At 37.3% G+C, this 144,179-nt stretch overlaps 1 protein-coding gene across 1 annotated transcript; it reads left to right on the top strand.

Moving 5' to 3' along the window:
- Positions 1 to 24,039: 24,039 nt before the first annotated feature.
- Msh6 (DNA mismatch repair protein Msh6) lies at positions 24,040 to 136,928 on the top strand. The gene is made up of 25 exons (XM_083119018.1): positions 24,040 to 24,360; positions 32,021 to 32,180; positions 36,347 to 36,534; positions 55,410 to 55,550; positions 58,602 to 58,705; positions 61,333 to 61,476; positions 62,183 to 62,350; positions 65,928 to 66,062; positions 69,395 to 69,530; positions 70,814 to 70,953; positions 81,143 to 81,286; positions 83,484 to 83,703; positions 84,421 to 84,629; positions 91,668 to 91,783; positions 92,870 to 93,025; positions 94,631 to 94,788; positions 96,603 to 96,712; positions 100,277 to 100,432; positions 113,693 to 113,827; positions 114,993 to 115,084; positions 119,744 to 119,876; positions 124,481 to 124,696; positions 126,111 to 126,288; positions 127,096 to 127,247; positions 135,929 to 136,928. Exons 1-25 carry the CDS (start codon positions 24,180 to 24,182, stop codon positions 136,205 to 136,207), a joined length of 3,951 nt encoding a protein of 1,316 aa, XP_082975144.1. The 5' UTR covers positions 24,040 to 24,179; the 3' UTR covers positions 136,208 to 136,928.
- Positions 136,929 to 144,179: the final 7,251 nt, after the last annotated feature.

The raw sequence follows: 144,179 nt of genomic DNA, 5'->3' as shown, positions 1-144,179 counted from the left end.
GCACTAAACAAGTCACCAAAAACACAATTACGTGTATAATCATTTTCAATTCATTGATTGATTTGGTGTTTAAGTCATGCACAGTAAGGCTAATGGGGACTGGACCTACAGTTTAAGGTGAGATCCGAACCACTATGTACCTTCAACGGGTATCGAACCCGGGACCCTTTGATTACAAGGCATTTTCAATTGATAATGACGTTCCCACGCATGAAGACGTCCATGAAATACTGATTGATTCGTTTGGTTTATTTTACTTCGCATTTCTGTCACTTTTGGCTAATCGCGAAGATAAGGATGGGTGATGATGATATGATGAAATTGATGAAGGGGACACTCACTCACACTCCAGGCAGGGATTTGAACCCGGGACTCCTGGTGTCGTTGCGCGCTGTGCTAACTTCACCACCACGGGGAGGTCGGCGCCGAAATGCTGAACACAGCACTAAAAGCCCTGAACGTAATCACTCTCCAAGTTGCTTACACATATGACCAGTGCCAGATCGTCAACCCGCAAAACCCCGCAGTAAACGTAGTTACTCAGGGGTACAGATATGAATACAATATATACAGGTAAAGGTAAATTTAAAGTTCCCTGTGCATGTAGCACCGTGCCATGAAGGCACATTTAGGGTATATGGGGGCAGAGTCCCACATATTTTCGATCTTGGAGGTCATGTGATCAGCACCACGCTCCGACCGCATTTACACCCCCCCCCCTAAAGGGTACCATTTGATTTCATGCTGGGTGGACCATGGTTCAGCTTTTTGCGGGGATAAAGCCGGAAAAATTCCGACCTTAGATCAAATGAGACTGCAATTTCACGAGAAATGCTGTGGTGAAGGTTTCTTCAACCTATCTTTAATCAGGAAAGAGTTTTGACTGCATGATTGTAACAAATGTATCATTCTACATGTGTGAGAAAATAGTGTCATCCTATATATCACATCACCAACGGTGCCGAAAACAGGACGGAGGGGAAGAGGGGCCCGGGCCCATCCAATTCTCGTTCGACCCTCCTTATAAGGGACCCAATGCATATCTTCCAACATATTGCATAACTTTTGCACACAGAAACGTCGCACACAACAGGTGAGAAATTACGCATGATTCTGCTCTGAAATGGGCAGAATCAATAATGAGGGACTATCACTCAGTTTGAGTGTCTTTCTTGTGCTTGTGTGGTTACTATTTCAGTTTTTCCTTTCTCAAACTGACAATGAATTAAGGAAAACGCATGTTATATTATGAATGAATATGTGCAAGAATAGAGGGAAAAGCATGGGAATACTGTTGTCTTCATGCTCTTTTTTAATTTAATTTGAATTTAAAATTTTAGGTGCGTCAGCACTTAGGCTAGTTTGCACCCATCACGTTATACGGGGTCCAGCCCCTTACCATAATTAAAATACCATAATTGCAGTGTCATGTTACTAAAATATTAAAATATTCTGACTTTTGTTAAAATCTGAGGCTGTAAAGGGGCACTCAGCACACACAAGGACAAAAAAAGGACAACACTCACAAAATTATGCTGGCCATACTGTCAGTCGGCAGAGCCTCGCTCGTCTGCAAAATGCAGTTCAGGGTGTACTATGTGGAAGTGAGGTTGACTTTTTGGCGCCTACGTGGAAGGTACTTCTTACACCCCTCTTCATGCTCTTGAATGAGCCAGTCCATTGCAAAATAGACTCCTTTGTTTCCCTTCGGAAATGTCAAAAATTGTTCGCTGTAAGCCCATAGTGTAATATTACTCATGAATGACGTATTGAGACTCAATAGACAGGTGACTCAGGAAGGTTATGCCATTGGCTGGGCTTCTGCGCTGGGCGAGCGAGAAGTTTAGCGTGGCAGATCCTTGCCGACTGAGAGAGACTTTGGACGAACTGGACACAGGCTGGACAGGCTGAGTATACTGCATTACCGTCTATCAACCTTTTGGGGCCTGCATGGCCGGGTGTAATTTACCTAAAGATAATAGAGTTATTTTGAGTTCTTAAAAGTGCAAGAAAAGGAATTTGTCTTTGTTTTAATTTTTTGAGGTGGATTGCTCCGGGTCATGTTGGCTGTGGGGGTTTTGGGCGGGGCTGCGGTTGGCTCAGACTCGTGTATCCGTTACTGACTGACTGGTGACAATCAAATGGGACGAACTGTACTATTTTAACTGGGTGTTAATCCTTAGAAATTACTGTTGAGTTAACTAAATTTGGAAAGTATAAGTAATAATATTATTTGTAATAAAGAATATGTGTTAAAGAATATTAAGTTTAAATTGTATAATTTAAGTACCTGTATAATCATTACGTTCCACTGCGCCGATAAGACAATCCTCGTCTCACTTCTTTGGTATTAAAGGGGAAACAAGAGACGTAGAGGATTATAAGAGCAGAGCATGGTTCCATGCTGGTTCTGTCTCTGGTACTTGTGTACAATTGGCTATCAATATATGAATATTTCTAGTTTGGTTAGACTGTAAAATGGTGCGGTAATATGGCTACCTCTCGGAATTATTATACTGTAGATATTACGGGAACAGTGGATGGAAGGAATTTTGTTCCGCCTTTTCCCCCACTTTCATCAACTCGTAGAGAACATTCTGCTTCGCAGTTGTTAAATGAATTTGTTGGACCCTTTCAACACACTCCTGAAAATGCCCAAGGACGACAAAGGGAGGGGGAAGATGTAGAAACGTACGTAAAGGTACCTTGTAAACCCCGGTGGGTGAATAAACGCCCAAGTAAGCCTTTGGAAAGTTCGTCGTCGTCTGATGAAGACGAACGAGTATTATATAATAGGTCCGATTTGAGAAAGTTAAATATGGAAATGGCCAAAGAAAATTTTACTCAATTAATAGCTACCGTTCCTATAGTTAAGGAAATTAATGCTGAAAGCCTGTATAGATTTCTGTATGTATTGCAGGGCATTAAAGACAGAAAAATGTTTCCTTCTCACGAGATTATGCTCGCAGTTTTACCAAAATTAAATACTGAAATGGGTAAATTATGGATGAAATGTATAATTGAAAATATCCCTTGGAATGACGTAGTTCAAATGATCTTAAATAAGTATGCAACTTCTATTGGGAGGCAGTATTTACGTAATAAGTATGTAATGGGTAATCAAAGAGACAATGAAACTCCATTAGAGTATTTAGAAAGTAGAGTTTGAGCTGCTAAGATTTTGCAGTATGATATTGATGAAAGTACATTTGTAAGTTATCTTGTGGATAGACTTAAACCTCAGTATTCCCAAAAATTGTATCTAAAGGGGATACCTAATACTTTAAATGAATTGCAGAACGAGTTGAAAGTTTTAGAAAAACTTTCTTATTTATCCAAGGATTTTTGGGGATTGCGTAATATGGAACGACAATTCAAGGCTAAAGGTCATGCATTCAAAGACTATACTCCCAAATATTGTCGTAAATGTTCAGCAAGTGATCATTTTGAGCGATGGTGTCCGATGCAGGTGAGAGGTGCTCAATTTGCTATGCAAGGATCGCGTAGTGACAAAGGACCCAGACAAGGTGGTGAAACTAATGTGACTGCTGTGTTTGTTGACTGTAAAATCAATAATCTGAATTTATTGGCATGTTTAGATTCTGCGTCAACATATAGTTTAATTAGTGAAAGTCTCTTAGAACGAATAAAGACTAGGGGAACTTTTCGAGAATGGGATCTTGATATGCAAGTGATAGTTGGTAACAAGAACCTTATGAATATTAATAAAGGAGTTATGTTAAATGTTGGTCTTGGAAATTTATCGTGGACCACAACTTTTCATGTTTGCAAAAACATACCTCTAGACTTAGTGCTTGGTGTGAGATTTCAGAAACAGTGCCACATGGTGATTAACAATTTAGAACAAATTGTTGGTTTTTCCGGAAGTGATGAGAAAATCCCTATTAAATGGACATCTGAAAGCTTATGCAAAAATTTTCGTGTTTTACAGAATATAGGTCAAAGACAAAGACAAGATCGTCCTTCATTTCCTGTACGTTCTCCTGCCCAGGGTTCAGCCAGCACAGGCCGAGGAGTCAGAGCTCGGTCTTATCAGCGCACGAGAACTGACCAAGGTCAACATGTAGCTTTCCAGCAGACAGCAGGTGCGAACCAGGAAAACTTCGTCAGAAATGTAAACATTGGTGAGAACTCCTTTCGGAGCCAGTCTAGGACTTCGTGGAGGCCACAAGAGAGAAGGCGTGGACTCGAATCCAGATCTTCTGATGTTTCTGGCGCATCTTTTGGACAGTTTGCATTAGAGGATACTGAACAACAGTTACGTAAGTTGAAAAGTGAATTTTCTGATGTTATTACTTCTAAGCTAGGACGTTTAAAGAACTTTTCGTATAAAATTAAATTATATGATAATGTTCCTATACATCGGAGTCCATATTTTGTTCCACCATCTAAACAACAGGAACTAGATGGAGTGATTACTGAATTATTAGAACAAAACATTATTGAAGCATCTTCGTCACCGTACGCAGCACCTTGCTTTGTAATTCCTTCTTCAGGGGGGACTAAAAGACTTATTTGTGATTATTCTGCAGTGAATAAGAAAATAATCTATGATGCGCACCCAGTGGCTAATATGGAAGAAACTATGGCTCAATTGAGTCAGGGGAAGGTATTTTCTGTTATTGATTTGAAAAGAGCGTTCAACCAAGTAAACTTGGATGAATCTAGTAGAGATGTAACAGCCTTTGTAACTCCTAATAATCAGTATAGATATAAGGTCATTCCATTTGGCATTAGTATTGGGCCAAGTGCATGTCACGAGTTATGAACCAAGTTTTTCATGATTATAAGGGAAGGTTTTTACATTTATTTTGTGATGACATAATTGTTCATAGTGCTAATGAGAAAGAACATCTGGAACATTTACGTCTAGTACTGCAGAGATTACGAGAATATGGGTTAACTATTTCCCCCAATAAAAGTTGTTTTTTGAAAAGAATAAAATTCTTGGGATTTATTGTGGGGCAAGGAAATTGTGAAATGGATCCAGACAGAATTGAAGCTATTCAAAATCTCCCTTCGCCGAGAAATTTAAAAGGATTAAGATTATTGGGTACCTTAAATTTTTATTCTAAATTTATTCCAGAGTATTCTACTGTAGTAGCTCCCTTAAATGAAATCCGAACACCCAAAATAAAATTTCATTGGGGTTCTAGGCAACAAGAGGCACTAGAAAAAATTAAAACTCTATTTAGAGAACATGTAATTTTGAAATTGCCTGACTTAAATAAACCGTTTGTTATTCAATGTGATGGGTCCTTGAGAGGATTCGGCTCTTGTCTTTTGCAAGCTGATGAAAATAATAATCTGAGACCAGTGGCGTTCTTTTCTAAAAGATTAAAGGAAGTTGATAGAAAACGAACAATTTATGAGATTGAACTTATAAGTTTAATGCAAGCCATATCACGTTTTGAATACTGTTTGAAAATTCAGCCTTTTATTATTCAATTAGATAATATGAGCCTTAGTTATATGGTTAAACAATCTCGGAAATATTCCAAATATGCGAGATGGATGGAGAAACTCTCTTGTTATAAGTTTGAAGTGGTGCACATACCCTCTAAGCAAAATGTGACTTCTGATTTATTATCTCGTATGTATGATTGGAGAGATTATCAAACGGAAGAATTAGATTCTGATTATGTTAGTAATGTTAATTTGGCCATGTTGGTAAACCCATTTCATGCCGATACCTTGAAGAAAGAAATGTTGAACGATCAGGAATTGGCCAATATTATGAGACAAATGAAGCAAGGTATATATTTCCCAAATTATATATTGCATCGAGGTTTCTTATACAAAAGAACTAAAGCCAAGAATTTTCCTTATAGGATATGTGTACCAGATAATTTGAAACATCCTTTAATATTATATTATCACACTAATATGCGAACAGGATCTCATGGTAATTGGTTGAAAACACTTAAGCGTCTACAGAGACACGTAACTTGGGAACATATATCTCAGGATGTTAAGGATTTAGTTCAATCTTGTGATGTATGTCAACGAGCTAAGTGTAAAAACACAACCCCTGAAAATATATTAACGTCTACAATTGTAACAATTCCTATGAAAAGGTTGTACATAGATATTTGTGGACCATTACCTGTATCTAATGGTTATAAATATATTTTTGTCCTGGTAGATGTATCATCAAAATCTTGTGTATTTGAGCCTATTAGGAAATTGAGTTCAAAGGTATTGATTGATAAATTAGATCATATTTTATGACTTATGGCTATTGTTATGAGATTGTATCAGACAATGCGTCATATTTTGTATCAGATGCATTTACCAGTTATTTATTTAACCATGGAATTCAGCATATTAGATTATCTGTTGGCAATCCTCAGGCCAATTTAAGTGAAAGATACATACGTACTTTGAAAACTGCCTTGAGATGTTATTATTCAGCAGATCAAACTAAATGGCATGAAGGTTTGAAAAAGATACAGTATAGTTTAAATTGTTCATACGATCATACATTGAAGTATACTCCATCGGAATTGTTTTTGGGACGACAATTGTGGGATCCATTGGAAGTCCAATGGCAATTATCTGAAATGGATTTTAATGTAGCAGATGGTAATTTGCAAGATAAATGGAAAAACGCTATCAGAAATATGAAAAGGGAATGGGAAAAGAGAAAACAATTGTATAAGAAGCGATATGCACCCATAACGTTTCAAGTCAATGACAAAGTATTGGTTAGGACTAAGATTAAATCTTCCTTAGAGGACAAGATAACTAAAAGTCTTTCTAATAAGTACGAGGGTCCATATTTCATAAGTAAATTTCTAACGGAGAATTCAGTTCTGGTTAAGAAAGTTGTTGATGAAAATGTAAGTTCCAAAGTACATGTGAATAAATTGAAAAGATATTTGGAGCCCAGGAGAGGCAATAATAGGTAATTTTAATACATGGATCGGCAAGATCTCAGAATATATGTAAGATTAATTAAGAATTCTCCCATTATATAAAGGTAAATCATTGTAGATTTCGTGTATGTTGCCTGTATTATAGTAAGAATGAATTGTTTATGTTTGTATACTTGTACTGGTACCAGTTTGTTTTCTTTTTCTTTTTGAATATTTACAGGCGATGGAGTTGGAGGGATGACATGCGCAAACGCCTATAACTATTACGAAACCTCGCTCTAAAGCTTGAATCTTGGTTGTGTATAAAAAGTGTGTTTGAAATGTGAATTCTGAAAAGATATGTGTAACTAGGAGTACACTATGTGCTAGAAAATTGTATTTTTGGGGGAGAGGTTGTTTTGTAAGCCCATAGTGTAATATTACTCATGAATGACGTATTGAGACTCAATAGACAGGTGACTCAGGAAGGTTATGCCATTGGCTGGGCTTCTGCGCTGGGCGAGCGAGAAGTTTAGCGTGGCAGATCCTTGCCGACTGAGAGAGACTTTGGACGAACTGGACACAGGCTGGACAGGCTGAGTATACTGCATTACCGTCTATCAACCTTTTGGGGCCTGCATGGCCGGGTGTAATTTACCTAAAGATAATAGAGTTATTTTGAGTTCTTAAAAGTGCAAGAAAAGGAATTTGTCTTTGTTTTAATTTTTTGAGGTGGATTGCTCCGGGTCATGTTGGCTGTGGGGGTTTTGGGCGGGACTGCGGTTGGCTCAGACTCGTGTATCCGTTACTGACTGACTGGTGACAATCAAATGGGACGAACTGTACTATTTTAACTGGGTGTTAATCCTTAGAAATTACTGTTGAGTTAACTAAATTTGGAAAGTATAAGTAATAATATTATTTGTAATAAAGAATATGTGTTAAAGAATATTAAGTTTAAATTGTATAATTTAAGTATCTAATATATGATCATCCTCGTCTCACTTCTTTAGTATTAAAGGGGAAACAAGAGACGTAGAGGATTATATCGCCCAGATGAACATTTTATCTTGAGCCTTCCTTTTTTTATGTAAATATGTGTGAAAATATTAAACTCCTATAAAGCATGTAAGAATAAGTATTATGAACAGAATTTGATATAAGATGCTCTGATGTACCAAGCCTAACTTCTTTACTTTTTATAGGGTGTTAAAGGACTTTTGAATCACCTTGTAGGCCCTCGTATGTACGTTTGTCAAAATGAGATCATGAATTACACACAGACATTATATATGTGTAATATATATATATATATATATATATATATATATATATATATATATAATGTGTGTCTGTGTGTGTGAAGGTAGGTAAGCTAGCCAAGCTTATTAACATTTGAATAAGTTGAATTTCGCCTTGTTGGATTAAGCACTGGGTGATTTTTTTTCTTTTTTTTAAAAAAAAAACATGCATAAATACACACCACACCCCTGCTAAATAGAGATGGATCAAACCGACTTCGAAGTTGAGGACCTAACAAGAATCTATAAAAAGATTAATGAAGACACATGATGTGTGGAGACAGGCCCGTACCCACGATTTTTTGAGGGAGGGGCCAGATCCCAAAATTTGTGTGTGTGTAAATGTAAAGGGATTATAAAATAGTTTAAATATTTTTATTAAGTGTTAGATTTTATTTAATTCTTACTTTCTATTAATAATGATCAATAAGATTTAACACTTATATAAGTCTTGCATTCGCGTGTTATCCTTATTTTGTTGTAATAAGGCCAGTACACAGGATTAGTTATTATATCCGAAAATGTGGAACAAAGAGAAGATCATAAATGTTGAGTTTGAATTAGATTATTTTGCGTTGCTTTTCTGCCGAGTTTGTCTAATAGCGACGATGAGGATGAGAGATGATATGATGAAATTGATTAAGGAACACACTCACAAAGAACACCTATGCCCGGATCCGAAATCCCTGGCATCGCAGCGCACTGTGCTAACCACTTCGCCACTGTGCTTGGCGAAATGCTACTGGAGTATTAGATGTGACCACCAATGCTATGATAATATTACAGCTAGAGAGCTAAACGTATAATTGCAAAGTTCCAATATTATGGCCCAAAGTAACTGAAATAAAATTAAACTCGCCAATACACCCCGCCCCATAAATAAAAATATCTTCAGATGTTTATTTATATTTCAGCTCAGTCTATCCTCTTCTTTTTTCAATTGGGCTAGATTGTAATATTAAGAGCACAGGGACAGCACACCCTTATGGTTGGTGTCACTGTTTTAACAGGTAAAAAAAAACACGTTACTGTGCTTGTATTTATCTTTAGAAACAGTTTGTAACTGAAAATCAATGTAATTTGAGTCACAAGAAAAAAAAATGTGTTGCTGTTCCTTGTTTGCTTATTTTGAAGTTGACATGACGCACATTACTTGGCAAAAATGGCTGTCCGCAACAAGAAATTCAACTGTGCAGTGGTGGAAATTTTTCTTATCACGATGTTTTCATAGCAGTGACCAAATGTCTTGAACTTTCCGCTTCAAACTTCGGTTTCCTCTTTTGAAGCTCCGTAGTACGTATAATATATTGTAAATGGAGCTCTATCTGTAATGTAGGTTTGTTATATTGCTTCATTTTATTCAAATATCATCGAGCTTGCACAAGATGCAGTGACATTATGGTTATGTATAAACCATATGTATGTACCCCCCCCCCCACACACACACACACACACACAGACAGAGAGTTAGTTAGTTGAGCATTTTCGGCTACCTATTTTTTTAAAAAAAACATTCACCCTCTCATAGTGAATTTAACTTTTATTTTAGTGCTGTAATACATAATTTGTACATTAGAATTCACATTACCTGCACTATGTGTGGGAAATAATGTGTTGCAAATGCGCACCTACGTTAGCAATGCACTGCGCCAGAAGGCCTCGGACGCTTTTCATGACACGCACAAGCATTTCAGGAGCTATGTTCGCAATTTTTTTCTCTGATTCTTGCCTTCAGTTCTTCAACACTTCCCACTCTTGTTGCAAACACTTTGTCCTTAAAGTTGCCCCCGAGGAATAAAGCCTGGTTTACATTGGTCGAGTATACGGAAGAGTAGCTGGAGCGAGTAGGGTCAAGTTAGCTACTCTCCCCGTGTAAACAACTGGGGAGAGTACTGGAGCCAGTACTTGCTCCAGTACTCAGGACAGTCGAGTGGTACCATAATCTTTGTCTGTTATGCATCCCTACGCAAAAAGTCTAGTGACGCGAGGTCTGGTGAATGCGAAGGGCATTCTTCTGGACCTCTTCGTCCAATCTATTTGTTCGGCACTTTGGGGCCTCCTAGATGTAGCAGTGGTATCGTCGTCGCCTTGTAATCAAGGAGTCCCGGGTTCGATACCCGGCGCATTCACATAGTGGTTCGGATTCCACTTTAAACTGTAGGTCCAGTCTCGATTAGACTTTCTGTGCATAAAGTGGACTTAAAAACAACAACATAATAATAATGTTCGGCACCTTTTTGCCAAATCTTACTCAAAAAAACTGCACTCTCCGGTTTGGATCATCTGCTTTGAAAGCATGGCCTCTTTTTGGAATGTAACCCTCCCAATGCTTCAAAATGCAATAGACACTTGACTTTGATACTCCTGTTAACGTGTGTATACATTTTGGGGGGGGGCTTCTATTTCGGAAACGGGAGGTTCCTCAAAGACCCTGTGCTGTGGTACATGCCACACATCCCTAGCGACAGACCTGCTTTGCTTAATCTGCTAGGATATGGTCGCTATTCACCGGATGTTTACATTTCTGTGCTTCCTTGGCGCTGGCGGGGACTGCACTTCCGGTTTTGAAAATAATAACATTGAATTCAAAGGTGTAAAGGCAGTGTCTTCTGAAAAGACGACAATATTTGTGTGGCTTTTGGTTTCAACATGAGATAAGGAACAAACAATTGTTCTCAGGTATCTATTCTTCGTTTTCAGACAGACCCGATACAAAAAAATCAGTGGATTTAGGCAGTAAAGCGAAAATTGATTGATTGATTTGGTGTTTTAAGTCCACTTTATGCACAGTAAGGCTAATCGGGACTGGACCTACAGTTTAAAGTGGGATCCGAACCACTTGTACCTCCACCGGGTATCGAACCCGGGACCCCTTGATTACAAGACGACGACGCTACCACTGCGCCATCGGGGAGGCCCAGTAAAGCTAAAAATTGGACACAAACACGAGGGAGTAGGCTCTGCAGTTGACACTTCATCAAATCAAATCAAAATATTTTAAGTGTTTCGAAAATTATAATTGTCTAAAGCACATGTGTTGATTAAATTTAAAAGTTTGAACTATTTATAATCATATTATAACGCATTTGCCTTTTGGTTGTTGATAAGCGCTCTCTCCATGGGCGTCGGTAGGTCAGTCGACCCCTCCTCCCCCCTTCTGGAAATTGGCATCCTTCATTTCAAGTTGCAAAAACAGCAAGAAGTTTGTTATTTTTATTGTTAATAACAAATAACGTTCACTTGGTTAGTATTCGAACAGAGTAATCAATGTAAAATATGCATTAGTTCGAAAAAATGAGTGAAAAATACAGGAACCAGGATATGTTTTTTTACATATATTCTACCATTTAATTCAAAGAATAAATGGTTCCACAGTTTTCAGGTTTTCAGAATTCGAAAAATTATAATTTTTGATGAGGTCACACAATATAAACTTTTTGGTGAGTATTTCTTCCAACTCCTAAAGTCCTTTCTTGAACGACACTTGCAAAAGTTAATAATAGACCCAAACTGTGCATTTCAGTACAGTAACTATGAAATGCAAAAGTATTAATGGAAAATATTTGTGCTGGATATTCACTTGGCTTGTGGATCGAATAACATGCAACGTCCTGCTCGAGGAGGGTGCCTACTATAGTGGAACCACGAGCAAAACAACCTGCGCAGACCCTCGAGTCCTGTGCACCGTACCCCCGCGAGTAGGGGAGGGGGAGAGTGGACCATGCTTCCTTATGGCCCGAGGTGGAGGGAAGAAGAGAAAGCTGGGCGGGAACTTCTCATCCCAAGGTTTTTTTCCTTGTGGTCGATCTATACACCTGCACGAGTACGTCAGCGGAGGTGCAAGACTACTAGCTTGGCAACGACCAAGCAGTAGTACCAAATGCACTGCAAAGTTTTACCCATTATGCTAACCTTTTCTCCAGCGGTGGCATGAGAGACTATTTCACTCAGGGTTCGGGAAAAAGTACACTGTCTAAAGTTAGAGAAAGTTTCATGACTATAGCTGGATACACTGTAAACGTTGTAAGTTTAGAACAAGCCCGCGTAGGATATTATACTCACTGGCCTATGTACTGCCACACAATGGGGTGAGAATGGCTTCTGCAACTGCTGTAAACTGAGAAAAGGAACACTGCTGCTGCTGCCCTCTACCGTCGAAAACGTAGCTCCAACTCTCGTTAGGAATGTGCTGTCCTTGTGCCGGTTTCTGTAGCTGCAGGCTTTTTACTGGGAACTGTTGGCTTTTGGGGAACAAAGGGCATCTATGAAGGTCACCCTCACGATAACCGTAGTATTTTATCTGACCTGTAATTTTACCTTCTGGGTGGTTGCCTAGAAACCTAACGCCACACTACCCTGGCGGGGTGCTGCAGGTTGATAGGGGAGGAAAACTCTCGCAGCAAGCGGAGCGGGTCCTCTCACTCTAACGTGGAGTTTATCTCTCTCGCCAATAAGCGGAGTGGGATACCTCTCACTCGAAAGTGGAGTGGGTTCTCTTGCCAGTGGCAGAGTTCAACCTCTCTCGCTGGAAGGCGGAGTGCTCCTTCTTCCCGGTCAGTTTTCAAGAGAGAACTTATCGTGAGCCGACCTGAAAGCCAACTGAAGAAAATTGATAATAAACCTTTTCGTGCTCCCACAAAAATAGGCAATAATTAGGCTGGAGAGTTCAATGAACTAACCGATCTCTAATTACGCACAGGTAATGATCAGGCTGGAAAGTTCATACGAACTAACAGATCACTGATCCTCGCAAAGCTGTTCCAACCATAGACATACTACTACAAGATGTTACAGCTGCGGGTTAAAAATGGTTGACAGTGTGGCGGCGGCACTGGAAGGTCGTTTCCTCGCGACCACTGACGGCAGCACCGTCGGGGAAACAGAAGACGAACGCTATGCGCAAGAACTCGCAGATTGCTCGAAACGACAAAACACTATCGTGTGCCGTACCATTCGCTTTCCGAATGGTTTCTAACTGCGTTCAGGCGATTTGCTCGTATAATAAATTATACGTGCAAATTGACTAAACGTAGTTAGAAGTGGCGGAAATTAATTATATGCAATGCTTTCATTTAATTACAAACTTTTCGCATTAAAATTGATTTCTATCACAAAAATAAAAGTATACGAAAATTATATGGAAAACGTTCTATTACCAAAACTTCCTGAAACTGCACTCTTACTTTAAGCGGAAATATATATATAATTTCCTCTAAAGGCATTTTTAAAAACATTCTTCATCATACGAAAATGACAGTCTTAAAATAGGTTAATTTTTTTTTCTTGGGTGGAGAAATGGAATGAAATAAGAATTCAGAACGATTTATGTCATGCTAATCCATATTTGCAAAAATATTTTTTCGTGGTTGATCCTTCGGCTATACAGGATTCTATTGCAAGATTTTACACCGATCAATAAAAAATATTTTGTTTGCCACATATTAAAACGGAAAAAATGACTGCTTACAGCAACTATACTCCATTCGATAATAAAAATTTCAATACTGTCAGGGATCAGTTCACATACCTTATGCCACTGATTAGAAATAGGTTAGTCTGCACAGAAAAAATATAATAATTACCAAGAGAATGCTCGGAAGTTTTCTCAAAAATCAAATAAATAAAAAGTACTAGGTTGAATGCTACGAAAAAGTTCAGCCTTGAACACAAATTTACCTTTCATTTCAAATTTCATACCTTATTGTAGCAAGTGCAGCAGCACCTACTATACATATATGCTTTTTACATTGAAAGAAAAGTACGCAAACATATTTTTGAAAATTGATAGTTGTTCCTTGAAGACTTCTTTCAGCATTTAAAGCAATTGAAAGAATGAAAACCCGTAATATTGAAAATTAATATTCCTACTTTAAAAATACACAGAAAATATTAACAAAAATAATATCTACATATATATAAAATAATATTTCTTACATAAAACAGCTTATTTGAAAACCAAATACTCATCATTTACTAAATAGCTGAACATGAATGAAGAAATGTTGATTTATTTCCCTCCACGATGAACTTTGTGCCAGCTGATACGAGACATAAACAGAGAAGTGCCATATTTATTACACTTCCCACGTCCAAGTCCCATACCGGACTTTGCATTTGTATCTCTTCTATCTTGATGTGTGCATAAAACATGCGCACAGGTGGATAATTCCTAGAAATTAAATAAATGCTCTACAGTGCTGTACAGTGGGATTAATTTTCTTGTTTTCATGTTCAAATACTATTAAAAAAATATGTACTGGGAACTGCCCAATGGGTAACATAGTTTCCCTGGTGACACTAACATTTCAGTAGCCAACATGCTAGAGTGCTCACCACATAAATGAGAGTACACTTTGCAAAAATAAAGTCGACCGAAGCTATGGCAAACAAAAATAATGTACTTAATGTACTCACTTTAAGAAATGCATGACTTCATTATCAACTTTGGCTGCTTTATCCTACGGACATACGAGCACCATTACAAAAATGAAAAATTCATATTGGACCTTGCTACTCCATACCTCCTTTCTGTAGTTATTACGCATAGTTTTATAACATGAGCAACTAGTATTTAATGAAGTACAGCATAAACAGTGTGCAGGAGAGACTACTTACTTTCATACATCTCACTGGACGTGATTAATCTGTTATATCAGTAACTACTGTACTGTATGTATCATGATACATGCATGTTACTGAACACAAAAATGTTTATCTTAAAATAGATAAATTGTGGAAATGATCACACTCTGAAGTGTTGTTTTTTTTTCCACAGAAAGGTTTCTCCGAACTGAAACTGAAAAGTTATTCCCACAGTTGTTTGCAGTATTGAAAGCACCTTTTCATTCTCTTGCATAGCTTCTGAAAAAAACTTCACACAATAGGAACCATGATTTTCAGTAATTATTCTCAAAATAAAAAAAGGTAACAGTTTCATACATCGGAGACACATTTCTTCATTTTTACAGAAGAAACTACTTACGGAAATGAGTTTCTCTAAGGTTTCCAACGTTAGTCAAGGTATTTTCTTTCATCGTGGTATCTATTTGACCGGGAAATCATGTCAGTGTTTCCAACCCCACCCACCCTTATTTTTTAACTATGCTTGCCTAACCTTATCGGACCAAACCTAACCTTATCGGAATGGTTCGTGGAGCTATCCGTCAGCAATGTACAATTTGCACACGTGACGAACACGATAGTAGCTATTTTTCGGTGAAGAAGGTTGGAAAACACATATTGGAAAACAAAAGAAGCGATATAATTCACAAAGTAAGCGATATCGCACCGTTACGTGCATTCGATAGCACTTAGATAAATGCATTTTTTTTCCAGTAGAAAAAGTGTTTGTTTTTGTGTAAAGAGCATAATGGCACCTCGAACTATGTTCCGCAATACACAATGGTAGGTACGAACCATGCAAAACACAAAATATGTGATTTTAATGTGTCTCCGATCTATGAAACTGGTACCTTTATTATTGAGTACAGATGCTATTATATTTCACACATTGTCAATTTTTGCAAGTTAAATCACTCAACTAACCATAGAGCTTAACACAAATTAAAAATGCTGATTATTGATTATTATTACCACTTTTTAGAGAGAGGAGTGATATCGCATAGTATAGATGATTATTTTTTGAGACATAGAACCTAACAAGCAAAGCAAAACAAAATCTTACAAGAGAACGTGAATGTTTTATAAAGTAATTCCCACATTGTGAGGAATCATGAATTTAGGTGAAAATAGCACAAAAACGAGGTTGACCACTTGGTGAAAATAGTAGTAACTGAAAATATGCTGCTTTCAATACAAAGTTGCATTTACCTCAAATGATCCTTAAGGATTAGCTACATACAAATAAAAAAAGGCTGCGACTATTTTCATCAGGTGGTGAGAATAGCATGTAGGGTTATTTTCACTAGCAAAATAATTACCGGAATCATAACATAAGTAAATTAGGATCATTAGGTTTAATTATCTGATTATTTCCGCGCGTGTGTAAAACTATAAATGTAAGAGAACCAAACCTGGTCCACCTAAACCACTCAAGCAAGCAAATACGAGAGGAATTTAAAAAATAAGTTATTGCATAACATCACAGATTAAGTTATACACATGGAACTTGGCCCTTACAGAACAGTATATAATATTATTACCATTTCATTAAAATTTCTGAGTTTTTATTTTACACAACAAACGATACACAATTACAATCAGAAAGTTCGATTTCGATACTGAATGCAAGCCTGTACTGATGTATGAAATGAACGGAATTTGGTTCGCGTTTGGCGATACTTCTTTATCACTTTTGAAAAAAAGCTTTGATACGTATTACGCAGTGATTTCATACAATGTTAAATTACAATTTCATTAACTACATTAGGCAACACTTACCGCATCCCCAAAATAATATTCTAATGACAAGAATCAGACGACACAATTTCAAAATTGAAGCAGACTGGTTGGCCGGATGAAGCTACTTATCCAAATTAGAAACTAAATACTGTGTAAATGAAAGAGTTGTAGAATACGTACATTGCTGGTACTATTTGTAAATATTACCCGCATTCTACTCACATTCTCGCAATAAAATTTAGTACAAGAAAAGGTTCGTGAATATGGACACGAATTTGACTTCAGCCGGTTCGCGAGGAACAGTAGAAACACAGAATACTAACTACTGTCAACCAATCTCCCATAAGACTGAAGTTGCGTATGGGTAAATAAATACAATTTTACGTATTAAATATTTCGCTACCACACCAATGCTTATTATCCTTCATACCTTCAAATTTTCAGAGATGTTTGTTATTAACAATTTGTTCATTATAATTTATATATCTAGTATACATAGGATGTCGCTGTCGCTGTTGTTATATGACGTCGCTTTTCTACGTATTTAGGGTAACCGCAACAATAAAAATGAATGATTAAATGATAAATTTGATGGGCTAGATGAGTGTGGCAAGCACTGGTGTAAGCAGGGGTGGCTTAAGGGGCTGCAGCCCGCCGAAATTCTTAGAAAATAAAAAAATCAAATGAAGACAATAATGAAGTAAAAAAAACTTTAAAATGACCCCCAATAACTATTTTTGTGTTTGAATAACTTTTAAAACGAAGGATTAAAATGGTAATTGGAGCTCGTATCTAATGAAAATAGAACAGCGACAACGGGATATCAGCGAAATTGATTTTCGGCGATACATTCTATGAACCAATCTCATTCTGTTCAGTAAAGGTTAGATTCATGGCACTGAACCCGCGTACAATTTGAATTGAATTAACATAATCCTTGAGTGAGGTGGAAATGGGTTTTGGATATTTTTTTTTAGATGTGAAAATCTTTTACTAGTGATGCAAACATGCTTTCGCTTACATTAAAGTTTACACTATGGTAAAATTGCAGAAATTTTCTACCTAAACTGATTTGTGTTTAAAAAACCGTAACATCAAAATATGTTTTTTAGAAATTAATAAATAAGTAATAAATGGATAAAATGCAATGTCGTGGGAAAGCGTAATCCCTTAATAAATTCAAGGAAACTCGTGCCAGCTCGATGGCGAATCTGGTCAACCGCGTGTTCGACTTTGAATCCCATCACTGAAGTTCCCGACTTGGAGTCACGTCGTGGGCATTGATGTTCTTTGTGCCTGCCCTTTCATCAATTTTATGTGATCAACACTCATCGCCGCGATTAACCAAAAGTGGTAAAAAAGCGACGTCAAATAACAAATACATGAACAATAGGCCTGGCCTCTGTCTTGGTTTAGCAATGTGATTTGTTAATCACTATACGGTGGAGGCCGAGGCGGAAATAAATATCAGTAAGAATAAAAATTCATTACAACTTACCCTTCCTGGAGACTTATGATTTTGAAGACGATGCTACCCACTGTCGTATTTTTCTCGCTGCTCTTGCTTCCATGGACTTGAGTTTCATTAGTTTATTCAAATGTCGAATTCTAATAAAAGTTCTTGTTCTGACATACAGGGAAATAATCTTTTCGTTAACTTCAGGAAATGTTGACTGAAGTACTGTCTTTAGAGTGTCCATAACTTTATGTTGCTTGGAAGCAGTTGACCCATGGAAGGATGCAAACACAATCTCAAATTGAATAACTTTTTCCATATCCGAACCACTACGTGCCTCCACCGGGTACCGAACCGGAATCCCTCGATTATAAGGCGATGACGCCACCACTACGCCATCGGGGAGGCCCTCAAAATAGAAATAGATGTGGTGCCAGATTCCTTAAAGCCCCAATTGGTACACTCTGCAACAGCACAAGAATGTTTACCTTTGGCACGCTTATTCATGGTACAGACACCGAATAAACGTAATACGACCTAAAATTACTCGCTTTAATATTCAAGACAAACAGCACAAGCACTTCTGTAAACGAATACCTGATCGCTACTACTGGACCTGCAGATTTTTCTGACATCTGGGAGAAATCTGTGCCTCGAAGTTGGCTTATACCGAACAATGAAAGCCATGTCGCTTTCGGAAACTGGAAGCAATTACTTTCCATTTGAATGTTCCCAACTGCAGGTATGAACCCCCTCGGTGTACGTCAAATCGTCTATCGAATATCCTTTACCTGGAGGAATCGCTAGCGTAACGCTCTATGAACTCAGAAGCGAACCCTGGTTGAGGCATGGGTGTGTATCATTGTGTGTCTTATCTATTTCATCTTTCATTTTCATTTCATTGCCCTAGTTTGCTCTATATGTCAAAAAGCGAAGTGAAATAATAAAACAGATTGATTGAATTGGTGTTTTAAGTCCAGTTTATGTACATTGAGGCTAATTGTACCTACAGTTTAAAGTGGGATCCGAACCACTACGTACCTCCACCGGGTACCGAACCCGGGATCCCTCGATTATAAGGCGATGACGCCACCACTACACCATCCGGGAGGCCCTCAAAATAGAAATAGATGAGAACGTTAATTGGTTCAGTAAACGATCTCGCTACCCAGAAAAAGTTTAAGGCTCGAGTCCCGCCTTGACATTGTGTCCCTTTGCGGGTGTCCATCTATTTCATCTATTCATTACTCATCCTCGCCTTCCAATTAGGTAAAAGTTACAGGAAAGCAACCCAAAAATAAGAAAAAAATATTTGCCTCGTAATGACACAATTTGACAAGGACGACCGCAAGACTTTTTCACAGGAGAGGCAGAAGTGCTCAAAGAGGGAAAGGTTTTGGAATGTTATCTCTCTAGTTAAGAATATCCTCTTAAAGAAAATTCCCCCACTAGGATAAATTGCATAGACATCCTCCACCCACTGCATTTTGTCTATGATTTTGCAATATACTCGTACTTATTATGTTATGCTGCAGTAACTTCAATTAATTCTTGTCAACAATAAGTCGCCCCTGCAAAGAAGTTGCTGAAATTCTACTGCTGGAAATTTTTACAATACAACACTACCTGAATATATGTACAATATATTGACATAATTTGATGCATGTTTCTTCCGTATCAAAAAAAACACTACGTGTTAAATAAAAATTAAATAAGAAGGATACTGTTATAGACATTCGTATTATTGAAACTGATGGCAATATTTGCATTCATACGGCTTAGACGTTTATTATTGCGAAACTGTAACTTCATAATAATAATAGTTTTATTCACACGCACACAACACCGAAATTTTGGAGCTTCCCGTGGATGCAACTCGACAGGACTCATACCACTGCATTTTACATACCAGTGACTAGCGAGGCTCTGGCGTCTGGACTCGTGGCCAGTATAATCCTTGGTGGGGCTCGTATTGTGTTGTCCTTACATGTTTATGATTGTCCCTTCATCCGCCTCATCTTATCACGATTCATCCTCATCTTCGCGATTAGCCAGAAGTAGCAGAAAAACGAAATAATAATAAATCAATACGTATGTATGCGTCGTTCATTTAAAGACGAATTTCTACTGGGTTGATCGCTACTATGAGGATGAATGATGAACTAATGAGTGGAGAATGAGACAAGCATTGCTTTTTGCCTTACTATGGTTCAAACTGGGGCCTCTGGCTTCCTAAAGCGTTATGCTGTCATGGAGACCCGTTATATACATGTAGAGGGACTTCCTTAATCCTTTCCGTTCAATCTTACTCTCTCGATCCTGTTGCAGGTATGTCCACGCTATAATTAATTAAGTTAGTAAACTATTTGCATGAAAATATGCGCACGAGACTCTACTCCCACCCCCTCCAGCACACACAGGCATTTCAAATTGTTTCACTTTACGATTTTTCGGGTGTTCTCTATTGTGCTCGTCTCAAGATGAGACTCTCATCTAATAATAATTTAACTTCATTGCTGTGTCTCGTAATCAGGGGGTCCCGGGGTCGATACCCGGTGAAGGCACATGGTGGTTCGGATTCCACTTTAACCTGTAGGTCCAGTCCCGATTAGCCTTACTGTGCATAAAGTGGACTTAAAACACCAAATCAACCAATCAACCAACCAACCAACTTTATTGCTGCGTGTAGAAGTGTAGACAAATAGTGTTAAAGAACCAAAGACATTGATTCCCTTTTTGCTGAATTCTGCAGGAATTTGTTCGTTTGCCATCCTCAGTTAACTTGAGAAGGTACGGAAAAGCAGTGAAGAAGAACTACATGTTATAAACATTGCTTCCCAAGAGTTATAATCGCCTCTATGAGGCGATAAACTTGTATGATTTTACATGTTATTAAGCGGCCCGCAGCTGAGGGATCCCCTTTTTGACGTCAGAATAGCACCCCCTGCCAACTGAAGGAAATCTGCTCCGCGGCTGGTTATATAGCCTCGGTTCAAGTAGCGCCTGTAGCGCCGTTCTCGCGAACTACGTGGAACCGTGCCAGAGCAGGCAACGCCATCTCTACGGGAGTAGATTGAATTACGTGCTCAAGGCACCAACGATAAATACCAGGTGGTTATAATTAAAGTGACGGTGTTCAGAGTGGTACAGCACGGGCTGTAATGAGAGTAGCAGTCTGAAACTTCGTAGATATGCTAATGAAGCAATGCGCTCACGAATTATGCAAAAAAAAAATAGTTCCAATTCTCGCCACCAGGGTAAAAATGGCGCTGTAAGCAGTCAAAACGTGAATTTTCCGTAACTCTGACGTCAAAGTCGGTGACATTGCCTAACCTTTGTGTGAGCTCCCTGGTTGTTGTTGGTGACGCTTGTTGCTTTTTCATTTAGTAATATTCATGTAATTCGAATAGTGAAATTGTAGCGATATTTTTTTACAAAGGGTATTGTTTTCTGCGATTTATAGTGTTTTTCCTGCAACTATACCACGTTTTTACTGCTTACAGCGCCATTTTTTACCCTGGTGGCGAGAATTGGAACTTTTTTTTTTTTCATAATTCGCGAGCGCATTGCTTCATTAGCATATCTACGAAGTTTCAGACTGCTACTCTCATTACAGCCCGTGCTGTACCACTCTGAACACCGTCACTTTAATTATAACCACCTGTTACATATTATATTAAACGTGTGCTAAACGTTAATACACAAATATAAAAAATATTACATATTCCTTGCGACCACGCAAGGCCTTATTAACAGAATAATAATAAATTACTACTGATAAACACAATTATAAAAGCAGGTAAGGTGCGTTGCAAAATGATAATAACGATTCAAAAAGTAAGTGTGACACGTTTACTAAGTTACAGGTACAGGCACACAGCACATTACAATGCTCACCTAATGTACAGAAAGAGAAAACGTGTTGACCAGAAGTCATGTGTAGGCAAGGAGATGTACAAAGCAACGAACCTTAAAAGTGACCATGTTTACTGTTGCAAAATGATAAGAACGGCATCCCAGAACTACTTTAATAGCCAATACACGAACCAGTCCAGTACACCATTTTGAAGACCCGATTATATATGCTGTCCACCAGCGTTTTCAATAGATTAGCATCAAGGGCATCCCATGCAGCAACGATAGCATTTCTCAGGTTATGAACGTTGTTGTACTGGGTTCCATTGGCGTACACTGAACGTCACAGAAGAACCCACAGGTTTTCCATGGGGTTAATGTCAGGGTAAATCGCAGGTCAATCAATGACATGCACATTCCTGTCAAGAAACCAGAAGATAGTGGGCTCAGCAGTGTGTATAGTGGCGTTGTCTTTCTGAAAACGCCACTGATCGCCACCAATGTCATTGGCAAATGGCAATAGATTGTCCGTTAGGACGTTTTGGTATCCGAGCGCTATCATACGGCCTGTGGGAAAGGCGAAATTCGTTTTCCCATGATAACCAAATCCACCCCACACCATTACAGACTGTCCTCCTTGTTGTCTCTTGGAGGAGATCTTTTCCTCTTTGCGGAGACCATGCCAATAGTATCTCCAACCATCGGGACCATCCAAATTGAATTTATTTTCATCACTGAATATTACCCGCCGCCATTCCTCCTTCCACGCCATGTGGACACGCGACGCTCCTTGTGTTGTGCTGTGAGTCGTGGCTGTCGTTTGGGCTTGTGATATCGGAGACGATTGCTGCGTTTCACAGCCCGTGATAGCGTTGATTGATGCACATGAATATGAGGATCACGAGCCAACTGTCTGAGGGATGTTTCGCCAGCAGCCAGCTTCCTCAGGACGTCACGTTCCTGTCGGGGCGTCAATTTCCGCGGCCTTCCCGGTGCTTTCTTCATTCCATACCTGTCTCCAAGTTTTATGAAATTGTTCACCACACAGGCGCTGCGACAAATTCGGCGTGCAATCTCATTCGAAGACACTCTCTCTTCCTTATATGCCAATATCTGCCCCTTTTCACGTTCCGACAATCTTGCTCGACGGCCCATTCTGCAGCTTCATCAATGCTGTCGTACTCCTCAACAAAGCATGAATACATCGCGATCTGCACGCTAGCTGCAACAGCGCCTTCTGTAGCCACTGGCAACGACATCTGCTGGGGTAACCGCACTCCGTTGTTATCATTTTGCAACGCTCTTTTGACTTCGACCTTGCCTGCTCTTACACATACACGTCTCCCTGAACAGTGCAACGTTTCTCATAACATGCTTTCCTCTCTCCGTCAGTTTGCATCACTTTCGTTTCCTGTTTCCTTTCCGTTCCCACGATATGTTCAAATTCCATACCGTTCTTATAATTTAGCAACGCACCTTATTAACACATGTAACATTGAACAAGTAAATTAAATAACGTTGAACATAATAACAATGATTACATATACACCGAGTAAATAACATTAGGATTACTAATGAGTATGGTTTCTCAGGATCATTACAAACATGATAATAATAAACAACAACAATTATAAAATTCGAATAAAATTAATTTAATTAGGTATATTATTAGTGTATAACAATAATTTTAACCGTAGTAATTATTATTATTATGTCTTTTACTGTTGTGATCGAAGTATTTCAATGTTTATAATTAATGTAAACTTCATTTCAACTTGGAGAAGTCTTCTCAAAAACGAAACTGATGGTAGAAGATCAACACTGCCTTGGAAAATATTAGTTGTCCCTTATATCTGCATCCAAAGGATCCGGTTAATGGCCCATCTTTTCTAGTTACCTTTGTTCCCCTATATCACTCAAAAATTTCAAGTGATCCATTTTGTTTCTGATCTTTCATAAGAAAATAAGCTCGGTGACGATCTTATTACACTTGTTTACATTGCAAAATTCGCCTAACCGGAAGTTCTTTCCCCGCCATCAATAATCGAATTGTCTGATCGATCATTTTTCTCAGGAATAACCCTCATAAGTTGGCAACTGAAATAAGAATCTATCACTTTCTCTAATTTTATCTGGCTACTCTGTACCACAATTTAGTAGTTAGTTATTCCCCAGAGAAAGTTCTGGCAATAGTGTGCATCATAACAACTCCCGCCAAAGCACTGTGTGCAGCGATCTGAAGGTGTGATTGTGTGTGTGTGTTGTGATTTGTTTGTGTTAGATTGGCAAACTAAATGTGATACGTGTGACTGTGAAATATTCATTGAAATGCCTCAGAGAAACACACTTTTTAATTATTTTACCAAGTCACCGGGAAACAGTAAAGTGGAAAGTGGAGGAGCAAAATCGTCTGTAAGAGGTACACCTTCGAGAAGCAAAGACAAAAGAAAAAGTGCTGAATCCAAAACACCAAGTACCAAAAAAGCACGATTGGAAACAGACGAACCAGGTATTAATTTTTAATTCACCTTTTGCGTACATTGTTACATTTTTACTAATCTGAAATTGTATATACGAAATAGGTTAGCAGTCTCGTGGTACTTTAAATTGTTCTCCATGTTACATCTATTTGAAAACAGTTTGCGGACCCGTTACAGTTTTTCTTTCGTAAATTTCTACAGGTAAATAGCACCCGCAGATTGAATTTATATTTAATTCTATTATTGCAAAAGTAGTCTGCTGTTAGGTTGCTATATACTATTATTTATTGCAATTGTATGCAGGGATTTCGATTCCTGTAGATGTGATAGTCAACTGCACATAATTTGTAATAAAGTTCTCTACATAATACAAGCAATACATTTTTGTAATATTCGTCCGTAGTACATTTGGTAAAATTTTCGTATCCCCAAAACGTATTTCTTCAATTTTACAGGAGAGGAGTACTTACCGAAATGGGTTTATTTATACTTTAGGAAGGTCTTGGAAGTTTGTTTTCACCTCGTTGAAATTTTTTTGCCGATAAATCATGTAATTTTCGACATTAATGTCACTCCGATGCACGAAAGCTGTTCCCTTGATGTCCGTCTACTACCTGAACCAAATATTTGCGAGCGTTTCATGACGTAACAACCGGTCAGTGTTTCCAAATACGCGGTTTTGTAACTGTGTAACAGTTCTAGAACGTAAATAAACGTGAGTTACTGTTCATCATTTCTGATTACGAACTTGCGACAACATGACGTGCACAGGATCAGTGGCGTGCTCAATGTGAGGTTGATGGGGGTTATAACCCCCCCCTTTCGCCCAGTATCTCTAAGGCTATTTATGAATGGTTGGTGGGGCTATTTATGAATGGTTCGTGAGGCTATTTATGAATGGTTCGTGGGGCTATTTATGAATGGTTTGTGGGGCTATCCGTCAATGGTTCGTGGGGCTATTTATGAATGGTTCGTGGGGCTATCCGTCAATGGTTCATAGGGCTATTTATGAATGGTTTGGGGGGCTATCCGTGAATGGTTCGTGGGGTTTTCGAACCCGAAAAAAAATTCTAATTTTGAAAAACAAATTTAACTATCTTTCCTAACCTAACCTTGCCGTGCATGGTTCATGGGGCTATTTATGAATGGTTCGTGGGGCTATCCGTGAATGGTTCATGGGGCTATCCGTGAATGGTTCGTGGGGCTATCCGTGAATGGTTTGTGGGGCTATTTATGAATGGTTCGTGGGGTTTTCGAACCCGAAAAAAAATTTTAATTTTGAAAAACAAATTTAACTATGTTTCCTAACCTAACCTTGCCGTGCATGATTCGTGGGGCTATTATTTATGAATGGTTCGTGGGTCTATCCGTGCATGGTTCGTGGAGTTTTCGATCCTGGAAAAAAATACAAAATCAGTAACACGAAAGTAGGTATTTTTCAATGAAGAAAGTTGCAACACTGCATAACCACTGATCATGGACTACTCTAGTCAAGATTTCTGCGCCATATTGCGTGTAACGCAAGCAAAAGCGAACAAAATAAAAATGCTCGATATTTCGAAAATTGAGATTATTTGCGTGCCAAAAACGAAACTCGAACTTGAAGAACCTTTAGGAATGCAGAATACGTAAGTATCAATGTGAAAAGTACAAAAATAAGGGAATTAGAGACGTTTGGTGGTTACCGAAATTTTAATGTACATTTTACCATGAAGGAATTTGCATATGCCATAATGGTGGCACTGGTTAAAATCAAGTATTCCCTAATTGTTGTTCAATCGTGGGATTGAAAAATTAACTGGATGATGGTGTAGTCAGTAGGACGTCAGCCTGGTATGTAGATGACCTGGGTTAAGTCTCAAAAGTAGTTGATTTTTTTTTCTGCACAAAATGGATCTGCGACTCATCCAGATTAACATTGTATTTAGGAACATCCAGGAACGAATTGACAATATGGAGAAAGCCTCCAATTCTGTTAATTTTCGGTATACTAACTAATTTTGGCCTCCTAACCACGAATCTGTTGTAAAAAAAAAGGGGGTCACGTCTGGAAATTTGAAAAAAAGCAACAAATTCCTAGTTTTGTAGCACGTAACCGACATACAATGTTTCACGGAACACTCCATTTGGTACTTGTTTACTATCCGTCGGACAGATTTCTTCATTTCTACAGAAGAAACTACTTACCGTAATAAGTTCCTAACATTGGGAAGGTGTTTTGTGTGAAATTCAGGTAAGTTTTCCGTATCCTGGAAATGGATTTCATCAAGTTTAAAAGTTTGGGGGCAGGTGACTCCCGCCAGTTTCTAACATGCCTTCAACAGGGGGTCTATAGAAAAAGCAGGGGTGAGCGGAGGTGGGGCCACGTTAGCGGTTGGGGGTGGTAGGTCAATTACCCCAGGGGCAGAGCCCGGAATCAGTGGGAAATTTGAGTCAAGAATTTCAAACTAATATAATTTTTTTGTTTAAATTTCGCACCGATTCTGGGATGGATAGCCACTAAAACCATTCACGGAATGTTCCGCAAAGCAGATAGGTAACTACGAATGTCAAAAATTGACGAAAACTCGGAAGTTATAGGTGTCCGACGTATAGTAAACTTTTACCGGACCTTCCAAATGTTTAATGATTTGTTAGATGTTTTATAAAAGTATTAGAAAGTACTTTGGATTGATTGATTTAGTTTATTTTACTTTGCTTTTTGTTCCACTTTTGCCTAATTTGCGAAGATGGTGATAAGTGATGATATGATGAAATTGATGAATGGACACTCACAAACGCCCACGCCCATGCCCTGGCCGGGATTCAACTCGGGACCACTGGCTTCGCTGTGCGATGTGCTAACCACTCTGCCACAGGGGCCAGCGAAAGTACTTTGGAATACTGGAAACAATTGTGGAAGTAAGTTCGAAGCTTGGGGAAATGAATTAGCACTGTAAATTCTTCATTAAGTATTATTTACCAGATAAACTATGATTTGAAAAGGAGCTTAGCGAGCATTTGCGCTATGCAGCAAGCAGTCATTCTTGGTTTCCAGTTATATCCGAGATTGGAGTTTCAGCAAGGTTCGAAGGGGGCTTTGTGCTTGAGATTAGATGTTATGGTAATGCTAAGAGCCCTAAACCTGATTCACTCAACATAACAACATAATACCTCTCCGTACCCCACATACGTGAAGTAGATGACATCAGCAGTCTGTATCCAAAACCATCAAATGAATGGCTGACTGCAAACAAAGAATCATGTACGAATGTATGGAAGGGAAAAATCGTTCTTCAGACTAGATTCAGCAAGTAATCACTAAAACTGGAGGCATGTGTTAACAGACATAAATAGAGTTGTGTAGAATATGCCTTTGTACCATGATTAACTCTGAATCGGAACTTGAGCCAAAATGTCCCATGACTGTGCATGCTTACTCAATGAAACTTTTAGTGTGAATAACTCCACATCCAAATCTTGTATGATGATGATCTTTTCAATGCAAACACACATACATGCAATGTTGGAATTAAGATATTCGAAGAAAGGAGAGAGAAAAATAAATAAAAACACACCTTAGAATTTGTCTGCTTGGGGTGAGATTTGGTTCCCTTTCCTTTCATTGTTCAACACACATTCCAAACCAAGTTTTCCATGGCTGCAAGTTGTGAATGCAGTACTCCCATGGTTTAGTCTCAAGAATTAATGGTTTATTTATTTTTTATTTATTGAGAAAATTCCAGATACATCACAGGTGGCCATTTTACACTGAAATTGTCAACAAAGGGAAAGCAATAATAATAAGCAAAAAATAAATGAAAAAATAATTGAGAGTAACAAAACAACATAAAAGTGAATAGCAAATTAACAAAAAAATAAGTAAAAGATGACACTATGTGATATTAATTACAAGCATTTCTTCTGATGGAAGACCGAAAGGCAAACTCGGAGGAAAATATATCAGTATTTGAGGGGAGATCATTGTATTGTGCTGCAAGTCTGTAAAAGAGAGATCTTTTTTGAATTTCTAGTCTAGGTTTTTTGTATAAAATAATCTTGTGTTGCGTGTTGCGCACATAGGTACTCGAAAGTGGAATTCCTCAAGAAATGTGTTGCAGAGGATTTTGCCATTCACAATTTTGTGTAAATAACTGAAAACGTTGCTGATAAGCAGTTTGTAAGTTTAGAAAAGACAGGAGATGCAGAGATGAAAAATTGCGTAATGAGGGAACCCTGTGACGGACTGTAGCTAGGAAGAAGTGAAAGACTGAATCGATTCTGGAGAGGTAGCTCAGTTGGTAGTAGCATCATACCACATGAAAGACCCGGGTTCAAATCCCCAGGCAAGTGATCTGGACCAGGAATTTTTCCAGTCATTTCCCTGTTTCTGTGTACCTCTGAGGCCCACCAAGACTCGTATCGATGGGTACCTGGGGTTTAAAGGTGGCCAGGCATGATGCTGATCACATAATCCCAAGTATGGCTGAGATCAAGCAGTTCACTTCCATTTCTGGATTTGGCACTCCCAAAAACAGATTCAGTTTAGAAACTTGAACATGTTTCTTTCGTTCTTATGATTCTCAGTCTTGTGCAAAATTATGGTTCCTTCAAATTTCTGTAATAAATTTTCACTTTTATAATACTAGATAATAGAAAGAATGTCAAAGTAAAACTTGCAGTCCAGATATCTGATTGATAAGTAAAGTACATTGACAATATGATCATAATTATCGGAAAGGTTGGTGAAGATGAGGTTATCGTCTATTATTTTATAGATCTTAGTCATGTTGGCATTTCCTATAGAATTCCTATATGAAACAAAAATTTCTCCAGATGCTGTGTACTTATAAATGTAAGCAAAGATGCATCATTTTCTACGACATTATAAATCTGCCAGAAAATGAAGTATTGTGTATGGTTTATGAACTTCCGTTGTTTTTATATTGTGGACTGTTATGGTCAAATAATGTACCTCTGTTACGTTAGCCTGAAGGCTATATGCACGTGATTGTAACACCCAATACATTTGACGCCGATTGTAATTTTACATTTTACTCTTCGAATTTTCACATGTTCTTGTGTGTGTAGAATTAAATTTGCTATAAAAAAATTGTGAAAGTGAATATTCATAATAATTAACGGATTATATATTTAATTGATAAACACAAGGTTCAAAAGTGTAAATCATGGTGATAAACATGTCTGGAAAAAAATCATTTTTGGACTGGAAATGTCAGGGAATTTCATAATCAAAAGATTGTAGTAACACTGAACACTTCTGCACCTCCTCCTTGATAAAACCCTAGTTGGTGTTGTTAGATCAGTTGGTGTTGAACAACTAATCTGAGGTAGGCCGACACCCCTTTGTGCTGAAACCAAGCACTGTTCAAATTCCACGCCTTGCACTTGTGGAATGAGCCAGTCGTTGATCATTTGTGGGTAACTAACATTATCTACTGAATCAGTAAAACAATACAGACCAAACAGATGTGTTGCCGTTATTCCAGCCCTGATCATTACATGAGGTGGATGGGGCTCAATATCTTCAAAGAAATGTGGATTTTCTTTTCCCAAGATAAATACATTGGGATCTGTGATCACACATAATCTGTGAACATGACTTTTGCCTTCTGGGTATGTTGTTGTGTGGATTTAACTGTGGATCATTGGGAAGTTTCTGCCACATCTGCACTAAGTTCAAACCTTGTGGATGGTCTTTCACTTCTTGGCATGTTGTGAACAGTGCCAGACATTGCCAAAACTTTTTTTTCTATTGCAACACCGTCTTTTGTCAATTGTGCCTTCTCAAACCATGCAACGAAGTAGATCATGATATTTTTATCTATTTATATACAGTTAATGTAATGTTCATGGACCCATTCAGTGGCTACAAACACTCCTCAATTGTGTAATCACTTGTGTCAGCCATCGCTTTGACTTCCATCTGCCATTTGACTCTCAGTCAAACAATGAACTCAAAATTGCAGTGTGTCACCAGAGAACAGCATCTTGAAACAGTGGGAGAACATGTGCCAAGGTCGTGTGGACGTCCCCAGCACGAACGTGGCTTGATTACTCATGTAAATAGAGTAATATACATTTGTTGTGCATCTATGTAAATTCAGTTAGTTTTACATACAGTCCGTCACAAAAAATAGCACCACTCTTAAAAATTGCATGATTTTTATCCACTCTGTATGCGATCATGGCTCCACCCTTGCTCTTGTCCAGTTCACAGGCTCTGAACAATAGAAATTGTTTTCTATATCATCCAGTTGACGGAATGCCATATAATTCATAGCGGAGCACAAACGCAGTGGTGCTATTTTTGTGACTGACTGTATATTGGCACATATAAATTTAGTGAGAAGACTGCATGTAAAAAAATAGTTTTTGTGTACTGTTTCTGGTCTCGTAACCTTTACAGAGTCCTTGTTTTAAAGAGATTATACTTCCGTGAAGATTATAGGCAAAAAAAAGGAAGGAAACTTACAAGAGGAAAATATCTGCGTAATAAATAACATTTTAAAAAAAGTGACCCTTTCATGAAGTTTTGGGAACGGCAAAGTGTCTAGTCAACATCACACCTCCCTGTTGTAAGCCTTTTGGAACAGGATGTTTTTATTTCTCATGGTTTTCAAATGTGCAGTGTTCAACAAGAAATTCATAGAAAGAAAACTATAGATATATACCATGGTTAGTTGGGGTTGGTTTTGTTATTGTCTCAAAAGAATAGCACTCATGCGGGAAGGGAAATATTGGTATCCCCTTCCCGAACAACAGAATCAGAAGAAAAAGAAAATTAAACTTATCAAATATTCCTATTTGGAGAACCCTGTTGTTCATGCAGTAGATTAATTGCTGCCATATGGTGCTGGTTAAAATATGGACCAAACATCCACTAAAGGTTGATTTATTTATTGCACTATAAGGGTCGTGCCAAGTTTTTTGTGCTGGTGCAGTTTAAATACACATGCAAATTAGAAAAGAACAACACCTATATAATTTTGATTCAGAGTAAAATACAATTTTCCGCCATCAAGTTTTGGTGTTTACTGATTCGCTTCATTTAGGCCTGGAATTATTTGTAGCATATGTGAACAGTAATCCTGTTTCCCTTGCATGTTTATTTTGGCTCATGTGGAAGTATTGAAAAATATTGAGAGCCATATTCATTATTCTGAGTTTTGGAGTAATATTACAGTGGATCTCCATGGCAGAGTGGTTAGCACAGCATGCTACAATGCCAAGGGTTCTGGGTTTGAATTCCAGCCTGGGCTTGGGTGTTCTTTGTGAGTGTCCCTTCATGAGTTTCATCAAATCATTGCTAAAGGCTAAATAAAATAAATCAAACCAACTAATTACAAACATTAGGGAAACTCAGTTACACATTTTTCAAGGGTCAATGGCTAATGAACTCATGGTTTGTGCCTTGACATTGTACAAAAGTTTTACTTTGCTTTAAGTACAATGGAACTCAGGCCGTGTTCCTAGATTTTGCATGTACTCACATTATATTTAATTTTCATTATTCCAATGCAATGAAATATTGGAGCTATCTCCCGGATTCTACATTTTCCTATATTTTAAGTTCTTGAGCAAAAGACCCCTGAAGAATGCGTAATCTGAGTTGCAGTGTTTTATTGGTGCATAGTTATGTGTGGAACTAAAGTAAATGTGGTAGTAAATTATATTTTCCTTTTGCAGTGTTTGAATTATGTGATCTTGTGTGGGCCAAATTAGATGGTTATCCATGGTGGCCAAGTCTGGTATGCAATCATCCGAAACTGCAAGCACACAAACGTGGAAATGAAATACATGTTCAGTTTTTTGATGAACCTCCTTCAAGATCATGGGTGAAGAAAAAGTGAGTAGTAGTATGTTATTTTTAATAATTTTAAATTTATTGGTATCAAATAATAGCTAGATCCTTTTTTCCCCAATTCTTTCTGTTTAGATTCTGAAGAGCTTCGTGAAATCTTATTTTGGTTATATCTAACTCTAGGTGATGATGATTAATCGAACAAATGCCCCCCCCCCCCCATCCCACTCCATTATCCAGGATTCAAACAGAGCACATATCCTACTCTGCTTGATGGCAGAGTGGTTAGCACAGTTCAGTTTAATTAGAAATACATTTGTTAGTGGCTAGAAGTTGCGAGAATATATTCTCTCGTTTATTGCAAGGTAAAGGCAAATCCATAACCAATTGGAGCAGTTTACGTCATTATTACAACCCATCATGGAAGTACAGTGCCATATTTCAACCTGGTGGTGGAGAAGTGAACTATCGTATCGTATTGAACTATTTGAATCGTAGATTCAAAAGAACTTCAGAATTTTTTTTAGCCTAACTTAACATTTTTAGGACCTACTTTAGGATTTTTAGAGCCTATTTTAGGAACTGACAAGTAGATTCAAAATAACTTAAAATAGTTTAAAATTCCTGAAAAATACTGATTAGGTAGTCACCATCAATGAAAATGGGGCATCCATATCCTGAAATACGCACGCACTATCTTACATAACGTTATGTGTGTTGCCTAACCCTACGGCGATGGCAGAACTAAACCCTTGGAAATTTGCTATTAAAATCCACTCTTCGACGTATAGTTAGCCAATCGGTTTTCATGTTATCCACAGTCTCCACAATTTTATCTGTGATGATCATCTTATATGCTGAAATGTTAGTTTGCAAAGCGTGAATGCCACAAAGCACCGAAGTGGTGTGAAAGTGAGCAGGACATCAAAGTTCAGAAGTTTGCAAAGAAGCTTTGAAAAATCACCATGGACTTGGAGGAAGGGAAATCGACAAAGAGTACATTTCAAACACATTCGTCATTGAATTTTTCGTGGCCAAACAAACCAAATGCCTCTGCGTGACATAAAAATCCTTTAAAACCTTTAAAAATATATAAACCTAAAATAGGTACTAAGAAGCAAAATAGTTTGTTTTTTTTGGAGTATAAAACTTCATACGCTGCCATAACTTATTACTTCTTACATACCTGTAAAGGAAAAAAATAGATTAAAAACCTGGTGATCAGTTAATTGGTTAGATTGCTGATCTGATATATCTATAAATAGCCAATATTTTAGTGCAAATTTTTATCTTTTTGTTATTGTTTCGAATATAAATTTTAATTCATATGCCCTGATTTTGTAAATTAATGTCTAATAATGCAGTGTCTTTTCCAAAGCAAAACCCATTGCAGGCATGTGGGTACCTGAAATAATAAAGGAGGGTCATTCCACACCATTTCAACGAGGTCATGACATCCATCAACTCCGATTTCGATGAAATTTGGTATACACTCTTCCGTTATGGTTGAAAGAAATCCCCTAAATTTATTTCACTCTATCTCAAACGGTTTTCATTTTACAGCACTTTGAAATGTCATCAAATCAGTGTTGTCTGTCACTCTTGAGACGCTCGACACAAGATACCCTTGCTTACATTTTATTTATTTTCTTCTTAACCAATCATCAGATCTCCTTGAAATTTTACACAAAGTTCAATGAAATAATGAGGATTTCAGAAAAAATACATACATCAAAATTTTCGCAAAAACAGACAAATTTACGTTATTAGTTACAATTATAGTTATTTACTTTTAATTAATTATCATGCAATTACGATTATCGTACATATTAATTAATTGCAACATACGAATGTCATAGAAAGCCCGTTAGTAGCTATTATCAAAGTAAAGGTGTGTACGGCTGTGTGTCAAATATTTTCTGCTGAAACTTTGGATGCACATGGTTCCTCTAAAACAAATTATAGCTCTGATATTTCATTGCTTATCTACTAAAAAAAATATATTCTATACATTGATTTCCCTTCAAAATTGAATATCAGTCAGTTTTGACCCTAAATTTGAACCATTTGCATTAGATGTGGTGAAAAAAGATACGGAACATAAAATATAGCCTGGAATGTACTGAAAACAATGTTTTTTACCCCAGATTTCTATAATTTTTCTTAGCTGAGTTATCATAATTATCGCAACTGTCTGCATAGGCCAAAAATGTTGCAAGTCATCAAACAAAAATGGCTGCCATTTTCAAACGAAGTCTAGTTTTAGAAAAATAATGCCTGTTTTGAACTACCCTTGTACAGGGGTTACGGCGACAAACAAATGAAAAAATTTAAAAATGGTCGAGTGACCAGTGCTGGACCATTTGGTATGGATTGACGCTGAAATTTTAGGCAATTTCCAAAAATCGTAAAATTTTCGTTAGAAGGAATAACAAAACCAAAAATTTTATTTTTTGTTGAGAAAGAGCATGTCTTTGCAATGATTTTCAACATCAAAAGTTTTTGGTTCCATCATACCCACATGATGAAAATTCAGATTTTCGTAACCTAGTTTTCCCACTACAAAAAATTGGGCTACAAATCCATTATTAGTCTTTTTATAGGCATTTGTAAAAATTTTTGAGTGCTGATGTACTTTTTTCTGAAATCCTCATTATTTCATTGAACTTTGTGTAAAATTTCAAGGAGATCTGATGATTGGTTAAGAAGAAAAGAAAATGTAAGCAAGGGTATCTTGTGTTGAGATTCTCAAGAGTGACAGACAACACTGATTTGATGACATTTCAAAGTGCTGTAAAATTAAAACCGTTTGAGATAGAGTGAAAAAAATTTAGGGGATTTCTTTCTACCATAATGGAAAAGTGTGTACCAAATTTCATCGAAATAGGAATTTATGGGTGTCAAAATCTTAGATTTTTGCGTTGATTTGATGTGGAATGACCCAGGAGGTAAATGAGCACCATTAGGAAGAATTGTATTTTGTAGGGTAGAACTTTTGTTGTGGTTTCAACATTGATATGGTATGGCTGAAGCATTTGCTGTTTTTGCCTATGACAAAAATGGTCAAGTGCACTATTTAGTCCATGGGCCAGCCCAGATATCGGTACCACCCAAGGTGGCAAAACTTCAATGGCACTGAAATATCTGTCACACCAATATAAGTAAAATGTGTGATAACCTTTTGAAATGAGTAGCTTTTTCATTTTTCTTAGATGTAATTGGGTAGAATAGTTGTTCTGTTTGGAAGGGACCTAAAGGTGTAATAAGGAAACACAAAATTTAAACTTCTGGATTTTGTACAAAAAGTAGTAATACTAATTATACTGACAGTAAAGTAATTAGTAACAATGTTATGTTTTTTTATACTTGTACCTCTTATGTTGTTCCATAGTATGTTATGAGAGTCATTTCACAAATAATGCAGAGAGGATGATACGATTAGAGTAGAAGTTATGCCAGTTGGAAGTGACAAGTGCTAGAAGTGGCATCTGTTAATGCCTCGGGAAATGTGACAGTTGAAGATCAAATATGTGCATCAAAATTGAAAAGTTTACTTGGCAAAAACTCAACAAAAATTCACAGTGCTTTGCATGAAGTTTGTGCTGAGCAAACAGTGGACCGTAGACTTTGAAGCATAGTTGAAGTCGAGGTTAAACGAGTGGAGAAATCCCATCATCTCCCCGACCAAAACATTTTAATAGAGTTTCACATGAAACTAGTGTCACAGCAGCATTTTATCGTGCCTTGATCCAAAAATTACACAGAAAAATGTACAAAAACATACCTGGCTTGTTTCAGGATGGACCACTCCTTTTGCATACCCAGACCTGAGGAAGGTTATGACCAATTTGCTGAGCAAGTGGCTCACCGGCCATACAGTCCAGACACGAGTCCACCAGACTTCGACTTATTCTCCAAGTTGAAAGAGCCCATGCTTGGACAATGTTTTACCTCCCTGGAAAAGTTTTCTGCAGCGGTACTAGAGTCATCTGCGGACTGAACAACAGTGGTACCCTAACTGGCACAGTAAATCTTCCTTACATTTATTGAGAAGCAGGGTGACTACACTGATTGACTCTAAGGAGATACTGCCTAACATTCAATAAACATGTAAGGAAAAAAAAAATAGTGTGCGTTATTTATGAAATGACCCTTATATTTATTTTAGCAGTCCTATCAAGTTGCCACTATGTTTATTTCTTTTCTTTCAGGTATGTTCATAAATATAGCAACACTTCAGGTAAGCCAGTGCCAGACCAGTATAGAGAGCGATGGCAGAAAGCATGTTCAGACGCTGACACAGCTTTGGAGTTGTCGTTGGAAGACAGGAAACGCCTTATCGTCGACTTCCCCACTGATGACAGTGATGAGGAAGATGATGACTTGTGTGATATTGAAGGTTAATTTAAATTCCTTGTATATTTATTTAAGGACTATCAAATGATGCAGTAAAATTCTTATGCTGTAGTGTTTATGTTGTTTAAATCCTTTTTTTTTTTCAGTTTAATTATTTGACACTTTTTTTGGTAAGTACCATAGCATGAGAATTTTTTTTTAATAGAAGAGTATTATTTTGTTTCATTTTTTAGATAGTCATAGAGTTATGTATTTTTTATTGATTTTTATTTAATTTATTACTGTTATTGTTTTTCTGAGTGAATCATTTTGTTTATCCATCCCCGTGATATACTCTTTGGTCCTCAAGGTCTGAGATGCATGTGATCTTAATTTGATTTTGTGCCTTAAACACAACTGACTGATTATCGGGTCACCTTTTTGTGGAATGTATTTTACTGCATTCAAGTTTTTCATTCATGGAGTATTAAATTCAGTAGATATTTGAAAGTGTATTATATAAAGCATATGAGCAATGAAGATGGCTTGACATTTTGTTTTTTACTACAAGGAAATCCAAAAAGGTATTTCGGGAAATTAGTTTTTGACTCTCGTATTTTTTCACTGGCAAGATATTGTGACTTGCATACGTATCACGATTTCTTTTTTTCTACCAAGTGATGTATGTGTTTCGATGTGTTCCCGAGCAAGTGGTCGTGGAGTTTACCATGCTACGTTATTGTGAGGAGTTAGTGGAGTTTCTAAGTCTCCTTCAAATAGGCTGTTTTTGATTTTGGCATACTTTTTATCGTTAGCATTACCCTGTATTGTACTTGATCTGTGTTTCACAGCATTGACTTGAGAACTTTCTATGTGATGTTGGAGAAGATTAGGTCAACAGTGTATGAGATATGTACATGAAATTTCATCATGTGAATGTACTTTGACTTTGTCAGTAAATGATTTCAGAGAATGTTTGCACGTTTGCTTTCTAAAGATATATTTTTACATTATTAAAAACATAGTATCTCCTGTCATAATAATTTGAATGCTGCATAATCTTCATATCACTTAGTAGGTGCTGGTATTATTAAGAAAAATCTGACTGAATAAAATGATCATGTGATTCTTGTGTACTGCTTCCAATCAGACATTTTGATACAACGAGACATTGCATAAGAAATTGAATGCAAAAAAATACTCAGACCTTCGTGATCAGTATTTTGATTCAACTGATTATTTATTTTCTCGTGAAAATTTTGGAATTGTGAAGTGAATCCTAGTAGTCCAGCCAGTAGCATGTCTGACTGCCACACAAGAAACCCTTGTTCTAATCCAGGGCATTTTTCTGATAGCGTCACCATAGAAGTAGCTCTGTAACCTACTCAGCTTCTAATGAATGGGCATTTTGGATCAAAGCATGGTGCTGATCACACCATCTTCAATATGGTTAAGATTGAGAATGTGTGCACCCCCAAATATGTCTTCATGGTACAGTAAAATGTATTGGGGATAACTTAAACTTTTTGTGTACATATTTTGCTTTACAATTGTGAATGCAACTTAGCAAGACAGTAAGCAACGTAAAAGATACATCAGGTGGTTCTTACTAAATGATCTGAAGATATTCTGTATTCTGATTCCTCATGTAGAATATTAATATTGTGAAATCATGATTGTTATTGTTAAGTCGTTAGACATCACTTTATGTGCCACTCTTTATGTGCCACTTCTGAAAGCCATTCCCAGTCCTAGGAGCAAATTTCTTGATGGGGGAGAGAAATCAGTAGATTTTTTTATTACAAATGTTGGATTCTGAATAAATCCAGATATCAACAATGAAATATACTGCGTTTCTGAAAGAAGATACAGTACACACACATTTACAGCCCCATATTCATTAAATTTTCATGTAACCAATTTGAAGTAATGGCTGAAGTGAGTGAATTTTAAGGAAAGGAAATATCTCCTAAAGTGGTATGCGAAATACAAGAAGAAAAAAACATTTAGAGGGGAATTTTTAAAGGAGACTCACCAACATGATGCACCTTGACTCAAACTAGAGGTAATTTTGAAGTGGATGATATTGTTTGTACCATTACAGAACATCCACAAAAAAAGAGAAAGAAACTAACAAGTAGCACATGACAGAAATTGAATTTTGAAGCACATTACATGAATGAAACATGCCAAAAAGTAATTGCACAGTCCATGATGTTAGGTTATTTGACCTGAACCATGTCTGAAGTGTTTCAATAAGCAAGAGAACCAGTTGTGAAGGACATGGCACTCGGGTATCAAGACGACAATGTTCAATGCTTGAATTGTTCTGCCTAGAGCTCCGATCTCAATCCCATTGAACACCTTTAGGACAAGTAGGACTGGTGGAAGGTCTTGGGAGATGTGACCAACATTAGTTGCCAACCTCCTGGAGATTTTCCAAGACGAATGACAGAACATTCCAGAGAATGTCCTCTACAACCTAATTAAGGCCATGCCTCAAAGGGTGGCTGCTGTTATATCAGCAATAGGTGCCACGACCAGGTTTTGACAGAGCACGGACCTCAGGCAAACATTTCAGGTAGGTGCCCAATTACTTTTTGGTAGATAGTGTACATGAGGGAGTTCTGCAGTTGATGACTTGATTTATTCCCAGCAAGATATAGCTTGTTTCCATGATGTGATGATGTATCTGATGAAAATCAACTGAAATGATGTATTGGGTGAAGAGGTATCACTGAAAAGGCTTTGTGTTTGCTAGATGAAGCACCACTGAACTTAATTTTGTATGGTGACAATCCAAGATAATGTGTGAGGTGCAGTATCAGCAAAAAACAAGTATTGAAGAGGGTACACACACAAAAATATCTCCCAAGATTTTTGTGATGTTGAATGAACCTCATATCATGGTTGCATTGGTTGTACACCCCATTGCAACATACTTTGCAGGTTTTAAGTTTCAGATTTCAATCTTGAATTAAGTATGGCTCTTGATCTGAATTTATATTTCTAATTGTTTTGCTTGATTTGTTAACATGAACGTCTGAAGCCCAAAGAACTTCCTCGAGCCACAGCACAGATTATAGGGAATGAGTGAGGAGAATAACATTGATAAGAGCTATTTGGGAAGAGTTGTGTGAATATTAAAATGATTTGATATTTCATGGATGATGGATGAGAAGCAGATTTTAGCACTGACATATCTCAGGTTAGGGCAAGGGTTCCCAAACTTTTTCTTTTCATGGCACCCTTAGTGTTTCAAAACATTTCCACGGCGGCTAAGGCAGAATGTAGACGTATCTAACACTTGCTTGCCTGAAGTTATAAAATAAACACATATTTCATATTCAGAAACATTTTGTGTGTAAAACGTACTAAATAAGCACATATTTGAAACAATCGTATCATTTCATTGAAAAATATAGAAACATTTCGCAGCACTCCTGTACGTCAGCCATGCCGCACACTTTGGGAACCACTGGGTTAGGATATTAAGCTGCACATTGTTTTGTTAGACATCCATGCATCATTCTAAGCTCTAATACGGTATGATGATGTTAGAAGAAGAAAGCCAAGAATTTGAAAGAATCTCATATCATATTAATTACCCCCTATCCCAGACTTAACATTATGTTTGGAAAAGAGTTACACCTTCTTACAGATTCTGTGGAGGTTTGACTATGAACTCTGAAATAGACAGAATCATACTTGGAACAATAAGAAAGACGAGGGTAATTGCAATCTGAAAATCTGTAATGCTGATGCTGGTGCAATACATGCTGTATAATTACCGTACATTAAAATAGCAAATTGAGGAAGAAAGAAGACTGATAGAAGAACTCTTGTTTTGCAATTTGAATTCCCTCTGTCCCTTAATTTGCATTCGGAGAAGCATTCAACCCCCATAAGATTCTCAATTTTTTGTTATAAACACAGAAGATGACAGAATCATTCTTTGAAGAAAGAATAGATAGTAATTGCATAATTAATACTTATTTGGAGAGAAAAGAGCAAGGTTGACTACACTGCTTTCTACCAAAGGGCATTCGCATTGTTCTTGGGCATTTGTGCTTTATTTTAGCCTCTAATTATACCATCATTGTGTGTGTATTAGAAGAATTCCAGATTTGGAACAAAAACTAATTTTTAATTACGAAATGCATTGGGTTACAATTTGAAAGGAATCCTACCTCTGAAATATTTTCTCAATATGATTGCAAATCCATACATTAATGGACTTACACTTAGAAGCAAAATGTGATTAGTGGTAAGGAGCAGTATTTAGACAATATTTACCTTGATAAGGTAAAGATTAAACAATTTGGCAAGTTCAGCAAGTTATGATGCATGAGCAAGAACTATGTTCATTAGGAAAAGAGAATGTAATAACCTACTCAAAGATTATGGTTGGAGATTATCTTCTTGCATAAGTGTGCAATCACAGGAACGAAGACAGATGCTGTGAAGTAGTGTTACACTGTGTATACTCTGGCTTCATGCATGTATTTAGGGCACTGCTTATAAGCAAGGGAACCTCAATTTCTAGGATTAGAAACAACTTGGATTCTATGTGCATTTAGTTTGCAAGTGTGTAAAAATTGGCTATATTGAGACTTTGTTCTAATTTACTATATGATGTTCCTAAACCCTATAATGCATGTTTATCATATGAAGGGCTCAGGTGTAAAACATAGTAAGTGACATTTTGGTCAATTTTGACTTAAAATGTAAATTTTTGAGTGAAATTGCCATGTCATACAATTTGCATTTGACTCAATGAAACCTTCTGAAATTTGTAAACATAACATGTAAACAATTTATATACAGTATAGCTTCTAATAACCTTTTTTTTCTTAATGAACTCAGAAATAACCAAAATGTCACTTACCATGTTTTACACCCGAGCCCTTCGTATTATTTCACACTTGTCTACAAAATCAGTTGAAATTGCTGCACCCCTCTGTTTATGGACTGGCAAACACTGGTGTCGACAGAGATTGCTGCTGCACAGCACTCTGCCAAACCACTGGACAACAGCATCTTGCAGGTATCCACATAAATGCTAACAGTCATGGCTAGCTAGGCCAAAAAGAAATACTAAGCCCCTTTTTAACATGCACATGCAAAGTGGGTTGGAAGGAATGAAAATTGGGCCAAAAGGTAAAGGTAAAAAAGGTAAAGTGCTCCCCTGTGCTTGGCACCACGCCATGAAGGCGTATAGGGGGTGTGGGGGTAACGCCCCACACTTTCTTGATCCGGTCGTGAGTGGGGGTGATGTGATCAGCATCACGCCCCTGACTGCCTTTACCCCCCAGGGTTTCCCCCAGGTACCCATTCGACGCTGGGTCGGCGCCGGAGCCACTTCCAACTCTCACAAGAAATATGTCAGCCTCCCTGACGATAGAGTAGTAATGTCATCACCTTGTAAACAAGGAGTCCCGGGTTCGATACCCAGTGGAGACATTGCACAGTGTTTCGGATCGCACCTTAAACTGTAGGTCATGTCCCGATTAGCCTATGTGTGCATGAGTGGACTTAAATCAACAAATGGAAGAAAAAACAACAAATGGAAGAATATATATATATATTGCGAAAAAATGAACTGGAAATGAGAAATTATTGTTTTAATATCATTATAAGATAATTACTTTATTATTAATTACATGAATTAAAAGACAAATGAATTTATTGATATAATTTTGACCTTTTATCTCAAACACATTATAATGACATGTATGTCGGTGCATAGTAATTTTAGTAATGTGCCTAGCCTTGATTAGTGTGTTTGTATGTAAAGTTAACTTAAAACATTGCCAAGCTAGTCCCTTCCCTGCACTTCTAAACCTGTACTGTGGTGTGCCAGATAAAAGAAAATTAGATGTAAAATGACAAGAGTGACATGAAATGACATGGTGCACTGGCATGACTACATTAGAAACTGAAGTTCATATAATTTCCAAAGTAACACTAAGTAGCAGGAATTATTAATGTAGTATTGAGGAGTAAATCTAAAATGTTAAAACTCTGGGATGTTTTAAACATTTTCATTATAATAAATTTCATTGAAATCTGACAATTTGTGGGCCTCCCCCATGGCGCAGTGGTTGCGTCATTGCCTTGTAATCGAGGGGTCCCAGGTTTGATACCCGGTGGAGGCTCAAGTGGTTCGGATTCCACTTTAAACTGTAGGTCCAGTCCCGATTAGCCTTACTGTGCATAAAGTGGACTTACAACAGCAATTCTGACGATTTGTTTAGAAATGGTACAGCGGGAGCTTGTGCATGTTTTTCAGTTATAAAATGCAAAATGAAGTTGCATGCATGTGCTCATAAATGTAAAAAAAGACCAGTTTTTTCCAGATAAACTGAATAGTTTTATTCACAATAATTTGGAAAGAAAGCAGGGATGAATTTTTGACACGGAAATTTAAGGCATTGATAGCTTTTTGGATACTATTATTCAGTGGCGTGTGGTGACATTTTTTGTTGGGAACAGGAAAATTGATTGATTGATTGCTTTGCTTTTTGTGCCACTTTTGGCTAATTTACGAAGATGGTGATGAGTGATGACATGATGAATAGACACTCACAAACATCCATGCCCTTGCCAGGATTCAAACCTGGCACCCCTGGTGTCATAGTGTGATGTGCTGACCACTCTGCCACGAGGGCCTGCGAAAAGTTAAGAAAACCAAGAATTCATTCCTTCTACATAGTACGTTATACTGAAATATGAGCACTCTACCTGATACTGTTTCCTTAACGTCTCTGGTACTTCAAGACTGTCTTCAATCACCGAGTATTTGAAAGGGAAAGGTGATTGTCCTAGCACAGTTGTTCATTTATTCGAACCTCATTTGGCCTGTTGTCAAATGTATTTAATGCATTTCACATATTGCAATATTCACAAATCCATTTTGGCATCACGTAGTTCTTTCCGTAGAACCTCGCAAACCGCTTGCAAAAAAATTTGGCCGCGGCCAGCGAGTGTTACGAACTATTTGGCGGATGTGTCTGTGGATGGGATGTCCTAATAGACCAAATGCTCTGAACGTTTATATTCACATAGAATATGTCATACTCATGTCAGCAATCATATTTTTGTGTTTCTCGTGTGCTTTGAAACTTTGTTTTTTAAAAAATATTAAAAATTGTAACTTGCTTGGTTGATATGCTACAACGCTGGCATGGACACTTATCATGCAATTCGCGACACTGAGGACATCAGTTGACTTCACTGATGGCACCTTGACTTTCTTCCATTCGATTGTAATACAAAGTTTCCCTCTACAAAAAACAGTCTCCCATTGGCTGATTCAAGGTCGTCTGGTTCTCGTGGGGATTCTTGCTGACATTGACTACAAGCAGGGCAGAGTGATGTGTCGCCGGGCAGATGTTTTGTCAGCAAGCCACGAGAGGTTGTGGAAGGTCCCATGTTGGAAAAGGACGAACATTACAGGCCTACAGCAGGTTGATTCTGTTGAGGTAACAGGGAAGAAATAATGAACAACTAAAAGTTAAAGAAGTAATTTTGTAACCTTAATGCTGTGGGCCAGCACTGCTGGCCTTGCTGTACTGGAGTGCACGCACATGCTATTATTGAAGGGATTGATAAGGGTGCTAAGAAGTACAAATGTAAATCCAGGGGGGAAGATGTTAAAAATAGAAAGCTATATACATTCCAGGTACCTTGGTGACAGCTTCTTTTCATTTTTAAAAATTTTGTCCTACTGTTTATGAGCACTTTAAAAACATATTAAGTTTGGCATATGTGACCTTTTTTACCAGTAGTTCCTGACATGTGGACACTGTCCTCAAGCAAGATCTGTAGTGTGATGTACACTGCTGTAAATGTCTGGAATTTGTCCATCTGCACCAGGGGATAGGGCTATGATAGCCTGGGATCCACTCAGCTTTGACTGGGATTGAGCTTTGGATAGTTTGGAAAGCACTCAGCTTCTGCCAGGATTAGACTAGGAAAACCTGAGCCAATGGACGTGACATTCTAGTAGGGGTGGAGGGGAATCTTTGCTGCTTTCTTTTTATTTATTTATTCATTCCAAGTTTCAGATACAGCACTTTTAAGGCCATTTTACACTGAAAACTCTAACAAATAACAAAAACAAGTCAAGATGGTTTTAGGTATAAAAAAATAAATTCATTATGGGCTCACTTCTCCCTGTCTAGTGGATGTCTTACCACCAAGTAAAGCTCTGGTTGGTTAAGGAGATGTGGAATGGTTTCCATGAGGTTCTCCCCTTTGCACAGCTGCCGAGCATTGTTGCCAACTTAGCTCTTTTGGAGATCTGGTTCTTTCATGCACTCATGTGAACTGGGGTGCTCGCTCCCTGCCCCACTATGGTGCTATCACTGGCTCTGGTCCACATAGACCAACTTTTGCCATGAATATACATTTTGCACGTGACGTGATATTGTTATATTGGCTGTGTTGCCCTATCCCCTCTTACTTCCATAGCTACTTTCTTTATATCACCGTGGCTAACTTGACGATGACGTAATATTGTTATCTGGGAATCATTTATTTTCTCTTTCATATGACCATCGGTGGATTATTAAGATTTGTGATGCCAGCAGATCTAGATGGTGAAAACTAAGATTCAATGGTCATCACTTTAAAGTTAACAGTAATAGCAGCCTCACCTTGACATGCAAAATTGCCCTAGGAGACACTGGATAACAACCTTGAAAGTCAACTTTAGCTTCATTCGTGGTGAAATTTAGCTCTTTTCTGTGCATCAGCCTTATTTTATTGGTTTTTACTCTTGCTAGTTGTTGATATTGTTATTTGTAGCATTGGAAAGTAGTCTATAAAGAAAAGTGCAAACTTGGAATGAAAATGAAATTTCATTTCTCCCACAATACACCTAGGTGTGGATATCTTCAATCGGTAATGGGGTGATATGTGGTTCGCACATCAAACCCCCAGCCATTGTAGGAGATTTCCGAGACCGGGTTACCCCACTCACTCGTGGCTTCCCAATTTTCTCAGGATGCCACCAGCCCTATACACAGGCCGAAAATTCCTGGAGACAACCCAGGATTGAACCCATGCCAGAATATGTAATTATAATAATTGAGTATCCAAGCAATTTCAAGAATTCTGCTAGATATTTATTTTATTTGAACATATTCAACGTAATTAAAATTTGTATGAAATTTATGATCTCAAAAAAGCACAGCAACGTGCACATATTTAAGAAACCAATTTTGTCAACTATTAATTACTTTCACATCGCAAATTATTGTAGAATATGTAAATACTCTTTTGACCAGCAATCCGAGAGCTCCAGTTGGCGAAGTGCCAAGAAAAAGGGGAAGTTCGTGATAGGAAGGCAGGCGGGAGAATGCCATTCGCGGTTGCCCGTTGCGAGGATGCTTATCCACCAGAACATAAGTAACGAAAACTGAGGGACATGCACAACCATGCCGTTTGTCCTTCTTACAATTTAAATAGAAGGATAGTAGGGTAAAGAATTGCAGTTTCACTTATAGGGGCATCCTTAGAATGGGGATCGGGGGTCGCGCCCTCTCCAAGATTTTGGCAAGAAATAAAACAGAAAGAAGAAAATGTCATTGCAACAAAATAAACACATGACGCAAGTGAAATGTTCGTAAAGATGATGTGCAACACATAAGCATACAGAAAAACAGAAACATTTGAATGATGTTGTGCAGAAAATTATGTGAAAAAATGTGAAGTGGCATACCTTTTGTGAAAGTAGTTCAATCGTCCAAGTCATCCTAATCGGAAGCTGATGCATCACTGTCATTTAAATGATTACCAGAGGGTCACAGACTTCTTCGATTATTCCATCTCTGTCCCAATAGATATTTTCCAATGAAGACACATGAGATCAGTGTTTCTTCCACTTTTGGACTGTGACACTGTTAATCACCTGTTCAGAGTACATCAACAGATTTGACATACAGTAGAGCGTCGATTATCCGAAGTAATTGGGGGACATGGGTGTTCGGAAAACTGGTTTGTTCGGATAATCGAACTGTACATGTTTATTTGCCAAAAAGAAGTACTGTACAGTAAATTTATTCATAAAAACAGGCATCTCTTTAAGTATTACAAAGTAACGTACAAAGGCAACTTTAGTAGGAATATATAGTATGTGGTACAGTTTATTAAACAAAAATATGTACATATTACATACGCATTTTGCATGAACAATACACACAGTACACAAAATTAACGTTTAAAAAAGTCCTTTATTTTGGTCTGTCTAAGCAAGCCTACACGCTTACGAGCAGCTAAGTCACGTACTTTTTTCATTACAGATATCTGAAAGTGAGCGAGTACACAGTTCGGTTAAGCGGTCGTTCGGTTGACCGACGTTCGGATAATCGACGCTCTACTGTATTTGTGTCCTGTTACGTTGCGATCGCGAATAAATCTTTTCACATCTGCCCACACATATTCAATGGCATTAATATCGCAATGATAAGGAAGTAACATTAAAGCAACGTATCTATGTTCTTGGAGTATCGTGTCAAATTTGAATATTTTCCTTGCAGGCGCGTTTCTTCTCACCAGATCTAATAGCTCAACTTTGCGCTGAAACCTTTCCCCACCAATAGCGTTCATCCAAAAACGTCAAGTCCACGTGAAGTAAATGAGATGTTGCTAATTGGGTTTCCTTAGAGATTTTTGAATGTGAGGTTGCGATTCTTTGTCTTAGCTAGGTTGTGTTATTATGCTGTGCTATTTTTTTTTATATAATATAAAGACCATGAGAGTAAAACGTCGCAGTGAATGAATGGATGTCTAAACACTGCAGGCAAAAGTGACAACATCGCTTTATGGAAAAAACAGGTGGTGGCCATGGACGTCCACAGGATTTTTTACATGGAGGGGCAAGGAAAGTATTTTTTCCAGGGGAGGGGGCAAACAAGGCACATTTTCTCCCTAAAAAAACATTGCTTAAATTTGAATTTATGGTGATCATGCAACAATTAACACCTATTATTGTGGCTAAAATGAAATTATATGGGTCAAAGATGCCGAACTGGCGCTACGTTCAAGACTTCAGCTTTTGCAAAGATGCCTCTCCATGGCCAGAGCACTTCCAATATCTTGTGTCAATATTCTCCGGTTGGCACATGACACTCGCGCTGCTTGCATTTCAGAGAAGCGGCTCTGCAAACTGCCCCAGTTTACGACTGGACTCTGCTACTTCGGTCATGTGCAGAAAACTCGAGAGCTCTCGGATCGCTGGTCAAACAGTATGTGCAAGAGCTCTTCGTAACTTCCGAAACAAATTGTAAAAAAAGTGTCTACAGAAAGAAGAATCAAATAATAATACTACTTTTGTACTTTTTATGCGTGGGAACTTATTGTGTAACTTGCTACTTAACCGGAAAGTAGCTTTCTTGTCCACCGATGCAAAGTTTCTAGGTGCTTTGCCCAAACCTAAAAGCGAAACTGTAATATGTAACCAGAAAGGGTAGGGGAGAGAAACTCCAGCTTCTTTCGATAAATGACCGTTCCAGTAACTTTTATTTTTTTTATGTTGTCTTCAGCCTGTCTTTTGACTTGGCAGTCAATTTTAGGTGACCGTAAGCACTATGCATCTCATTGATTATAAAATATGACATCACATGAGATACAATCTTCTTGATCATGTTTCAGAGATCGAAAACATAGGAAATAGGATCAGGATAGGAAAAAATTGCTGAAATATGTTGTTTTATGTAAAGTAAATTAGCAAATATGTAATATCCTGGCAAATATGTAAGAATATGTAACACAAAACGTATGCAAAATGATGTGTTACATATTTGGTCTAGGAATTAATTCGTGCGGTTGTTACGCACACATTGAAGCTGTAGTTCAAACACAAAATACATAAATACCTTAAGAAAAATATTGTCCATCGCAAGCCACCACTTTCGCCCATCTGTCAGGCAAGTTACGGATTCCGTAGCGAAAGAAGTCCTCATCCTTTGAAGTGATCCAGTTAGAGACCCATTTTTCGATATCTTCTGAAGAAGTGAACCGCTGTCCAATCAAATCGTTATCCATGCAATCAAACAAGTAGTAGTCCGAAGGAGCAACGTCTGGTGAATACGGCAGGTGGGGTAAAACTTCCCATCCGACATTTTCTAAATAGGGTTTGACCGGTTTTGCGACATGTGGGCGAGCATTATCATGTTGAAAAATAAGTTTATCATGTCTGTTCTCCCATTCTGGTCGTTTCCTGGCCAGAGCTTGCTTCAAACGCATTAATTGTCGTCGATAACGTTCTCCATTAATAGTTTCACCTGGTTGCAGCAGTTCATAGTACACCACACCTTTCATATCCCACCATATGCACAGCATAACCTTTGCACAGTGAATATCTCGTTTCGGTTGTGATGGACCTGATTCACCTGGCTTCACCCAGGTGTTTCGGGTTCTCGTAATGGATCCACTTCTCATCGCCAGTAACAATACGATGCAAAAACCCCTTTCTTTTCTGTCTTTGAAGCAGCAATTCGCAAATGGTTTTTCGTCTTTCAATTCATGGGGAACCCAATGTGACATCTTTTGAATCATTCCCATGGCTTTGAGGCGTTTGGAAACTGTTGTTTGATCAACACCTAATGCTTCTGCAAGTTCTTCCTGCGTTTGACACGAATCCTGATCGAGCAATGCTCTCAATTCTTCGTCTTCAAATTTTTTTGGCTGTCCAAGGCCCCACACTTTCTTGATAACGGCCAAAGGTGGGGGGGTGATGTGATCAGCACCATGCCTCTGGCTGCCTCCCCCGCCACTGAGTTTCCTCCAGTTACCCACTTTATATGACGCTGGGTGAGCACCGGAGCTGGTTGAACAGGTGGAAAAAATGTATGGATCCAAACTTATGTTGTTTAGAATTGTATTAAATTTGGTTTCAACACTATGGTCTGGCAAATATCAGATTTTAAAAATATATTTGAAAGAAATGTTCTAAAAAATGGATGTAGCAAATGTGAGAAGTTGTTTTTCAAGGAATTATGCATTACTGAAAAAGATGAGAAACTTTTCACACTTTAACTACATGCAAGTGGAAACAATTTTTGAGATAGGACCAAAGATTTATTTTATCATTATTGTACACAGTCCAACAATTAAGTAATGAGACTGATTTTATATTGTGGAAAGGAAACTAAATAATTGAACATTGCCTGTTTATTACTCAAAGTACATCCCTCCTGTATCAATACAGCAATTGGCACGGTTGACCAACGATCGATACGGCATCTGCAAGTCTTCATGTGGTATGACTTGAAGATTGGATGTCACAGCCTGTTGTATGGTCCTGTGTTCATCAAAGTGCGTAATTTCAGCAGCAGCTTCACTTTCGGGAACAGAATATAATTGCAGGGGATAAATTGAAGAGCAGAGAGGAAGGTTCAACACATTTACTTGTTTTTGGACCAGGAATACCCAGACAAGCACTGCTCCCTGGTACCATCCATTATCATGGAGCAGGAATCAACTGCCTGCCTCAGGAAACTGAGCTTGGAGAGGGTCAGTTCACTTTCATAATCATTCAGAGCAGTGCGATAGCAACATCCAATTACATGTCATCCTCTGGAACAAATACATTATGAATAATGCATTTGCTGTCGTAAAAACCATAATATTGTTTTCCCCTTTGATTTTTCAAACTGCATTTTCTTTCCTCTTGGTAAGAGGACTACTATCCTGCGATTGGTCGGTTCGTACAAGAACCGTAGTGAAAATGCTCTGTTTTGTCCTCCACAACAATAGAATTCAAGAAATGTTTATTCCCGGGAGTAGTTTTCAGAATGTCTTTCATGAAACTTGATGTTCACTCGCTGCTCCATAGCTATTACGTGACAACACCCTTGCACCTCCTTCACGACATGGCAACATAATTCTCAGCATGCCCATCGCAAGTTCATAAGATGTTGCCAGGTTGTGGATTATGGACCACACTACATCATGAACATGTTACTTCACAGATAGAATGCACACGTGGGACAATATAAAATCCGTCTCAGTACTTAATTGTCGGACTGTGTATATTATCTTCATAGGGATACAATTACACCATACAAGATTTCCTTTTTTACATTATTGATACAGATAATGGCTCATCACCATCTTATACGTATGACACCATAGTGGATTTTATCCACTATTTTCTTTCAATTGATTGATTGATTTAGTTTTTTTACTTCGTGTTTTGTGCCTCTTGGCTAATTTGCGAGGTGCGGATGAGTGATGAAATTGATTAATGGACATTCACAAACAACCAAGCCCGAGCAGGATTCGAACCCGGGACCTTTGCGTTTTCTTTCAAGTCAGTTTTGTCAACAATCAAGCCAAATTACTAAGTTTTTTTAAAATAGCTGTACAATCTTGTATTTTTTGATAGATGTATGTATATAGTATAAAATACATTTTAAAACAATTTAAACAGAAAATATTTCCATCAAATGGATTTTGAATATTTTTCTTTCATTTTCCAACAACCCTAACATATTATGTATGAGAGCTCTTTTGATAGCGTATTAAGAAGTACTGAATATTATTTTTGCTAATATTATCCATGTTTGTGTTCAAAATCCATTTGAAGGAAATGTTTTTGTTTTAAAAGTGTCTTTGCAAACATTGACTATTATTTATGTGCATTTATTCAAGAATATTCCTAACAGCAAGCTTTGTAAATAGTTTTTTATAAAAGTGCAGTTTGGCTTAACGTTTTTTGAGAAAGCTGATTTGAAGGGAAAATAGTGGGAAAAATCAAAGGTGGCGTATATTATCTTTGGACACTGTATCAAATTGTTTCTGCCTGTTTGTGTGTATAAAGGTTGAAAAGTTTATTGATTTTTCCAGAAACATACAATTTTCTCACCATGATAGGCTTGGAGATATGCAAGTTAAATTTATTTTGAACATAGGAGAAAACTTCATGAGAGATTTAATTCGATCTGAGTGGAACAATAGGATTAACTTAAGGTAATGAGGAAAAACTAGTCCTCGTAAAGTTACTGTGAAAATGTTCATTGAAGAGTAAGACTGACGATTGTGAGTACTTGAACAGGTCATGATATACACATGAATAAATTAGTATCCAGGGCCGTTCTTTTTATTGCAGAGCTTTTAGTCACTGAAGCTGAAAAAAGTGAACTTATGCACATCTATCCATCTGTGTCAACTACTAGGCACGTTCAATATATAAGTTTCCCTGTGCTATAAAATATTGTATAAAGCAATGCCATTAAAAATAAGCACATGGTTGACAAGCGCCATCCTTCGTCTACAAGGTACAACAATCGATTCGTTATCAGACGTGAAGGCACATGCGCTCAAGGGCAAAATGTAAATGCTTGTTCGGAAAACACGGGCTCGCGTCATAAGGAGTTGAGAAGCATGGATGCTAAGGGTGTTCTGCTGATGGACTTTTTGGAGCAAGGAAGAACAATTAATGCTGACTGTTATTGTCAAACATTGGATAAACTGAAAACGCAATTCGACATAAGCGACCAGGTCTCCTGTCAGCTGGTGTCATTCTTCTTGACGATAACGCTCGCCCCCACTCAGCAGTGCAAACACAACACAAAATTGAAGAATTGAGGTGGGAACGGCTGCCCCACCCTTGATACAGCCCCGATTTAGCGCAGAGTGATTTCCATCTTTTTTCCGGTGTTAAAGTCTGAATTGCAAGGTTACCGTTTCGAAACATATGAAGAAGTGAAGCGTAATGTGACAATAGTGCTCAATAGCCAGAGCCCTGATTTTCTTGCAAAGGGAATGGACAAATTGCTGCAACGGTGGGATAAATGCCTGAATCTCTATGGGGGTTATGTGGAGAAGTGAGGAAGGATCCTCCTACACATGTATGTATAGTTTTCTAATGTATCTTAAAAATAAAACAAATTACAGCATACGGAAACTTATATATTGAACGACCCACGTATTAGTATCTGATTGACCTATCAAATAATAACTAAATGCATCATGTATGTAATACCAGTCACTCTTTGTCTGGTCCTGACAAGCAACAATTGATGTCATATCAAATTGTTAAAGGTAGAGCAATAAATCTAAATGCAATTTAGGAGCTGATAAATGCTAGTATGCATGCAGAACAATAAAAAAATCGGCAATTTATATTTTTTTGTTGTGATATAACTCCAAAATTTAAGCTATAAATGTGAATTTGAAGTGAAATATGTACAAAATGGTAATAAGTTTTTTTCTTGATTGGATCTTACATTGGTTGTTCCAGTGAATGATCAAAACCAATCAAAACTGCTTGATTCACTGAAAGGTATCCTTAATACTAACATAACGCAATATAAAGCATCTCGATCAGATGTCTTTGGGAGTCACACAGTATTGTCAACAATCTATATGTATGTTGAAACTTCAGTATCTGAGAGACCAGCAAAGCATCAAACATGGAATTCTGTGTGCTAAAGAACAGTAAAAAACACCTTTTTCATTTGAGAAAGTATTCATGATTGATCCATCAATTTACCTGTTTACATCAACAATTGAATGATTTGATACCTATCCATTGCTCTGAAACTACTTCAGATACAAAGACGATAGATAAGGCATAACTTACACCACATGCCATCATTTCACTAAGAAAAGAAAGAAGTCCAGTTTTGGCATGTCCTTACTTTTTCCTCTAGCTTTCACCACATCATGTGGCTTCATCAGGAAATATGAATAGTCAAAGTTTAAAACATGGGAAGGTAAGTTAGGTTAAAATGGTAACAGACAATGCAGTGCCCTGTCACTCCTTCCTACTCTATCTCTGGCTGGCAACTGACTGAGGCATACAGAATTTAACCCAGGAACCTTTGGTGCATGAAACTGATAGGCTACTATCTGGCTACTTGCCAATCAGACAATATCTTCACCTCACGAGATGCACTTGGAAAGCTTCAAAACTTTGAAGTGCCTGTTCTCGGAAATGGGTGGCTAGTGCACGCTAGTACCTTAGCCTATCAACATCTATTGAGTATGCTACCACTACACCAAGTACCGTCCCAAACTCAATTTCCCAAGCTGTGTCCTCTCCTTGTAAGTTATGTTCAATATCTCTTCAATCGACATGTGTATTGATATGGATATTGTTTCTCATTGTCATAAACCATAGTCTGCAAGAAAAGCTGATTATATTTATTGTGATAATGTTCTTCTGTTGCTGAAATTACCTTAAGAAAATGTTCCCTGTGTTCAGCACCCACTGCCCCACACTTTTTCAGGGAAGAAATCTAGATAATCATGGAGGGAGTGTAATTTTAGATCAGTACGTGCAACCCTTGTTTTTCGCATGCTCACAGGTGAGACTAGTAGTTGTATCTAATTCTTTGTTATTCTATTAGAAAATACTTCCCTGTTGTCTATGAAATTATCTGATGTGGCAGTTGGTAAGTTATAAACAATATTTTGACTCATCAAATCCGTCTTCATTGGAGTAATAGCTCCAATGTCTATATCTATTTCAATAATTATTTTGTACCTCCCTATTTACCAAAGCATTTCCTCTTACTTTCTTAGTTTTCTATGTGGGCTGTTCAGTGTTTTATCAAAATGAAGACTTGAGTTTTGTTAGTTTATAGCCTCCCTGATAGCATAGTGGTAATTACACCACTTTGTAAAAAGAGATCTCAAGTTTCAGTGACCAGAAGAGGCACATTGCACAGTGTTTCGGGTCAAACTTTAAACTGTAGGTCCAGTTCTGATTAATGTATCTTAGTATAAACAAACAAAACAAATTAGTTGAATCCTACTTACAAATATACCACATCAAGTTCATGCTTTTTATTTATTTTTTTTAACATGAGAGAGGATTGTTTTAGGGAAGAGGGGAGTGTTAGAAATCAGAGTTGGGTGATACTTTTCTCGGTACTAAGGTCTCAATTGATAATATACTATTGTATGTTATGATTGGAGGAAAATCTTTTTGACAGTAGCTTATCTGAAAAGAAAATACACGTGGTTCGTGGAAGGCTTTACCACTCCAGAGATATTAACAGGGTGACTACTCACCAGGAATTCCTGGAATTATTGACTCCGGGCATTATGCGTGAATTCTGCTTGAATTTTTCTCCATAGAAATGAAAAATTGCAATTTTTATTAATCCTAATTCCATTGAATTTATGCATGTATATATTAATGCCATGAGGCAAGTTTTCAGTTTGGTTTTTATTTTTATCGAGGAAGGGAAAGAAAATAAAGTTGCGTGGAATATAAAACTGAATTCTCTCAATCGTTTTGCTTTGTTAGCGTCCCTTGCAGGAACAATCTATCTGGCATATTAAAGATTATTGCAAGATGAGATATCTTGAAGTTGATTAGGCAAATTTAAAATTCTCATACAATTAACAATTTCGTTACTATATCCCGTAATATTTGTGCTTCATTTGTAGATGTATTTCTAGTCTGAGTATGTGAAATGACAAATGTAAACTCCGCACCTTAAATTAAATATATAAGTACCGTTCAACTGAATTGAATTACATTTTTGGATACATTGGAATCACACATACCCTTTATATTGTTAATATATTTGTGTGTGTGTGTGGGCTTGAGAGGTGCTAATGACTAAGGTTTAAATAGAGAAAACATGTGTTTCTATCCTTGAATTTTTGGAAAATTTGCCTTGAAAACTGGGATTATACTTGAATTTTATAATAGTCCTACAGTGGCCAAGCTGATTAATGATTTTGCAAAGGTCTACAAACAAAAAAATTCACTATGTAACTTGGTAGAAACATGGCTGCCATTTCTCAAGCAGACATGATGAAAAAAAAATATATATACACACACACACAGACAAATATTATTTCAAAGATGATGGAGTGGTCATTTTTTCAAAATTGGACTGCTTCATATGAATTGACTGCACTTTAATTTCTGGAGATGTAATTGTCCTCTTTTTTTCTTTTTTGTTACAGCTTTAGGCTTACTTGATGATGTGGATAAAGAAAACATTAAGAATGCAGAGACTGATGACAGAAAGAAAGAAAGCCCACCCAAAAAAAGACGTAGAATCATAGAGCTAGACAGTGAGGATTCAGAAGATGAATATAAACCAAGTATGTATTTTTTTCTTGTTAATTACCAATATGTGCTGTAATGTGTTTGTGTAACGCATAGTGATATATTGCTAGTATCACTTTTCTGCAGTCTGGATATCTTACTAACTACACAAAATTACAACCAACACTTTCAGTAGTATCCTGGAGGTTACGCAATATACAGATTTGTGTTAAATATTGCAGCTCTGTTGCAGTTAACTAACGCTGACTAATTAACATTCACTGTAAACATTCAGGCTGTGTTGTGAAAACGACCGATATTAGTGTGGAATCCATAGTTTTTGTGACTTCCAATGCGGTTCAACTTCAAGTTCATTACCTATTGGCATGGGGGGTGAGAGGGGTGAAAAATAAAAGGCCACAAATGACCTAGATTAGTGTCCAATCCATAGTTTTTGGAGTCACTAAGCTAATTGGGGACATTCACGATCACATTTAAATTTAGTTACATTTTACACTATAGTTAGAATTTGTTATTTCCATGTCTAATACAAGATTGGGGAAAAAAAATATGCGGGCAATGCCGAGCAATTAGCTAATATATAATAAATATGTACAGGGTGAGGCAGTCAAACGGAAAGATTTAAAAAATTCACAAAAAGTACAGCGAGCAAATATTAGTTACGTTTTTAACATGAATGTACTGTACGTGAGTGGAAATTACTTGTGTACCTGAAAAATGTTCATTATTTTAATATGGTGTCAGTAAGATGGCATCCTTGGTTTTGCACACATTGTTGGAGTCTCAGAGTAAATCTGTCCATGATGTTGTGAGAGGCTGTGAAACGGGAAGATTTCAGGAATGGCTGGTGGGCGTGGTTGGGGGTTATGAGGGTTGGTGACCTTGGGTGTCTAGACAGCCGGAAGCTACAGTAGGGATGGAGCGCTGGTTGAGTGTGCAGTATGCGTTTGCTGGGAAGGCATAGTACCAAAACTCTGATAGTTTTGTTGGATTTCAACGTGGTTTCCATTGAGAGTTTCAGTTACCCCCGTGCCTTCTGCTAACGCTATCGGCCTTTAGGTGAGAACTTTTGAAGCCACTGCTAGCACAACAAACAAAAGTGGTGGTAGTGAAAAGACACACCGGACGCCAGAGAATATTGATCGGGAGCGTGCAGCCTTAGGACGAAGTCTGCGAAAATCAGCTAGATGGCACAGCACAGAACTTGGTCTCAGCAATCGAACAGTGAGAAGGATTTTGAAAAATGACCTCCACTATCATCCATACAAGATGCAGGTAGTAGCGCAATCCCTCACACTTCAAGATTACGAGAAATGAATACGCTTTTGCCAAGAGATGTTAAATGTTATTGGAGAACATGAAGAAAGTTCACAATGTATGGATGAATGACGAAGCCCACTTTCACCTTAGTGGCTTCGTCAACAAGCAAAACTTTCGGTATTGGTCCAAAAATAATCCACACACTCTCCATGAAACGCCTCTCCATTCAGAAAAATTAACAGTGTGGTGTGCATTATCATCTCGTGGAATCATCAGCCCCTTCTTTTTTTGAAAATGAGCATGGTAACACGGTGACGGTAAATGCTGGACGTTATGCTGACATGTTGGTAACCTTTTTCCTGCCTGCCCTCGATGACTATGACCCAGATGAAGAAACACTCTTCCAGCAAGATGGTGCAACTAGCCATACTGCCAGTGTGTGTATGGATGTGCTTAGACTCGAATTTCCTGGTCGTCTCATCAGCAGATTCGGTGATATTCCGTTGCCTGCCCGTTCACCTGACTTGCCAGCTACTGACTTTTTTCTTTGGGGTTCCAAAGTATTCAATGACAAGCCTCCCAAGAACCAGGGATGATTTGAAGGAGCGAATTCGGCAGAGATCCACAACATTCCATTGGAGATGCTACGCAATATCATGGGCGGATTTACTCTGAGACTCTGACAATGTATGCAACACCAAGGATGCCATCTTACTGACACCATATTCAAAAATTCTGTACATTTTTTAGGTACACTAGTAATTTCCACTTATGTACAGTAGATCCATGTTCAAAAAATAACTAATATTTGCTCTCTCTATTTTTTGTGATTTTTTTAAATCTTCCCATTTGACTTCCTTACCCTGTACAATAAATATGGATTGTGGTAAATGAGGTTGAATTTTCAGAATACGCCACTGCATGGAAGGTTGCTTTGTGTAAATGTTTTTTGTGGTGTTAGTAATGGTAGTGCTTCCAGGAGGTTTTTGGTTTGGAAGAACTCTACGTTCAGGTGTGAGGAAGATGGTGGTAAGTTCAAAGGCAAATGTAAAAAGCACTGTGTGAAGAATTCTTTCAATTTGGAAAGCATGTTTCTGTGGATAGAGGAGTGTATCGGTAACAGCATCCACATGACCCGGCACGGAGTGGCAGGAAATCTGTATAGTTATACCTTTTACCTTGCAACTAACTTTTTGCTTTATGTATGTGTAATAACTTTAATTAACTTTTACTTATTTATTTCCAATAATGTTGAATATACTTGACTGATTCAAATGGCATTCAAAGTTGAAGACTATCATTTACAAAAATGGGCAATAGTTCTAATCCTAGAAAAGGCCATTTATTTGAGTATATGATAGAAGTTGGCCTAAATTAACAGCTTACAGCAACAAACTGAAGATAGTGAATGATATGTCACATTAGATTTGATTTCAGTAAGTAAATAATATAGAGACTTGTGTCTGAATAGTTAATAAAAAATGACAGTCAAAATGTCCTACCACAGTAATTCTAGATGGAATAGATAATACTTTCCATATATGCACTAAACTTCAGAAAACTTCGCTGAAGCAGAAGTATCTTGGTAACATTTTAGCAGAGATAATAGCTAAAATAAATTCTTGATGGTCAAATTGATCTTTTCCATAATTCTATTGTTAAAGCATTGTATAGTGAACTGGAAAGTTATTTAGAAAAATCCAGGAATTTGTTGTGGCAAAAATTAGTGTTTTGTATTCAGACATTTATAATGATTCTGAACAATTTCAAATTGCTACAGTAGTCATGCATTGGTGTTGATGGCATTGGTATATTCACATTTTCAGAGAAAGAAGAAATGGATGTGGAGTCTGATAGTGGAAGCTCGGGTGAAGATGAAAATGAAATCTCAGAACCAGAACCTGGGTCAGATCCAGAATCACCAGTGAAAGTAAGTATGTAGTTCATTTTATTGTCATTATGTAGTACCATCATGTTGGCAACACAAAGAAGAGAGAAAGGTTTAGTGGTTGGTAGTGAAGTCCTATGAGTAGAGGCATGCATATTTCGTTTTTGACGAAAACACGAAATGTGAAATAACACATTGTAATGTTAATTTTTCATGTTTGTGAAAGGTGTGAGGTGCATTTTTCTACCCTGTTTTGTCACGAAATAATACGAAATGAACTGCAAAATGCAAAATAGACCCTTTAAACGAAATTTACCGCCACGACACTTTCTGAAGTCAGAATTATCCTGTGAGTTATGCAATTCACGGAAATTTGATTAATTCTGCTGTAATTTTTTGAGAAGCAAGAATGGAACCCTTTATACAGGAATAAAGTTAATACTCCGGTAACAACATAAATGTGTTATTAGAAGGGATTTGTTTATTTTGTGTAGTAAGAGCAGTTTTTTAATCAAATTTAGGGTTATATTCACAATTTTAAAACCAAAATGTCATTTTATATACCGCTATAACAGCAAAATTTTATTTCATTTACCGCTTTTGAACCCGAAATTGACTAGGTTTTTGTACCGAAATTTTGCTTTTCTATTTACCAAAAATATGTGCCTCTACCTATGAGGATAATATTTGCCCATACAAGACATGTAAAATCCTAAGTCATAGTTTTGCACTGAAATTTGACTTTCAACTGAAAATTTTGTTGCATCTGGTAGCGCCATTCACATTATACCACTGAGCAAAATTTATGATGCAATTGCAGTACAACTGGCATGTGATGTTGTAAAGTCCAACCACAGGAGCCAAGTGCAACTATAAATCATTTCAGAAGTTCCATATCATGATTTTTCATGCAGTTGTATGTATAAAACTTGGGTGCATGTCGTGTGCATCTGCTGACAAAATTCTGAACTGTCAGTGTTGCTAACTGAGCTCACAGCCACTAAAATATCAACTTTTACACTTCTCCCAAAAAATGCTATCTCTGCCAGTCAGGAAACTGCAGTAGTTTCTCATCCTTTTTTCACCCTGAAATTATGTGGGGGAAATCACAGTAGACTTGAGCCATTCATTATGTTTTAGGATTTACTCTAAGTAGTGAACTAGCAATAAAGATATACTGTATTTTTAAAAAATCGGAATAGGCAAGGCTTCATTTTAAAAGTGATCAAACTTAGGATTGCCTGACTTGAAACACTGTCTCTTGTATTATTTTCATGTTGTAAGTGATCAGTATTAGGGTGGCAATACTTTAGAAATGCACTGTTCTGGATATTGAGCAGTTAGCTCATGATCTCACTACCAAATGCAGGGCATGGGTGTTCCTTTGTGAGTGCTCATTCATCATTTTAATTTAATTACCATTCCAACCTAGCTTTCTAACACTACATTTCAAGAGAGCACCTCTCTTTCTTGTGTACAGAACCAAGCAACATTCACAGTTGAAACCATCTTAGAGTTATTGTCCATCTGCATCAAGATGACATACTTCCAAATAGACACTGGCTTGTACCAACAAACAAGATGGCACAGCAATGGATTCACCACTATCACCAATACTTAGTAACATATACATAGAGCACTTCAAACAGAAAGCCCTCACTCAAAGCACCAGAAAGCCTAAGATTGATTTATTTATTTGGTGTTTTAAGTTCACTTTATGCACAATCAGGCTAATTGGGACTGGGCCTACAGTTTAAAGTGGTATCTGAACCATCATGTACCTCCACTGGGTATTGAACCCAGGATCCCTTGATTACAAGGTGACGATGCTACCACTACACCACCAGGGAGGCCCAGAAAGCCTCAGACATGGATTGAATATGTAGAGGATACGTTCATAATATGACCACTTGGAGACTACACTACCAGATTTCCTCCTGCCTCTAAATAGTACCCTCCCCGATGGTGGTAGCATTGTTGCCTTGAAATCTAGGGGTCCCAGGTTCGATACCCAGTGGAGGCACATGGTACAGTGGTTCGGATCCCACTTTAAATCGTAGGTCCAGTCCCGATTAGCCTTACTGTGCATAAAGTGGACTTAAAACACAAACTCAAACCAAGCCTCTAAATAGTATTCATCCATCAATTACATTCACTATGGAAGAGGCTCAAAATACATGTTTGATGCATATACAATGTGAGCCAATTCAAAATACTTTAATACTAATTTCCACATATAATTAGTTTAAGAACCAAGATTAAATGCCAAATGTGTCGGTGTTCTGGCAGAAATGTCTAGTGCACAGTGCATCTTAATGGAAACTGTGACCTTGGGAAGGGTTATGAAGGTAATGTACCAAATTTCAGGAATGTTTTGACTTCACTCAAAATTCTCTCTACAAAATAATATATTCACAAGTCTGGACAAGTCTGCTGATCATCGTATATGTATCAGAATGTATATATATATCTTAAACTCCATCTCAAGTAGACATGGTTAAGTGGAAGAAAAGGCTTGAGCCTTAACTTCGCCATCCAAAACAATAAATAAATAAAATAGAATAAATTCCGATTCATGGTGATATTGTAAGACTGACACATGTTGCTGCTTTCTTTGAATATACAAATAACTATGTAATGGAATGTTTTTTTCTCTCTTTTGTGTTTAGGGACAGAAACGAAAGAGGGAAAAATCAAAAGGAAATAAAGAAAAGATAGTGAATGGAAATGCAGATAATGCAGGAGGAAGCACACCATCAAGAAACATAAGTGACAAAACCAAGTCAAAATTATCAATTTTTGCTTCAAAGGAGGTAATTTTATTAATGCAACCTGGAATTAGATTTCCTCATAATTGAAAATAATGTTCTTATAGTTAGTGTTGTTTCTGTTAGTACATGTAGTGCAATTTGCTTTGGTGTATTCTGAAAATTGGACCTGGTTCACTGCAACAATTCTTATTTAATGTATGTATGTATTTATTGTACAGATTAATTAGATGTAATAGGAATACAACCAATGCAGGCATGCAAGTAAAACAAAAACAAGTCAAGCACCTTCAGATTTTCTGGCAATTTCTATATCTTCTTAAAATCCCCCTTTTATCTGAAATTCTACCTAGATTTCCCTTCATCAATGGAAATTTCCCTCCATGTAGCAATACTGCCTCTGCCAACCATGGCACAGAAAGGAGGAAGGAACAAGCAGTTTTCTCTTGCCAACACTGAAGGTGAGAGTGATATTAGCTCTCATAAGCTCGTAAGCCTATCTGGAAATCACCTGGTTGATATCCAGAGAAAACCTCTTCATCACATTGTAATTCATTATCATCCAACCGATTACAGATTGTGTTGATATCATTGTTGTAGACGTCTGTAGTAAACAAACACTTGGGACCTGACCTGCATTAGCAAGTATGAGTCAATACCAGTATTGTGTTGAGGTTCAGCACTAGTATTTATTTTGCTTTTGTTTTGTTGTTCTTTGATTGAGATCATTTCCCCTACTTGAACCTTGCAGTGCTCTGCCAAGAATGGGGAAGTAGGTGAGAAGCCCTGGTCCCATCTTCAACATGAATTTCTGAAACCGGAGAAGATTCGTGATGCCAAAAGAAGAAGACCTGATGATCCAGAATATGATCCTAGGACTTTGTATATTCCTGAGGATTTCAAGAAAAACTTGACTCCGGTAAGATAGATATTCTGTACATTGTGTGGATGGAGTGAAAATATTTAACAGAACAAAATGACTTGTCTCTATCTTTTGGCATTAAAATGTAGCAGATAGATAGCTATTATATACCGTATTTGCCGGCATTTAAGACGCACCCCATTTTTCATACACATTTTTGAGGAAAAATATTTATCACTGAATTTATTTACAGTATTTCAAATATAAAGTAATACGAAGGTGGACTTTCAACAAATAACTTACGTAATCTAACTAGGAAAGAATATATTTTAATCTTCTTCGTCACACCGCAAGAAATCAAGAAAGAAATTGTCTAATTCAGAACAGAAAGTTTCCAGAAATAAAGGTAATAAAAAACTGACTATCGATGCATAAGACGCACCCTATTTTTCAGATCTATTTGTAAGGTAAAGAAGTGCATCTTACACACTGGCAAATACAGTACAGTCAACTCTCGATTCAACGACCTTTCACAGTTCCCGGGAAAAGGGTCGTTATTTCGAAGGGGTTGTTATTTGAATTTGCACCAATTTTCAGCTTAAATGGAGCTCAAACGGACACAAAGATGCCTAGGAGATGGTAACACCATTTATCCTGGTAGTTATACAACCTGTTATGCACAGGATGCATGTTGTGAGAAGGAAAATAGAACATGAAAAAGTTTTCACAAAAGAGAATTTAAAATAATGTTACTTTGTTTCAATTGTGCACAGTCGTTGCTTTTCCAGGAAATTCTTACAATTCTAGTTAATGAGAAACCCGTTTCCACTGAGACCTATGGAAAGGAAAACAATCTCTCGCTTATTGCAAGCGAAACTCAAAGAATCTTGACACCAGTCAGACTGGTGCCAGCAAAAGTCGGGAGATAATTGTGCAGAATGAATGTTGGATTTTATACGGGTTTACTGGAGCATTGTCTGTTACAAGATTAACTGGTAAGATTAGATCTCTCGGGAGAAACAACACAACCTCTCTAGGTACCAGACAAAAAAAAATAAAGTCAGGGCTGTAATTTTCATTCTGGTTCGGCTGTGTAAAATACATCGTAAAAAAAAGTCACTTTTCTTTGCTTCAACCAACTTCATTCACCCTCCTTCCCCATTCAAGGGAGCAGTCCAAACTCCTTCCTTGACTTGCATTGTAATCCAGCGTGAAAAAGGAAATGCGCAACTTGCGATCTATTTTCACCCAAAACGTATTGTAGGACAGGTCATTAAACAACGTGGCAGTTGATAATCATTCGGGTTTGGAATTGAATTTCACTTTAAACTGTATATTTAGTCCCGATTAGCCCATCAGCATAAAATGAACTGAAAACAAGCTTTATGAAACTGCGCATTTTCACATATCAAAATGGTAGATCGTTATTTACTCTCACGTTAATGGACGATTTAATGTTGGATTTAGGAGTATTCTCGATGTCAAACACCCACCCCTCCAAACGTTTTCCCCTTGAATAATGTCTTTTTAATCAGTCTCAGCGACCATTCCTACATTGAACACACTTTTTTTTTTCCTCCACATGAAAGGTTCTGAAGAAAGGTAAATTAAATTTACAGTTGTGGTTATCAGAAGGCGCAGAACATGAAGTTATTTTAACTCTTGTTTTGCTTTCTGGAGATCGAATTTGGTTATCGTCAAATCAAAACAGCTTTGCGAGATTCAAAACAATAACTTTTTTCTTCGCGCTGGATGAGTCATTGCTGTTATCTGCAAGCAAGAGCTTAGCAGACGCTAGACAAAACACTGGCGCCAGCTGCATCGTAAAAACAAAGAGACCGGCTGGAAGTTCGAGCAACAGGTGGCGGAAGAGAAAAGTGCCAGCATTTTAAAGATAACGCAACTGTCGAAGACGGATTAACAGCAGTGTAAAGAAGAAAGAAATGACCCTTGCTTTACGTTTTACCACGCAACAGACAATAATACGGGCAATATTTCCTATGCAGACAACAGCATTAAAAAAAATATGTAATAAATAAATTTAAAAAAAAACAACTGAATTCTGCAATTATCAACATTTCCGTGCACACCAGTGGCGGAGAATGAGCTGGGGAAAGGGGGGGGTCCTTTTTTGTTTTACTTGTTCTATGGTTTTTGTTCGTTTTCAAGAATATATCCAGAACTGGTTGCCCCATTTTAGACGTCAAAGGAAAGGAAGAGGGATGGGTCCTTTTCCACCCTTGCCTGTAATCAGCCCGCATCAGCAAGAAAATCTTGGCTGAAACAATCTGCATCGCACCTCCCCCCCCCCCTACGTTTCCTGACAGGAAAAGAGGGAGAAGTCAGTAAGCCAACGGAACACTTTTTTTAGCAGATATTACGACATCGACAAAATTAGGAAAAGATATGAAGTGGGAAACGGGAGTTATGATGCACGTAAGATCGAAGTAAACTTTTGTGGAAACCTGGATGTCAACGCATTAAGCGGGTTGATGATCTTTAGTTCACCTATGTGGTTTTGATTATCTCTAACAGTTTCGCTTTTTTATGAAGTGTTGCAGGGAACAAAGAACACATTTTGAATGAAAGCGGTTACCGGAAGTTGTGGGCTACAAGGCCGAGAGTTGCTCACTCACGGGAACCTGCTGAACTGGACAGATGGGTCAGACTTCCAGGCGCCACACATCTGTATTTTCGAACATTCCTGCGATCTTATCTCTCAAGGTGATGTATTTATCGATGAAAGAGCTTGACATGCCATACACATTGGCAAAGACTGCAAGTCCAGCAGTCATTTCAGGCTGCTCCCACCCTTCCCCGCGAGTTTTCAGCAGCTCTTAGGACAAGGAAACAAAAGGTCGATTTAAAATAACATCCAAGCACATTCGATCTTCTCTTCTCGCGTATCCAAGAGAAAGCGTGGCAAAACAAGCCTGGCACGTTGGGTAGCGGCCGTCGGGTGCAGGGTAACATTGGTGCACTTGAGGGAGGGGAGGGCAGAGGTCAAGTGCTATTGGATATCACTCAAGCATGGTGTGGTGGTGCCTATTTTTAGTTCAGACCCAATTGTGAGCGGTAGAGCGCTCGTGAAGGAAATGAGTGGGGAAAAAACAACGCATTTTTCGGCCGATTTCCTTCAATTTTTCAATTTTTTTTTTTCAAATTTTTCTATCTTTTTCTAAATTTTTCACAGTTCCCGGGAAAAGAGTCGTTACTTCGAGAGGGTCGTTATACCCGGGGTCGTAGAATCGAGAGTTGACTGTATTTATTTATCACATTTTAAAGCCGTCTTGTGTGTAGAACCATTTGAAATTAGTCACATACAAAACTATGAAGAGAGGAGGTTTATCAGTTATCGAGAAGTTTGTCTACTGGGAGTGGTTGTTTATTTATTTTCTTTTTTTTTGGTGGTTTCTGTGTTGATTCTTTGTAACATGGCTAGTATGTGGAAGCAGTTTCTGTCTAATGTATCTGTTTAGTCCTATGATGATAATGTAATTTTCATGTTGTTTTTTTCATGAATTTATTTTAAATAGTTGGATTATATGTGTGATAACAATGTTGTAGGAGACAGTTTAGTGACTGTGTCGTACTCTTGGAAGTGATATATTTACAAGCTTATTTTCAATTTTAGGGCTTGAGACAGTGGTGGGACATGAAAGCTACACACTTTGACTGTGTCCTGTTTTTCAAAGTTGGAAAGTTTTATGAGTTATACCACATGGATGCTGTAATTGGTGTCAATGAACTTGGTTTAATGTATATGAAGGTAAGTTATTTCATGTTTAAAGCTATTTTACATTAGTTGTGCAGCTAACTTTTTCTTAGCACGTTGTTCGTTTTATGTAATTTATTGTTTTTGCAGCTCCTAAAGAAGGTACATTTTGTAGGTAGATTGATATCTTGTGACTCTTTAACAGAGTATTTGCATCTTGTAATTAATGATCAATATCTCAGCAACATTACAGCTGTGAACATTTGAAAAGAAATATATCTGAGAGGGGAAAAAAAAAAAAGAGAGAGCATATTTCTTCTGCATTGAGTATTTTTTTGTCATTGAAAGGCATTGTCACCACTAAATGACAGGTTTGCAATTCGTGCAAGGACATGCCAAGGACAATCTTATTAATATCTTCAACAAGTAGTTAATTCTCTTGTATGTGAAAAGTACTGTATTTACTCATGTATAATGCACACTTTTCTCCAAAAATTTTTGTTCCCAAAAACTGTGGTGCGTATTATGCACGGAATAATTCAGACAGCCAACATGAAACCGAACAGGGTCATTCCATGATTTTCGGACATTTGCATTGATTTTTCATATATACGGAACCCTGTCATTTTATATATCGTTGTAAAGCTTAAATCCTGCAGTTTCTGAATATGGCATCAGTAGGGGCATGCATATTTCGTTTTTGACAAAAAAACGAAATTTGAAAAAACACATTGTAGTGTTAATTTTTCATGTTTTTGAAAGGTGTGAGATGCATTTTGTGACCATGTTTTGTCACGAAATAATGCGAAATGAACTGCAAAAAGCGAAATTAACTCTTAAACACGAAATTTGGGGTTTATTCACCAACGCGGCACCTTCTGAGGTCTGAATTATCCTGAGAGTTATACAATTCCTGGAAAAATTGATTAATTCTCCTGTTAATATTGGAGAAACAAAAATTGACTCCTTTACACAGAAATAAACTTAATACTCGGATAACTACATAAATGGCCTATTAGAAGTGAAATGTTAATTCTATGGAATAAGTGTAGTTTTTAAATCAAATTTAGGATTATATTCACAATTTTAAAACCAAAATGTCTTTTTATATACCACTTTTGATGTGATTATTCACCACTATAACACCGATATTTTATTTTATTTACCGCTTTTGAACCCGAAATTGACTCAGTTTTTATACCGAAATTTTGCTTTTTTATTTACCAAAAATATGTGCCTCTAGGCATCAGTATTCCATTCAAGATAACAACACTAATGTTAAATGTGGTTCAAATAAGTTCATCACAAAATGAGGGAACGTTCTGATTTCTATGGTGCTTTGGATGAAAGAAAACATAAGGAAAAAGACAACAATAATTAAAATGTTTTATTGGCCAAATAATAATATATATATATATGGAGTGTGTAAATTTCTTAATGGAAGGAATCTTGTGCTGCTAACTGCTAGTTTGAAGTTCTTTTAGAAAAAGTAAAGAAGGAATGAGCAAAACCACGTATAAAAGTTTGAAGGCCATTTCACACGATTTTTCACTTTGTAATGTAATGTTCTGCAACACCAAGGAAAGCAGTACAACTCTGGTGGAATTCTAGCATGCACCTTCCATCACAGGGGTTGCATATCAGCAGTATTTGATTGATTGATTGATTTGGTGTTGTAAGTCCACTTTATGGACAGTAAGGCTAATCGTGACTGGACCTACAGTTTAAAGTGGGATCTGAACCACTATGTGCCTCCACCGGGTATCAAACCTGGGAGCCCTTGATTAGAAGATGACGACTCTACCACTGCACCATCGGGGAAGCCCATCAGCAGTATTTGTTGGGCGAGAAATAATGGAAAATAACTTCCTGAGAACTGCAAATCCATAACGTAATTTTGATCTCGCTTTCTACTATTACAGAATAAATAAGGTGGTTAAAGAGTGAAAGCTCTGGGATGCTAAACACAGTGGAGGGAGAACGGGGAGGTGGCATGGGTTAGAGACTTATTGTTTACACAAGAGGATATTCTCCTCTTGGTCCACATAACAACAGGTGACTCATTGAATAGGTATGATGTTATTCACTCTTGATCAGCTTAGCAACAGCTTTACGACCCACAACTACGGAAGCCATTTCTTGAAACTGGATTGTACTGTGCATTATATACAAGATATAATTTTTTGTAACTTTTCCCCATGAAAAACCAGGGTGCTCATTATATACGCACGTGCACTATACGGTAAATACGTGTAAATATGGTAAATTAGAATATCCTCAGTAACTCATTGCAAAGTTTCAATCAGCTAGAGACCGGATTTTAAAGGGAAGTCGCTTTTTTATTTTTCAACACAGATCATGGAATAAATATCAAGTGTTAATAATTATCTTCCACCAACAAGATTACATTGTTTTGACTTCCTATTTTTTTCCCTTTTTAAAAACATTTGCCTTTATTGACTAGTTTTTCAGCCTACATTCCTTTTTTTCCCCTTTTTAAAAAAAAACATCTTCCTTGGTTCTTTCATTGACAAGATATCAAATATTTTGAACGACTGTTTTTTCCCTGAACAAAACATTCAACAATTGTCTATTTGGTGCAGTTTAGAGAAAAGAAAGAACAAGCGCCTTCTACCTTACCTTCCCTGCATGAATGTTGGGAGTACGTTGGAGTGATTGTTGAAACAATGTGAACTGAGCTTATGCAGCAACAAACGCATTGTAAGTGGCATACCTGATGTGATAAAAGTGTACTTATATGTTATATTTAGACTTTTATTGTGAAGTTTTTTAAAGTAGTTTAAACCTAACTGCTTGGCAGTGACGACAGTATTGAGTATCAGTGAAATGGCTAAGCCAGGTACAAGTGGCAGCAAGCTATGGAATGCGGTAAGCTGTTGCAAGGAAGATTTCATTGAAACGGATGGTAAGATTTTCCACTGTACTTTACCTTTGAAAAAAAAAAAGGGAAATGAAAAAGGACTATAGTTTATATTTGCACTCCACTAAAAATATTATCTTAAATGAAAGCACAATATATACCATTCATATATAAAAAGGGATACATTAATATGAATGTTTTATTTTTTTTTGGCAACAATCTTCCCCCTTTTTTGGTTCTTTTTAGAGGAAATTTTTCTCTTTATAATTGGGTGTCTAACAGTGACTCTTTCATTTCAGAACTTCAATCTAGCTCTATGTCAATCTCTGCTCTTTAACAACATGCATGGCAGGGTCCCAGATATTTATAGAAGTATGGGGGAACTAGAGTTTTTGCATGTGTTCAATGGTTATTCATGTTATTTTTTATTGCTTTTAGATATCATGTCAACGTTAAGTAGCCTTTTTTTTATGATTTTGCTGATTTTTTTTTTTTTATTTCACAGGGTGATAATGCACATTCTGGTTTTCCTGAAATAGCATATGGTAGGTTTTCATCTAGTTTGATAGAAAAGGGTTACAAGGTGGCTCGAGTGGAGCAGACAGAAACTCCTGACCAGATGGCTGACAGATGTAAGACAAGTAAGTTATGTTTTACACACAGTTTCTTAAGATTTATAATTGAAAAGTATGATGTCCAGCATCTTCTCCAAACATTGAATGTGCTTATACCTTGATAAGATCAAGCTTGGACTTCAAATTTTCAAGGTTTTCTTGTGTATCAGATTTCAATTGATTTATGTGTTTGTATTTGTGTATTTTTAAAACAAATTAAGAATTATTTTATGCAGTTATAAAAAATGATTTCTACAGGAAGCAATGTACTAGTAAATCACAACTAGTAATTTGTGTATTTGAGTTTGAGTTGTTATTTTAAGTCCACTTTATGTACAGATAGGCTAATCGGGACCTGAGTTTAAAGTGGGATCTGAACCACTGCACATTGTACCTCTCCACCACGTATCGAACCTGGGACGACTTGATCACAAGTAAGTAATTTTTGTAAAATGTGTATTGGGTATAGTGAAACTGTCCAGGTTCTTGGAAAAGAGATAGCCTTCATTTCAGAAGTAGGCATAAAAGTTGAAGTTCAGAACACTAATTCTCCAGGTGGTGCAACTAAAAGGTAATTCAAGCCAACCTTAACCAGTACCTAGCATCAAAAGGAAATGGACTGCTTTTCCTAGCACCGCACAATGTCCAACCACTTAGCAAAAGCCCTCCCCGACCATATGGCTTTAAAGCAGCATAAACTGTCTGTTATGAAATAGGCAATAAACTCAGCAATCCTTTCCATCTCCCACTCTCCTCGATAAATGATGTATGTGGGATGCAGAGTGTGAATATAAGACAAATTACATCAGCAGATCCGTAAACAAGTGAATTCAACAGTATCTGACCAACGGATACACAGATGAATCACACCAAATACTATCAGAAAAGTGTACGCACCAGGCATGTATGTAGCTCACACTTGAGTTGACACCAAAATTATGACACACATTATGCACTTTACAAACTAATCATTGATAGCATATTGATGCAGCAAAGGAGAAGGTGACAGCAGTTCTGCTATTGATTTCTTCATACAGTGCTTGTTAACAGTGGAAAATAATTTTTTACTTGTTTCACTCTAGATTCTTTTTTATAGCCTAGTACTATTGCATACAATATATAGCATATGGTTGGTTATGTATGCTTGTGTTTCAAAATAAAAGCTATTTTTGCTAGAAATTGTGTAAAATTAAACAACAAAATCATAAATTTTATTTATAACTCTTCTCATGATTAGATTAGAGGTAAGGCCTGTTTGGATCTAGAGTTATGTTTGTGTATTAAATTTATGTATTTATCTCACCTTTTAGCAGTGAAGGCTACAAAATTTGATAAAGTTGTTAAAAGAGAGCTATGCCAGATAACTACAAAAGGTACAAGAACTTTTAATGTAATGGATGGTGATGCAACAGAAGCAGAAAGCAGTTACTTGCTTGCATTAACAGAAAAGGTATTTGATATAAATATTCGTAATATTTATACAGTGCCATGCAATAGTTTATCAACATTGTGTTTTTTTGGTTTTTTTTTGTAATAACTTTAACTTCATAGATTCAAGTGAAATTTTTATATGTCTGGCAGCAAGGTAGGTGCTTCCATATCAACAGGTGGTATACCAGTTTGGACTATTTACAAAATTATTAAAAATCTTTAATCAATTTTTTTTACCTGTCAAGAAAGTGACACTTATTCTTATCACCGTAATACATGAACGCTTTGAGCAACAATTGTAACTTACAGTGGATGTAATGTGCAAGTTTTTGCATGTTCTAAGCTTTATTACTAAGTTGGCTTTTGAGTGTGACTTACGACGGAGAATACTCAGACGATGATTTCAGAATTCTTGTGCCCTCTAAACCCTTATTTGGAGTAAGGTAAAAATGATTTAAGGAAGTGTGGATTGTTTACTTCTTAGCCATGACCATAAGAAGCATCCCCAATTATGAAACGTCCTGCATTTGGCACGAGGCAACAAAAATAACCCTGTAGAAGGCCAACCCCTAAGTATATAAACCCCTGCAAAAAGACTGGAAGTGTGCAAGTTGACTAGCAGATCTGAGGTGCGGCTGGAGGCGCTGACCAGTCTCCAACTCAAGATGACCATCCACCCAGCTAAGTCCAGGCTGTCTCCAGGCACTTAGATAATGGACAAGCACCTACGATTACATCTCGCTAAGTATCGCTAATCCTGTGTTTTCTTTCCAAGCAGCTCCTTTACCTATAACTAGGGGCATGCATATTTCGTTTTTGACGAAAAAACTAAATTTGAAAAAAAACACATTGAAGTGTTAATTTTTCATGTTTTTGAAAGGTGTGAGATGCATTTTGTGACCATGTTTTGTCACGAAATAATGCGAAATGAACTGCAAAAATTTAAATTAACTCTTAAACACGAAATTTAGGGTTTATTCACCGACGCAACACCTTCTGAAGTCTGAATTATCCTGAGAGTTATGCAATTCCCGAAAAATTTATTAATTCTGCTGTTAATATTGGAGAAGCAAAAATGGACTCCTTTACACAGAAATAAACTTAATACTCTGATTACTACATAAATGTGCTATTAGAAGTGAAATGTTAATTCTGTGGAATAAGTGTAGTTTTTAAATCAAATTTAGGATTATATTCGCAATTTTAAAACCAAAATTTCTTTTTATATACCACTTTTCATCCAAATTTTCACCGCTATAACACCGATATTTTATTTTATTTACTGCTTTTGAACCCGACATTGACTCAGTTTTTGTACCGAAATTTTGCTTTTTTATTTACCAAAAATATGTGCCTCTACCTATAACACTAGGGCTGGGAATATCTTCATATATCAATAACTATTCTTCTTATAATAAATATTGTTATTGTTAAATTATTACTTGTGTGTCTAATTATGTCTACACCTTACAGGTTCTCCCAAGAATTAAGGCTCTACCAAGGTAATAAAAGTATTTTCTTACTGCCCATTTCCCAGCCATCTTAGTTTCGTTCTCTAACGGTAAATACGAGGACTCAAAACCCATACCGTTACATTTGGAGATCCGCTATTCTCTGTTAACAGAGGCTCGATCTCAGTAGGGGGTAGGAAACTCTTGGCATTCTTTGCTGCGCCACTCTTCATTACCTCACTAAGTACTTTTTTTTACGCAAGAACCTCCCCTCAACATACAAGATTGAACTCAGTACCTTACTAATGCTATTTTTTTTCCTTAGGACTTGCTTGTTTTTCAGCAACACACAATAGTTGTACATAACAACCCCCTTTTGCTCCCTTTGTTTTTGTCTTGACTTACCCTTTGGTTTTGTTCTTTAATGTGCAAATTCATGACGTTTGTTTGTCTGTATTTTCGATTGAAAATTTCCTTGGTTCTTGAATCGAAAACCTTGCTTTCTTCCAAATGCTTGCGCTGCGGTAGGTGCTTACCTTGTTCCTCGCCACTCGCTCTTGGTGTACAGGAAGTACCCATTGATAGCGCAACTTCGAGAAAGTTACGTAGCTCGTTATTCCTCCCTAATTGGTTTCCCCTTGTCCCCTTCGCTTGAATGTTCTTAGTGATATCCCGTCCCTTTTCAACTGGCGATATCCCTCCTCCTGCCAACACCCTTTCTGTGACATGACTGTATATGCCTAAACCCCAGGGAACTTGTGACAGTTCAAGTTTGGTTGTGTTACCCATCACTAGCATCATGTGAGACTAAGTATCCTGTAAGCCCACCCTTCCAGGATGGTGGTTTTTCTTCTTTCTGTGCATTTTGTGTTTGAAATCTTTTATGTTATGAACACGTGATGTGAAATTTTACTCTTTCCCTTGCGACGCAACCTTCCGTCTCCCTAGCTGCCGAGGGAAACGTCTTACGCCAGCTTTTGTTAGTCTTACTTAGTTTACTTACTACTTCTTCCCCTTCGTGCTGTTAGGCATCGGGGTTCTTCAGCCATCTGCTAAAACTCTTCCTATCTTGTGCCATTCTCTTAACTTCCATTAGTGTCTTCCCTCTTTTAGTAACCATTTCTGACAGGTATTATTCCCATTCTCTTCCTCTCCTTCCTTCTGGTCTTGCTTCCTTTACTTGTTTCGGTTTTCTATATTCTCCCATTCTCATTACATGGCCATACCAGCCCAGTGTTCTTCTCTCTATTATCTCTTCAATTGATTCTACTTGTAGCTGTTCCCTGATTATGGTGTTCCTGGTTCTATCTCATCTGTTTTTTCCTATGACTCTTCTGAGGTATTTCATCTTTGTTGCTGTTAATCAACTTTTATGCTTATTTTGGAGCGTTAAGCTTTCTATGCCATAGAGCATTGTTGGTATAATTATGGTTTTATAAATCCGTAATTTAGTATTTTCTTGTACCTCCTTTTTTCCTACTATTGTATTACTTATTTGGTAATATATTTTATTTGTTTTTTGAACCCTCCTATTTTTTTTCTTCATCTACTTTTCCATTGCCTATTATTATTGTTCCCAAATATTCATATCTATTCACTTGTTCCAGCTGTTCTCCTTGCCATTTTATTTCCAATCTCTCTTCATTTCCATGCTTTGATATATGCATTACTTTACTCTTCTTTGGGTTCACTATCATTTCTCTATCTTGTATTGAGCTGGCCTATTCTATTTCTGTATTTTGTAGTTCCTGTTTAGTTGATGTTATTAATGCTATGTCATCAGCATACAGAAGTGATTGTACATAAACTGGTTTCAGTTTCCTATTTCCAACCTTACATTTTCGTGTTCTTCTTCTACATTGTTTATGTATTTGATCCATTAGTATTATAAATAGTAAAGGATTGAGGCTATCTCCTTGTTTAACTCCTTTATTCATGTTAAATTCTTTTGATTTCTCGCCTCCTATTCTTACTAGTTTTTCTGAGGCTCCTATTTTCTGCAACGCTGACCATAGTTGTTGTCGTGGTACTGTATCAAAAGCTGCCTTTAGGTCCAAGAAGGCTACAAATAGTTATTTTTCTCTGCTAAGAAATTTATATATGACTTGTCGTAGAGTGAAATTGTGATCTTGCGTTTGTCTTCCTCTTCTTCAAAGACAGTATATTTTCCTTCGTAGATAAGATTTAGCATAGTGCGGGGGCAAAAGTGGCGAAAACTGTTGGGGGGGGGGGGCAACTGCTGCCAATGCTTCTCCATTTCCACATGTATTCTTAATATTCTTAATGTAATTGGTTCCCAATTTACTATTTTCTTCGTACATTCTTCTTCAAATATTATACCTACACCCTCTTTTGCTCTTGCTTTCTTATCGACTCCTGAGAATATGAATGTATATCCCTTATTCATCAGCATCTCTCCTGATCCTTTCCTTTTAGTCTCGCTTATGCCTGAGATTTTAATCTTGTATTTTTCCATTTCTTCTATTATCTCAAATTCTTTTCCTGTCAGAGAGGTTATATTCCATGTTCCAATAATAATTTTCCTTTTCATGCCTTGTCGTTTCCATTTGATCTGTATGGCATCTACCTTATGTCTTCTCTGAATAAAATGAATTTCGATGCCACGTGGGTTATTGGCCCTATGTTGAGTCTAGTTGAATGAAAGAACTGGGCTGACTTCTTACGGCTTTCCGGCCTGGGGGGTTTACTCCCTTGCAGTGTTGCAACCATTCTGTTGCTCCAACTCTGCCTATGACTGTCTGGATCTAGACTCTTTTGGACTAATGTCCTCATCGACTCTAGGCCAGTACTGAAGAGGTTGCTGCTCGTCTTCAGGGATTTTTATTGACTTCCTAGTCTAGATCCACATTGTTTATCGAAATCAGGGTCACCTCAAGAAGGATGTTCTTCGAACACGCACTGCGGTCTTGGCAAGGGAGAGAGGTTATATGTTCACTTCAACTTACCCTGAGTCGCTCCTCGACCCCTTTTTCATTAGTCATTCCCTTTTAATTGTAAATTTGAGGCTCATATTGTTATTATGGTAATTGTGCATTAAGTTTTATTATGTACCACTATTTTTTTTAGCAATTCTGTGTACTCTTGTATGGGGTACTCATATTGAGGTTACTGCTTGAAGATGGCAGCCATTTCCCTTGTCCATCTTCTAAATGCCTGGAGACAGCCTGGACTTGCCTGGGTGGATGTCCAGTCATCTTGGGTTGGAGACTGGTCAGCACCTCCAGCCTCACCTCAGATCTGCTGGTCAGCTTGCACACTCTTTTTGCAGGGGTTTATATACTTAGGGGTTGGCCTTCAACAGGGTTATTTTTGTTGCCTCGTGCCAAATGCAGGAAACTTCATATTTGGGGATGCTTCTTATGGTCATGGCTAAGAAGTAAACAATTTATATTTGCTTAATCGTTTTGATCTTACTTCAAATAAGGGTTTAGAGGGCACAAGAGTACTAAAATCATCGTTTGAGTGCTCTATGTTGTAAATCACACTCAAAAGCAAACTTAGAAATAAAGCTTCGAACCATCAAAATCTTGCCCGTTACACAGTCACCAAACTAGTCATCAGAATCAACATAGTTTAGTACATGGTTTGAAAGCCCTTAGCACCAATCACAGCCTGGCACCTTCATGGCATGGAGTTGATCACCAACTGACGGATCATTCCCTATTCTTCCTTCACCTTGGGAGGCTGTTTGGCATCTCAAGATGTGCCATCTGCAGAGTCAATAATGTATCAAGGTAAAGGGAGGCATTGTCAAGATAATCCAAGCCCAGGTGGCCACATGTGACCCATTCTCTTCACAATCCGAGCATTTTGCATGCTGTTCGTGGCAACTCCCACCTGTCGTTCCAGGGACATTACTTGGAATTGCACTGGAAGCAAAGCCATCATACTTGAACACTGAAGAGGCAGCTGAGAAAGGGAGAACTGTTTGGGCATTGAAGAAAGCTGTTTCACTCACACTTCAAAGAATCTTTCTGGTATTTTTGTTTAACAAACTGCTTCTTACACTTTGATAAGTTCAATGAAAACTCTGAAGTCACTATTAAAAATCTCCATATAACAATTACTTACTGATCTAGTAATTTTTTCTGTTGCCATGCCCTTAATTTATATAAATTTATACAGTGTAATTTTGTACTAACAGTAAATTATACATCATATTAATTCAGCACAACGTTTTCATGAAATATAACAAAACAGAAATAGCAATTACTCCGTCTCCAATAATTATTGTCTGGTACACTTTTGTTTGTTGTCCCATAATATTTGTCCGATATTCAAACTGTGTCATTGGTGTATACAGAAGAAGAAAATGAAACACGGGAATGAGTGATACAATGTTATTACTCAAGGAGCATTACAAATTGGCCGATCAAGTATCCAATAGCACATAAATAAAAAGTTACCATTTTGGCATACCGGATTATAATTATGGGACAGAGGGAGTAATAACAAGAATAATGTGTTATACTTCATGCTTATTAAACAATAAATAAATTAACATCTTGGATCAATCACGGCGCCAAACTGAAAAAGCCTTTTATCTCCCTTAAGAACAGGAAGGCCAGACTGTAGTGGGCAAAGGAGCACCTGATGAGGACATGGACCCAGTGGAACAATGTGCTGTGGACCAATGAGAGCAAGTACATTCTCTCTGAAATTGGCAGTGGAAAATAGGTATGACGTCCCAAAGGCAAAAAGTACACCCCCAAGTACCAACTGCCCACCGTCAAGCATAGCGCTAGGAATATGATGGTGTGTGGGCACTTCTCTGGAATTGGGATGGGTCCTCTCCACCATATCACAGGCAACATGTGCAGGGATATTCTCGCAAATGTCATGTACCGATTCGCTTGTAATGACCTCGGACGCAGCTTCATCCTGCAGGAGGACAATGAGCGAAACACAAATCAAGGGTCACCTAGGAGTTGATCGACCACCATCACATGACTCACATGGAGTGGCCAAGTCAGAGTCCGGACTTGAATCTCATTGAGCACATGTGGGACGGACTCGAGCAGCACCTGAAGCACAAGACAGCCAAGAATGCCAATGATATGTTCCCCCAGCTGAAGGAATAATGGGACAAGATCCCTCAGTTGGTGCTCAACTCCATGCCAGGCTGATTGATGCCAAGGGCTTTGAAACCAAGTACTGGAGTGGGTTGATACTTGTGACAAGTTTGGTGATTGTTGCTCTAAGCTTTCATGCATTACGGTGATAAGAATAAAAGTGTCATTTTTTTTGCCAGGTTAAAAAAATCAAATAAAGATTTTTAATAATTTTGTAAATAGCCCAAAATGATCTACCACCTGTCCATAAGGATGCACCTACCTTGCTGCCCAACATATAAAAATTTCACTTGAATTTATGAAGTTTGAAAAAGTTATCACAGAACAACGTGATATTCATAAACTTTTGCATGGCACTGTATGTATATGTAAGAGTTGCATGTGAAAAATCAAATATTCATATTTTACCTTTAAATCCACCACAAAATTAATGAAAGTGAAAGCACTTACATGCCGTATTTTCTTCTCCCTTTGACGATCATTCACACAATGACGTTGCTCAGGAACTTCAAAGAAGTTGAAATGTAGATTATCCAGACCAGGAGCTGGAAGCAGCATGTGAACGACTGATGTGATTCAGTTTTTTTTTTATTTTAACCCCTTGTTACGTTTTACCTTGACCTGACCTGAATGATTTAAACTCACACTTTGAGAAGTTCCTGAAAGAGGCCATTGTGGATGACTGAAATGTAGAATGAGAGAAGGAAGCACTGTACCTAAGTATAAGATGGCGCAAAAAGAATGCATGGTTTTGGAATTAAGTGTAACGTAGTTGATTTTCAGTAAGATATGCACTTTGGATAGTTATACAGTGATGATTTAAGTATGGAAGATGATGTCGGAAAGATGACGTCTTTGTTGCTGTACACATATCCGGAGCCTCTCCTCAAAGTTCCGCATTGCTCTTGCCAACAAATGTGCCTCATCGCTCATCATCAACACCACATCATCAGATGCAATAATTTCAAGCATGGTTGCACAAAGCTGTCTGCTCTGGACAAAATCACCTGGAAACAGCTTTTGAACAATCCTGATTTTGGACGGATAAAAGTGTAATTCACCATGTAGGATACGCTGTAGCGAGCAACGAGACAGACCCAAAGTTAGAGCACCAAGGACTCTAAAGCACTACCTTTCTCACACTCTCAACATGTTCTTTTTGTGCAACCTTGTACTTTAACTTCTATTAATCTTATTGCAATAATTAATAAAGAACCATTGTGAAGAATTGTATTTCATTTTAGTCACATTCATGGTACATCAAATAGTAATGCATTTGTACCTGTCGTAAACTACCTTTTTAATTACTCAATGTGTCTTGCTCAAAAGCTACAAACAGAATGAAATGTAGTGTCAGTTAAAAATAACCAGTAATGGTTGGTTCAAGTCTCTGGTACTGAATACCGTATTTATGCGTGTATAATGTGCACCCTGGTTTTTGATGAGGAAAAGTGACAAAAAAATTTATCTCTTGTATAATGCGCAGTATAATCCAGGTTCACGAAATGGCTTTCTTAGTTGTAGGTCGTAAAGCTGTTGCTATGCCATTCAAGAGCTACTGACATCGTACCTATTCAATGAGTCACCTGTTTCTATGTGGACCAAGAAGAGAATATCCTCTTGTGTGTCACCAACCCAAGCCACCTCTCTGCTCTCCCTCCACTGTATTTAGCATCCCAAAGCTTTCACTCTTTAACCACCTTATTTATTCTGTAATAGTAGAAAGCGAGATCAAAATTACGTTATGGATTTCCAGTGCTCGGGAAGTTATTTTCTGTTATTTCTCGCCCAACAAATACAGCTGATAAACATCCCATGTGGTGGGAGGTGCATTCTCGAATTTTGCGTGCTTTTCTTGTGTCGCAGAACATTACATAGCAAAGTGAAAAATCGTGGAAAATGACCTTTAAAATTTTATACATGGTTTTGCTTATTTTCTCTTTAATTTTTCTAAAAAAAAGAAACCTTCAAAATATATACTTTTTCCATGACTGATAGCAGATAGCAGAACAAGATTTCTTTCATTAAGGCATTTACACACTCCACATATGTCATATTGTTTGGCCAGTAATAATTATTCTTTTCTCTCTCCTTATCTTTTATTTCATCCAAAGTACCACAAAAATCAGAACGCCCCTTCATTTTGTGATGAGCTTATTTCAACTGCATTGCACATTAGTGTCGCCATCTTGAATGGAATACTGTTGCCATATTCAGAAACTATAGAATTCAAGCTTTACAATGATATATAACATGATAGGGTTCCGTAAACATGAAAAAAATATTCCGGGCATAATACGCCATTTTGGAAAAAAGTGTGCATTATACATGAGTAAATACGGTACATAGTTGGATTGTTACAGGCTGAGAGTTAACATTTGATGTTCAAATACTTTGTCAGTTTGAGTATTTCATGGAGTCTGCAAAATGCCTTTCCTGGAATTTAGGCAAAGTTCTAAATTTACACTTGTATTGCACCAGTGTTTTGTGGAAAACAGTCATTTTTGTGTTCTGATTATCCCATATGATTAACTTATAACTATGGACATCACTATTAATCAGAGATAAATAATGTAAAATATGTTCCAAAGTTAACTGTAATGACATTTCAAAATAATAACATTTTAAGTACTACTTGAAAATAATAAATTATTTAAATTATTTTTAGGGGTGGACCGATATGAAATTTTGACTGAGATAGCTGATATTCTACCGATCCGATATAAAATTCCAAATGGCCCTTAAAGAAAGTGCATAGTCCATTGATCTCCTTAATAAATGTGTGTTTCAAGGTGACCGCAGTGCAAAAGAAGTTGCATATTTAGACATTTACTTTTTTTAAAAGTAGGGCATGGAGATTATCCATAAAAGTTATAACAAATGGCAGAATTTAGCGCTAAATTGTAAGATATTTATAGATATATCAGGTGGGCAAAATAATCGGTAATTTTACCAATAAACCGATATGCCTATATCGGCCGATACTGATAGACTACCGATAAATCTGTCCCATCCCTAAATTATTTTAATAGGCATTATGTGTATTTCTTTTCCTGCAAAGGTGCACATTGTTTCAAGTATGCCAGAAATGAAATATATTGCTTGTTAGTAATTATTAGTTTCATTTTAAAGTGGCAAATGTAACTAGCAATGGATACAAATGATTAAAATGAAGTCAACTTGATCATCTTAGCCAAGCGTGCATGTTGTGCTGGAATATTCATGCATAATACAATGGAACTCGAACTGTACTTTTCCAAATTTTACATTTTCCTGCATTATGCATGCTTCCAATAAAGCTGTTATAATTTTTTCATATTGGACCCCTGAAAAACATAAAATTGGGAATTCACTGTCCCTCTCTGACACTAAAAGTTTTTTCTTAGCATCAAAGTGGCATGACTAGGATATGTACATGATGCAACTTCTTCACTTGCACAAGTATTTATGTCCACACCAAATTAAGGGCAACAGCAAGGAATAGGAGCGGTTTCAAGGCAATACTTCAGACAGTGTTTCATCTTCATTCACAAAGCCTTTTCCGTACCAAATAAGTTTGCAATAATGTAATTTTTCCTGTTTTACAAGTATTCGTATGTTTGAAATAAATTGAAATTACCAAACATACTACATGTGGAAAATAACTTCGTCCTTTTATTTTCAGGCTGGTGAAACAACAGGTGGAGAAAGCACCTATGGAGTTTGTTTTATAGACACATCCATTGGCATTTTCCACCTAGGGCAGTTCCAAGATGACAGATATTGTTCCAGACTTCGGACGTTAATTACTCATTACCCACCAGCTCAGGTCAGTTAGCAGAAATTCATAAATCTCTTTTAAACATGATAGTGAAATTTGAGTTTAGTTTTTATGGATGATACTGTATCAGTATCGGGTGCTAAACCCATATTATATATGTAGGTTTATCAGTAACACTGCCAGTGATTTTACTCATGTATATTTCAGTCATTTTGATTTGATTAGTCTTACTCTTTTGTATTCTGTGCATAGTATTAACTTATGTGTTGCATTTGGTTTCATATAAAACTGTATGTCCCTGGTAAGTTTTTCAAAAAAGATTCTCATTATATTCATTTCAAGCATTGTAATTCAAAAATGTATTTCAGTATGTGAAACTGCCCCACTATAATGTAGCAGACCTGCTTAACATGTGAACTGTTTCTTGACGGAAGAGAGACATTAGCATTTGCAAGATATCTGTATGTGTACTTTGAATGAAAATGTACATTTGCTAGCATGGAATATGTTTCATACAAGATCTCCAGTGCACATTTTTAATGTCAACTGACTGGCTTCTGTTGATGGTTAATTTCATTTCAATTTAAAGTAATTCTTTTGTAAGTGGTTTTACTTTTTCATTACAGTCATATCTCTACTCAGAAAATACTTGTGAACAACATAATTTCAACTACATAAGCATTAATTAATAGCTAAGTGGAAATCAAGTTGTTGTTTTTTTTTTTTTTTTTTTTTTTTGGAGAAATGCCAAGTATACTGAACTCAAGTGGACAAGTATCTGCCAACACCTGTTTTGTTATTTTTCCTTCCCTTGATTTCATGGACTTCAAATGACATTCCACAGATGATGATGAAACCCTGAGATGAAATGGAGTAATAGTTACAAATGGCAGTCTTTCTAGCCATATCCTCTTCATATGTCCAAAGCACCTAATGTGGGCCCAATCTCTTCTGTTCTGCAGCTTCACAACCTCTGCTGTCTGTTGAATCTCCTCATTCCTAATTCTCTGTCTTCTGGTCTTTCTCAACTATGATCCCTAAGAATTTCATCTTCACTGCCTGCATTACTTTCATATTAAGGTGTAATTCATATACACTGATTTTGTAAAGGAAATGTCTAAATTTCACTTCCTTTTTCTAAAGCAAAACCTATTGCAATCATCTTGTTACATACATTAATTTAGAATGTAAACGAACAGTTCTAGTGTTTCTTGGAAAATTCCCATTTTTATATGAATATACAGGGTGAGGCTAAAAGGAATAGACAGTTTCAAACTTTTACAGAAACAAGAGTTTTAATAACATGGCTGAAATACTTACGTGGTTGGAAGAGCATGTCCTGATGTTTACATGGCTAAGATACAAATGTTTTATGTGTGACCTTTTTGTAACACTACAGATATCAATGTGATAGTCCAGTTTAAAAGCGTTTAATCTGTCTATTTCTTTTAGGCTCACCATGTATGAAATACCATTTATCAATATCGACAAATTTTATTCTGATACTTCATCAGCTTTGGTAATATTTCATGTTCCATCCCAAATTAATGTATGCAAGTAATTTTGTTTTCTGCATGTTAATGATTAAAGCTACTGTAGACTGGGGCAGGTGCCATTCCCTATAGAAGTAATGTAATGGCTGTAACATCATATTCACAAGCAGCTTTATTGAAAAAAAATAGACATTCCCTTCATGCATTTTTCTTTTTCTACATCTGCCATAGGGCCCACCGATAGCATGGTGGTGAACACTGGTGCTGTATAATCAAGGTGTTCTAGTTTTGATTTCCAGTGAGCACATGTGCAGTTGTTTGCATCATACTTTAAAGCAATTGTAAGTTGCATATTCAGATCTTATATGCTAGTGGCAGAAAATTATATTATGATTTTGCACACACAGATGTACTATGTATAAATACCAGTTCCACTCAGATAAAACAGCAGCAGTGAAAAATCAGGTGAAACCAGGGTGGACTCAGTAGCTCAGTTAGTAGAGAAATGGCACAGTATACCACAGACCCAGGTTCAATTCCTGGCCAAACTGCTTGCATTTTTCGCATCCAACGAGAATGGTGGCAGTAGCCACTGAAATTAATACAACAATAACAGCTTCGCAGAAAAATGAGTAAGTTTCTCTGCGTTTAGTACCAGAAAATTGCAGATTTCCCATTTGTTTCATTGAATGTTTGGCTTCATTCAAATAATTCAAGCTCTAGAAATGTATAAATGTTACTGCTTGTTGTAGGTTCTGTTCGAGAGGGGAACACTGTCTCAGAAGACCAAGCAGCTTCTGAATTCCTGCCTGGTGTGTGCTTTAAAAGAATCTCTGTCACCAGAGTCTGAGTTCTGGACTGCTCAGAAGACACTGACTTTCCTCGCTGAAGGAGGATATTTCTCAGAAGAAAATAAGACTGACAATAGAACAAGCTGGCCTAATCTCTTCAGGGACAAGCTACTGAATGAGGGTTGGTAGAATTTTTTGTGCATTTACTAAAATTGTTTAGAAAATACATACATAGCTTTTTAAGTTTGTATTAACTTAACTTTAAATTAATCAACTTCATGTTACAGTAGTCTTATTTTTGAATGCGCTGTGTTTTTCAAATAGAAATAACTTATTCAGTCTGAAATATGTAATAAGATATAAATATTGCTTCATAAAAGGATGAAAAGTCAACTACATAAGCTTCATTTAAGTTGTGGTCTGAATCTGACAATATGGTTTGACCAAGAGTGTAATGTGTGTATATGTGTATAATGGCAAATTGATTCAGTAGAATCTCGATATGCATTTTTCTGGGATCTGAGAGTAACACTTAAAACTGGGAAAATGTAAAATAAAATAATGTTAACATTTTGCTGTCTTTGTATAATAGAAAAATTTAAATTGAAGTCACACTTGTTATGCAATGAAATCCCAATTTTTTGGTCCAGGGTTTTAAATCTACCTCATTATACTTCACCTTTCCCAGATTTGATATCATATCTCACTGACAGCACACAACTACCACTTCACACCCTTGCACCATACTCATTTGGACTGAGTATTGTGGCTATGGGAGCTTGGAAACCAAAATACATTTTTATCTTTTCTTGCAGTTTTCGTGTCAGAAATATTTGTTCTAGTTAGCAATAGCAAGAAATGTGTGCAAAACTTATGTTTTATGAATGTTTGGTTGTAGCTGATGCACTAGGACTGACAGCAAACGAGGACTGGGAACTGGCAGTTTCTGCCCTCGGAGCATGCACGTGGTACATGATGGACTGCAGGATAGAGCAACAGCTCCTTGCAATGAAGAAGTTTGAGATCTACCACCCTGTTGATTCAGCAGCTAAGCAGCAGGATAATGGGCAGAAGCAACCTGCAGTTCCTGAATTTGGAAAGCACATGGTATGTTGGAGAAACAGTAACTTAATGTTGATTTTGGCAGATATCTGTCAAAAAATTTGATTGTATGTGTGGGTACCGGGAAGCAGTTAATGAAAGGCATTCTCCAATTCCACTTGGTACATTTAAATACGTTCATATGGACCTAACAGCTCAGTTACCAACTATGTACGTAGCGTCGCCGCCTTGTAATCAACGGGTCCCAGGTTCGATACCCGGTCGAGGCACAAGTGGTTCAGATACCACTTTAAACTGTAGGTCCAGTCCCGATTAGCCTTACTGTGCATAAAGTGGACTTAAAACACCAACTCAACTCAACCAACTATGTACATGTTAGAGTACTGCATCAGACCACTTTCGCTTGCTCAAACTCGTTCGAATCTCCCACGCTCGAGCATGCTGCGCTCGATCGTACCGCACTCGTAGTGGAATGATTGGCAATGTCCCGTATTTCAGAGCCTATACCTGCCGCAAAATTAGTTTGGTATTGACACTTGTGAACCACGTGTTGAAATCGGGTCTACGTCACTGCGGGAGGGTGGGTTGCTGGCATGCGAGCCAATCAAAATCTTCCCAGTGCTTCACCCAGGCCCTGGTTACCTAGCAACAGAAAACGTTTTTCTCGGTGTTGCCGCTTATCGGGCGATTCTTCCTGCGATCAGATTTCATGTTGTTGGGAGAGGACGTGTTGTTTGTTTGTTGCGTTGCGTTACTGTGATATTTTAACCAGTACGTTTGTTTAGTGTTTATTGGATTTAGAGTATTCTTTGTTGTATATAGCGTGTTGCTTTAGTGTGTTATTTTTTGTACATAATTTTCTGTGTTCTGCTTGAGTGTGTCGTGTGCTTGTGTGAAGAATGTCAAGCACAGGAGGCAATACTCGAGATGACAATGTACCAAAGAGGCCATGCACTAAAAGAAAAAGGAATTCCTCAAAGGCCAAACTCAAGAGATGGTTTGTTCTGAGCGCAAATAATTTGAGCAAGAGAAAAACAATGGGGGTCGAATCATTTCTGTAAACAAAGTTCTGGACAGGACTGCTGCTGCGTTCGGCGTGTATAAGAACACTATTGTTACCATAGGGAAAGAAAAATATAATATGGTAGAAATAAATAAATAAATGCGAGGCTTCAAAACTGGAAACCCCAGGAAAGAAGAGGAATATCAGTAAACGCGTGACAAATTTAGATACATTTCAGCAAGATGCTATTCGTCGCCATATTTACTCTTATTATAGGAGGAAAGATCATCCCACTGTTGGGAAACTGCGCGTTTCGTTGAAAGATTCGGCATTTTTTCAAGGTGGGGAAACATCTTTAAGGATAGTCATAAAATATCTTGGATTTTCATACAAAAAAAATAATGGACGCAAAATAAAGTATGGAGGCATATGGGGATGTGGAGGTAAATCTCCACACATTCTCGACCTAGGCCATATTATGAAGGTGATGTGGTTCACCAACTGCCTTTACCACAGGTTTGCCCCAGGTACTCACTTGGGCTGAGTCGACCCCGGAGCCGCTCGGGATATTTGAAAAAGTTCCACAAACCACCGCGGGTCTCACGCGTGAAAGTCGGACGCCCCACCAACTGGTCTTTGTGCACTTCAGTTGCCGTATAATTGAAAGACGGGCAGACTTTAACAGCGACTTCGGAAAGAAATTATTATTGAAAGTGTATATACAGAATGGATTGAAAAGGTAACCTGTAAACAATGCTCGTTTCATTAATTCGTTCATGTTGTAAGGGAGATAGAAATGAATAGAAAAAACAATAACACATTCATCATTGTTGTCATCATTGTTATTCCATTTTCCTCGAAAAACAATAACGCATTTCATCATTGTTGTTCCTTTTCATAACACGTTTTCCTCGACACAGCGTCAGACGGCTGCAGTGCGTACTGTACCGCATGATATGGCAACACCATGACGCGTGTTCCTTCAGCTCTCAATACCAAACTAATTTTGCGGCAGGTATAATAAACAGCACTCTCAACCTGAAACCCATACACGGAAGGAAACCACTCTACGCAATTACAATTCTAAATCATAATTCCGTACATTATTATGTAAGACTCAAATACAGCACATATGAAAGTATGCAATATCTACAGACCGAAATGTAAAATGGATACACATGCTGGCAGACCTGCCCAAGCAATTAAAAATATTGTATCACAGTGCAAGAAGTACATGTACATCATTGTTTACTTACCGAAAAGGATGATCATATTCTGTGAAATAATAAAATGCAGTTATAACATTCAATCAAACATCATTTGAATGTGACAATAATCGTAGAACTTAAAATGTCAGCCTAAGCAGTTTCAGCCCATAATCATCTACAGGAAAACCTCGTTAATATGAAGTTCAAGGGACCAAAAAATGTCAACTTCGAATTAAACGACTTCGAGTTATCCATACTTTTCAAGATGGCGCTTTTTCAGGTGTAAATAAAGTAGAGTATAAATTACCCCCACAATGGATGTTTTATGTTTGGTGGTAGCTCAGAAAATAAGCTTTATATGTACTATATAATAATATTGTACATTTTAAAGAAAGTGTAAAAAATGTTACACAAAATGAGAACACTGAGCTTATGCAGACACAAAGATTCCAAGGAGGCTGTTAACACCATTTATCCTGCCCAGTTATACAACCTGTTATGCACGGGATGCATGTTGTGGCAAAAAGTCTTTTAAAAAACTTTATTTTCTTTTAATTGTGCAAAGTCATTGCTCTTCCACGAAATTCTTACAATTTTAGTTCATAAGAAACCCGTTTACACGGAGACCTACGGAAAATAAAACAATCTCATTTATTGCAAGAAGTGAAACTCGGAAGAATCTTGACAGTAGTCACACTGGCGTGAGCAAGAGACAGAATGAATATTGGATTTTATGTGCGTTCACTAGAACATTATCCATTACAGGATTAACTGGTAAGAGAAGATTCTCTTGGGAGAGAACACAACCTTTCCCTGGCACAAAAAAAAAAAAAAAAAATGGGGCTGTAAATTTTGTTCTGGTTCGGCTCTCTAAAACACATCATAAAAAAAGTCACGTTTTCTTTACTTAAGTTAACTTCATATTCGCCTCCCCCTTTGCAGGGATCAGTCCAAACTCTTCCTCAACTTGCATTGTAATCCACTTTGAAAAAGTAAACACACAACTTGCGATCTGTTTGCACCGAATGTGTATCCTAGGACACATTAAACAGTGCCGCACTCGATAATCCCACTTTAAACTGTATATTTAGTCCCACTTAGCTCATCAGCATAAAATGAACTCAAAACAAGCTTTACGAAACTTGCGTATTTTCAGATTAATCGACAATTTATTGTAGGATTCAGGAGTTGTCTGGAGGTCAAACACTCGCTCCACCAAAACTTTTCCTCTTGTATTCCTACATTGAGCATTGCAGTTTTTTTTAGTTTTTTTTTTTTTTTAACAGCAGCACGCTAATGGTTCTGAAGAGAAGCGGCGATTATACAAACTTTATGTGCATCATGAAGTTGTTTTAACTCTTAACTCTTGTTTTTTTTTCTGGAGATCGAATTTCGTTATCGTCAAATCAAAATAGCTTTGCGAGATTCAAAACAATGACGCTTATTCCTTCGCACTGGATGAGTCATTGCGGTTATGGGCAAGCAACAGCTTTCCAGACGCTAGACTAAACACTGGCGCCAGCTGCAGCGTAAACACAATGAGGCCGGCTGGAAGTTAGAGCAGCAGGTGGCAGAAGGGAAATCATCGGCATTTTAAAGATAACGCAGTTGTCGAAGACCGAACTTTTATCTGCAGTGTGAAAAAGAAAAATGATCCTTGCATTACGTTTTACCATGCAACAGACAATAATACGGGCAATATTTCCTATCCAGACAGTTGCATTCAAACAAGAAAGAGGGACCTGAATTCTGCAATTATCACATTACCATGCACACCAGTGGCGGATAATGAGCTGTTGTAGGAGAAGGAAGGGGGTCACTTTTCTTTTACTTATCATGCGGTTTTTGTTCGTTTTGAAGAAGGTATTCAGAATTGGTTGCTTTTTTAGATGCCAAGGTATAAGGGCCCGTGTGCGCACACGAGCAAGAAAATCGTGGCTGAAACAATTATCAACGGACCCCCTTCCCCCTGTTTGCTGATAGAAAAAGAGGAGAAGTCACTCAGCCAACAATGTTTTGGCAAATTTTATGACCGACACAGTTGGGAAACGTATGAAGCGGGAAACGGGAGTTGCAACATACGTAAGATCGACGTCAACTTTTGCGGGAAACCTAGATGACAACGCATTAAGTGGGTTGACGATATTTAGTTGGCCTATGTGGCTTTGATTATCTGTAACAGTTTCCCTTTTTTATGAAGTTCTACAGGGCACAAAGATCACACTTTTAATGAAAGTGGTTACCGGAAATTGTCTGCTACCAGGCCAAAAGTTGCTCGCTCACGGGAAATTGCTGAATCTCGAGCTCAGAACTAGACAGATGGGTGAGACTTCCAGGCGCCATGCATCTTGTATTTTGGAACATTCGTGCGATCTTATCTCGCATTTCTCATCTAGCCATGGTGAATATTTGCAAGGTGGTGCATTCAGCGGGGAAAGAGCTTGACCTGCCATGCACATTGACAAAGAATGTCAATGTCGAGCGGGCATTTCGGGCTCCTTCCCTCGAGTTGTCAGCAGCTCTTAGGACAAGGAAACATGTCAAGGTTCAGTTAAAATAACGTCCAAGTTCTCTCCACATTCGATTTTCTCTTGTCGACTTGTGCAGGTGTCTACTTCGAATTAAGCGAAAACAGTTTTGCCGAAGGGCAACTTCGTATTAAAAATTATCCGTATTTCGATTTATCCGTGCTGAAATACATTATAAATCCTATCTTATCGGCTGGGGAATGGGAAGAACTTCGGATTAAAGGCTACTTCATATTAACCAATATCGTATTAACGAGGTTTTCCTGTATTTCATTTTCATGTATCTCGGTAAGATACACAAAACTGCATTTTGACATGGAGATGATAATTATGTTTTTAATTTCACTTTGTATTTTACTTCACGATCTATATTTGAGGACCCACTACCATAGACAAATTACGGAAATACATCTACTAATAGGGTTCGAGAGTTCGAATGTATTTCGCTCATTCGGTCGTTTTTCGCTCGAGCAAAATATATGCAAAAAACGCTTATGAATTAGCTGACAATGGAATCAATTCTGTGCGCCATCTAGCATTGCCCATGTGAACTATTTGTCGCTCAAGCGGCACTCATTTCAGCACTTTAGTACATGTTCTGTAGAAATTAATTTGATTTTGGTGTTAAACTAGTTGCCACCCGGTTACTCTTCTGAGTAAAAAAACTGCATACCGCTACATGAAAGTACTTTTCTCATTTTTGAAGTTTCCCAATTTTTTAATTAGAGTAGTAGTTCCACCATCCATTTAACTGTCATATATAACTAACTAACTAATTAACTCTACATCTCTAGCCTTCTTATACCTTAAGGTTTATGGCTGCAACAACACAAGCATCTGTCCCTATCCTGAGCAAGTTCAATCCAATCTTTTCCATCCTTACCAATTTCCTTTAGGTCCATATCAACGTTATCCTTCCATCTTCACCTTGGCCTTCCAACAGGTCTCTTGCCATCAGGCTTCCTAACAAGAATCGTGTAAACTCTTCTTTCCTCTCCCATTCGTGCCACATGGCCTGCTCACCTAAGTCTTCTTGATTTAATTGTTCTAATAATATCTGGACATGAATACAAATTATGTAGTTCTAAATTATGTAACCTTCTCCATTCACCTGTCTCCTCATCCCTTTTAGGTCCAGATATTTTTCTAAGTAAGTCTTTGAGTAGGGTAACTTCAGTTGTGGTCACCCGATATGTGTGTGTATCGCAAATCAGATATGTTTTCCTAATTTTTATTGAGAGTAGTAGTTTCACTACCCATTTGATTGCCACATATTAAAAATGAACTTTCACTTCTTTTTTTTTTTTTTATTATTATTTTTGCAATGTTGTTCATTATTTTCTTAAGTAACTCTTAATCAAGATGATTTCAAATTTAGGGAATACCCACAATATATCATTGCAGATCAACAAAATAATTTTGACTATGTTTAAACTGTGAAACTGAACTTCTGTACAATGAATTTCCAGCCCAACATTTTATGGTCAGAATTGTTCTACTCCACTCTTTCTGTGCCGAATTGCTGTAATTTTTGTACAGTTACTAGTGTCATTTCAAACCTGTGAATGCACTAGTCAGCCACGTAGCTAGTTGAGTGGTCATTTCACAATTGAGTGTAATTTGTGCATGTCCCTTCATGTGAACATCATTCATTCCGTCACTGTGATTAATCAAGCGGCAGAAAAGTAACAATAAATAACAATAATACATGCAACATGTGTTGTGCATGGAACAGTTACTAATGCATGGGACAAAAATTGGGAAGGAGAGGAAATATGTTCTACCTGTAAGCTTGTACAAGAGAGAGAAAAACACTTTCAGATAAAGTGAGTGATTGAGTTTTTGTTTTTAATCCACTTTATGCACAGAAAGGCTAATTGGGACTGGGCCTGCAGTTTAAAGTGGGATCCAAACCACTACGTGCCTCCACTGGGTATCGAATCCCGGACCCCTTCATTACAAAACACTTCCAGATAGAGTGAGTGGCTATAGTGCCACATATGACAACTGTCTTTTAATTTTCTTCAGTTTACTCAATTTTTAAATCTGAAGTACAATATACCAAATAAATAATTAAATAAAATACAAGAAAAACAACTTTTTCAACATATTTACAGAGACAGTAGGTTTTCTTTGCCTTTTAAGCATATAACAAATCTCAAGAAGGAAAAATCATAGCCTGACATATCAAGCAGTGAATTGAAAAGTGAATCTGTATCAAAAAGGAAATAAGAGAAGTATCCTATTTTCTTATTTATTTTTGATACATAGATACATATTACAGGTTGGCAGCTAACTTGATTTGAGACCTGAATTCCAATATGTGTTTGTTTTGTTTTTTCAGGTACTTGATGGTATTACTATTAATAATTTAGATATCTTAGAAAATGGATCATCAGGTGGAAAAGAAGGAACGCTTCTAGAAAGACTTGACCATTGTTGCACTCCTTTTGGCAAAAGGTGAGTGTGTGTGTAGACTGTGAATCTTGGATCATGTATATTCTTAGAATTATACTGTTTGTTGATTGATTTGGTTTAATTATCTCAAATCAAAGTTAATTCACTCAACTGGGCAGCTGAATTCAAACTATCAGACTAGCAAGTCTAATATACAATGAATAGGTTCATGCTTAATCAGAGAAATAGCTAATATTTTTTTTGAAATTGGAATTGTGGTCGAGCCTACATGTTTTTTGCTTCTTTTTTTTTTTGTTCAAATAATTGCAAATGTCGGGAATATATATTACAATTTTATCACATTCACTAAATTTTCTAAAGATTCATTATTATAATTATTGATCACTAGTGGTGATAAACTATGAATCCATACTTCCCAACACTGGCATTATGTTTCTGCAGAAAAATAAAAAAAATAATGAAACTAATGTTTGCTGGTGTTTGATTTTGGGAGCCTCATTTTATCTTGCTACATCAGCTGAAATGTGGCAGACCTTTGTTTTCATGCATTCATCTAATCTTCATTCTTTGTTGAAAGACATGGTGGAGAAACAAATTTCCAATTCCATGTTGAAAATTATCTTCTTTTTTTTTCTGTCCTTGTTACAAATGTTTAAAAGCTTGTTGTAAGTATGTGTTATGATTAGTGAAATCCTGTATACCAATCAATATCAGTTGCTTAGAGCCACGGTGTTCTAGTCGGTAGTGCATCGGCAGGAGACCCAGGTTCAATTCCCGGGCTGGGTGATCTAAGGTTGTAATTTTTATGACCTTGTCCCCACATAGTGGTTCTGCGGCTTGCCCAGCTTCAAACCAATGGGGGTGGGGGGTTAAAGGTGTCCAGAGTATGGTGCTGATCACATCTACCCCCACATCCCCTAAATATGCCTTCATGGCACAATGCTATATACAGGGTGAACTTTATCTTTGCCTATTAGTTGCTCACTAGCTTTGGACTTTGTCTAGGCCTAAACTGGTGAATTCATGTAAACAGACACACGAAAGATTTCTCTGAACTAACCATTGGATTGTTGTCTAGTGAAACATAAATCTGGTTTTCTATGTAATTGTAATGCTTGTCCCTTTCAGATTGATACGGCAATGGATGTGCAGCCCCTTGTGCAGACCAAGTGGTGTGGTTAGCAGACAGAAAGCTGTTTCCTTTCTGCTACAGAATCAAGATCTGATGCAAGAATGCAGAGGAATATTAAGCCAGTTACCTGACCTTGAAAGGTTAATTAGCAAGTAAGTGCAGCCAACGTTCATCAGCCTTATGTTGGAGATTTAATTCAACTTGTTTATGGAGTAACATCAGTCTAGTGACCAAAACCTATCTCAATGTTTTGCATTTTTTGTCTGGTTTTTATTTATTTAAATGTTACACATCATGTATATACAATATACAATATACAATGGAACCTCGATTTTACGTTTTTCAAGGGACCAAGCTGAAAAAACTTAAAATGCAGGAAAAGGTAAAATTGGGTGCAATATTATAACATTTTGCTATGTTTGGACCATCAAGCTTTAATGTATAATGCGGGAAAATGTAAAATCCAGGTACGTAAAATCGGGTTTTGACTACTTCCTCTAAATATATATTATCCTCAGAGGACATGACTGAAATATTTGATCATAGATTTTCAGGCAGTTAAACCAATTTTCTGTGTTACGATCTTTAGCATGCTAAAGAAATGGTTAATTGTGAAATCATGCCTTTCCCTTTTCTGCACATTGACTGAAAGAAATTTCCTACAAGGAAGGGTACGTAGGTGTTGTCATGCAATTCCAATTTCTATGTAATGTGCTGTATAGACAATATCAAATTATACATTCCACAAAATTTATGGCTGCTATGGACAATAGGCTTAGCTATGAGCTTTGAAATATAGACTGTCCGTATAGTGACAAGAAAAGAATGTGCCTACATATTGATGAGGCCATCAGCTGAATGTTTCAAACAGATACACAAATAGCTTCAGATCTTGTATGCATTGGCTAAGTACCCTTCAGGGAATTTGTTCTCAGTTTCTTTTTTAACCTTTCGCTGCTGCAAACTACTTCAGTTGGATTTTCTCAATGTGGATAACTTTCAGAAAGTGACTACAGTCGATTTCAAATGTTCTTTTTGCTGTTAATGTCAACTGAAGTCGCCGTGAACTAAAAAATATTATTAGAACATGCTGCCATCTAGTGTCCAGCATTTGAATTTTTTTTCCCAAGAAATAACTTGCTTTGCTTCTAAACAAATGAAAAACTTGTACCACTGTGTGTATGTAGGTAAACAACAATAGCAACAAGCATTATTTATCCACTCAGTGCCATGCCCAGGATTTTCAAAAGGGAGGGGGTTATGCATACTTTTTTTTAGTAGTCAGCCCTCATTTTGCCATCTCTTCCTGCATTTGAGGCACTTTTTTTTAAAGAAATACTGGATCAAAAAGAAGGGTTATGACCCCCCCTACCAACCACCCCCTTTGGCATGCCACTGTATCCACTTCAATAACAATGAAAATATAACTCCTGGCTATGGTCCTTGTTCAAACAATAGTAGTAGAATTCATATCAGTACTTCTAAAATACTTTTTTACAAATTTATGCAATTCTGAAATTCCTCAATAAAGTATACAGTGAAGCTATGTCAGCATGCCAAAATCTCAGAGGGAAAGAGTTCAAGCCAAACCTATTGTAGTCACCTGGTTGCACACATTCATTATGAAGAAAAATAATGAGAAACCATGTACACAGGATGTTTGCCACCAATTAATTTTTTTTATGAATCAATCCCCTATTTTTCTCTAGAGCTAAAGTTAATCAAACATTGTGTTCTAAATGTTTTTAAAATTTCAGGATACACACTCTGGGTAACGCTGTTAGAAGCAGGACTCATCCAGATAGTCGGGCTATCTTCTATGAAGATCAGGTGTATTCAAAGAAGAAAATCGTGGATTTTATTGCAGCTTTGAGTGGATTCAAATTGGCCAAAAATATAACCTCCCTTTTCAAAGGTATGAATGCTTAAAGTGATATGTATAAGGAAAAGTCTGACAGTACCAGACAATGCTAGTTCTTGCTTCAGACACTAGAGAGCAGCAGTTGCCAGGTACCATTGTGTTGTGTATGTATCAGTGTTTAACATAGTTTGGGCATGTAAGTCTGCGTGGAGTATCGTGGGAAAGGGGAGAGGTTGAAGCAGTTCATAGGAAAAATGTGTGTTGAAAGTTATTTTCACTGTGATATTCCTCCAGTTCTAGATAAGCAGTAGATATAGTTTTATACGCAAGTGCGTATGTAGGCCTCTAGTTCGTAATAGCTGATAAAGGATTCACGATAGCATCTGCACAAAATGTAAAATCGGACAAGGTGCTACCATGTGACAATCGTACAGTACCGGACAACGAAGAGTCTTCCAGTACTGGACAAAAAGAAGTTCAAAATCAATCATACAGAAAGATGTTGCTGAACTTGTTTGCCTTCTCTTCCATTTTTAGAATGGAACTTGCACAGTCAGCTTTCTGCTGTTCGGTCTTTTCCCTAGGAACCCAGGGGTATTTGCGAATTTGGATTTCCTTCCCACTGAGAACTTTACAGAGCCTAATGTGGAGTAAGTTTCTGCAATGCAAGTGCTGAATGATCTGCCAGTTACCTTATCAACACATTCAGCAAAGAGCAATAGCAACTACACAGTACAACCTCTGAACCAGGACCCTCGTACACTAATATGTGAAGAAGAAGAAAATGAACACTCAGAAGAGACGAAATGAACGAGGAAACACATGAAGCACTTGTACAAGGGGAGCAAAGGAGGATGAGGCCTACATGCCACCTATGAAGAAGACAAAACACCTGGACTTCTGTTCCGATCAGAAAGAAACAACGGAATTTATCATTTGTCACGAGACATTCGATGAAGAATAGGTGCAATGTATCTGGTGTAATGGTTGGGCCCACGTCCAATATGCAGATGAGGAAAGCATCTAGTATCTTACTTGTGGACATTGCAAAAATTATGCTAAACTGTAGGCAAGTGCCTTGCTGCTGCATTTAGGTGGTCATTTTTTATTTATGATTTCGATTATCTATAAGCTAACACATTGCCTATCCGGTACTGGACAACAATTTTTGTTATACTTCAAATGTTACTTTTTTTTGTCTCCAATCTCATTTGTATTTTGGTTCCCAATTTTCATCAATGATTCCCTGTTCTTAATGAAGAATGTCTTGAAGATACAAAATAATCTAACATAGTTATTTTTAGTGGTTATTATTTTATTTTACCTGTGTTAGATTATTTTGCATCTATAAAAAGTGGTTATGCGAACCTTTAAGAAGAACATAGATAGAAGTCTTGAAGTACCATACTCTTGTTTTCAAATTACATTCCGTCTACTCATTTTCTAACATTCTGCCTACTCATTTTCTAATTATTGCCAATAAAATTAAGGTGTGCGGTACTGTAAGACTTTCCCCTATATCAGTAAAATGTATAATTCGGATTCCACCATGCACGTATTTTTTTAGTGGCATTTGCAATTGTTTCTGCCAAGTAAAAATAAATACGTACTAAATTTAATTACTTTTGTATTAAATACAACCACTATTAAAAAGCATTGCATGCACAAATTTCACTCTCCCTCTCCCTTTTTATTCAATTTTCCAAGTAACTTCTCACTTGTACTCACAAAAATATTCAGTTTTTGTGAAGAATAGAGACCAGAACTGTGTGCACTAAAGGAAACAGCATTTTTCACCATTTTTTTAGCCTGTGTAGTCATATTATTATTTTATTTTACTTTATTATTATTATTTTTTTTTTTTGCAGGAAAGATTGAAGACTGTGATTCTGTGCTTCTACAGCAGTGCCTAACGCTTGGTGGAAAGACACCCTCGGGTCAATTTCCAGATCTCTCTGAGCTGCTGAACTTCTTTGATGTAAGTTATAGCTTTTTGTTTTAGTTTTGTGAAAGTATACAGTGTAAGATAATTAGGACCATTTCTATGCTGTATTGTTACAGGCACATCTCACATCTTTGTGGCGAATAACATTCAAAAATATCAGTAAATATCTGATATCTGATTTCTCATCAGATTTGAATATGGAATGTAAACTGGTATATAGTTATAGTGAGACCACAAGCAAAAGAAGGGCCTCCTCCATGGTGCAGTGGTAGCATCATTGCCTTGTAATCAAGGGGTCCCAGGTTTGATACCAGGTGGAGGCACAAGTGGTTCGGATCCCACTTTAAACTGTAGGCCCAGTCCCAATTAGCCTTGCTGTGTACAAAGTGGACTTAAAACAGCAAACCAAACCAAAAAGCAAACAAAAGAACCTGCGCTGAACTGTACATACTCACGCATGTAGAAGAGGGATAGAATGGAGCAAGCTTCACCGTGTGCCAAGCTGAAGGGATTCAGGGGAAAGATGCATGAAGGCTTCTGGCTGAAGGCTCTTTTGTTTCTAGTCTCTCTATAATAACATCTGAAATTCGATTTAATAACTTTGTGCTTTTAAACAAAACTTTATAAAAAATGTTCACACTGATCAACTTTTATCACCTATGTGAAAATTAACACACTGTGGCTTCCTGGTCAGACCAACTAACCATATGAGGAAAATCTATGCTTATATTTTTTTCAATTGGGAAATAAATTCAGAAATTTCTCAGTAGTATAAACAAATCAAGAAGTTATACATATATGCAGCATATAAATATTATACTAGAATTTGGTGATCAGATTAATAAGTACTCTATCCATACCTACCAATATAGGCACATTGATGTATTATTTATTGGTAAAATTACCAATAATTTTACCAATCTGATATCCTGCTGTTTAGTGCAAAATTGTTGTTTTAATTAATATATACTGAAGTGCTCCCTTATCTGTGAAACTGATTTTTGTGGTGTTTTATTAAATTGGAGACGACCCTTGCCACCATCCTCTTGGGAGCTTGTTATGGTATTAGTAGAAAACAACAAAAGAAAAGTTTTGTGGATAAGTGAGTATATTAATTTGCTACCACATTTCATTCCCTGAGACGTTGAAATTTACTTATGTAGTTTTTGCAATGTAAAAAGTATATTTCTTTGCAACTCTCGTCTTACTATAAGATTACTCAATATTTGGTAGATTCCAGAAGTAGTTGTACATTTCATTTTAAAAGGCCAGGCTAACATTAACTGACTTCATGTTTCAGAATTTATTTTGCATTCAATTTTTCGTTATTTGTGACAAAGAAACATACACCCACATTTTTTGAAACTCGAAAGTTTTGTTAATTTTGGTGACCACTGTCACCCTTCTCTAGGGAACTTGGACAGTTACAGAAGGGTTTTGCAGATAATTGAGTACTTTATATCAGAATATTAATTTGCTACCATGTTTTTTTATTCCCTGAAATTGAATTTGGTACCGTTATGTATTGTTCTACAGTATAACCATGCATGAATTTAGAAGAAAATTATTTCAATTAGTAAAATGTCACAAGAACATAAACAATTTTAGTAAGTGGGTTTATAACCCACTCCATACATACGAGGCACATGTAAAGAAAAGGGCCGTTAATTTTTTACTTGAGACTGGCAACACTGACGAAGCTGCACATGCACAGAAGCATGCTTTAGTATTCTGTGCCTGCAACAGAGGTATATTTCTCGGTGTGGAGGTACGTACGTGTGAGTAGGAGGAAGTTGAAATGGCTGCTGTAAAAGAAAATCCCGCCAAATGTGAGGTGAGGTCGGTGATTAGATTTCTCAATGCAAAAGGACTGAGTGCAGTTGACATTCATCGGGAATTGTGTGCCATTTATGGACCAACAGTAATGAGAGAAGGAAAGGTAAGACAATGGTGTCATGCTTTTCGGGAAGGACCTTCAAATGTTCATGATGACGAGCGTAGCAGCAGGCGTAGTATTCAGACGGACGACCTTGTGCAACGTGTTGAGAAAGTGCGATCCAATCACCGTTTCATCATTACTGATCTAGGCATTTCTTGAAGTGTCTAATAAAACATTGCACCGAATTGTAATCGACAATCTGGGTTATCACAAACTGTGTGCGAGATGGGTGCCAAAAATGTTGACAAATACTCACAAAGATGAAAGAATGAAATCAGCACGTGATTGTCTGGCCTGCTGGGAGAAGGATGGGGATGACTTGTTTTCTCACATAGTGACTGGAGACGAAACCTGGATATTGTACATCACTGGTGAGTCGAAGCAGCAATCCATGTAATGTTGTCACTCCGGTTCACCAAATCCGAAGAAATTCAAGCAAACATCATCACATCGTAAAATCATGGCAACCATGTTTTGGGACCTCGTGGAATTCCTGGAACCGGGACAAACCATCACAGCAGATGTGTATTGCCAAACACTATCTAATCTGCGACGTACCATCCAAAAAGAGGAATGTTACGGTCTGGAATTCTACTTATTCATGACAACGCCCGCCCACACAGACCTTACCGTAATGTTGACACAATTCAAAAATTCCGATGGGAACGTTTTAATCACCCACCATACAGCCCTGATCTTGCCCAATTACTTTCTGTTCCTTCATCTCAAAAAGTAGCTTGCTTCACAACGTTTTGATGATAGTGAAGTTCTCAAGACATCAGTTCTTGACTGGCTGAGATCCCAGGTGATAGATTTCTACACAGGGGGTCTACGTAAACTTGTTCCACGGTACCAAAAATGCTTGGAGTGTCATGGTGAATATGTAGAAAAATAGGCAGGGTATGCACTTGTATAGCATCAAAATAAAAATTTTCTCGCTTGATTTTATTCTCTGTAATAACCAATCGGCCCTTATTTTTTACATGCCCCTCGTAGATATGTACTAATTGCTTTGGAAAAAAAATAACCTTTGCCTGAATTACAATAATGTTTGAATACACTGGAACTGCATTCCTAGACTTCATGTTTTCCAAAATTACACATTACTTTCCAATACAACAATAAAGTTACTTGTATGTCTTTCCTTTTCTCCCTCTTTATAGAGTTTTCGTTTGACCTCTTAGTGCTAGGGGAAGGGGTTAAAACTTAGCCATGCACATGCAACTATCTGGAGGAAAAATAGAGTTTCACTGCAATTACAGTTGACTTATTAGTGCTTATATAAGATTCAAAATTCACATATACGCCACATTCAAGTTCTTTAATTTTTTGCTGCCCAACTAACACTTTTTTTGGGGGGGGGTAGAACAAGTGCTTGATAAATTAATAATATTTATGAAGTAGATTGAAAATATAATATTCTTCAAGCTTTTCTGCTAGCAAATATTGGTATAGCATTTTGAGATCCAATGTCACTTATCTTCAGGGGCTGAAGAAATCACTCCTTGAAGATGAGAGAGACATTAGTTCTCGAAAGTTCAGAAACCTATCCAGAACTGACCTAGATGCTATTCCAAGAGGATGCTGTCAAGGTTGTAAACACTAGCCTATTCTTGTGTGTATTTTGTGTATTGCTTTATATTTTCCTTTTAATATAGAATGCATTCGACCATGAAGAAGCCAAGAAAGCAGGCAAAATAATCCCATCGTCAGGTGTTGATCCAGAGTATGATGGTGCAGTGGAAGAAATAGATGATATTAATAAAGAACTCAAAGAATACTTGAAGTCTCAATCAGCCTATTTTGGTTGCAAGGTAAGAATTCAGTACATACCCAGTATTGTTAAAAAAGTGCACTGAATTGGTATTTCACGCATACAAAGAGTACTACCATATTTACTCATGTATAATGTACACTTTTTTCCTAAATTTTTTGCCCCCAAAAACTGTGCTGCGTATTATGCACGGAATAATTTGGACAGCCAACATGAAACTGTACAGGGTCGTTCCATGATTTTATGACACATGCATTGATTTTTCATGTTTACGGAACCCTATCATGTTATATATCATTGGAAAGCTTAAATCCTGCAGTTTCTGAATATGGCAACAGTATTCCATTCAAGATAGCGACAATAATGTGAAATGCGGTTGAAATAAGCTCTTCACAAGATGAAGGAACATTCTGATTTTATGGTACTTTTGGATGAAAGAAAAGATAAGGAAAAAGAAAACAATAATTAAAATGCATTACTGGCCAAATAATATTATATATATTGAATCTGTAAATGTCTTAATGGAAGAAAGTTTGTGCTGCTAACTGCTAGTTTGAGGGTCCTGTCTGTGCTTTCTATAAATGTTAAAGTTCTTTTTAGAAAAAGTGATGATCAAAACCGTGTATAAAACTTTAAAGGCCATGTCCACCATTTTTCACTTTGTAATGTAATGTTCTGCAACACCAAGAAAACCAGGGCCGTTCTGGCGGAATTCGAGAATGCACCTCCCCTTCACATGGGCTGCGTATCAGCTGTATTTGTTGGGCGAGATATAATAGAAAATTATTTTTGACTATTACAGAATAAATAAGGTGGTTAAAAAGTAAAAGATTTGGGATGCTAAACACAGTGGAGGGAGAGGGGTGTTGGGGTGGGTTGGTTACTTATTATTGTTTACACAAGGGAATATTCTCCTCTTAGTCCACATAGCAATAGATGACTCATTGAATAAGTATGATGCCAGTCACTGTTGATCCGAATAGCAACAGCTTTACAACTTACTAGTTTTTCTTGTATGTACGCATTGCTTGCATTATAGAATTATTTTCCTGTAGTTTACGGTTATTACAAGCATAAGAAAACAGTTTTTCTTTGTGACGTTTCAGGAGAACACACGCTCCTTTCATCAGACATTTATTTTCATTTTGATTAAAGATACAGTTATAACAATGGTTAGTAATTTTTTAAACAAAAATAATCTAAATACGGAGAAACTAGTACTCACTTTTATCCGCGAAGCTGTTTTTTCTTCTTTTTCGATTAATTTCAGTGGCCACTGCCACCATCCTCGTTGGAACTTGCTGCGCTGTTGCTTGGCGTGCGTCTTTTGTTCGTAGTTCTCTGGCTGCCGTTAGGTGCGCTGTTCGTCTTGGTACGTCGTCTGCTATTTCCGGGCGATAACTGCTGCAGTAGTGGAATCCAAGTATGGTGCGCTTGCCCGCTATCGATGTTTAGTTCGTGCGGGAAGTGCATTATGGCGTGCGTTTCCTTGATTTTGGTGTCTATGAGCGTGTGGGCAGTGTGTTTGACTCGAACCTTTTGAATTTTATGGCTATTGTATTTGATATGTCTAGCAAGACCAGTAGTGGGTTGGGCTTTTTTCGCATCTGCTAGGTGCTGTTGGATTCTTTCATTGACAGATCTGATGGACCTGCCGATGTAATGAGCCTTGCACTCACACTCAACATCATATACACCTGGGTTGTCAAGGGGGGAGAGGAAGTACCGTTTGTGCTTGTTCAGTTTGTCAGTTATTTTGGAGTTGGGTTTGTGCGCTACTTTGATGCCAAATGGGAGAAGGGCTTTGGCTATGCGGTTGGAAGTGGTGGGATGGTAGGGGAAGGCAAACCATTTATATTGGTCGCTGGGGGTTGGTTGTGGCTGGGTTGCTTGTGGATGGGTTGATTGTGGTAGGTTAGGGTGTCTGACCTGTATTTCCGCCTTACTGCACCAAGTGGAGAGTTGTGATTCAGTGTAGCCATGCTTCAGAGCTATTTCTGTGATGGTGGCTATCTCCTCTCGTAGATCCTCTTCCTTGCCACAGTAGGAGAAGGCTCTTCGATAAAAGTTTAGCCACACATTGGCTTTTTGCTTAGGGGGTTGGCTAGAGAGAGCATGTATGTACTGGTTGCCTGCATCCGGTTTTCTGTAGACGGTGGTTGTGAATTTGTTAAGTGCACGGCTAATGGTGATGTCCAGGAAGTTGATTTTACCAAGTTTTTCATGCTCTACGGTGAAGTTGAGCCTGGGGTGGATGCTATTTAGTTTGTTCACTAGGAGGTTGAGTTCTTCTGCCTTTTTATATACAACTATTGTGTCGTCCGCGTACCTTCCATATCGGATGTGTTGTAGTTCTGGAGTGTGGAGTATCTCTTTTTCAGCCAGGTGCATGACGATGTTGGCTAAAGGAGCTGATAGCGGGTTGCCCATCGCAAGGCCCTCGGATTGGTTGTAGAATTTATCTTCAAACTGAAAGTAATTGTGTTTTAGACAAACTTCCAATAGTCTGGTTATCTCTTGTACCTCTAGGGCCGGGATTCTGTTAGTTGTCAGCCATCTTTCCACCGAACGCAGTGCTAGGTCTATGGGGATTGAACTGTACATGTCTACTATATCAATGCTGGCTAGTTTTGCACTGTCAGCTTGCACTATTGAAGTTACCAGATTTTTAGCATCGGCACTGTTGCGGAACACGTATGTAAGTTTGTGGTTGAAAAGAGATATTTTGTTTTTTAGCCAGTTTGTTAGGTGAACTGTGGGGTAATTGAAGCCAGCTATTATAAGTCGCATGGGGATTCCAGGTTTATGAGTTTTAGGAATGCCATAGGCAATGGCAGGTGAAGGGTGGGGATTGAGGAGGAATTTGTGGTCTTGTTCACTAAGTATGGCACTAGATTTCACTGCATTTTTCACAATTCTATTGTACCTGTCTGTGGGGTCTTTTTTGATGACACTGTACGAGTCACTGTTCAGTTTGTCTATCACTTTCGTGGAGTAATCACCTTTGTGCATGATTACGAACTGGTTTGTTTTGTCAGACTTTAAACACCAAACATCATTGGTGTTCAGCCATTTGCCAAAATTGGAAAGGACAGAAGAGATTTCTTGGTGTACTGGATTAGGTTTCCTGGTTTCACTGTTGGTCATCACTTTTTGAAAAATTCCGGCTGCTGACGTTCTGATGTTTTCCGAATCTTGGGGTTTGGGAGCAAAGCAAGCTGCTTTTTCTGCCGCACATATGAGGTCGAGGGTGGGTGGCTTACTGTTTTGTACATTAAACTTATCGCCGTAGGCAAGGAGTTCTTGGAATTTGTTGGGGATTGAGAGATTTGACAGATTTATTATGTTTTTTCCATGTCCGTCATCTGGGTTGATTGCATTCTCACTCGGCCACGTTCCTCCCAAGTGGTGAAGTTTGTTGCGTAAAGACCTAGTTTTTTGGTTTTCCAAGATTTGCAGCATGTATTCGATGTTATTCTTTGCATGCTCCCACTTTGTGGGTGGTAGCGTGGTTTCTAGTCTATTTCTTTGTCGTCGTGTTCGTGCCATCTTATTGCCATTTTCCTTGCTGTTTGTCCCACATAATCTTTTGAACATGAACAACTACGAACAAAAGACGCACGCCAAGCAACAGCGCAGCAAGTTCCAACGAGGATGGTGGCAGTGGCCACTGAAATTAATCGAAAAAGAAGAAAAAACAGCTTCGCGGATAAAAGTGAGTACTAGTTTCTCCGTATTTATATACTACCGCGTCTCTCTTTTCCCAATCATGAAAAATAATCTGTTATATAATGGATGTTGTCAATGTTACATTGTTGTAATATAGCAACTTAACTGTGAAAAAAGCAGTCTGTTTTATTTTTATTTCAGATTTTAAAATAAAAAAAAAAAAATTATGAATCCAAAATATCATCAGGTAATTCAAATTCATCATTGATTTCACAAAGTCTCTTGATGTTTTCTGTTACATTAAATTTTAAAGATGGTGGCTTACTCCATTTGTGAAAAAGAAAACTCCATACTGGATCTATGTTACCATTTTCATTATTTAATTTATTCCAGTGTTCTTCTGCAATGAACGAAGCTTCCCAGACATTCAACTCTGTGTTTCCCGTTATCTTTTTAAAACCCTTCTCTTTTTAATCAAATGCTTCTCTTCGATGATATGACTTGACAAACCTGTTCTTGGGTTTAGATTTATAATGTCCAAATCGTGTTCGTGCCATCTTATTGCCATTTTCCTTGCTGTTTGTCCCACATAATCTTTTGAACATGAACAACTTATATTATATATTCCTGTGGTTTCCACATCTGGTAGAGAGTTTCTCATTTTGAATTCATTAAATGTACATTCCAAACTTCTTGGTGATCTAAAAACAATTTTGAAATTAAAACTTCTAAAAATTTTTGCAATTTTATGTGAGAATCCCTTGTGGAATGGAATGCACACAAATTTCTTTTCAACAGATTTTTCATCTTTGTCTGTATTTCTCTTTTCCTTTAGTTTTCTTGCAACTTGTTTTTTGATTTGGTTTATTCTGTTAGTGTGAAAACCATTTTCTTTTGCTATATTAAAGAGCCTTTCTTCTTCATTTTTGATATCCTCATTATTAGAACATAGTCTTTGTGCTCTCAGGAAAAAATTAAAAAATATGTTATCCATTGTTATACGCGAATGTTCTGATTTGGCATGGATGTATTTTTCCCCCGCTAATTTTTTCCTATGGACTGATGTTTGAATTGTTGAGTTAGTTGTCTTAATTTGCAGATCAAGGAAAGAAATTACATTGTTATTCATGGGTTCACAAGTGAATTTTATGCGACGATGTGATTCATTTAACAATTTAAATACGTCCATGATGGTGTTCTCATTTTTAGCGATAATTAGCACATCATCCACATATCTGATGTAGAGTTTGATATCCGCACCTATGGCATTAACAATTGGAGATTCTATGTAATGAAGGAAAATGCTGGAGATGATTCCGGATACTGGGTTTCCCATTGATAGACCATTACTTTGCTGATATATTTTGCCATCAAATATAAAGTAATTGTAATTTGCACATACAGTAAACCATCGAACCATTTCCCATGATTCTACTGGGTTAACCTTCATCTCAATAAGCCATCTGTGTAATGCATCTGTGGCACCTTCTATTGGGACACTAGGATATAAATTTTCAACATCAAAACTTGCAATACGATACTCATTATTCCAAACAATATTTTTTAGTTTCTGTTTCACTTCAAATGCATTTTTAACACTGAATGGTGTTTGTTGTTTAATTATAGCAAGTCTTTCAACTAAATATTTGGATAGTTTGTATGCAGGATGTGTGAAAGTTGCAATGATGGGTCGTATTGGAGTTCCCAGTTTGTGAGTTTTTGGTAGTCCAAAGGCAATCGGCAGGGTTGAATTTTTGACAATGAGTTTTTTCTTCATTTCTCTTGGTATCGTGATACTGGTTTCAATTACTTTCTTTACCTCATTTATTATTTTAGTTATAGGGTTTCGAGAGGTTTCTGTGAAATTGTTTACTTTGAAACATTCTTCCATTTTTTCTTTATAGTCCTTAATTCGGATAAGGACAGGTTTATTTTCCTTGTCCGATTTTATTAAGAAAATGTCGTTTTCTTTCAACCAGATCTTGAAACCATGAACTTTTTTCCCCAACCTTATATGCTCTTTCTCCCGTTCCGTGTATTTTGGACCTCTGTTATTTCTTCTGTTGTATTCAAAACTTAACCGTTCATCAAGAGCATCATGTGTGAGACTTCGTAATTTTCTCTTTTCCTCCTCATCATCTAAGAAATTCAGTGCTTTCTCTATTGAAATCACAAAATCTTCCTTGTGTATATAAGCACTACCAACTGAAAATTTCATTCCGAATTGAAAAATTTCTATATACTCATCAGGTACCTCAATATCCGTAAGATTTATAAATAATCTGTTGTCAATGTTCTTAGTTTCTATTTTACCAGTGACATTAACTGCTTCCCTTCTTTCATTGTTGTTGTATATAACTTGTTCTTCTTGAATTAGCTGGTAGAATTTCCTATCAAGTCTCCTTTCTGAAAGCTTGATGTAGTGTTCTACGACTTGTTGTGTAGCTCTGTTTACTTTATCCCATATGAGTGGATGCAAGGAATTTGATAATGTTATGTGGAGATCATATGTCTTACGAGAAAGGCTGTCCAATTCTGAGTACGAGTCCCTGATTAGTCGTCCTATCATTAACATTTGTAGCTTTCCTTTAAATTCACTGGTGTAGGTATTACGAGTTCGAACTTTCCACTTCAAAAAATTTGGCACTATATTGTTTAACTTGCATCTTCTCAAAAATCTGATTCTCTGAAGTGTTGTTTGAATCTTGATTTGACATTGCTGGAATGTACGTACCTCTCTCCCCGTAATAGATGAATAATAGTTTTTCTTGTATGTACGCATTGCTTGCATTATAGAATTATTTTCCTGTAGTTTACGGTTATTACAAGCATAAGAAAACAGTTTTTCTTTGTGACGTTTCAGGAGAACACACGCTCCTTTCATCAGACATTTATTTTCATTTTGATTAAAGATACAGTTATAACAATGGTTAGTAATTTTTTCATTCAAAATGAAAATAAATGTCTGATGAAAGGAGCGTGTGTTCTCCTGAAACGTCACAAAGAAAAACTGTTTTCTTATGCTTGTAATAACCGTAAACTACAGGAAAATAATTCTATAATGCAAGCAATGCGTACATACAAGAAAAACTATTATTCATCTATTACGGGGAGAGAGGTACGTACATTCCAGCAATGTCAAATCAAGATTCAAACAACACTTCAGAGAATCAGATTTTTGAGAAGATGCAAGTTAAACAATATAGTGCCAAATTTTTTGAAGTGGAAAGTTCGAACTCGTAATACCTACACCAGTGAATTTAAAGGAAAGCTACAAATGTTAATGATAGGACGACTAATCAGGGACTCGTACTCAGAATTGGACAGCCTTTCTCGTAAGACATATGATCTCCACATAACATTATCAAATTCCTTGCATCCACTCATATGGGATAAAGTAAACAGAGCTACACAACAAGTCGTAGAACACTACATCAAGCTTTCAGAAAGGAGACTTGATAGGAAATTCTACCAGCTAATTCAAGAAGAACAAGTTATATACAACAACAATGAAAGAAGGGAAGCAGTTAATGTCACTGGTAAAATAGAAACTAAGAACATTGACAACAGATTATTTATAAATCTTACGGATATTGAGGTACCTGATGAGTATATAGAAATTTTTCAATTCGGAATGAAATTTTCAGTTGGTAGTGCTTATATACACAAGGAAGATTTTGTGATTTCAATAGAGAAAGCACTGAATTTCTTAGATGATGAGGAGGAAAAGAGAAAATTACGAAGTCTCACACATGATGCTCTTGATGAACGGTTAAGTTTTGAATACAACAGAAGAAATAACAGAGGTCCAAAATACACGGAACGGGAGAAAGAGCATATAAGGTTGGGGAAAAAAGTTCATGGTTTCAAGATCTGGTTGAAAGAAAACGACATTTTCTTAATAAAATCGGACAAGGAAAATAAACCTGTCCTTATCCGAATTAAGGACTATAAAGAAAAAATGGAAGAATGTTTCAAAGTAAACAATTTCACAGAAACCTCTCGAAACCCTATAACTAAAATAATAAATGAGGTAAAGAAAGTAATTGAAACCAGTATCACGATACCAAGAGAAATGAAGAAAAAACTCATTGTCAAAAATTCAACCCTGCCGATTGCCTTTGGACTACCAAAAACTCACAAACTGGGAACTCCAATACGACCCATCATTGCAACTTTCACACATCCTGCATACAAACTATCCAAATATTTAGTTGAAAGACTTGCTATAATTAAACAACAAACACCATTCAGTGTTAAAAATGCATTTGAAGTGAAACAGAAACTAAAAAATATTGTTTGGAATAATGAGTATCGTATTGCAAGTTTTGATGTTGAAAATTTATATCCTAGTGTCCCAATAGAAGGTGCCACAGATGCATTACACAGATGGCTTATTGAGATGAAGGTTAACCCAGTAGAATCATGGGAAATGGTTCGATGGTTTACTGTATGTGCAAATTACAATTACTTTATATTTGATGGCAAAATATATCAGCAAAGTAATGGTCTATCAATGGGAAACCCAGTATCCGGAATCATCTCCAGCATTTTCCTTCATTACATAGAATCTCCAATTGTTAATGCCATAGGTGCGGATATCAAACTCTACATCAGATATGTGGATGATGTGCTAATTATCGCTAAAAATGAGAACACCATCATGGACGTATTTAAATTGTTAAATGAATCACATCGTCGCATAAAATTCACTTGTGAACCCATGAATAACAATGTAATTTCTTTCCTTGATCTGCAAATTAAGACAACTAACTCAACAATTCAAACATCAGTCCATAGGAAAAAATTAGCGGGGGAAAAATACATCCATGCCAAATCAGAACATTCGCGTATAACAATGGATAACATATTTTTTAATTTTTTCCTGAGAGCACAAAGACTATGTTCTAATAATGAGGATATCAAAAATGAAGAAGAAAGGCTCTTTAATATAGCAAAAGAAAATGGTTTTCACACTAACAGAATAAACCAAATCAAAAAACAAGTTGCAAGAAAACTAAAGGAAAAGAGAAATACAGACAAAGATGAAAAATCTGTTGAAAAGAAATTTGTGTGCATTCCATTCCACAAGGGATTCTCACATAAAATTGCAAAAATTTTTAGAAGTTTTAATTTCAAAATTGTTTTTAGATCACCAAGAAGTTTGGAATGTACATTTAATGAATTCAAAATGAGAAACTCTCTACCAGATGTGGAAACCACAGGAATATATAATATAAGTTGTTCATGTTCAAAAGATTATGTGGGACAAACAGCAAGGAAAATGGCAATAAGATGGCACGAACACGATTTGGACATTATAAATCTAAACCCAAGAACAGGTTTGTCAAGTCATATCATCGAAGAGAAGCATTTGATTAAAAAGAGAAGGGTTTTAAAAAGATAACGGGAAACACAGAGTTGAATGTCTGGGAAGCTTCGTTCATTGCAGAAGAACACTGGAATAAATTAAATAATGAAAATGGTAACATAGATCCAGTATGGAGTTTTCTTTTTCACAAATGGAGTAAGCCACCATCTTTAAAATTTAATGTAACAGAAAACATCAAGAGACTTTGTGAAATCAATGATGAATTTGAATTACCTGATGATATTTTGGATTCATAATTTATTTTTTTTTATTTTAAAATCTGAAATAAAAATAAAACAGACTGCTTTTTTCACAGTTAAGTTGCTATATTACAACAATGTAACATTGACAACATCCATTATATAACAGATTATTTTTGTTTAAAAAATTACTAACCATTGTTATAACTGTATCTTTAATCAAAATGAAAATAAATGTCTGATGAAAGGAGCGTGTGTTCTCCTGAAACGTCACAAAGAAAAACTGTTTTCTTATGCTTGTAATAACCGTAAACTACAGGAAAATAATTTTACAACTTACAACTAAGAAAGCCATTTCTTGAAACTGGATTGTACTGTGCATTATATACGAGATATAGTTCTGTGTCACTTTTCCCCCATCAAAAAGCAGCGTGTGCATTATATATGCATGCACATTATACATGCATAAATACGGTATTTTTAATTGTGATTAATATCATGAATGGAAGAGAAGCAATACAAGTTAAATATGTAAACAAAACAAAATTTTAATTTTTAAGAAACAAAATTGCACAGGGATACTACATTCGTTCTAAGTTGAGTGGACCAAAACCTGTTAGATTTGAATTAAAAATGGAAAAATATTATTTAATATTTTATTTCTAAAGAGCACATGGATTGTTTTTATAATAAGCAAGGTTGTCGTGTACATTATCAGACCCAATGGACTTGAAAGTATTAACTTGTATTGTGGAGTACATAGTTTGCTGTTGTTTATAGACAATACATGATCTCACATTTGCCATTTTTTTTATCATTTGTCTAGATGTTGCTATCTTGTACGGCAGATTATTTTATTGAAGGAATTTCAAATTAAAAATTGTCCAGATGTCAATTTATCAATTTTGAAATATGTAAACCTTGTTAATGCGAAGTTCAAGGGACCAAAAATTGTCAACTTTGAATTAAACGATGTAGAGTTATCCAAACTGTTCAAGATGGCACCTGTTTTTCAGGTGTAAATAAATTACAGTATAAATTACCCCCTTAACGGATGTTTTATACTAGGTTTTAATAACTCATAAAATAAGCTTTATATGTACTACATAATAATATTGTAAGTTTTAAAGAAACTATAAAAAATGTTACACAAAATGAGGGCATGGAGCTTATGCAGACACGAGATTCCTAGAAGATGGTAACAACCATTTATCCTGTATAGTTATACAACATGTTATACACAGGTTGCATGTTGTGGGAAGGAAAATAGAACATGAAAATGTTTTCACCAAAAAGTCTTTTGAAGAACTGTATTTTTTTTCAATTGTGAACAGTCGTTACTCTTCTATGAAACCCATTTGCACGGAGACCTACGGAAAGGAAAACAACTTCTTGTTTATTGTAAGCAAAACTCGAAGAATCTTGACAGCAGTCACACTGGTGCCAGCAAAAGTCTGGAGATAATCGGACAGAATGAATGTTAGATTTTATGTAGTTACAGTTACGGAATTAACTGATTAACTGGTAAGATATTAAGATCTCTTGGGAACACAACCTTTCTCAGCACCAGAGGAAAAAAAAAAAGAAAAAAACACCAGGGCTGTAAATTACGTTTTGGTTTGCCTGTCTAAAATACATCATAAAAAAGTCGCTTTTTCTTTGCTTCAACCAACTTCATATTCATCACCCTTCCCCCTTCCCAGGGAGCAGTCCAAACTCTTCCTTGACTTACATTGTAATCTACCCTGAAAAAGGAAACATGCAACTTGCGATCTGTCTGCACTGAATGTGGATCCAAGAACACATTAAACAGTGCCACACTCAATAAATCACTCGGGTTTGGATTCCACTTTAAACTGTATATTTAGTCCCAATTAGTCCATCAGCATAAAATGAACTCAAGACAAGAATTATTTCATAATTCTTGAAGCTTTCCTTGCGGCGAATATTGAAGAGGTTTTCTTGGGCAATCAGCCAGGTGATTTCAGGAAAGGCTTCCCTCCCACACCAAATACATGTAACGTCACCCTGACTTATCTCTGCACTTCATTCCCTGAAGATGAGAGTGATGTTAGCTCTCGATAGCTCGGAAGCCTTTCCAGAAATCACCTGGCTGATTGCCCAAGAAAACTTCTTCAAGAATTATGAAACGTGCGTATTTTCAGGTATCAAAATGGGGTATTGTTATTTACTCTCACATTATTCGACGATTTATTGTTGGAATTAGGAGTATTCTGGAGGTCAAACACTCACTCTGCCAAAATTTTACCTCTTGAATAACTTCTTTTTTTTTTTATCGGTCTCAGCATCCATTCCTACATTGAGCATTGTGGGGTTTATTTTTTTATAGCGACGAATGGTTCCGAAGAAAAGCGGCGATTATATTATATCGAACTTCGTGTGCATCATGAAATTGTTTTAACTCTTGTTCTTCTTTCTGGTGATCTAATTTTGATATTGTCAAATCAAAAGAGCTATGCGAGATTTAAAACAATGACACTTTTTTCTTCACACTGGATGAGTCATTGCTGTTATCGGCAAGCGACAGCTTTGCAGACACTAGACGAAACACTGGTGCCAGTTGCAGCGTAAACACAATGAGACTGTCTGAAAGTTGGAGCAATAGGTGGCCGAAGAGAAAATCCTCCGCATTTCAAATATAAAGCAATTGTCGAAGACCGAACTTTAATCAGCAGTGTGAAGAAGATAGAAATGATCCTTGCTGTGCGTTTTACCATGCAACAGCCAATAATACAGGCAATATTTCCTATGCAGACAGCTGCATTCAAAGAAGAAAGAGGGACCTGAATTCTGCAATTGTCACATTGCTGTGCACACCAGTGGCAGAGAATGAGTTGTTGTAGAAGGGGGAAGGGGTCACTTTTTTTTCTTATCCTACGTGTTTTGATTATTCAGAACTGGTTGCTTCACTTTAGATGCCAAACGAAAGAAGGAGGGATCCACTTGCACCCTTGCCCGGGATCTGCCTGTGTGCACACACAAGCAAGAAAATCTTAGCCGAAACAAATCCTCCGTTTGCTGACAGGAAAAAAGGGAGAAGTCACTCAGCCAACAGAACACTTCTTTGGCAAATTTTATGACCGGCACATTTGGAAAATGTATGAAGCGGGAAACTGGAGATATGACATATCCAAGATCGAGGTAAAATTTTGCGTAGACCTAGATGACAATACGTTAAACGGGTTGACGATTTTTAGTTGGCCTATGTGGCTTTGATTATCTGTAACAGTTTCCCTTTTTTATGAAGTGCTACAGAGCACAAATAACACGTTTTGGATAAAAGTGGTTGCCGGAAGTTGTCTGCTACCAAGCCAAGAGTTGGTCACTCACAGGAAACTGCTGAATCTCAAGCTCAGACCTAGACAGATGGGTGAGACTTCCAGGCACCACACGTCTTTATTTTAGAACATTCCTGCAATCGTATCTCACATTTCTCATCTGGCGCTGGTGAATATTTCCAAGCTGGCACTTTCAGCAGTGAAAGAGATTGGCCTGCCATGTGGCCGCTTCCCGAGTTGTCAGCAGCTGGACAAGGAAATATGCCAAGGTCAAGTTAAAAGACATCCAAGCTCGCTCCGCATTTGATCTTCTCTTGTCGACTTACGCAGGTGTCTACTTCAAATTAAGGGAAATCAGTTTTCCCAAAGGGTCTTGTAAACAACTTCATATTAAAAATTATCCATACCGAAATACATTAAAAATCCTATCTAATAGGCTGGGGAATAGGAAGAACTTCGGATTAAAGGGTACTTTGTATTAACCAATATCGTATTAACACGGTTTTCCTGTATTATGATATTGGCCCTGAAATTTGAAGATTCTTCTTATTATCCAATATTGGATTAATGAGTTTTCCCTTGACATAAATCCTTTTCTATAGTTATAGTATATGTTTTAGTTAATATTATTAATATTACTGTACAGAGGGTTAGTTATACTGAGTTCTTGTAGTCCTTTCAATGTTTTGTTATTTTTATTATGTGTGTATTGAAAAATTGATTGTTAACATTCTATTTAAGGTAATTGTATTTTAATGTAGGTAGCCTACTTTGGAAGTGACAAGAAACGGTACCAATTGGAAGTTTCTGACAGTGCTGCGAAAAAGGCTGGGAATGAGTATGAGCTGCAATCTCAAAAGAAGGGATACAAGAGATTTTGGACACCAAAAACAAGGGTATGGTACTGTTATTTGCCAAACATTTTACGAAGTCCCGCATGTGAACTCAGTAGAGATAACAATTTGATATAAGCTATGCAATGTTATGTTATGCTGATTTGGTAATGGAACATTTTGATAGAGAAATTTATCGTGCCATGCCATTTGCTGTCACCTAATTTCCTTCTTTCATCCTGTATTGTGCATTCCTTCTATGAGACACCATTAAAAACTTTCTTTGCCGCTACCTGAATTATTGCAATCATCAAAATGACATTGCTTAGGTGTTAGCTAGGATGACTGTTTTCGTATCTGGAAACTGATCAAATGGTTTGAAGCATGTGTTAAAAGACAACTATTTTGAGTTTGATAATGTAATACGAGGGATGATCAGAAACAAAAGAATACAAAACCTGTAAATTCCAGTAGGCATTATTAGACGAATACAAATGGACTCTCGTGGAAGGATACTTCATACACTACTTACTTCTCAACATAGTCTCCTCCCTGTTTCAGCCATTTGTCGCAGCACTTCACAAGGTTCATGATGTCTGTCTCTCAGAGCCCAACCTTTACTTTGTGCTGCACAAAATCATCTGAGTGGAACCGGCCTCATCTGAGATGCTTCTTCAAAGGAGCAGAGAGATGGTAATCGCTCAGAGCAAGGTCCAGAATGTATAGTGAATGTTGGAGCACATGCTACCCAAAACCCACCAGGATGTCACATGTATCGTGAGCCATGTGTGGAGTCACGAAGTCATGAAGCAGAAAGGCTCCTGTGGTGAGAAGTTTGGGCCTCTTTTTCTGATTTGCTGTTTGTAGGTGCATCAATGATGCCGATTTCACTCAGATGATGATGTGCAGCAGGAAGTAAGGGTTGGGCAACCGCACCCCGAGTCTTTGTGAAGCACTGGAATAAATGTCTGAACCGGGGAGGAGACTATGTTGAGAAGTAGTTTATGAAGTATCCTTTCACATGAATCCGTTTGTGTTCATCTAATAAATCTACTCGAATTTACAGGCTTTGTATTATTTTTTCCGATTATCCCTCATACATAAACAAATAAATTATTTGGCAACATTTCTTAGAACTGGTCTTTGAAATATTTCCTTGTTTATGGTGAATAGTGACAGAACAGTGATAGAAATTAAAATATTTAAGAAAATTTTCATGTTTTTCTAGGAAATGCTCTCCAAAATGATAGCGGCAGAAGAACAGAAGAGCAGTGCTTTGAAAGATTTGACAAGAAGAATATTTTCTCAGTTCAGTTCGCAGTGAGTATTGCAAGGCCCTCTTCATGTTTGTAAAACCATGTACAGTCAACTCTCGATTCTAAGACCCCGGATTTAACGACCCTCTCGAAGTAACGACCCTTTTCCGGGGAACCGTGAAAAAAAAAAAAAAAAAAAAAAAAAAAAAAAAAAAAAAAAAAAAAAAAAAAAAAAAAAGGTTGAAAAATTCAAGGAAATCGGCCGAAAAATACGTTTCTTGCACTCATTTTATTCACTGTGTTGCAATTCCCTTCATGAGCGTGCTGCGGGTCGCAAGTGGGCCTGATCTAAAAATAGACACCACCACACCACGCTTGAGTGATATCCAATAGCACTTGACCTCTGTCATCCCCTCCCCCAAGCTCAGCGACGGTCGCTACTTACGCGCCAGGCTTGTTTTGCCATTGTGATTTTGCTTGCTCTTTGATACGCTACCCTCTCTTTGTGCTTGTGCTATTACGTCTTGGATTTGTGCATTGTGTTTTGGATTACGATTTTGGATTTCTCTTGGTTTTGATTACGGCTATTTTGACGACTTACGCTTTTTTATATTTCGATTTGTTTGTATTTTTGGATTTGATTTTGTGAACGATTTTTGACGACCCACGCTATTTATTACGGATTTGTGATTTTGGCAAAATGAGTGGAAAGAGAACATTCTTGACGCTTATCAAGAAGTACGAGATCATCCAGGAAGTGGACGAAAAGAAAATCACAAAGACAGAGATTGCGCGGCGGCATGGTATTCCGAAGTCGACGCTTTTCACGATTCTCAAAATGAGAGATGAAATCGTGAACGCAGTGCAGAAGGAAGGTCACAATGTTAAATCGAAAAATTTGAAAGGTGCGGCGCATGCAAACCTGGAAAAGGCTATGCTGGAGTGGTTTGGCCAGCATAGAGCTCAAAATATACCTATTAATGGACCAATGATGCAGAAGAAGGCCGACGACTTTGCCCTGAAGTTGGGGATAGATAACTTTAAATGTTCAAGTGGGTGGCTGGAGCGTTTCAAAGTGCGTCACGGAATATCCAGCCACAAAGTCGTCGGCGAAAGTGCATCGGTCGATCCGAAATCGGTGAGTGAGTGGCTGCCGTTGGTACAAAACATTCTCAACCGCCATCCGCCTCAAGACGTGTACAACGCTGACGAGCTGGGGATGTTCTTCAATCTGATGCCAGATCGCACTCTTGCCGTGTAAGGGGATAAGTGCAAGGGTGCGAAGAGGACTAAAGAGCGTCTCACCGTCCTTCTGTGCTGCAACATGGACGGCAGCGATAAAATGAAGCCCCTCGTGATCGGAAAGTTCAAGAAACCCCGAGGTTTCAAGGGCAACATCCTGCCTTGTGATTATGACTTTAATAAGAAGGCATGGATGACCTCGGGGATTTTTACGAGGTGGCTTCGAGGTTTCGACTCGAGGATGGGTGCGGCAAACAGGAAAGTCGTGCTCTTTGTCGACAATTGCCCTGCACATCCTTCTCTCGACAATCTCCGGAACATCGAGCTGGTTTTCTTACCAAAGAACACCACCAGCGTGCTTCAACCTCTGGACCAGGGAATAATCCAACAAGTGAAGGTGAAGTACCGTGAGATGCTTGTGCGGGGTATGGTGTGGAAACTTGACATGGGCCAGGAAGTCAAGAAGTGGGATGTGTTCAGGGCCATGGGAGGAATCGTCGCCAGTTGGAGGGCTGTGAGGCCTGAAGTTATTACAAACTGTTTTCGACACGCCCACTTTGTCCCACGAGTCGACAAAGAACCTGCCGTCGGTGTGCCTTCCGCTGCCGCCAAAGACTCAGACAGCCTGCCGCCAGTGGATGCCGAGCCCCAGCCTGCCCAATCGACAGCGCCTGCATCTGTCCCCCCGACTTTCTCTCGTCCATGCAGAACAGTCTAAGAAGAAACAGACATCGATAATGGACTTCTTCAGAAAGTAGTGGGGAGGGGGAAGCAGTGTGTGTGTGGGAGGGGGGGACCAGTGAATTTGATCAAGGACAAACTGACAATTGATGAAAATAAGCCTGAATATTACCAATGGTGAGTAGACTTATTGGTGTTTTGTGTTTATAAAATTACGTGTTTTTGTCTGTTTAATTTTCTAGCAATATTTATAGTTTTGTTTTGGTAATGCGATATTTTACATGGTTAACATATATGTACAGATAAGGAGGTAGAATTATGCATCTATGGCCTCCATTAAAGGTGTCATCCCACCATTCGCTTGGACTGACTTGTTTACTGACAATTGATAAAAATAGCCTGAATATTGCCAATGACGAGTAGACTTATTGATGTTCTATGTTTATAAAATTACGTGTTTTTTGTCCGTTTCACTATCTAGCAATATTTAATTATTGTTTTGTTAATGCGACTTTTGACATGGTAAAAATATATACACGTAAGGAGGAAGAATTATGCATCCATGGCCTCCATTAAAGGTATCATCTGGACTGACTTATTGGACGATTATGTTGCTTTTGATTTTCGTCGCAACTGCAATAATTGCAGACTCCAAGTTTGCTCACTTAGTGAAAATGTTTTAAAAAGGTCAAATTTGATACACAGAGAAAAAAAAGTACTACATATATACCGTATTTATGCGTATACAGTATAAGGCAGGCGCTGGTTTTTATTCAAGTTCTGCGTCTGAAACATTGCTCGTGTGTTCATTGACAGCATGGGAATGCGTTAAGCAGTGCGCAATCCACCCTTCTTTTTTTCCCCTTCTGCAGCTTGCTTCGAAAATTAGCACTTTACTGATAAGACTTCTCTTCTTCAACACGTGCAGTGCGATGTCCTTTAAAACTCGTTCAACCACCTGTTTCCACCTCCCTTCCTTTTCAGCCAGACTGCTACTGCCAGGCGCCAGTGTTTTGTCTAGGTGGCAAACATCGCTTGCCCTTATCAACTACGGTAATAAATCACAATGACTCATCCAGAAGAAAAACGGCATTGTTTTGAATCTGCAGCTTCACAAGACTGTTTTGCTTTGATGATTACGAAATTCGAACACCGTACACAAACACAAAGCGAGGAGTTAAAAGACAAGCCAGTTTCTTCCCCTCTTCTCCAGCTTTCTGAAAAAAAAAGAGACCATAACTCTTATCTTGCGGCGGGGTGGTTCCATCTTCTTCCGCTTGTGTTCGTGGCGATGCTAGTTGATGCGAGCCTTTTACTTTCTGCCTTTCACGGAAGAAGGAACCATGCCGCCCGCAGCAAGAGAAGATGACACTTCCAGATGGGTGGTGAAATCGATCGCAAATAAATTTTGCGCGGAAAAATGAACTTGCGAAAGTGTCAAAACTTGTTTAGAGTTTAGTTTATGCTGTTGGGCTAATTGACACTGGATACCTGTATGCAGTTTAAAGTGTGATCTACATAACTGAAATATAATAGTACACAACCTTAGGGGAATTGGCAGGGACGGACAAAAAAAAGCATATGTGCTAACGTGTTTCCTTTTTCAGGCAGGATTTCGATACAAGTCAGGGAAGAGTTTGTCCTGATCACTTGAATGGGGGGAGGGGGATGAATATGAAGTTGGTTGAAGCAAAGAAAAAGCGACTTTTTTTGACGATGTATTTTACACAGTCAAACCAGAACGAAATTTACAGCCCGCTTTTTTTTGGCCTGGTGCCAAGAAAGGTTGTGTTATGTCTCCCAAGAGATATTATCTAACCATTTAATCCTGTACAATGCTCTAGTAGACCCGTATAAAATCCAACATTCATTCTGCCCGATTATCTCCTGACTTTTGCTGGTGTCAGTGTAACTGGTGTCAAGATTCTTCGAGTTTCGCTTGCAATAAACAATTGTTTTCCTTTTCGTAGATCTCATTGCAAACTAGTTTCTCATGAACTAGAATTGTAAGAATTTTGGGGAAGAGCAACGACTGTGCACAATTAAAAGAAAATAACATTATTTAAAATCCTTTTTTTTTTAAACGTTTTCATGTTCTATTTTCCTTCTCACGACACACGTCCTGTGCATTACAGGTTGTATAACTATGCAGGATAAATTGTGTTACTGTCTCCTACGAATCTTCGTGTCCGTTTCAGCTTCGTTTCAGCTAAAAATTCGTGCAAATCTCAATAACGACCCCTTCGAAATAACGACCCTTTTCCTGGGAACCGTGAAAGGTCGTTGTATCGAGAGTTGACTGTATATCCTAATGCTTTTGATCCAATACAATGAAGAAAGCACAAAAGTATTCCATATCAACATATCAGCTTTACTTTCAAAGCTTTCATTAAGGTAAAATAATATAAACTTGATAAAAGCTTCATAACTAGAGGTGAAAAGTTGCTATGTAACATGCACGTTTTATTGTGTTGGAACAAAAATGTAAGTGATGTTAAACAAGCAATGCACAGGATCAAGACTTCATGTAGTTCCTTACAGAATAAAGGTATGAAGTTATTGAAATTCCTAAAAAAAAGTTTGTTTATTTATGGAATGAATAGTGCAATGGTAAAGAATGGATGTAACATATATACAACTTGAAAAATACATGATATTTCAAAGTAGAAAGCAACAACAACAACAAAATGTTTCTCATTCTAAAGTTTAATTCAAAATGATAAGATTTGTTTCATGTTTGATCTTGTGTCAAAGTGAATGTTTGCTCACAGACATTGTCAGATGTGATTTCTCTCACCAGCTACAAGGAGTGGGAAGCAGCCGTGCAGTGCCTGTCCCTGCTTGATGTGTTGCTGTCCTTAGCTGAATATGCAAGATCCGAAGAAGGTGATCTTTGTCTTCCAGAAATAATATCTCCAACTGAAGCAGATAAGGTAAAGTCCTTGTTTTAAATCTTGTACCAAATGACTGTCTGACAATACTTACCTGGAGATTTTTCTTGTAAATACCATTATTCTTTGATTAATTATTTGACATTCCTGTTCTTCCTGTCAGTGAATTTGAATTGATCCTTACAACATACTGTCGTCTAAGTGAAAATTAACATTTGTATTTGTATTTTGCAAATTTGGATCCACGGTGGTCTAGTCGGTATGGCCTCTGACTGCCATGTAAGAGACCCAGGTTCGATTCCCAGTGTGGGTGGTCTAAGGTTTTCCAGCCTTGCCCCAACATAAAGTGGCTCTGGGGCTCACCCAGCCTGAAATCAATGGGTACCTGGGTGCAACCCTGGGGGGTAAATGCAGCCGAAGCATGGTGCTGCTCACATAACTTCCAGAATGGCTTAGATCAAGAGTGTGTGGGATCCTACCCCCACATCTCCGAAATGTGCCTTCATGACACAGTGCTATATATATATATATATATTTAACATTTTGCATATTTTGGTTATAAGAGTGAATGGTGAATCGTTGAAATACTGAAGGGACAGGATTTGAACCTAGGAACCTTGTCCTTGGAGAACTTAAAGGAGACAACAGCTGAGCAACTCATTTCTATTCGCAATGTAAAGGGCTTTCTTCCTTCCCAAAGGAAAGGAAAATCAGGGTGGCTACTCACCGGGAATTCCTTGAATTCTGAGAATTTTGCGTGAATTATTGGCTCTGGGAATTATGTGTGAATTCTGCTCGAAAAATTTACAATTTTTATTAATCCAAATCCTATTGAATTTATACATATTTATAAATGCTTCGAGGCTAGTTTTTCACAGTTTAGTTTATATTTTTATCGAGGAAAGAAAATAATGCAATGAGAAAAATAAAAGAGAACTCACTCGATTGGTTTACTTTGTTACTGTCCTTTGTAGAGCAATCTGACAGACTGAAATTTATTGCAAGATTAGATGATGATGTTAATATGTCAAATTCATAAATTAATTTGTTTAATATGGAATAAAGAAGAAATCCCTCAACAGTGGAAAGAATCCATAATTGTTCCTGTGTTTAAAAAAGGTGATAAAATGAACTGCAATAATTACCTTGGCAAACTAAAGGTTAAAAGATTAAAAATCAGTAACTTACGTGTGTGAGCATGAGATTTATCAAACTACGTTTTGAAGGTTATACTACCTCCTTCTTCAGGTTGAAACGATGTTTTCAGACACCTGACATGGTGCCTCGTCGAGAAAGTGATGGTTGAGGATTTAGGTTAAAATGGTATAGGAAGGACACTTTCTAAAAAAAGAATGTAAAATACACATACTAAAACCACGCAATACTCTATAAAAATAAAAGAACGTTCAAAGCTGATGACTGCGAACTGCCGATCGGTGCTCGGGGTAGGCGAATGCCTACCGTGGAATTTCTCTACTCTCAACAACATATAAAATATTATCTAACATTCTTTTAACAAGACTAACCCCATATGCTAATGAAATTATAGGTGATTATCAATGTGGATTTAAACGTAACAGATCAACTACAGATCAAATTTTTCACATCAGACAGACACTTGAAAAAAGTGGGAATATAATCAAAATGTCCATCAGCTATTCATTGATTTCAAAAAAGCATATGATTCGGTCAAAAGAGATAAATTATATAATATATTAGTAGAGTTTGGAATACCTAAGAAGCTTGTTAGTATGATAAAAATATGCACCAGTCAAACAGAAAGTAAAATTCGTGTGGGTATTAATATGTCTGACAAATTTACAATTCATGATGGGTTAAAACAAGGAGATGCATTATCTCCATTGCTCTTTAATTTTGCCTTAGAATATGCTGTTAGGAAGGTAAAAGAAACTAAAGAAGGACTAAAATTAAATGGTGTGACTCAGTTGTTAGCATATGCAGATGATGTAGACCTACTAGGGGATGATGTGAATACAATTAAGAATAATGCTAAAATATTTTTCAAAACTGCTAAAGAGATAGGTTTGGAAGTTAACAAAGAGAAAACTAAGTGTTAGGTAATAATCAAAATCTAATTATTGATAACAACTCGTTTGAACCAGTTTCCAAATTCAAATACTTAGGAGTAATATTAACAAATGAAAATTATATTAAAGAGGAAATAAAAAGTAGGCTTAATTCAGGAAATGCATGTTACTTCTCTCTTCATAAACTTTTGTCTTCTCGTTTAATATCTAAGAAACTAAAAGTTAAAATATACAAAACAGTAATTTTGCCTGTAGTATTATATGGATGTGAAACTTGGTCCCTTACATTGAAAGAGGAACATAAATTGAGAGTATTTGAAAATAAGATCCTTAGGAAAATATTTGGACCTAAAAGGGATGAGGAGACAGGTGAGTGGAGAAGGTTACATAATTTAGAACTACATAATTTGTATTCATGTCAAGATATTATTAGAATAATTAAATCAAGAAGACACAGGTGGGCAGGCCATGTGGCACGAATGGGAGAGGAAAGAGGAGTTTACAGGATTCTTGTTGGGAAACCTGATGGTAAGAGACCTGTAGGAAGGCCAAGACGAAGATGTAGGGACAATGTTGAGATGGACCTAAGGGAAATCGGTAGGGATGGAAAAGAGTATATAGAACTTGCTCAAGATAGGGAAAGATGGAAGGCCTGTGTTGCTGCAGCCATGAACCTTGGGGTTTAAGAAGGCTAGGGAGTTCGTTAGTTAGTTAGATGATGATGATAAGGTAGATTTGAGTTTGAAATTCTTACACAATTAACAATTTTTATTAGATTAGTATATCCCGTAATATTTGTGACTTGTGTTTGTAGGTGAAATGGCAAATGTAAACTACGGACCTCAAATTAAATGTTTTAAATATATTGTTTAATTTAATTTAATTTAATTAGAATATTTGGATACATTGGAATCACACAGACCCTTTATATTGTTATTGTGCGTATGTGTGGGTGTTGAGAGATGAAAATACGTAAGGTTGCAATAAAGAAAACATCTGCTTGTAGCCTTGAATTTTTGAAAAATTCGACTTGAAAACTGGGAATTATGCTTGAATTTTATCATGGTCTTAGAGTATTAGATTGTAAGATAATTATCAATGAAATTTACTTTTCATAATTATCAATGAAATTTACTTTTCATTGATAATTATCTTACAATTTGACTAACACAGGTGATGTACTATGTAGAAATTTCAACAAAAGATACATTAGCCTAGTTTGCCAGCAAATCCTGGTCAAGTCTTAATGGCATGACAAGGTTACAGACGTTGATTCGCTTCCATCTGCACGATGTAAAAGTATTCACTCACCTATGCGAGTCCTGCCTTTCACCACCAGTTGTGGTCATTGTGAAGGCCAGCACCCTAGACTATTGCCTGGCATGGTAATTTCCATTAGAGAAGACTTCTTTGCAGTTGTACCGTGGATACCTTATCCCACTCCTGTTGGCAGACTTTCCATAGGCTGATTACTGTACGTACCTTACGTGAAGATAGGCGGCATTTCAGAAGTCCAAATGCACAGTAGTCCATTACGCTGGCATCGTGACTCTTCACCGGGATGTCATTCAAGGGAATTGCATGAATCCCAGTCTCAACTTCCATCCGACTCCAGAATGGGATTGATGTTTTGGGTGTGCCCTTGTCTTGATGCAGTTCTGCCCAATTATTGTCCTTACAGCATAGTGTCATGTTTCAAACTTGTCCTCATGGAATCCAATCAACCTCTGTAGCATTTATTAATATTAACAATGTTTGTTAGGGTCACATATTTATGGCGAATGTAAGATCAAGATTTCAGTACAAAAATTACACACATTTTGGGATCAAGAGCAGTGTATATAAAATGACATTTCGGTGTTAAGATGGTGAATATAACCCTAAATTTAATGTTAAAAACTATACTTATTACACAAAATAAACATTTCACTTCTGATGGCAGATTTATGTAGTTATCAGGGTAGTAAGTTTATTCCTGTGTAAAGGAGCAAATGTTTTCTTCTCGAATACTTACAGCAGAATTAATCCATTTTCTGTGAATTGCATAACTTGCAGGATAATTCAACTTCAGAAAGTGTCACATCGGTAAAGAAACTCTAAATTTCATGTTTAAGAGTTTATTTCGCATTTTGCAGTTCATTTCATGACAATCTTTGGTAGGAAAATGCACCTCACACCTTTAAGAAATATGAAAAATTAACATTACAGCACTTTAGTTCACATTACGTGTTTCCATCAAAAACAAAATATCCATGTCCCTAATGTAAGTACATGGCATAGGACAAGATTAATTAAACTTGATATTTCAGGGCATAGTTACCTACTTCTGTTTGAGTTATTTTATCTTGTGTTTCTATTTTCATGGTTAATTGAGGCAAGTGTTTCTATTTTCGTGGTTAATTGATTCAACAGAAATGAAATAGAAAAGAGAGCAAATACAATAAAAGTTAGTTCAGTGTATAATAATGTTTGTGAGTAATGAAACACTTTGTGTGCATAGCAAGATTAACGATTCCATTGTGCCATGTGGACTTTTTTTTTAAGAGTAGTACTTCATTTCATATGATCCAAAAACAGCTAACAATGTCTCTGTTGCAGCCATTTGTATGCATTCGTGATGGGAAGCACCCGTGCATCAGCCTAACGTACAGCGGAGACAGCTTCATTCCCAACAACACAGCGATTGGCTGCAGGGATGATGAGGAAGGTGGTGATGGCTCAGAGGCAAGCCTTGTCCTAGTCACAGGCCCTAACATGGGGGGAAAGTCTACGCTCATGCGACAGGTTGCTTTGCTTGTTGTAATGGCACAAATGGTAAGATTTCTTATTAGCATTTTAGTTTAATGTAGCTTATTATTTTTAAAGTAAAGTATTCAAAGATGATAGTGAGAGATGTAAAATGTACAATGAAGGGGTACATGCCTGTTGAATGCAAAGACTTTTGTTTTCTAAATATTGTGAAAGTGGCACAAAGGAAAAGACAGGATATTGCACCAATATTAGTGCAAGCAACATTCTTTGACTTATACAATACAGAGATATGCACTTTGTGTTGGATTGCAGGAAGAAACAAGTAACATGCATCAATGTTGTTGTAAAACATTGGTGTTCCACCAGGTGGTGGAAAAAACATATTCTTACTTGTTTTAGAACAGGCAAAGAATCTGAGATTTCAGCGAAAATTCAGCAGAAAGATGTCTTCTGACACATCCCCCACCCCTCTCTCTCTCCCCCATTTTTTTCTTTTTCTTTTTTTACCTTCATGGTGTCAAGTTAATATTGGCTATATGTCGGGATCATTTCACTGAGCATTGTGTTTGTTTCTATGATGGGTAAAACTAGATATGGCTTATAAATAGAAGTGTCGATTGAATATTGCCCTCAATATCAGCCAGTGTTTTCTGGATTTTAAACATCCTCAGATGGGTGTGTAAAATGACCACTTTTCTGACTCTGTTAAAGTGAATTTCATGATTCTTTTAACAGAACTCTGGCATAGCATGGTTGCAACATAAAATTTTGCATATTTGATGTTTTTATTTTCTGTTGTTTTTTTTTATTATCAATTCTTTATAGTTCTTGGTTTTTCTTTATTAGAGTAACCATTTTATTCCCTTTGTCAGAATGTTTATATTTACCCACTTTATAGATTATTTTCTTTACATTTCTTCTACTCTTGTTTCATTTTGATTTCTTGATTTGTAATTTCATTATTCTTTGGCAATCTCATCTGAGTTGGTCATTAGTTGTTGAGTACTGCTGCAATGGTAAATTCTTGACATATTTACATGAGTTTTTTTTCTGTTGTAAATTTTTGTCCTTTTCTAAGTACTGGAATTTCAAATACGTATCAGATATAGTAATAAAATATTTGAAAAAGCAATTATATAGTCTATTTACAAAAAAATATTTGCACAGTTTTCCCTGGAATATGTTTCCTTATCTTAATTGTGACTGAAGAAAAATGTTTTGTTTCCTTATTTCTTTTGTCTTTCAATATTTTTATGCTGCCCATGACTTGCCTGTTTCTCTGCTAGCTAATCAATATATGTGTTCCAGTTCAGATTCTCTTAAATCCAAAGCCCCAGTAATTTTATTGAATCCATACATTTGATGTTTTAATCTTCCATTTTTTATGTAATTATTCTTTATGTGTGAAGATAAACACTATTCACCTATTTGAAATATCTGAATCTAGTTCTTCACCTGGGAATTTCTTCTCTTCCAGGGTTCCTATGTTCCAGCTGCTTCTTGCAAGTTGACACCTGTTGACCGTATTTTCACTCGCCTTGGTGCTAATGACAGAATAATGGCTGGAGAAAGTACCTTCTTCGTAGAAATGAGTGAAACTTCATCGATTCTTCAGCATGCCACCAAGCATTCTCTTGTTGTCATGGATGAATTAGGTGAGTATGAGTAACTCCTAATTATGGCAAGACTGATTAATGAATAATACATCAGTTTCAGCTGATTTCTTCGCATTGGATAGATTGTTAATAATTTAATGCTCCAATATTTCTGTAAACCGTTTTGGGAGTGCCCAATTTTCCCATTTTATTATTGTTTGTAAGGGTGTAAAAGTATAATTCATGTAAGCTGTTACTTGTAAAGTAACAATTCTTTTCCTAATCAGAATCATGATCACGTACATTAAGTGAGAAGATGAATGAATTACTCTGATTATTTATCAAATGTTTTTCATTCTGTACATATTGGTATGCTTCTTCTGTCAATATTTTACTGTATGGTACATACCTAGGTAGATATCAAGTGTTTGTTCAGATTTATTTTGTCATCTAGGAAGTTATAAGTGAAGAATATTAATGTTGTAACATATTGGTAGGCGTTTGTGAATAAATTATAATCTTTCAAATTTTAAATTGTATGTAATATCACAGAATATTCATGTCCATTTTTTAGTTTAAACCATATATCTTGCATCAGTACCACAACTGTTAATTTAATTTACTTAATTAAACGTGTTCACACTTGTGACTTGCCAAATAATTTTTTAAAGAAACACAATAAAATTTACCTTTGCTAATTTACCATTGGGTTCTTCAGGTTAAAGCTTGTGAATCTTTCAACTAAGGTTTTTGTTTGGATACAATGTTTTGTCTCTCTCCTTCTATGTTTGAGTATTTTTTTTTCTTAATGCTGATCACTGACTTCCAATTTGAAGTCTGAAAAACACAATCTGTTATGTATTGCAGGCCGAGGTACTTCCACATATGATGGGACTGCCATTGCTACAGCTGTGTGTAAGGAATTAGGAGAAATTGGTTGTAGAACCCTGTTCTCCACTCACTATCACACATTGGTTGACAGTTTTGAGAATTCTCCAAAAGTTCGGTTAGGTCATATGGTAAGTGTTACTCGGTCTTGAAAACACTATATGACATTATACAAATTTGCATGAAGGAAGAAAATGATTCCTATAAATGCTTGAGACCTTCCGAAAGTTTATCAAACTTAACATAAAAGAAAATAAGCTAAAAGATTAAAATAATAAGATTTTCAGTGTGATATTTTTATTAGTTTTATTTTGTTAAGTGGAGTGACACACCAAGTATTTGGTTAGTGGAAATTCTCAGTAAATGTTGAGAATTATAATTCAAAAACAGTACAGTTGCATTGACTCTCGATCATAAAATACTTATTATATGATGTACTTGCAGAGTCATGATTATACTTCGTAATTTAAATGATTGTCTTAACCATAGGCACAATATGAGATGATCACATCTTTAGCAAATGTGCTGTATAAAGGAACGAATTACATGCTCACAAACAAGTACTGTGCTAAACCAATTCTGGTAGCTGGCTAATAATTTGATGCCTAGTTCATCTACCAGAAGGCCTTCCTGGTAGGAATACTAGCTTTGTGGAAGATGGGCTCTACTTTATAATAGAGGATTTTCTTGTAGCAGCTCCTCCAGCATGAAATTAGAGGTGATCAATTTTATGGGTTCAGTTTGTATCTATTATTTCACTAACTCTGCATGGTGGATGATACATTACCTTTTCTAAAAACTGAATATCAGAATTCTAGAAACGTAGATGTACGTTGATTTTTGCATACAAGTTGCTTACAATAAGTGAGATCTCATTGAGTTGGAGAAATTTCAGAAACCTGCTTGGAAAAACTTTTTATTCCACAAGAATAATCCTCATACCAGGCAATATGTTGATGGTCTTATATTTATTGCACAAATATCTAGTTATTGGGGCTTTAGCACGACTGATTGAGCTCTGAAAATAAAATTTCAGGCTGCATTATTTCTCTCCTGATAATGACATTGAATTGACAACTTCCATCCAAAACTAACATTCAAGGTAAATGGAAAATTAATCTATCTATATTTTATATTTTGAATATTTATCCTAGCTTACCTGAGGGTGGGGGAGATGATTGAAAATATATTACATTGTTCCCTAGTGTGTTCCCAATGTTCCTGTATTACTTTTGTTCATAAAATCTTAAAAGTAACAACATAGAAGGCAAAATTCTCATAGGTCCTTATCAGCCCCCTCCCGGGAAGTGTATTCCAACATGACACTCATGGCTGTAACAGTGTACAATTGATTCGTAATGATGTTATTATTTGTAATTATTATAATAACTATATAACATATATACAGGGTGACTGGTAATAAGATGTATTCCCTGAAAGGGGTTAAAGTAGAGACAATTTGCAATAAATTTGACCATATGATATGCCGTCTGAAAATTAGTAGTTTTCGAGATAATCGAATTTCAATTGTTTCTTTAAAAAATGACAATTTTCCACATAAAAAGATGAATTGAGAAGAAACTGCTCATTGTATGGAACTTATTTCAGCGTTTTTTGATAGCTAACAAATAAGTGGTTCGTTGAAAAAAAGTTTTCCCAATGTAAGTACCGGGTGTGTCTAAACTTACAAGTGATGATAAAAACTTGCACTCTTAGTTTACTTGGCAACGTATTAATAACAAAAATGGTATGACACGAAGTGTACAAATTACTTAAATTACTTCCTTGTGACATCTGCTATCCAACGAGGTACAAATGTTGCTAACATTCACATTTGTGTACAAGAAATAATACTTCATTCATCTTCATGTGAATGGAATCAATGAACAATACAATTAAAGAACATTACACGTCTTGCTCAAAGTGGGCACCTCCGTTACGAATGCAGGCAAGCAGGTTTTTACGGACATTTGGTCCGTTAACTCGTGATGTGATTGTGCCCTTGATGTGTTGACCAGCTGTTAAGATCCTCTCCCTGAGCTCTTCTTGCGAGTTTACCGATGTCTTGTCATGTGGCTCCAAATGTAAAAGTCGCAAGGCGTCAAATCGATCGGGGATCGAGCTGGGCAGTCATCAATCTGATAAATTATGTCACGTCTTGTAGCTAGAGGCACATCCTCCAACAACTTTGCCATCCCGTTCCTCAAAAAATGTTCGTTAAGTGTTGCCATTTAAGATTTGGGGCAGGAAAAATGGCTCGATGAAATGATTGTTGATTACGTCTATCCATACTTCTGCCTGGGCGTGCGACAGTGGCTGGATGAAAATTACCCAAAGAAATGGATTAGTCGTGGCAGCCCGATTTCCTGGCTGGCTCGATCCCTCGATTTGACGCCTTGCGACTTTTACATTTGGAGCCACATGACAAGACACCGGTAAACTCGCAAAAAGAGCTCAGGGAGAGGATCTTAACAGCTGGTCAACACATCAAGGGCACAATCACATCACGAGTTAACGGACCAAATGTCCGTAAAAACCTGCTTGCCTGCATTCGTAACGGAGGTGCCCACTTTGAGCAAGACGTGTAATGTTCTTTAATTGTATTGTTCATTGATTCCATTCACATGAAGATGAATGAAGTATCATTTCTTGTACACAAATGTGAATGTTAGCAACATTTGTACCTCGTTGGATAGCAGATGTCACAAGGAAGTAATTTAAGTAATTTGTACGCTTCATGTCATACCATTTTTGTTATTAATACGTTGCCAAGTAAACTAAGAGTGCAAGTTTTTATCATCATTTGTAAGTTTAGACACACCCGGTACTTACATGTGATTGTTATTTGGGAAAACTTTTTTTTTCAACGAACCACTTATTTGTTAGCTATCAAAAAACGCTGAAATAAGTTCCATACAATGAGCAGTTTCTTCTCAATTCATCTTTTTATGTGGAAAATTGTCATTTTTTAAAGAAACAATTGAAATTCGATTATCTCGAAAACTACTAATTTTCGAACGGGGTATCATATGGTCAAATATATTGCAAATTGTCTCTACTTTAACCCCTTTCAGGAATACATCTAATTACCAGTCACCCTGTATATAGCATTATATAACATCAGGGTGGCGATAGACCTGGAAAACCTGGAAAACCGGGAAAAGTCAGGGAATTTGAGATGTCAAAAAAAGTCAGGGAAATGTCAGGGAATATCGTCTTCATTGACTTCGAACACTCTTTTGACGAAAATTGTTATAACTCGGGCACTATGGGAGCACTCTACTTCGGATAACTTTTGTTTTGCAGCTAGAACATCAGCGCATGCAATCTTGTACAATTTAGAACACCGGACCGAGGAAGGGGGCTTGGGGGGTCACGTCCCCCGAATTTCAATGGAAAAAACAAAAATCTGAAGTTTGTCCCCTCTTCTCCCGTTATTTTGGGGAGAAGGCACAAACTTTAGTATTCTTTTCAAAGAATGGACATTTCTCAAGAGAATGAAACATGTTTCATGTTCTTGGGTTCCATACAAGTTGAATAATAAGCCAAAATGTGATTTTTTTTAACGAAAAATAGGTAATTTGCATTTTTGGAGGAAAATTGTTATAACTCGGACACTATGGGAGCAATCTACTTATGATAAGTTTTGTTTTGCAGCTAAAACATCATAGCATGCAACCGTGTACAATTCAGAATGCCGTACCGAGGAAGGGGGTTTGGGGGGCGCGACCCCCGAATTTCAATGAAAAAACCATAAAAATCTGGAGGTTGCCCCTCTTCTCCCGCTATTTGGGAAGAAGGCGTGAACTTTAGTATTCTTTTCAAAGAATGGACATATCTGAAGAGAATGAAACATGTTTCATGTTCTTGGGTGTCATAGAAGTTGAATAATAAGCCAAAATGTGATTATTATTTTTTTTTTTACGAAAAATAGGTAATTAGCATTTTTGGAGGAAAATTGTTATAACTCGGGCACTATGGGAGCAATCTACTTCGGATAAATTTTGTTTTTCAGCTAAAACATCGTACCATGCAACCGTGTACAATTCAGAACGCCAAATGAGGAAGGGGGGGGGGGGTTGGAGTCGCGACACCCGAATTTCAATGAAAAAACCATAAACATCTGGAGTTTGCCCCCTCTTCTCCCGCTATTTGGGAAGAAGGCGCGAACTTTAGTATTATTTTTAAAGAATGGAGATTTCTGAAGAGAATTAAATATGTTTCATGTTCTTGGGTGTCATACAAGTTGAATAATAAGCCAAAATGTGATTTCTTTTTTTTTCTTCTTTTTTACGAAAAATAGGTAATTTGCATTTTTGTAGGAAAATTGTTATAACTCGGGCACTATGGGAGCAATCTACTTCGGATAAGTTTTGTTTTGCAGCTAAAACATCATAGCATGCAACCGTGTACAATTAAAATCGCCGAACCGAGGAAGGGGGGTTTGGGGGCGTGACCATCGAATTTCAATTTTTAAAAAAATCTTTAGTTTGCCCCCCCTCTTCTCTCGCTATTTTCGGAAGAAGGCGCAAACCTTAGTATTCTCTTCAAAGAATGGACGATTCAAAAGAGATTGAAACTTGTTTCATGTTCCTGGGTGCCATACAAGTTGAATAATGAGCCAAAATGTGAGACTATTCGGAAATGTGTCATGGATATGTTGCGGAGCGGGGGGGATGTTGGTCATCAATATGAATTTACCCAGGCTTGCTCCAGACCTGTGTCAGAGTTTCAACTCAAACAGAAGAGTTTGAGGGTCCAAAAAGCACATTCATTTCGTAATCTGCACCATGATACCATATGGTTTCATCGGGCCAGAACGACCTTACTCTGATGATACCATATAATATCATCGGGGGAGTAAAGGTTAAGCCTCTAAATATTACGTGGAAAATGCATTGAATTATCATTTTTTTCTTGTCCGTATGGGAGTAGTAAGGAGACAGAACTGTCAACAGATGGAGGGGATGGGAGCGGGTGGTGCCGTCCGATAGTTGTCGGATGTCGTAGTAAGCATTTTGTTGGGCAAACTGAAGGAACATGGAAACAAATAGGTTCCATTGATACATACGATTTTTGTCGAATATCGCCACCCGACAAAGTATCTCACTACAACATGTGACAGAAATTGCATGCATGGGACTCTTATGATTTTTGTTCGATGTCTTCAGACTGCACATCCAACAAAAATCGTATGCATAAACAAGAAGAGCTTTAGACTGCAAATATGCTGCTGGAATTGTATTACTTTTCTTGCTTACTTCACCTTATTTAATGTAGCAGTGCTTACAAAGGTTTTCTTACCTCATCCTGATGTATTACTGGTTTCACACAAGTTAACATACGTTTGCAATGACATTGCACTATTCTTAGATATCAAGAAGAATCCAACAAAACTGGATATATATTGAATACTATCACGAAAAAGTGAAACATAAATCTTCATCGGTGAACGTTATAAAAATCGGCAAGTGCATGCTCCCAACCTCAAATTTACTGCAACACTAGTATTGCAATGAAATTAACGCCACTCTCTGTCCTGTCTGTTTAAACTCGTGAGAGATGGTCATTAATCTCTCACTGAGTAAGGTTAATGTCCAATATTATGAAATAAAATACTAGTAATAAATACGTAAATATTTTAATATGATATTTACTCGAATCATTCAATCATGAAAGCAAATCACTTTCTTCAAGAAATGACTTTTTTCTGCCAGCCCTGCTAAATTTTCACTTTCCATCTACTGATTTATACGAGGGGTGGCCAGAAAGTAATTTCCAATTGATTTTTCGCAAACGCCAAAACCATGAAAAATGGTAATTTCTGCGAAGTTATGTTTAGGAATGTGCAGTGATGTCTGGACACATTTTTCGCCCTTTCTAAATATCAAAATAATGCGAATTTGGCATAAAACGTGAATTGTTGGCGTTTTTATTGATTTTTTTAAAGAAATGACCTAAAACAACAAAAAAATCCATGAAATCCAACATTCTTGTCTTTTCTAGGCCATGTTTGTGTACATAGAACATGCAAGTTTTCCAACATTTTACTCAAGAGTAAACTATTGAGTTATACTTACATGGAATAATTCCGACAGCCACATTAAATCATGTATTTCCCACGATTTTTTCAACTTCTATCAAAACCATTTGCATCACAGAGAAAAGTGGCAGGGTTCTAACAGGAGATCAAGTGCGTATCTACTGTCACACGGGATCCATATCCTCATAGTTGTCGCATGAGATAGGTTTTCAATGTCAATGTCGATCTCCTGCGGGGGAGAACCGGGATGTTTTCCACCTATTCAAACTGCTTCGGCACCCACCCAGCATCATATGAAGCTGGTACCTTGAGGAAACTTTGAGGGATAAAGGTAGCCAGGAGCATGGTGCTGATCACATCACCCCCACCTTTAGCCATGATCAAGAAAGTGTGGGGCCCTAACTCCACACCCTTATACACCTTCATGGAAAAGTGCAGGGGAGCACTTTACTTTTACTTCCTCAAAAATCTGTTCCAACATATCAAACTGTCACGAAAATACATAGACCAAGTGATCTACAATTTTAAATAATCGTTTAAAAGCACAATGGAGTATTAAGTTTCAGTATATTTGGCAGATAAATGTTCTAAAACAAAAACGCGAATTTTGGGAAATGTAATACTGACAAGTCAAAAAAATGATAATGCCAATTTTTGGTGCCATAATATATCGGTATCTGTCACGTGAGATTGATTGATTTTAATTTTTTGGGTACATCGCCACTTATGGTCATTATCCACCCTTCAGTATATACGGGGGAAATTCCATTATCTAAAATCCTTACCTTAAAATTTAAAAAAAGGTGTATCGAAAATAACTTTCCCAAAATAAATTTCAAAATATCAAACTCTCACGAAGAGGCGTAAGCCATGTGACTTACAATTTGAAACAGTAGTTTAAAAATACCATGAAGGAATAATTTCAGATGTTTGCCAGAAAATGCGCTAAAATGAAAATGTGAATTTTGAGAAAAATAACACCGTATAGTAAAAAATAAAAAAATAAGAAAATACACCAATTTGAAAAAAAAATAACAAAATATCAAGGTCCCTACCGATTAGGTATAAATAAAACATGAATATCAGTTGTAATTTATTGCATTAGTAACAGTGAATCTTAACCTAATTTTCAGCATAATCACCACCGTTATTCTGGGATTTGTAGTAGCATGCCACTAAATTTTGTATGCCCATGGTATATGTGTCGGACAGCCAAGACTGGAACTATCTCTACCTCAGTGTAGCTGTCAAATCCTTACCCTGCCAGAAACCTCTTTAGTTAAACAAAGAGATGAAAGTCGGTACATTCAAGGCCAGGGCTGTACAGGGAATGGTCCAAGATCTCTCACCTGAAGTGATGCAAAGGGCCCGTGTGTGCTCAGCTGTATGGGGTTGTGCACATTCGATTGGCCTTCCGTGAATTGTCTGCACCATCGTCTGACCATACACGACGTCCTGTCTGCACACCTCACACAATTGCTGGTGGCTCTGTGCCAAATTCTGAGTGTGCATTGTAGGCTAGGCTCGGTGGGAGACTGTATGACAGGTGCAATCTTTAACCTAGAACTTCCCTAAAACGGCTGCATTGCAACTGTACCAGATTACATCTACATGCCACTTCTTCCTGCCTGCATGTGTGTGTCGCTCTCCGACCACTAGTGCTGCGTATAGGGGCCATTGGACCTTTTTTCAGGATGCCCCTAGTATATGAACTTTCAGAAGCTTTTATTATTAGAGTGTTCCTGTTTTAATGTGTGGTTAGCTAAGTCAGGTACCTATACAATGAAATTCTATAAATTGCTTGCGTTAAATTTCTAATACCTACATACCCTTTTCGTCAGCATTAATGGTATAACTGCATGTTGTCAGTTTCACAGTACTTCACTTGGATATACTGTACTGAAGCAGAAATCCCATTGATAAGGTAAGGAAATATGACACTTTATTTTATTCGATTCAATTGTTTCACTTACATGCAAGAGTTAAGTTTTTGCTTTACAGAGAAGAGAGCTTTATGCATTGAAAAATGAGTCCGCACTCATGGTTCTTGCAAGCAGAGGGTTCCAAACCTCAGTGGAAATATCAACATATAGTACCGAGAATGTATAAGGAGACTGATAAATTACAAATTGTATTTCTTAAATCAATCACTCTAATTTCATTTAGTCGTAACTTTAAAAATAATCAAGTATTTTATTTTAAACTTACTGCGTATGACAAAATTCCGTAATCCTTCCCTAGCTTGTGAATTGTAATAATTTTCCAAATTCACTATTTTGCAGTTTGAATTCAAATCATAGAGAATAGAGAAATTGAGTCAATTTTATAGAAGATAATATTGGTACTTAACAAATACATACCTGGATCTATATGAGTTTATTATTTCCATTTGCAAAAACATCGATTTAGTTTAGTTTGTAATTGTCAGGGAAAAATGCAAATTTTTGTCCTGGAAAACCTGGAAAAGTCAGGGAATTTCATTTCTGCTTGTTTGTAGCCACCCTGAACATGCAACATTACTATTTTTTTTTTTTTAGGTTTAGTGAATGCTAGAACATGTTTGCGAAATTCATGTAATAATTGGTTCTTATTTTTATTAATGATAGTAATTTTTGTGACCATTACAATTATTATATAACTACACCTACAATGCTTTCTTGGATTTTATGTGTGAGCCTCTGAAGGCCCCCTCAGGTAAATAAGTTTCTTGTGTGACACTGGTAAGCTAGGGTTAAAGATACTGATGCATAATATTTTTTGTCTATTTAGGCATGCATGGTGGAAAATGAAAATGATGAAGATCCCACACAAGAAACCATCACATTCTTGTACAAATTTGCACCTGGCGTTTGTCCGAAGTCATATGGATTCAATGCTGCCCGGCTGGCTGGTGTTCCTGATGCAATCATTCGCAACGGCCATAAAAAAGCAAAGGACTTTGAAAGAGACACAGGCAAGATGAAAGTTTTCAGAGAAGTGTTTATAAACGCAAGCGTCGATAAAGAAAAATGCTTACAAATGATGTCTCTTCTTAAAATATCTGTGTAAAATTGTGCTCAAGTCGGTGAACATTCTGATTTCATGGATGTCTGCAGCTAAGGTATTTGAAAGACGTATGTAATGTGTATTCTGGAGTCATGCTTTTAGTTACAAAAGTTCCTTATTTCCTTACACACGCACTCTATGGCATATTTTTTTTTTTTGTTATACAAATGAATAAGGCTGGAAGTGTGTCAGCACTGTTACCCTTAAGATAAGATGATTTGTAAACTCACAGTACAAAAATCGTAATACATTTTTCCTGGTATGATATTTATAAGAAACCATTCTATAGTATTTGTGACACTCGGTGGATCGCTGTGCTAAGAAGTGTTTATTGATGTGCATTGATTTTTTCATTGGTTCTTTTTGTGTGGTCATAACACTGCAATCTGTTTTGTATCTTTTTCTAGTTCTGACAGTAGAGATACAGTTAACTGAAAACAGTCAACCTTATTGGATGAAATTTATACAGTTTTTAGTTGCAATTGCTTAATGAGATATTTACTTTGGTTGAGAAGGATAGCACTTTCTGTCAATAAGATATGCCAACAATGTCTTAAAATTTACTAGAATTTTCTCTTTTGAGTTGCCATCATTATGATACTGTTTCAAGATGATGATGGCTAACATTGGCCTGTGCTTCCATTTAGAGTATTATTTCTAATAGTAAAACACATTTGTGAATGTATTGTTGGAAGAAAATGCAAGAAGTATTAAAAGTTCAGTAAGAAAGTCTTTATTTTTTCTTGTTTAATGATTTTTTTTAAAAAAAATAGTGCATGGGCCAATTTTTGGTGATCAAGAAAGAGGAACTTGCCTCACTTAGATTTCACCATTCTAGGATATAATATTTGAAATGTCTCTTTAACACTATGAGGGGCAATTTATTTAAGTGATGGCTCAGGTTAATTGGTACTCTATTAGCATTAACCACTGTAGGAAATTGACTACATACTTAATTAAGAAGATGAATGTCATTCAACTTTTTCCTGAAACATTTGCTTTTTATATCAGTACTATGTCTTGTACTATCAGCTCTGTTGGAAGAGTATCTCACTTCCATGTTGAATCCCATTGACATTTCACAGTGGTACATCAGTAATTTATATAGGGATGGGCCAATATGAAATTTTGGTTGATGCCGATAAAGTATCAATATAAAATTTACTAATACCGATAACCGATATTCTATCGATCCGATATAAAATTCCAAATGGTCCTTGAAAAACCTGAATAGTTCATTGACCTCCTTAATAAATGTTTGTTTCCAGATGACTGCAGTGTAAAAGAAGTTGTATATTTACACATTTACTTGAGATTTGCCATAAAAATTGTAACAAAATGGCAGAATTTTGCACTAAATTATAAGGTATTTGTAGATATATCGGATCGGTAAAATAATTGGCAATTTTACCAATAAACCGATATTCCTATATCGGCCAATACCGATAGAGTACAATTAATCTGTCTCATCCCTCCCAATTTATTTTTCACGCATTCAGAACCTGTCACAGGTCTCTCCTGTTAATCTATGTTTTTCCATTTCTAGTTTCTAGAAGATCCTTATGACTATGATTCTGCCAACTATCAATTTCAGAGAAATTAGTGGCCGAAATTGCCAAGGTGATAGTTGTGACCAAGAGGTCCTGGGTTTGGTTCTCAGTGGAGATACATTGCACAGTGGTTTTGACACCATTTAAAATGTAGGCCAAGTCCCAATTATCCTGTCAGAATATTAAGTAAACTTTAAAACAAACGTTGCCTTTTACCAAGAAATTACTGAAACTATGAAGATAAATTTGTGTTAATAAACACACATAAGTGAATTAAAGTTAGTAATTCACTAACATGTATGTATTTGTACTGCTGCATGAAGAAGTAGCCAGGCACTTCTTGCATTAATTATTTATGTGATACAAAATTTTTTCGAGATCTTGACATACCATCGATATAAAATTTCAAATGTTCCGTGAAGACTATGGATGGTTCATTCACCCTCTTAATTTAAGTAACATGGTCTGTAGCTGGTTCTTCTTGGGGAAAATACTGCACATGAGATAGTGAAAAAAAATTTATTTTCCCAGATTTTCATTTTTCTCCTTCATACATAACATTTTGCCTTTCCGGTCCAAATGAATCAAAACCTTATAAATTTTTTCCTTCTGATAAACATATACATTTGAGGTTCCACTGCATTTACAAAACCAGGCCATATGAATTACACTTATATATTAATTAAAAAATAAAACAGCAGAATTTGGCATTTCCAATACATCAGTTGATACTGATAAAAGTATTAATAAAAGTGTGATCATCAGTCTCTTGCCTCTTTGCCTCAAGTGGGTCAGGAATAAAACAGCAGAATTTGGCATTTCCAATACACCAGTTGATACTGATAAAAGTATTAATAAAAGTGTGATCATCAGTCTCTTGCCTCTTTGCCTCAAGTGGGTCAGGAATTTTGTAATAATTATTCCTTCTCTGTTGAATACAGAGTGTGAAGACAGGTACAATACTGAAGGGAACATTTTGTTGTTTCGCCCTCATCCAACTTTTACTCTTCACAAGTGATGGTTCTAACATAAGTTAATAAATAAATACAGGAGACAAATAGTCTCTACTAAAAAATTGCAACGTTTGTTTACTACACTACAGGGTATCTATAAAAGAACTTCGGGGTTTTGAAGGTAATGTTATCAAGTTTTGTTTACAATTTAGTAAATTACAATGTGTGGCCCGTTTGTAGCACGGCACTCATCCAAACAATAATCAACTTTTTGCCATGTCCTGGCCAGCATGTCTGGGGTGATGGTTGCCACAGATGCTATATTTCTTTGCCTTAGATGGTTGACATCTTGAATTTTCTCCGCATAAACCATGTTCTTCACATGTCCCCATAGGATAAAGTCTAAGGGAGTAAGGTCTGGACTTCTTGGAGGCCATGGAATAGGCCCTTTCCTTCCAATCCACACTTCCAGTTTCTTTAAAAACCTTAAGCCATTGATGAATGGTTTTGGCCGAAGGCTAAACACCACCATACTCACATCGAAAGTTCCGCTGTACAGTAATAACAGATCCAGTTTCTACAAGCCATATCACACACTGTGCCTTCTGTTGTGGCGTTGCCGTTGCACTGAACTGCACGGACTGTGTTTGGCTCGGCTCGGCCACTTCAAGGTCAAAGCTGCACAGCATTGCCAACCTTTGTTGGAATAAACTCCAAATGGTGTGAATAAAACTTGATGAGATACTGATTTCAAAGTAATTAACTAACCTGAGTTACTTAATACCGTTTTCGCGCTATCATTGTTTGAAACCCCGGAGTTCTTTTATAGACACCCTGTAGATAAAAATTATGAGGACAAATCACACCTTGTTGGCAGTTTCCACAAACATTTATAAATGCCACCATGAAGCAGAAATCTTTGTTAAATGTAGTGGTTACAAAAATTTTGAATTGACCATAATCCATGAGAAATATTTACTCTACACTCCATCCCTCTCTCCTGAGAGTGTAAGATCCTTAACTAAACATCTGAAGAGTCTCAACTGGTGCCATGCAAGTTACATGTATACTGTATTTAGGCTTAAGAGTCACAAAAGAAAAAGCTCCTTTCATATTTCTGGTGTGATTTCAGTGTATATCTGAGTATTCTCTCACAACTGTGAAGATAACATCGAAGTAATGAATCATTTGCCGAGTGGAATATATTTCAGGGGAGAGGGAGAAAGGGGGCTGTATTTGTTTCTATTGGCTCCTATGCATAGGCATGCGCACGGGACCAAGGGGGGGCAGTTGCCCCCCTTCCCTCCCTGAGATATATTACCCCGATAATATTGTTGCCCCCTCAAAAACCAACACTTGAATTTGAAATTATCTCATTAATGTAAATTACTATGACTGAAATCCAATTATACGTGTGTAGTATATACTTTTAGCTTCACATTCCATTTCTAAGGGGGAGGTGTAGCCATCCTTGCTTACCCTTCCAGACAACCATGTAACTACATTATACTTTCAACTAGAAATTTAGTGAAGAGGAATGTAATCGCTGTTATTAAGCGATATTATACTCTTAAAGAAAATAAGTCTATTAAAGTTCAAATCAACTGTGGCTCGACCACAGGGGCTGAACTTGCCCCTCCTAATTAAAGGGTCTGCACATGCAGACTATGTTAGTGTTTTGTGCATTCACACACTCCACAACTGTATCACAGTCTTATAGTAGACCAGCCAAAGACCAGAATTGTGACTTTTACCTGCATTGAATGTAGTGATGGGTCGTGGCAGTTCCTTTTCGGGAAGCAGTTCACCGGAGCTCGCTCACCGAAAGGAAGCGTTCACCGGAAGTCATTCAAAGGAACTACGAGGCCACGGAGCATGTTTTGCTCTCGTACGATGCAGTTCCTTTTAGAAAGGCAATTCACTGGAACTTACTCGTTGAAGGAGTTGTTCATAGGAGGAGCTACCATACCAACACAGCTTGAAGTTTGTTTCGTTTGGCGGAGGAGGGGATGTGCTTCTGGAGTGGGTGAAAAGATTAGAGGGGAGGAATCCACCTTCGCGCAAGAATGGAAGAGCACATAAACAGCTAAAGGAAACAATGTACTTACTGACTGACCGAGGTTCGGGAGCTGCTTTCAGGATGGCTGGGTGGGGGGGGGGGGGGGTGAATGAAAATATATTTTAATGGTTAATTGAACCTTAGCGGACAGAAAGTCGAAGGCATGCCTGGAAAAAGCTGTGCCGTTAATAAAGGAAAAGTTGGACAAGTTATATTCTCCCGTCCGTCTTCCTTTCGAAATGAATTTCTACCCCTTGCTGTCGCAGTGCAGCGCCTGGTGATAGGGGGGGGGGGGGGAATAATTGTAAATATTTTCCGCGAGAGGGCTCGTCATGACTCGCTTTGCATTCATTACGTTATTACAGAAAGAGAGGAGTAGTTTGCATTTGTAGTGAAAGTATACGACCTTCCACAAAATTAAGTTTTGTGTTTTGTAGCTTGAACATTGCTGCGTGTATGCATATCTTCGTAGCTGATTTTGATCCAGTAATGGTTACAAAAACTAAACCGCGGAAAAGTGAAATATGGTGTTTTTTTTTGTCGAACAAGCTAACAGTTCAGCAAAATGTAACTTCTGTGCGAAGAACATCTCTTTCAAAGGAGGAAATAACATTTAATCTGACCCGGCATTTAAGAAGAGTGCACCCAACAGTTTCTCTGTCCATTGAACGTTTGAGACCTGCACAGAACCCCCTGGATAGTGAAATTAATGACGCTGATACTGAAGATTTACCAATGGCTAGCAGAGATGAAGCCGCTACACAATGTAATGAAGCTGCAGCAGTGCCTCCAGAAAGGAAGAAAAGTGTTCCCCCATTTAGTCAGTGCACTGTGTCATCATACTTCTGTGCGCCTATGTCTGATAGAAAGAAACATGAAATTGATTTCTTGCTAGTCGAAACTATTGTTAAAAATTACTTGCCTTTTCAGATTGTTGAGAGTCCTCATTTTCAAAAATTTGTACAAAAACTAAATAATACTTATACATTACCAACTTGTAAAACTTTATCCAATATGTGCTCTTATCCCAGTTACACACCATGTCGAAGGAGAAAGTGAAAAATGACCTGGAAGCTGCAGAGACGGTAACCATTACGACAGACAGTTGGACTTGTACTGCTAATGACAGTTATTTGTCCGTCACAGCCCACTATATAAATAGTTCGATGGAACTGAAATCTTGCTCTCCTGGAATGTTTTAAGTATGAAAAGAGCCACACTGCTGTAAATTTAGCTGAAGAAATTAAAACGAGTTACTCGTGAGTGGGATATTGAAGGGAAGGTTGTAGCTGTTGTTAGTGACAATGCAGCTAATATTGTTGCTGTAGTAAGACTGACAGAATGGAAACATGTACCATGTTTTGCGCACAATCTAAACCTCATCGTTCAACATGGCTTATAAAGCATTAAAGAACTTCAAACGAAAGTCAAGAATGTGGTTGAGTTTTTTAGAAGTCCCCAGGCCAGTAACAAACTAAAGGCATTGCAGGAACAATTGGGAGGGCCAGTTCTTACCCTAAAGCAACACGTGATTACAAGATAGAACTCGACTTACGATATGCTACAAAGCATCCTAGAAATCAAGAACTCGGTGATGTCAACTATAGCGATAAACTATCCTAATCTACAAAATATCACAAATGAGGACATTGCCGTGATAAGTCAGGTGTGCGAAATATTGAAGGTTTTCAAAGATTGCACCCAAGAAGTCATCAGTGAAAAACGAGTTAGTGCTTCAAAAATCATACTTTTAAGTCAGGCATTGAAAAAAGTGGTATACTAGATTTATTAATCAGCCTGACGTAGTTGAAGACATACATGGCAACCAATCTGCTGGATGCTTCAAATAAACGCTTCAGGTCCATTGAAGAAAACAAAGTATTTTCGGAAGCAACCCTGCTTGACCCCAGATTTAAACGCCATGGTTTTACAGACCAGCAGAATTTCGAAAGAGCTAAGCAGTCCATAATTTCCTTGTGCATGAGAAATATAAGCAAGCTGAAGAAGTGGCACCTGTACCTGTAGTTTCTTCCTCACAAGAACAAAATTCAAGCATCTGGGAAGACTTCGACAAAAGCTTAATTTCGCTAGTGAGAAACCCAAACCCAACAGCAGCTGATATCATAGAAGTACAAAAATTCCTTGAGGAACCAATACTTCCGAGGGCAGAGAATCCTCTCACTTGGTGGTTGGAAAGGCTTGAAGTGTATCCAATGCTTTTCCAATTGGCGAAAAAAAAACAACTGTGTTTTGTTGGGTCTTCCGTCACTTGTGAGAGGGTATTTTCGAAAGCTGGACAAGTGCTGACAGAGAGACGAAACCGCCTTGTAGGGAAAGTGTCCCAAATTTTATTCCTTAAGGAAAATTTGTGAGAAGTGAATGCTGCTGTGTAATACTGATTACTGATAGATGTTATCTTAATAAGGAAAATCAATAGGTTCTATCTTAAAAGGTTTAGTTCTCGAGAGTTTTCATATTTGAGATGCATTAGTAAAGTGATACTTGCATAAATGAACAGTTCTTTCTTTCGCATAAGTTTGCAGTGATATATAATTATGTTTATTAGGTGAGAATTTCTTGTATAAAATTCAATAAAATATAAATGTACATTTAAATGTATTTGTTTGGTGTGTGTGTCCGACAGCAGAAAGCTGTCGGATCGCGCTCCGCATAAGATTGGATTTTCTGTGTTCTCAGTTTATTTATCAATTGTGGTACTTTGCACGGGTGTTAAGCTATTGCTATTGAACAGTGCCGACGGTAAAAACATTAACCCGAGTGAGTGGAAATGCAGTGAGAGGTGTTTTGTTGTTCCAGCGGCAGGCGTCCTCCCGACGCTTTTCTCTGCTTCGCCGAGGGAGACACGTGCAACGGACAGCGGCCAAGGTAAGCCCCCGCCTCACCGGCTCTTGAACTTTCTTTTTCTTGTGCTGCTGTGTGGAGACATTAAGTTAAACCCAGGCCCGAGGCCAATGGAAAACAAATTCAGTGCATACTATCATAATGTCCAGAGCATAAAGAATAAATTTTCTGACTGCACTTCGGAATTGGGAGAATTTATGGAGCAGGACTGTATTGCAATAACCGAAACGTGGCTCAATGACAATGTACTGGATTCCGAACTGCCTTTTTCAAAACATTTCAATATGTACAGGAAAGACCGAGGCTCAAGGGGAGGGGGAGTGATGCTTTGCATAAATAACAAATGGAATAGTGTGTTGCGAAGTGACCTGGATCGTGACTGTGAAATTCTGTGGGTTGAGGTGCTTCTCGGCAAGAAAAACAAACTTTTCATCGGTTGTTTTTACAGGCCACACAAAACTTGCCCCGTAGCAGTTCTGGAGGCTTGCTATGATTCTGTGCTGTTGGCATCCTCTATGGGCGACGTAATTCTTTTCGGAGACTTCAATCTC

Source organism: Lepisma saccharinum, chromosome 3, assembly GCF_977018435.1.
Source record: "Lepisma saccharinum chromosome 3, izLepSacc3.1, whole genome shotgun sequence".
Taxonomy (NCBI): Eukaryota; Metazoa; Arthropoda; class Insecta; order Zygentoma; family Lepismatidae; genus Lepisma; species Lepisma saccharinum.
Note: the sequence above shows the minus strand (reverse complement) of the source record. Positions and strands in the feature narration are given on the sequence as shown.

Excerpts from the sequence above, each read along its gene's own strand:
- Msh6 (XM_083119018.1), top strand. The coding sequence starts at position 24,180 with ATGCCTCAGAGAAACACACTTTTTAATTATTTTACCAAGTCACCGGGA. Across the intron at positions 70,954-81,142 it reads TGCTTGCATTAACAGAAAAG|GCTGGTGAAACAACAGGTGG; the intron begins GTATTTGATATA and ends TTTTATTTTCAG. Across the intron at positions 96,713-100,276 it reads AGCTGCTGAACTTCTTTGAT|AATGCATTCGACCATGAAGA; the intron begins GTAAGTTATAGC and ends CTTTTAATATAG.